The sequence below is a fragment of the Labrus bergylta genome, chromosome 21, assembly GCF_963930695.1.
Source record: "Labrus bergylta chromosome 21, fLabBer1.1, whole genome shotgun sequence".
NCBI classification, from domain to species: domain Eukaryota; kingdom Metazoa; phylum Chordata; class Actinopteri; order Labriformes; family Labridae; genus Labrus; species Labrus bergylta.
Window position 1 is genome coordinate 8,233,691 of NC_089215.1, and position 131,519 is coordinate 8,365,209.

At 40.3% G+C, this 131,519-nt stretch overlaps 5 protein-coding genes across 8 annotated transcripts; 3 read left to right on the top strand and 2 right to left on the bottom strand.

Annotated features, from left to right (window-relative positions):
* The first annotated feature begins 473 nt into the window (after positions 1-473).
* On the top strand, positions 474-35,374 carry polr3a (polymerase (RNA) III (DNA directed) polypeptide A). 2 transcript variants are annotated; one of them, XM_065949852.1, is made up of 32 exons: positions 474-652; positions 957-1,092; positions 2,191-2,328; positions 2,826-2,997; positions 3,111-3,265; positions 4,253-4,492; positions 6,179-6,341; positions 6,796-6,932; positions 7,017-7,120; positions 7,212-7,353; positions 7,862-8,002; positions 8,145-8,214; positions 8,506-8,633; positions 8,721-8,859; positions 10,580-10,744; positions 10,945-11,117; positions 12,478-12,589; positions 16,125-16,243; positions 17,195-17,332; positions 18,798-18,968; positions 23,519-23,632; positions 24,997-25,032; positions 25,401-25,487; positions 25,580-25,662; positions 26,790-26,960; positions 27,228-27,321; positions 27,480-27,572; positions 29,455-29,619; positions 30,995-31,159; positions 33,489-33,620; positions 34,289-34,421; positions 34,509-35,374. In XM_065949852.1, the coding sequence occupies exons 1-32, from the start codon at positions 609-611 to the stop codon at positions 34,655-34,657; spliced, it is 4,209 nt and encodes a 1,402-aa protein (XP_065805924.1). In that variant the 5' UTR covers positions 474-608; the 3' UTR covers positions 34,658-35,374. The 2 variants fall into 2 exon arrangements, with proteins under 2 accessions (XP_065805924.1, XP_020505668.2); XM_020650012.3 differs by lacking the exon at positions 24,997-25,032.
* Positions 35,375-36,308: 934 nt separating this feature from the next.
* qrfprb (pyroglutamylated RFamide peptide receptor b) lies at positions 36,309-50,471 on the bottom strand. The gene is made up of 6 exons (XM_020650004.2): positions 49,767-50,471; positions 46,871-47,029; positions 43,784-43,845; positions 42,290-42,525; positions 39,182-39,279; positions 36,309-38,233 (listed from the first exon to the last, which is right to left on the bottom strand). Exons 1-6 carry the CDS (start codon positions 50,305-50,307, stop codon positions 37,836-37,838), a joined length of 1,494 nt encoding a protein of 497 aa, XP_020505660.2. The 5' UTR covers positions 50,308-50,471; the 3' UTR covers positions 36,309-37,835.
* On the top strand, positions 50,111-65,353 carry tbata (thymus, brain and testes associated). Of its 2 annotated transcripts, XM_065950039.1 has the most exons (10): positions 50,111-50,241; positions 55,018-55,050; positions 56,905-57,125; positions 58,116-58,286; positions 58,373-58,461; positions 60,955-61,104; positions 61,358-61,439; positions 63,022-63,166; positions 63,272-63,312; positions 63,700-65,353. In XM_065950039.1, the coding sequence occupies exons 3-10, from the start codon at positions 56,933-56,935 to the stop codon at positions 63,786-63,788; spliced, it is 960 nt and encodes a 319-aa protein (XP_065806111.1). In that variant the 5' UTR covers positions 50,111-50,241; positions 55,018-55,050; positions 56,905-56,932; the 3' UTR covers positions 63,789-65,353. The 2 variants fall into 2 exon arrangements, with proteins under 2 accessions (XP_065806111.1, XP_020505667.2); XM_020650011.3 differs by lacking the exons at positions 50,111-50,241; positions 55,018-55,050 and adding an exon at positions 56,332-56,613.
* Positions 65,354-69,070: 3,717 nt separating this feature from the next.
* On the top strand, positions 69,071-86,329 carry star2 (steroidogenic acute regulatory protein 2). The gene is made up of 8 exons (XM_020626146.3): positions 69,071-69,228; positions 73,284-73,419; positions 73,736-73,843; positions 73,934-74,070; positions 74,179-74,337; positions 74,654-74,838; positions 83,871-83,964; positions 85,867-86,329. Exons 2-8 carry the CDS (start codon positions 73,356-73,358, stop codon positions 85,969-85,971), a joined length of 852 nt encoding a protein of 283 aa, XP_020481802.2. The 5' UTR covers positions 69,071-69,228; positions 73,284-73,355; the 3' UTR covers positions 85,972-86,329.
* Positions 86,330-87,017: 688 nt separating this feature from the next.
* LOC109996044 (A disintegrin and metalloproteinase with thrombospondin motifs 14) lies at positions 87,018-131,131 on the bottom strand. Of its 2 annotated transcripts, none has more exons than XM_065949750.1 (22): positions 130,482-131,131; positions 129,695-130,116; positions 117,866-118,022; positions 115,228-115,424; positions 107,605-107,688; positions 105,624-105,771; positions 101,969-102,074; positions 99,352-99,495; positions 99,106-99,238; positions 98,327-98,440; positions 98,045-98,193; positions 97,418-97,590; positions 97,079-97,212; positions 95,634-95,757; positions 95,256-95,336; positions 94,015-94,178; positions 93,754-93,919; positions 92,437-92,569; positions 91,985-92,192; positions 90,688-90,817; positions 89,831-89,938; positions 87,018-89,723 (listed from the first exon to the last, which is right to left on the bottom strand). In XM_065949750.1, the coding sequence occupies exons 1-22, from the start codon at positions 130,558-130,560 to the stop codon at positions 89,164-89,166; spliced, it is 3,714 nt and encodes a 1,237-aa protein (XP_065805822.1). In that variant the 5' UTR covers positions 130,561-131,131; the 3' UTR covers positions 87,018-89,163. The 2 variants fall into 2 exon arrangements, with proteins under 2 accessions (XP_065805822.1, XP_020505641.2); XM_020649985.3 differs by having other exon boundaries at positions 105,615-105,771.
* Positions 131,132-131,519: the final 388 nt, after the last annotated feature.

Below are 131,519 nucleotides of genomic sequence, written 5' to 3' on the forward strand. Positions count from 1 at the left end.
GTCAGCACTCGTTCATAATGATTGTGCTCGCGCTCCTCTTTGTTGCAGTTGTTGTGCACACGCTAGTGCGGCTTTCATGTACCGTTTGTCAAGTTAGGTTTTCCACAAACTTTGTAATAATTAAGGATTTTGTGCGGTGCTGTCAGCATATCTATTGAGCGCTTGTATTTTAAACGGACAGTAAAACATCAGAAAAGACGGTCGTAATAAACTTAGGTACTTCAGTGTCAATCAAACTTCCACTCTTGTGTATTAAGTTATTAAACATCTAATTGTCAAACATATGAACTCACAATTGGACGGTACGCCACGATGCTTTCATTCATGCCATGACTTCATGCTTCACTAAAGTCCCATCCTGTCGGTTTAGGATTATTTGAAAGTGTTTTCGACCAGCTGCCGCATATTCACACAGACGGAGACGAGGTCGATCGCAGGAGTGACGATTGTCCCTGAAGGCAGCACCGCCGTGCTATCAACACATTGCAGGATGAGAAAGTAGACTGACAGCGTGCTGGTTACAGGATAAGTCTAGCATGCCGGAATGAGGACAGAATAACATTTAAACTAGTTCTTCTGGTTACTTGTGTTAGGAGACGTTTGCAAAAATGGTGAAGGAGCAGTTTAGAGAGACAGATGTGGCCAAAAAGATGTGAGTTAAACAAACCGAGGAACATTGCAAGCTAGTTAGCTCACCGGTTAGCTTCCTCAGTGGAAGTTAGTTTACAGCATGACTACAGAGTGATTTAAATAAACAACAATGTGATGCAAGAAACATTAAAAAGAAGATAAATATATGTGATATTAAAAGATTATTTCCGGTTGATGTTCTTGCTTTGTGCAGCTGACATGAGCATGTTGTTGCCATGGTGAGTCTTTAACCCCATGGTTGTTGTTTTTCTGTGTTTGTTTGTTTGTTTGTTTGTTTGTTTGTTTGTTTGTTTGTTTGTTTGTAGAAGCCACATCTGCTTTGGGATGAAATCTGCTGAACAGATGCGTCAGCAGGCTCACATCCAGGTGGTCAGCAAGAATCTGTACAGCCAAGATACCAAACACACTCCCCTGTCCTACGGTGTGTTGGACCACCGGATGGTATGACTCTCTTATTATTACACAAAGTCACATTTTGTTATTGTGTTCACAGTGAAGGGGAAACATTTCTCTACATTGTGGTAAACTGTATACTAGAGCTAAGTAAACAAGACATATCGAGATCTTTTCAATCCAGATATAGGGTAGGACAATATCGTTAATATCTCTCTCTCTCTCTCTCTCTCTCTCTCTCTCTCCCTCTCTCTCTCCCGCTCTCCCTCTATGTCCCCCTCTCCCCCTCTCTCTCTCCCTCTCTCTCCCTCTCTCTCTCTCTCCCTCTCTCTCTATCTCCCCCTCTCTCTCTCCCCCTCTCCCCCTCTCCCCCTCTCCCTCTCTCTCTCTCTCTCTCTCTCTCTCTCCCTCTCTCTCTCTCTCCCTGTCTATCTCTCTCTCCTTCTCCCTCTCTCTCTCCATCTCTCTCTACTTCTCCCTCTCTCTCTCCATCTCTCTCTCTCCCCCTCTCCCTCTCTCTCTCCCCCTCTCTCTCTATCTCCCCCTCTCTCTCTCCCTCTCTCTCCCCCTCTCCCCCTCTCTCTCTCTCTCTCTCTCTCCCTCTCCCTCTCTCTCTCTCCCTGTCTCTCTCTCTCTCCTTCTCCCTCTCTCTCTCCCTCTCTCTCTCTCTCCCCCTCTCCCCCCCTCTCTCTCTCCCCCTCTCCCCCTCTCCCTCTCTCTCTCTCTCTCTCCCTCTCCCTCTCCCTCTCTCTATCTGCCAAGTTAGTCTTATGTGTCTGTTTGGCTATCTAACAATCCTGTCGTACTTTTAGTCAATTAGAGGACCAAGTCTAATATTTTTAAACTTAAATTTTTTGTCAAATTCTTTGATGGCTTTTGTCAGATTGTTTGTAACAGTACTGGAATGTGTAAGCGATTTGGTCTGTGTGACCTTTTGCACATCAGCTTAAAGCTCCTGTGAGGTTTGTTTGGATTTAGGCGACCCCTGTGGCAATAGTGGCAACAAAATTCCTTCCTCAATTGTTTTACATGTGAAAATGATGACATCCAAAGTAGTGCCCGTCTTGTGAACGTGTCATCAATTTCTAATACGACATAATCTCATGAAACAACAGAAGAATAAGAAATCTCTTATTTGTCCTGCAGGGCACCAGTGAGAAGGACAGACCCTGTTTAACATGTGGCAAGAATCTGGCAGATTGTTTGGGACACTACGGCTACTTGGATCTGGAGCTGCCCTGTTTTCATGTCGGGTATTTCAAAGCCATCATTGGAATCTTACAGGTGAGTTTGGGGTCTAATGCATGAATTAAGACAAAAATGAAATTCCAAATATTTCAACTGTTCAAAGGGTAAGCAAGATGCTTAGGGAAAAAAAACCAATTAGATGATATATCATTTTAAAAATGCATTTGTAGACTGACACTGTGGAAGACATTATGCGAGCAAGAAGTGATCAAAAGATGTGTCCATGTGTGAGCAGAGATATCGTTTGTCCTTTAGGTGTCACTAGAGTATCAAATTGAAAAAGGTTGAAAAAGCTATGTTTGAGAAATGTGTGTATATGTCTGCTTTACAAGTCAATATATTTATGAATCAGCAATAATGTAATAGAACTAAAGCTTTAGCTCCACTCACAATAATTCAATTCCTTATTTTAGCTTGAGTACATTTTCATCGTCATATATAAATGCAACTATAACTAAATCTTCATTTATTTGAATTTATTTGCTATGGGTTTTATTTATACATTGTAATGTTTCATTCCTTCATGTCTCCAGATGATTTGCAGGACCTGCTCGAGCATCATGCTGTCGAAGGAGGACAAGCTGCAGTTCATGGATCACTTGAAGCGGCCCACCCTAACCTACCTCCAGAAGCGCGGGTTGAAGAAGAAGATCTCTGATAAATGCCGCAAAAGAACAATCTGTCTGAGTTGTTCTGCCTTCAACGGTGAATAACGGGACATTTTCATTTCTGATATTTTCTGTTGGACTGCGGTGCCAGTGGTCATGATGTGATATTTGAAAAAAAAAGCTGAGTTGTGTGTGTGTGTTACTCTTCAGGTCCAGTGAAAAAGTGCGGCCTGCTTAAGATCATCCATGAGAAGTATAAGACAACCAAGAAGGTGGTGGATCCGTTTGTGTCTGAGTTCATGCAGTCCTTTGATACGGCCATCGAACACAACAAAGTGATGGAGCCTCTGCTGACCAGAGCGCAGGTGAGCTTTGTACTCCTTCTGGACATAAATAGGTAGCTCAAGTGATTGTGAGTACATTTCACCGACTAACACTGTGTGCAATTGAGAGGCGAAAGCAAGACAACCCCCAAAAAAGGGTACATTGTTGTATGTGGTGTCCACAGACAATTTCTCACTCCATACGAGGAGAGCTGGACATTGCCGTAGAAGGGCAGCAACCCAGCAGCTCCTCCTTTTGTGCAAGTGGGAACAGGAGGAGCACAGCCAGAGCGCTACACAATGACCTCCAGCAGGCTACTGGTGTGCATGTGTTCTGATTGTTAGAAAGAGACTCCCTGTGGGTAGCATGAAGGCCTGACATCCTCCTGTTGGAACCTGTGCCCTCAGCCCAGTACTGTTGCACGTCAACTGACATGCAGCAGTCTTGAGACATTTTGTTTTTCTGCCTGTAACATCATCCAGCGTGATCAGTTTTACAATGGGTCAGTGGTGAAGGGTCGCGCAGACCTCCGTGTCATAGCCAACGGTACCCTGATCACTGTCAGGTACCGGGATGAAATGCTCAGAGCGATTGTCAGACCTAGCCCCGGTGCAGGGGGGCCCGGGTTCCTCCTGGTGCAGGACAATGCCTGGCCTCATGTTGCCACAGTGTGTAGGCAGTTCCAGGATGACGGAGGCATTGAAGCCATTGACTGGCCCTCTCGATCCCCTGGCCTAAATCACATTGAGCACTTAATGCCGCCAAGCCAAGTACCCTCACAGACTGTCCAGGAGCTCACTGATGCCCTGATCCAGGTCTAGGAGCTGATCCTTAGGGACACTGATTCAACTAATCAGGAGCGTTCCCAGATGTCAGGAGTTCATACAGGCATGCGGGGGCTATTCACACGACTCAGTCATATTATGAGTTGCCGTGATAAAAATCCATGCACATATTTTTTTAAAATCAAGATTTATCTCGCCCTGCATTTCCCCCTTATTTTGTCTGTATTTCTGTTCTTTCTCCAGGAGAACCTGAACCCTTTGGTGGTCCTGAACATGTTCAAAAGGATTCCCCAAGAGGACATTCCCCTGTTGCTCATGAACCCCGAGGCCGGGAAACCTGCGGACCTCATCCTCACCCGCCTCCTGGTGCCTCCCCTCTGCATACGCCCCTCTGTGGTCAGCGACCTGAAGTCAGGCACCAACGAGGACGACCTCACCATGAAGCTCACTGAGATTATCTTCCTCAATGATGTCATCAAAAAGGTTAGACATTTTTCATTTACTCTGGCATCAGCTGTGTGTCCCATTTCAGGGCTAGCATCCTTCAAAGGACCCAGCCTTGGTAGCCTACGCCGACCACTCAGGCCCGAACTGAAAAGAGATGGTTTAATAGAAGATTTCCTGTTTGTGTCATCAGCTTTTACCACCCTTAACCTATGATCCTGTTGCCAAGAAACCATGAAAGCTTCATCAGAACTATCTTACATAACCAGCGTCATAAACCTATCTTTTTTTGAAGTTTTAAGGCTGTTTTTCATTTTTAAATATTTGTCTGGCAGCGTTTGGCCTCAGATGAAACCAATGATTTACTTTTAGAAGTGTCATCGAGCTCTTGAAAGGGACACAATGAAGTTAGGGATATGTGGGCCACGTTGGAGGCTTCCTGCGCAGCCCTGAGAAAAGTAGGACGCATTACTGGCTGCATCGAATGAGCCTTCGAAATGGGACAATCTTCAATGCGCTGCTGTGAGGCTATCGGCCTTCAAATTCACCCGTCAAAGGATTCCGTCTCTGAATTGAGACACAGCTTACATGTTTTTAATCCATACTCCAGTTGAGGGTTTCTGCAGGAACTTGGACATTCATTTGATGACAGATAACAACTAAAATATTGATCTCATTTATAAATAATGAGCGTTGATTCAATCCACAGCAAAGGAAGAGATCAATTATTGAGATTCCTTCAGCCTCTAGGGAAAGAAAACTTTAATTTTCTAAGCATACAACTTTTTAACTTCTTTGATTTTTTGAAAAAATCTGGGTCCTTTATTGTCCTTAAAACAGGAACTGCCTTCTCTACATCATCTTTTTTTTCCAATAAGGATGCAACAGATCACAAGTGTCACTGTTTGGATCAGATCAAGGCTTTGTGTCATGGATTAGATCAGCAAAAAACAAACAAAACTTTCTAATATGACTTCTTTGCTCCTCAATTAGCCATGACTGTGGCTGTGAATCACAATGCATCTACATGTATCTCAATAATGTACTGTATCCTCCATACACATTGCTACAAATCAAATAATAATAATAATACACTAAGTCAGGTCAACCTGAATCCCCCTTTTTTTTTAATTTCGAAAGTGCTTTTTAAAGAATCTGAGTTCAACAGTAAAAACAGGCAAAAATAAAAGCTGCATCATTTCAGTCGTAGTATTTCTCATCCCAAACTACATTCACCAAAATGAGAACAGAAGTCTTTCTGTGAATATCAAATCTGCTTAAGTCTACAGAAACATGTTCATTGTATGAGCCTGTTGGCCTTTTGTTCTGCATCTTCGTCTTATCCCGACACAATTTTGGCAGGTGGCCGGTCAACATGTGTCTGGTTCTGCTCGAGGCTTCTGCCTGTTTAAAAGGCAGTTTCTCCATGCCACATTAACTTTGCTAAATGTTGCTCAGTGCTGTGCCTATGGTAGATTCATGTACTGTAGGGTCTTAGGTAAATAGTTTGACAAAGAGTACAGTCTGGACCTGTTGTTTTTGTAAAGTGTCTTGGGATAATGTTTGGGTTATGTGCTGCATAACAGTCTGTTTGGCTACATGTTCAGCTACAGACTACAGCAGGCTCAAAAACCAAACTGCCAATCAGGGTTGTTATTGAATGGCTGTCCAGGCCTCTAAAGATGATTCAATCAGCCCACATTAATAAACTCTTCTTCCATTTAGCATCGTATGACAGGGGCCAAGACTCAGATGATCATGGAGGACTGGGACTTCCTGCAGCTGCAGTGTGCTCTATACATCAACAGCGAGCTTTCTGGCATCCCTCTCAACATGGCGCCCAAGAAATGGACCAGAGGCTTTGTTCAGAGACTCAAGGGAAAGCAAGGTAAAGTGTTTATTAGAACTGTGACATCTTTTTCTGTATTTTAATGTGATGTAGACACACTCTGCGCAATTAACTGAACATGATATCCCCATTGCTTCTAGATTGACTCAAAGGCAGGGTTGGTAATTTTCATCAGATACACTTTTTAAGGCTTTTGTTGAAAGTGTCTTTAGGTCCTGACAGAAATTAATAACTTGTGTGCTCTCAAAAAAATCCATCATCCGTAGCAGTTGTAAGAATGTAAGAACTTCGACCAATGTCTGCCACGAGCTGTCTGCTTGTGTTTGTTGCCACTTTCACTAATTTATCCCCCAGAGACACATTTTATAGTCATTAGGTGCCTGGCAGGTATTAATGATGTGCTCTGCTTATTCGACTCCGTGGAGAAAACAAAGAAAACATTTTGAAGAACAGAATGACTCGTTTTTTTTTAAATTTACTGTGAAAACTTTAGGTCGATTCAGAGGAAACCTGTCAGGGAAACGAGTGGATTTCTCCGGAAGAACCGTCATTTCTCCAGACCCCAACCTCAGGATCGACGAGGTGGCCGTCCCAGTGCATGTGGCCAAAATTCTGACGTACCCAGAGAAGGTAAGAGTCCGCTGCACGGTCACAACACTGAACAAGCCACTTCAATGTTAGGAGTTAATAACGTCCTATGATGTCATGTTACAGGTGAACAAAGCCAATCTGGAGCTAATGAGGAAACTGGTACGAAACGGCCCCGAGGTTCACCCCGGAGCAAACTTCATCCAAAATCGTCACACGCAGATGAAAAGGTGAGGCTGTGGCCCGCTTCTCGCTGGTGCTTTTTGTTGATGCAATTCCCCACTTAAAGTAAAATCCACTTTTTTCCCCCCGCCTCGTCAGGTTTTTAAAGTACGGAAACCGCGAGAAGATGGCTCAGGAGCTGAGGTTCGGCGATGTGGTGGAAAGGCACCTGAAAGACGGAGACATCGTCCTCTTCAATCGACAGCCGTCTCTACACAAACTCAGCATCATGGCACACATTGTAAGCTTTGACATTGACTCATTCCTCAACTTCTTCCAAAAGCTTTACTGAATCTATCCTTTTGGTAAATCTATTCAGAAGCTGTTCCAAAACAGCCTGTAAGCCGTGGTTACATGGTTTCATTATAAACCTTTTTCGCTTGCAATGTTACCAACACAGGAGAGTAATTAACGTTTCTTTTAAGTTGAATTAAATGAGCTTGGTTCTGGAAGCTTCTTTTTGTTGGTGAAACAATATTTTGTCTTAATGAAAACCTTTCACAGTTTGCATGCAAAAGCAGTCGTCAGTTATAGGAGAAAAAGATGCGTCTTTTTTTACTTTGAGCAGGAGAGATTTACACATGTAAATAAATGTTTTTTTTGAAAGTCAACAGAATAAAACAAAGATAATCTAGATTTTTTTATGTTCCTTTATTCTCCTAGTTACTTGTCCACTGAACAGAAGTCTGTATCTGCTGTACAATATTCTGTCCAAGTAAAGTGGGCTTTTTGCTCCTCTCGACTTCCAGGCCAGAGTCAAACCTCACAGGACGTTCAGGTTTAACGAGTGTGTGTGCACCCCATACAACGCCGACTTCGACGGTGACGAAATGAACCTTCATCTACCTCAGACCGAAGAAGCCAAAGCGGAGGCGCTGGTCCTAATGGGGGTTTGTATCATCACATTGGCATGATCAGAACAATATTCACCCTGCTATCAGTGTTTATGTTCGGCGGTGGTGCTCTCAAAGAACTTAATGGCTTGAAGAAAATTGTCGGCACTTAGACACAAATTGTTATCTTTTCTTCTAGACAAAAGCGAATCTCGTCACTCCAAGAAACGGCGAACCTCTGATTGCTGCTATTCAGGACTTCCTGACAGGTCGGTGCTTTGACGTTTGGCTGCCAATCACACTGTGATGTTTCTATCTGTACAAAGTAAAGGCTCATGGGGCTTTGACTTAATCATTTATCAAAGGTGAATTTGTCTTTTCTTGTGTATGAAGGAAAGCAATTTGATGTCTAATAAGACATACCTCTCTAACATAGAATGTTCCTAAAGTACTTGTAAAGTAAAGTAAAGATAAAGTAAAGATGACAAAACACATGATTTCATGTTTTTGAAATGAACTGATATTTCTGAAATTAAATAGTGGAATTCACAATTTCCTAGGGGCCTACCTCTTGACCCTGAAGGACACCTTCTTTGAGAGATCCAAAGCCTGTCAGATTGTGGCGTCCATTCTGGTCGGCAAAGATGAAAAAGTCAGAATCTCTCTGCCCCGCCCGTCTATCATGAAGGTATTGCACTCTTCCGAGTTGAATACATTAATCTGGATTTACAACCTGCCACTCATTGTTTTTTCTTTCTGATGTTGTGTCCATCAGCCAATGGCTCTGTGGACGGGCAAACAGATCTTCAGCCTCATTCTAAGGCCAGGTAAAGACAGCCCAGTCAAGGCCAACCTGCGGACCAAAGGAAAACAGTACTGCGGCAAGGGAGAGGATCTCTGCTACAACGACTCATGTGAGTTTGTACTGGATGTGTCGATAAGAAACACTTCACTCACTCACTCATTATCTCTCTCATAGACTCACTCACTCACTCAAACACACATTATAAATACTAAGTCATACAAACAAAAAATACAATATTATTATTAATTAATAATTAACATTATAACATTAATAATTTCATCCCAAAATACTGCTAAATATAAATTTACAACAACCAAGTTACCACTGAACACATGTTAGAAAAATGGACTGAGCAGCCAAAGTCAATATCCTTGTTTTGCTCTTCTTCTTCTTCTTCTTCCTTCAACTCTCGCCATCACTTCTCTTTGTGCTCCAAAACAGACATCGTGCAGTCGCTTTATCTGTTTTGGCTTTGCAAGATTAGTTTTTGTTGCACTCGTCTGGAGTGCATGTGTGGGTGAGTTTTGGCATCACTGCAGGTGCATTTGCATACGATAATTAGCAGTTATTGAGAGGCTGTGAGTTCAGGTAAATAAATCATTACTTTTCTCTGTGCGTCACACATGCATATACTGTAACTGTGAAACACTTCATCTTGGCCCACATCGTCACTGAATCCCATACAATTTAACTTTGGGCACACACTTTGAAAGCTCCATAAGCTATTCAATTATTCCAATACTTACATCTTCCGCCTTTTAGGGGGTATGATATTCTATTAAATTGAAAGGCCATCATGTACAGGTGGGTGCAGGTGTGTTTATTTGTGAGATGAGTATAATTTCTACCTCCTCAGCTGCACACTAACAAACACAAGTGCTCAGAGACAAGCATGTCTACAAAGCAACAAGTGTAAGGTTTTCAAATTAAATGTTTGAAACTGAAGTTTAAGAATTGTACTTTATAAATAGAAATTATAAATAGAACATTTGTTCTATTTATTTATTTAAAAAAAAATATATATATATATATATATATATATATTTTTTTTTTTTTTTTTTTTTGTTGTGTATACCAAACCCTAACCCTATCATATAGAAGAAGCTGTTCTATCTCATCTTAACGTCTTGATGGAAAAGATTTGTGAGCACGTCTTGCAGTTCAGTCTACCGGTAAATGTTTTCAAAGCGAGACTGTGCGAGCTGGTAATCTTTAAATTGCCCAAAGGTCCTTATGGATTAGTGATGTGGATTGGTGCCTTCAATCCGATTTCCAATACGCATAATTACATCAATATCAGAACCGATTCTGATATTAGATCAGCTCAGTCCCGTCTCTCATTGTTTTGATAATGAATTAATCATTTTACTTATTGATGCTGGGCTTAAAGGTTAAACAACAATGTAAAGATTTGCTGCTTTCTGGGACATTTACAACAGTAGAGTCTTTGGATTATTGCCTGATGGTTAGACAGAAGGAGCAGAATAATCAGGATGTCACTTTTGGCTGTGTGAGATTATGTGCATTTTTATCATGAAGATAGAGCTGATATTTGATCAATGAAAACAAAATCTTTAGATGCAGAATTATGTGACTTAATGCAAATCAGTGGAAAACTTAAAATGACATGGGTTTATTTATTGTTCCTCTTGCTTAAGAAAGTTCACCTAATTCTAATTTGAAATGTATATATTTTTAAGTAAAGCAACATGCGATGATTGTTTTCCATCAAATCTGAATATCCTCAAAGGCGCGCACCGTGACCACGATTTGTTTTCTTTCTTTTTTTTACCTTTTGTGACGTTTTTAAATTCTTGTCACATTCCCAGTCGTGGTGATTCACAACAGCGAGCTCATGTGTGGCACTATGGACAAGGGCACCTTGGGATCTGGATCCAAGAACAACATCTTCTACATCCTGCTGAGGGACTGGGGACAGCTGGAGGCTGCTAATGCCATGTCCCGCCTGGCAAGACTCGCTCCGGTCTACCTGTGTAGGTGTTCTCCAGGGTGTTAGCAACACATATTTTATAGTGCATTGAAAAAAAAGAAATGTCTTGTCAGTCTCAGCACGGATAAATCAGCGGCTCTTTGCTGTGGTATGGTGTACAAAGGATTCAATTTAAATCAGCATGTACAACTCAATCAATGAAAATGCTTATGCTGTATATTATTCCTTGTCCTCAACGTTCAGCAAACCGGGGCTTTTCCATCGGAATTGGTGACGTCACACCTGGCCAGGGTCTTCTCCAGGCTAAACACGAACTGCTGGATGATGGTTACAAGAAGTGCGACGAGTACATCGAAGCCTTAAAGACAGGCAAGCTCCAGCAGCAACCTGGCTGCACGGCGGAGGAGACTCTGGAGGTAGGCATGACAACATTTACTCTTACATGAATAAGAGAGGTTATTTTACAAACATTACCTCATCCTCATTGGCGATCCCCCTTTTTCAGCAATTTCCTCTCTTTTATTCTAAAAACACTTTCCACCCCATGGCACTTTGAGACGGTCCCTCCAGCAGTGACTTAGCAGGAGTGTGACAGTTTTTCAGCTTCTATTGAAATTCAAACCAGCTGTTACGCAAAAGTCCAGGTGCAGTCAGACAAAATGTTCATTCCTTTGGAATCGATGTGGTTTCCCATTTTCTTTACAAAGCAGCTGAAGCAGACTTGTTACCAAACCACCAGGCTGGCATTTGAAATGTCACCAAGACAGAACATCTGTTAGAGAAATTAAAGAGTGCTGGTGGATTCTTTTAAACTGCTACTACTCTGTGTTGCGGTTTCTTTAAATAACCAGACTAAAGAAACCTTTTCAAAATGTGAAGTATGCTGTGTGTTGGCGGCGCCAGTAGCCCTAGTGGTTAATGACGTTGCCCCATGTACGGAGGCAGTAGTCCTCCAACAACTGGCCCGGGTTTGAATCCGACCTGTGGCTCCTTTCCTGCATGGCATTCCCCTTTCAATTCAAGTCAATTCATATGAGCTTTACTGGCATGACAGATCTAATCTATGACAGAAAACAAATGATTACTCCGCTATATAAAATATTCAAATATCAACAATCATAACAAATATAATAAACAACATTAATAATAACTATGGATCATTTTGAAGGTGTAATTACTGTGAAACATTGAGTGTCTTCATTTGTGTATACAAAGAACATATTTCGCAGCTTGTACTGCACACAGACTTTTCTCCCCGCATAGATAGAGCAGCTTCTGAGGATCGGGGAGATGGCTGAACTCAGGATATACAGCATTAATCTGATGGAAGAAAGCCTCTCTTAAATCTTTATAAATGTTACAGTGTGATAAGGTTTCACAGTTTGCTTATCATGAAAATAGAGAGCCCACTCTCCCTCTCTCTCCACAATTTCTGACTTTATCCACTGTCCTATCTTAAAAAATAAATGTATTAAACCCAAAAAAAAAACCTTTAAAAAAGAATACTGGGTGTTTAATCAAAAAATATTAATATTAATCCCTGCACCTCTGTTCTCTGCAGGCTGCGTGCCTCTCCCCCTCTTTCTATTTTTTGTCTCTCCCCATTCATCAGCAGAAAGTTTTCTAAGTTGCTAACGTTGAGCTTTTTTCCTCATGAACCGATTTTAAGTGCACGTGAGCCAAACATCTGTTGGTTCAAACTAGCTGTTTAACGCTCTTTTTCAAAAGTCAGACACCGAGGTTGTTTGTGTTGTGTGTGTGTGTGTTTGTCAACAGGCTCTCATCCTGAGAGAGCTGTCTGTCATCAGAGACAGAGCTGGCAGTGCCTGCCTTCGAGAACTGGACAAGAGCAACAGCCCTCTGATCATGGCTCTATGCGGCTCCAAAGGTAACATTCGAAAAATAAATATTTCTATTTTTCTGAATTGTTTTTTAATTAAATATTTTATGGAATAAAAAAATAGAAATTGGCTGCAGTTCCACAGTGAGAGGTCATTTATTGATCGCTGAGGACTTACTGCCTGAGGAAAAGCAAGAAGTTGGTCGGATAAGAATTTTAACGAGGTTATGAACCTTTTCGCTCATAGTTCCGATTTACCCAAGAAGTCCCAGTTAGTTCTGCAGAATAATAAATCCACTCTTTATTTGTTACATAAATGAGAGCAAGATAAAATAACTTATTGCTGAAAAGGGTCCTTGCATGATAAATCAACACCCAATAAATGTGCCAAATGTGGGCAGATTTAGCATTTTGGAAGTAAAGAGTAGGCCTGTCACCCACTAATGTTTTACATAGTAAAACTTAAATCATCCGATTTTGCCTATTGTTGCGTGATGGTTGAAATGTGTCTTGTTTTTTTTTGCACTCATTGATCCATATTCTCATAGGCTATGAGCCATGCATTATTGGGAGAAAACCGGCATACTTATGTCAAATGTGTGTGTAAGTCTGAGATCGGCATTAATTCAGCTATATTTGTGAGGAGCGGCCGGTCACCAGTTCAGGGCTGAGCAGGCTGCAAACTTGCCGATCTATCAGTACACCTTTTAATAAGAATGATAGGACACTGACTGTTAACTTGTGTACCTTCCCTCTGATCCCCAAAACAAACACAGTTGAATCAAATGTAAGTTTGCCACACTTGTATGTGTAATCTAAACATTGCTCACTTTAAACTTTTTGCAATATTTCACAAACTCAAAAAAACAAAGAACTGATTTTTATACAAGGAAAACTTTTTCCCTGTGCACAATGGAGCACAAAAACATCCCATTAAAGGTTGTAAATACTTCTGGGCTGATTCGATTCATTAACCAACCTTAAAAGTCTTTATCTTCTGTGTTTAATAATAAAGTCTAAGTATTTTGCTCTATGTCTTTTGGAACAACCTGTTTATATGAAGGCTGAGGTAAGACCTATAAGTAGGTAAAAGGGCGCAGAAGTACAATGGAGAGTCATGTTAGGATTATCCTCTCGCAACTTTGTCCTCCTCAGCCAATCTCCAAAAAGCAGCAGGGGATGAGAGCTCCATTATTTCATGACATGAACGCTGGTTCCTGACCTACCTGTATTTGGGGAAATGGTCCCGGTGGACATTAGATTTATGACCTCTATCAAAATCTCTGCGAGACTTGTTTCTTTCCTTTAGATACGACTGTGTGTCAGGCCCCATCCAGAGTCTGTGGCCTCCGTGTTCCATTTAAAGCAATACATTTCAGGGAAAGAACATAATGATTGAGATCTTCACAATGGAAAATGTTTTCTTCAATTCAGCTCTGAGCACACTGCAAGGCCCTAGCTGTAAGTCTGCCAATATTGAGTTGAAGGCTTTTACTTTTATTTAAGAATGCAAAATGACAAAATAATAAAAACCAAGACTGCATATTTAAGTAGATAAAGATGTTCTGAGAAAAGTTAGTTGTTAGGTCACAAGAATCTTCCTCACTCAAAGACGAGGGATAGTGAGAGAAACACACAAATCCTTCAAAATGAAAAGACAACTCAACAAGTTGAAAATAACTTTCAGCACACCTCAGTAAATGAGTAAGTGTTCTTGACATCATCTTAGAAGTTGTGAAAATTAAAAAAAAAAGGCAAATAATATATTTTTTTCACTGACATTTAATCTGTTTGTGTTTTTTCTTTTGTTCATAATTGAAATGGCCTTGAAGCCTGATGGTTCAAATACAAAAACACACATTTACACAGTCTCTGTTTTCAATTCAGAGCAATTAAAATTTGCCCAATGTTGCCCTCCAACTCTCTTTTCCTTTTTCCCCTGATTTTCTGTCTCACTATTAAAGATTTATTTCTTACCAACTTTATTAGTTAAGCTCCTTTTAATACGTAACACGCAGCCAAAAGTGTTCCATAGAAGGAAGAAACTGATGAGAAACAAAAGAAGAATAAAAGAAAAAGACCAAAAAAAAGGAGAAGAAGATTTTTAAAAAGAAGAGAGATGCTCGGAGAAGACCTGAGTTATCTGGCAGCAACATAAAATGACAATGAGCAAGGTTGTGTAAAGCTTTCTAAACAAGTAAAAGAAAACATGTTACTTGATGTTACACGGTCTGATTCATTTTATTTCTTGAGTTTAGATCCTGCCTGCAGAGTTCTGAACAAGCTGTGCTTTTCTTTATGGTTATATTTTTCCCTTTAAAGGGGAGGAGCAGAGCGTCCAAAAGCCCTGGCGGTATATGTCGTGCACCCCAGGTTTCAGTTTTAATAGAAGTCTGGCCTCAGCTCTTTGCTGCATGTTTTCCCCCACTCTCTCCTCTACCAGCCTTTCCTGTTTCTCTCTGTCACTGACAAAGGAAAAAATTAACAAGAAAATATACCTAAAAAATACATACAGCGGTGGCCAAAATTATTAGAACACTTATTGTACATTTAAGAGGTTTCAGTTGTTTGTGTTGAATTGGCCATTAAAATGCCCATAAAACGAATGAAATGTCTACAGTCATCATTATGCTCCATAAACCATAGAATAGAGCCATCGAACGGAGAATTAGGTCATTTTCCTTACAAAAAAAACAAGAATCATCAGACCGCCATGATGCCACCAATTCGCACAACAACCGAAAGGGGAGAGGTAGAAAAAACAAACTTTCAGACAGACAAGTGAAGCATCTTAAAATTCTCAGTCTTCAGGTCCAAAGAAAGACCTCACGAGAACTGTGTGACAAGATCAACACCACAATGACTAACGGTGAAACATTGTCTTCAAGAACTGTGCGTTGAAAAGCTGGGAGAAGAAGGACTTGTTGGCAGAATAGCAAACTGTTAGGTGGAGGCGTTTCAGTTGTGAATGTTCAATGTGGAAAATCGCGAGACAGGCTGTGGATTGTTTTAGGATTTATTCAGCCGAGATCAGACAGAACAGCAACAGAACACAAATGGCTGACAGACTTGTTATGTTAACAGTCAATGTTAGCAGGTACAGCCTACAGATTAATATCCATTTGGATACACTTCTAATAGGCTAGAAAGAAGACACTACCTTCACTTGTTAAGGTCAGACATATACATTCCTCCTTCAACCTCAACAAATCATATTACATTTTCAGCTCACAACAAACACTTGGCTCCGATTCTAATATAGATCCGCTGCTGTGAGGTGTCATAGTTCAGCCTACAAGACCTAAAGGAAGAATGAGCCTAAGATGGTACACAGATTTAAAATAATATGTCCACAAAATGACCAAGATGAATGAATTCATGAGAATTCGTCCAAACAGAATGAATAGCGATGCCTCTACATGAGCTTTCTCTACACCTGTTGTTAATGACACAGACTTTTAAGTTTCTCTTCACTTCACATGAGATTGCTTTTTTTCTGTGCTGTCATTGTTGGACCTTGTTGGACCTTGTTGACAGTCGCAGCGTTGTCTGACTTTCTCTCATCTTGCCTGTACCCCTGTAGGGTCCTTCATTAATATCTCTCAGATGATCGCCTGTGTGGGCCAGCAGGCCATAAGTGGCTCTCGAGTGCCTGATGGTTTTGAGAACCGCTCCCTGCCTCACTTCGAAAAACACTCAAAGGTAAGAACCCAACAAATGGATTTTTATGAAGTTGCTTCATTTCATTAAGTGTTATCATTATTAGAATTTGAAAATAGCTGCTGCATACATAAAAGCCAATGTCTTCCGTTTCCACTAAGTTTATTGTATATTTTGAATCATGTTCTAGCATTAAGGTCTAACACTGACTCACCAGCTCTGAAGTGCTTTGACATTGATTTTCTTTAGCTCCTCATCATGTTAATTCAGCCTCTGATTAGCTTTATCAAAAGGGCAATACAATCAATCACTGTCTCTCTTTAAGTACCGTATTTTCCGCACTATAAGGCGCACCGGATTATAAGGCGCACCTTCAATGAATGGCCTATTTTAGAACTGTTTTCATATATAGGGCGCACCGGATTATAAGGCGCATAAAATAGAAGATACTGCAGTCAAACGTTTGACTGGGGTTGCGTTATGCATCTACTAGATGGAGCTGTGCTAAAGGGAATGTCAACAAAACAGTCAGATAAAGTCAAACTTTATTAAGCGTTCTGACAACTCCGTTCACTCCCATGGTAACGATGTTCAAACGTTAATGTGCATATTAACAATATCTCCCAGCCTTGTTCACTCTTCTCCCAAACGTGGAGGGGAACTTTTCCCTGATTCAGTAAACACGTAGTAAAAGAAACAGTCTGATACCACTAAATCAAACGTTAGTGCATTCACAATATAGTAACTCTCGAAATTGTTCAACTTACGTATAAAACTACGTTTTTGAGAAAATTAAAGGCTTTTAAGTGCGCCTTATAGTGCGGAAAATACGGTATGAGTTTTGTATCATGTCATGAGTAGTAATAATGCTCTTTAAATAGTGAAAGAAACTGTTTGGATAAAAACATTAGGATTCAGCAATAACATCAACACTTCAGCTTCATGTGTCCAGAATGTTTAGAAACCTGTTGCTTAATGACTGAACTTCCACAGCTGCCTGCTGCTAAAGGCTTTGTCGCTGATAGCTTTTATGACGGCCTGACGCCCACAGAGTTCTTCTTCCACACCATGGCTGGTCGAGAGGGTCTGGTGGACACAGCTGTGAAAACTGCAGAGACTGGATACATGCAGGTAATGCCTGCAGATATTTCCCCCACTGTTCACTGTGGGCTGTTGTCCCAGAGACAAATTAAACCGTATCTCCTCCTGCACTATTCTCTCTAATGTCTTTGATGTTTCAGTTGCGTGTGGACATGCAAACACTGAATGTACTGTGTGTTTTTTTTTGTATTTTATTCTCAGTTGATTGATTGATAAAATTTTAACCCATCCAGCTCAGACTCTGGACCAAAACATGGCTCAAAAGCACCAAACACAGGCGCTTGTATATTAGTGTGGTCTATTTGAAGAAGCCTCTGAAACAGCCTCCAACCCTTGATTTATACATGGTTGTGAAGCCACTTTGTATGATATGCATGTCATGCATTGAGTTACTTCTAATTACTGAAAATAGAATACATTAATAATGAATATCTAACTGTTTTATATGAAAAGAAAACCAATACAAATAAATCTGTTTAACAATTAAAGGTCACATATTGTGCAAACTACACTTAACCATGTTGTGCGTCCCTAGCCTGTCTTCAAACCCCCCAATTATTATTAAGAGAGAAGTCCGTCCTCTCCGTCTTTTGCCTGCTCCACTTTTCAGAAAACGTGTGCTCAAACAGGCCGTTTGGAGATTTTCCTCTCATGACATCACAAAGGGCAGTAACCCCTCCCCCAGGTTGGTGACACTCCCACAGCAAGGTGTTTGTTCTGCCCTCTGAGTCGGCCTTCTCACCGTAAACAAAAGGGCATCCAAGCCAACCCAGAAGGTCGTGGTTGAACTTAGCTGAATTGTATTTAAAGCTACAGACACAGAAACAGCCTGTTCTGAGTAGGACTGAAATAGAGGGGTTTATATGGTAAAAAAGGATCAGAGTGATATTTTAACAAGAAACTTCACAGACATGTTTTGGGACCTCTGAGACTCATTTAAACTTGTTGAAAAGGAGGATAATATGTGACCTTTATGGAACTCCACATCACCAGTTTGACAAGGCTTTGGTATTTTCTCAAAGGCCTTTCAAAGTCTATTCATAGATTACTTTTTTTGCTCCTGTATGCAGGACTTTAAACTACAGCTGAATTTGTCTGAAAGGTGCTCTATAAATAAAGTTTGATGGATTGATTGATTTAAAGGAAATCTGGTTTATATTTCAGAGAAACGTTTCTAAAATGCCTGTCTGAGACGATAGAGACCAGAAACAAAGCAAAAAGAGAAACTATTGTTTTTACAGTCATTTAAGGTTTAGAGGCATCATGAGTATCCTATCGCTTATCATCACAGGGGCGTAAATATTACTGCTTGAAAGGTCAGTCGGAACAGGGCTTCAGAGACACTAACGGCTTGATTGGGAAGCGTATCTAAATGTAATATAGAAACGACTGAACGCTTGAGGTTTTTATTTTCAGCTCGGTGCAACTACAGTTTGCTTTCACAATGTGCCTGCTGTATGCCTCACCCGACTTTATTTATTTTTCTGCTATACAGAGGCGTCTGGTCAAGTCCCTGGAGGATTTGTGTTCACAGTACGACCTGACGGTACGCAGCTCCACCGGTGACATCATCCAGTTTATTTATGGCGGAGATGGTCTGGACCCCGCCGCCATGGAGGGAAAGGATGAGCCACTGGAGTTTAAGAGAGTCCTGGACAACATCCGGGTGAGTAAAGTCAGGAAGACATCAACTAAGGACTTGCTTGGCTTGGAAATTATTTAAATGTCTTCTTATTTTTGTCTTAACTTTTTTAATTGTATCATTCATTTCATTTTTTTTCTTCTCCATCTTTAGACACAGATATGGCCTTGCTTCCCTGCACAAACACATATTTTCAATAGTTACTTTATTTCCACCTAGCTCTCTCTCTCTTTTGTACCTTTTCTTTACTCTTGTTATTGCAGTTTCCCTCCTTTTTATTTTTTTAAAATCGTCTCTCCGCTGTTGTTCTGTTTGGTCTCTTGTGTCCCTAATATCTAAACCTTCATGGTCAAAAATGAGCACTGCACACTACTTTTTGACTGCTACCAATCAATGAAACAACAAAACAAAAATAAACTTTTCTTGTTAAGGGGTCATCAGTTTATTTCTGGGGCGGTATGGGAGAAGGAAGCCCTGTTGACTTTATTTCCACAGGCTCAGTCAACTTGGCCTGGATGAAGAGCTTAAAAAAATCAATATGGAATGTGCGTAAGGCTGGAAGACGAGCAGGAAATTAATAAGAAAAGGAAAAATATTGTGATCATGTCTAGAGTTGATCTTTTTCTCATCTCTCACTGAACTTTGATCTGGACAGTCCCTCTGCACCATTAGGAAAAAGGCTAAAGATCCAGCTTTTCATGAACACCTACACACTTAATGATATTGACCATAACTAGTGGTGTTGAATTAATCATTTAATCGATGCATCAGACCACATTGCTCCGCTGCACTGCACTTAGCCGACCGCAGCCATGTTAGCATTATCATTATAGCTGAAGGTGTGTTTAACCTGATGCCTCGCTGTCTCAAGTCCAAGATGACTAAAAGAAGGGGGCAGTGGGGATTCTAGAGTCTACTGTGGCCCCAGGCAAGAAATAATTGGGGGCCCTACCACCCACATTTATCACCACTATCTGCCATCGCCCCAACGCTCACTCCTCTTCCTCTTTTTTTTTCTTCCTGTTTCTGATTTCTCTCCTATAGACTGATAATTCCTCTATTTTTCTTTGTTGACTTTCATTGACAAACTTTGGTTTTCACAGCAATAATGCACGCAACGCTGAGCAACGAGAGTGAGTGCTGTCAGATGGGGCACCCTTAAGGAGGTTTCTTATTGCGTCATTGCTCATTTTGGGCCGCTACTGTGGTTTAAAGTTTGTGACGTTTATATACTGTTACTGGAGTCGGTGCATTGACTGTCTGCCCGCGACTTTTCTGCGCACGTCATTAAACGGCTGCATGATGTTTTCTGTTCGTCAGTATGTTCTTCTCCGCTCCTTTATTGTGATTCCGCCGGACCACATGTAGCATTGATATAAAGGCAAATATTCTCATTATAGCATAGGACTCTGTTTACTTTAGGATTGCTTCGTCCACTAATTCCACATCTTTTTTTTTTTTTTTACGTCACGTCTTACCTCGGGCTTTAACAAATACAAACGATCTGCTTTCTATAACATTTGTAATAAGTAGATTACTACAAGATGCTAGTGTTGTGGTGGACTAGACCCATGTAAAGCAGAGAATACATTAGCAGCCTGAGAGGCAGCTCATCCGCAGAGAGGCTTCTGCTGTGAAAAGACATAGGAGCTTGTTATGGAAATATTTCCATGAGAATACGAATAAAGACAGGGAATCAATCAATTCTCTTTGTGAATTTGATTCAATGCAGAGTGCAGCTAGTGATCAGTCTGCAGAGACGCTCAAAAGGACAAGGGGGAAAAACACTTTTATACATTGTCAAGGGGAAGGGGTGGAGATAGACGAACTCTGTTGTAGGGCAGATAAAGAATTTGGTGCTAAGCAAAAACCCAGACAATTCATGTCCCCATACAACAAAACAAAAGCAGATATTTCTTGTAGAAAGGAGAGGTCATGCAGAAACCTCTGATATATTCACCAGCCGTGACCTGACCACCGTCATTTTAGTAAATGTCACAGACAGTTCACAATAGCGTTATTTTAGAACATCAGCAGAATACATTTTCCTTTACAAGCTGTAGAGCTGAGATTACATTTAAATTATCATCTCTTAATTGACAAATCTTGCGGCTATGAAAGCCCAGTAACAGGAAGTTTAAATTGGTTTTCATTGCAGAAATATGGAGTGCTTGGCTGAGTCCTTTTCTTAGAAATTTAGATTAGATTAAATAGTTAGTAGTGTTAAAAAAAACAGAGGTTATGTCATAGCTCAGACATAAGGTTTTGTTGTTCTTATATTTAAAGCACTCAAAGTTGAGCATTTGTGTCTTTTCAAAATGAACTCGGAAGCCTCAAAATACTGGGACGTCACCAAAAAAAACAAGGTGATTTATATGAAGCTTTATTTGTTACAGTCGTGAAAATAGGAGTAAAACTAACTACCTGAAAGCTGTAGTTTTTGTAATCAAGACAACTGCCTGAGTTAAGTCTGTTAAATAAACACTATTTTCCATCCTCATCGTGGAATTCTTAATTACTACAATCAGGAATAGATTGATGTAGTCCCCCAGGCGTTTCCTGTATTACCTTGTTCTTACAGCACATTGCTATCAGCTTTAAATGCCAACTGTGATGAGAGAGACGCCCTGAGTGTGCGATTAATAACACAGAGACACGATTGATTCCAGAGAAGGGTGAGCTCTGCTGGAAAAACACTTGCTGCTCTCTGATTTGTTCTGTGCATGGAAACGAGGGATTTAATTGAAAAATAAGGCACACACTTTAAACACAATAGATTCATATAAATACACATCAATTCAATTTATTGCTGCTTTAAAGAGTACTAGCAAAGAAGAAATATATTACAGTTAAAGCAACAGTAACTATAAGTTAATTCACCTCTGTTTTTCCTCCCTATATTTGTTCTTTTATTGATCGACAGAAATGCAATGACTATCTAGCTATCTGAAGATGATTACATCTAACGGTGCAAGCAAATGTCTTGGTTTAATTATATAACACGTTGAGCATAAATCACATGGATATCTAAACGAATAAAGTGATATCAATATTTCTGTCCTTGGTCTTTAGTAAGACTGGGTATTGGCAAGAAAATTGTAAAGTTTGTCTTTATGCTGATGATACTAAGAGTGCACCGATAGACAGGCAGGTGACCGGAACCGGCTGGTCCTCATGAGTAAAGCTCATTTGGTTCCGATCAGAAACACACACACACACATACTAACACACTCACCGCTATATTTATATTTTTTCTCCATTATCAGCTTTCTCCATAGAGCCTGTTAGCATAGCTTCCAAGCAATATGGCGGACGTTAAGTTTCGATTCTGGGAGTGAGTTCCCACCCACGGATCTGTGACTGGTCTGTAGCTTCAGTGGTCGAAAATATGAGGAACTAGAGTTGTAGTTTCACCCCGCTAACCACAACAGCTTCCAGTGACGCAAAAATTGTAATTTTGCGTCACTGGAAGCTGTTTTTCAGGCTTAGAAATACAAAGATGTCCCATCTCAGGGGAAAATAAGGGGGGAATCATCGACCATTCAAAAATACTACCAGGTTTCTAATGATACGAAGCTTAATGCAAATGGTTGAAGTATCCCTTTAAATGATTGAACCTAGTGTATGAGCGCTTTATTCAAAAGTCTGACCTGATGTGAGAAGTAGGCTTTCACTTTGCAGGAAATATGATAGATTAATATCGATAATTAACTGATATAAACATGATAAAAACTCTTTGCAAACACAAATAGCGTTAACAGAGGCAGAGAGAGACAGAGGCAGACGGGCGAGAGTCTGTTTCTTCAGGAGTCAGGGAGTTCTTCAGCTGAACAGAGAGAAGCAGTAAAGTTCTCTGTTTCTGTTTCTATCTTCAGTCATTAATGAGACAGATTATTAACCTCGGGATAAAGAGTTTTGATAATGGTTGTTTGAATTTTTCTGGGATGTGAAAATTTAATGCAGAGAATTCAGTTCTTGTGTTATTGTATTGAAGCCTCCTTTTGCTGATTATATCACAGCGCTTTTTGCTTTGTTTTAGGTCCCAGTTTTCAGATTTACCATTGTGAGCTGTTTAGCTCTGTTGGCTGGCCTTGGTCATGACTATTCTCATGTCTACAAAGAATACAAACCGTAAACAAGATCCCAAAATGTAGTAACTTTGGAAATACCGTACTAAGGTCTTAGGTAGGACTTAATGGTAAAATACGGCTTTGAGTATCACTACACCCATTTTGTGGAATAACTTTAAAATGACGGCTAAGCTGCCCTCTTGTATCCCATGGCCTTCAGTTCAGTCATTGGGCTAATGACTGAACTTCAAAATGTGACTAATAAAACGAGGCATGGGTTTGCAGGAATTACAATTGTTTTTAACTTCTCTGTTTGATAGATTTGTACAGCCCTAGTCAAAGTGCTATTTTCTCTTTCTGTTGAGGTTGAAAGTAGTGTCAGCTAGCTATCTAAGCTGCTAACCCTTAGATAATGGCTCTAATGGGAACCCTTAAACTGCAGTTTAGTGCTCCTGCAGGATTGGCTACTAATTATCTCCTTTTGATCCTCTCCTTTTCTATCAGGCTGTCTACACATGTCCCAATGAGCCTGCACTCAGTCAGAACGAGCTCGTTCTCACAGCGGACGCCATCATGAAGAGAGTGGACTTCAAGTGCTGCAGAGACAGCTTCCTGGAGGTAAACTCATCTAAGTACTTGGGTTTTAAAAGTTTATTTTCATTAATTTTCTTGGGTTTCACTTTTACAGAACTTTAGAGAGCTTGGTGCTTAATGGATTTTTTTTTTTTACAAAGGCAGGAAAATGAATACAAATGTGAAGAGGGTCATTCTATTCGATGGGAAGTTTAAGAATAGAAAGCAACTCTGAAAACGTGAAAGCAATGGAACTCAATCCAGGCTGAACATACTCAGTGCTGAGTGTTTGTCTTTGTTTTGTAGTACATGTGCAGAGAGAAACACATTGGACCTTTTTGGTCTTGATTAAGAACAAGCAAAAAACAAATCCTAAAAGCAGTAAAGTGTTGTTGTGCGATCTTGTGGTAATTTTTATGAGCAGGTTGTTCAGTGCAGCAAAAACACACAGCCCTTTCACAGAGCACACTTGTAAAATTACATCAAACTCACAGACATGCAATACAGTATGTCATACATATTACTGTGATTCTGTAACAGGTGCATATTTACAGTGGCTGAGAAGTGCAAAACAAAAATTACAAAGTGTGAAACACTTTTACAAAATGTCAATTTGTCTCATATTTTGAAAAACAAAATTACAAAACACTTTTAACACTTTTCAGACAGTGATACAAAATCATCTTTCTGTCACCACAAACTCTGTATCACTCATAGACTGTAAAGATGAAGGTATCATTCCGTATCACTGTCCGCCAAGTTTTTACGCCAAAACAAACAAAATCACCCCTCACTCAGTCACTTCCGGGTCACTTCCGGCATTTGGTACATTCCCTTTCCGTCAAGATTCGGTCGTTTGTAAATTTTTCTCTGCACTTATAAAAGTGAATCACATCTTGTGGTTTGTTTTATAAAATGTAAATGTGTTTTTTCCTTGGTTAAAGAGTTTTGGTTTTGCAATATTATGTTATAAAATGTAAAAATGTTTTTCAAAATGTAAATTTGTCTAAAATTTTGTTTTGCACCTCCCAGCCACTGTACATATTTGACCTGAATGAAAAGCTTCTATCAAGGGAGGACTCAATATGTTGAGCAGGAATGCAGAAGGTTGACACGTTGCAGCTCTAGAAAGATATTCATTTTTTTCTTCTTACAACTAAAAGAACCAATGTGCGACTTTTTCATCCAGTATATGTCGCCCTTGAGCACCACCATGAAACAACAAAAAAAAAACCTGCTGTTTGGCAACACCTACGCGATACTGAAAAATTAATGGGATCCCTCAAGACACACATTTGGGCATCCTGAAGTTTAGGACACAGAGAAAAGGCTTTCGTTATATACAAGTTTGATTTAGTTCTTGATATTATGGCAGTAATATGTGAACCTCTTCCTCCCTTTTTGTGAAGGAGTTAACTGAGACAGGCTCAGAGAAGTACCTGGAGGTACAGTGACAAAGCATGCTGGAGTGTTTTTAATAATCTGAACTGAGAATGGTGTGCCAGAAAAAAGTTGGGACTGATAAATAATTTAAGCCTGGACCTCATTTTGTGCTTAAACATTCACCGTTTGTCAACGTGGCAAGATTCACATTTTCATATGTGACTGCACTCTTTAAACCTTTTTTTAAAACAGAATGCTTAATGTGATTCATTTGGATTGTTTACTCTGTAAGTCTTTTTACTGTCAAATCTAATAACTGCATGATGTTGTTTCATGTGTCGAACAGGATAAAGTTTGGTGACACTTCCTTGTTAAATTTGTTAAAGTTATGAATGGAAAGTCTGAAACTTTCTCTTTCCCCCGACTCTAGGAGATAAAGAAATTCATCAAGAGCATCTCAGAAAGGATAAAGAAGACCAGAGACAAGTATGGCATCAACGATAACGGCACCAGCGAGGTAGACCCCCCCCCCCATAGTAAGATTATGTGCAGAACACAGAAAGCTATATTTGAAGCCCAATGTTTTTTTCTGTGCACTTTGTATTGCAGCCAAAAGTTCTCTATCAGCTGGACCGCATAACCCCCACCCAGCTGGAGAAGTTCCTTGAAACCTGCAGAGACAAGTACATGAGGTACAAAATCCACGTGTTTTATTTCTAAAGGCAGAAAGAAATGACAAGGTTTGTAACTAATGCCAGTGGGCTGGTTCACAACAAAAGACAGTGTTTGATATCTGCCCCACGTCATCGATGTAGCCTCCAGCGTTGAGCTGCAGGACAGGTTGTTTGTATGTGCAAAGGCACAGCTGTTTCAAGCCTGGTCTTAGCGGAATTCACACAGAATTGAATCCCTTCCTGCAGGATTGTTAAACCATGGTAAAAACATGGTTATATTTCTTTGATTCATTGCATTTTTCCATAGCAAGTCCATAGCTTGCTTCACGGCTGAGTTTCACTTTCGCCACACTTGGAACAGAGCATTTAAAAACGAGTTACACACAAATCCTCCTCATTATCACCTTAAGGCCTGCGTTATACAGACACAGCTGTTCCCCAAGCAAACGGATGAGCTGATCATCTTCTTGTTGTTTCTGCTTGTTTTTCCATTTCAGCTAGACATGAAAGTGTCAAAAGGTAATATTTCTGCTCAAATGAAACGCATGTGCCCATGCAAAGTTGTGTTTAGTGGCAGCGAGAAGATACCGATCCCTGCAGTTAAAAATTAAACAATATTCTCATGCTTGTCGTGAGACTCAGGTTGAAAACTACCATTCAGGTTGTGTTGGAACAGGCAGCTCATAGCTTTCAGTGTGCAGATATTTGTTTGCATTTTTTACAATATTAAAAATTGAGAATTTATACGTACATTTTCTTTTAGTCCTTGAAGAATGAAGCTTAGAAGACGTATATATACTCGATGTGATGAGTGCAGACAGAAGGGCTAAATAAATGTAAACTTCAGGCCACCCCAGTTCATAAAGTCTGGACACACCCCTGCCAATAAGCCTGTGTTTGCTCTAGGACTGCTATTTGTCTTACTTCATTAATTTCTGTGTGAGACAAATGTCAACCTCATGGATATCCATACCATCGCTCCTGACAGATTGCCATTGCTTTAACAGAAGCCATGCTAGTACTGCAGCTAAAGAAGATTTCTGGAACTGTGTTTGGACTTGTGTTCAAACCAGTCCCTTTTGTACTCTGTGCTCTGATGATGCTTTGGTTCAATGCAAGATGAAAGTCATGTGTTTATCATGTAGAGCTCAGATGGAGCCCGGCTCAGCGGTAGGAGCTCTTTGTGCCCAGAGCATCGGAGAGCCTGGCACTCAAATGACCCTGAAAACCTTCCACTTCGCCGGTGTAGCCTCCATGAATATCACTCTGGGGGTCCCTCGCATCAAAGAGATCATCAATGCCTCAAAGAACATCAGGTAGGATTACGTAACCCCTCCGCTCCCTCTGTTTCATTATCTTCCCTCTGAAGCTGTTTTCTCATTGCAAAGATGGCTCATGGATCCAGCTCAGACATCCCTGCAGCTCTTTAAAGGGCCTAAACCTCTTTCAGTGAAGCATCATTTGATTCACTAATGTGTGTTAAGCAGAATGAGCTCATCAGAATTGGCTCGTTGTTTCGCAGCAGTGAAAACACATCTAATTGGTTTGGATTAATCTGTTTCACACCTCTCCTCCCTTCACAGCACACCTATAATCACCGCTCATTTGGATGTGGAGGATGACGCTGACTTTGGGAGGCTGGTGAAGGGAAGGATTGAGAAAACTCTGCTGGGAGAGGTATTTCAACCTGCTGCATTTTTTCTTTTTTCATTTATAGGGCTGATACATCAAAGGAGCGTACTCAAAGGACGCGGGGGAGCTTTAAATGGGGAAAGTGTGAGAAGTGGAAGTAATGAGCTCTTATTGAAGCTGATATGTTTTATTTTCCTTGATAGATTTCTGAGTACATTGAAGAGGTCTTTCTACCTGACGACTGTTTCATCCTGGTGAAATTGTCACTGGAGAGAATCCGGCTGCTGCGACTAGAGGTATCACATCTCTCTCTGATTTTTTTTTTTTTTACTGACACTGTGTGAAAGATTCATGCCCTCATTCTTCAAAACCGTCTTGTATTAAAGCTCTGCTTTGCTACAAGTTACGTTGAACTTTTTGCTTTGCTACCACTCCTGTCAGCTTTGAAAAGATCATTTACCTAAATAATTGCTGACTCAAGGGAACCTGGAGACATAGCTACAATTTCTGCTCTCAATTTCCATCTATTACATTTATGCATTCCATAAATGTTAATGACTAGTTTAAAGGCAAGAACTGTTTCATCGGTTTTCATCCTGCGCTCCCTGCCAGGGTCCTGCATCATCGTCCCGCCTGGGTTTATTTCTGCTTTAATAACGCTGCTTGCAGTGCATCATCTCTTAGTTGTTTATGTTATAATGAACGGTAAAGACTATTTTCAAACAAGAAAAACTCAATAAAAATAAAATCCTGTGACGTTACTCCTTGGTCAGACCAGTAGCCAATAGGGATTCAGTAAGGGATAATATATAGTGAGCAGAGTAGAATGGAACCACAACAAGGTGAGCAGGACCCCGACACAAGTCTTGGCCTATGACAGGGGTTCCCAAACTTTTCCTTGACCCCAGTAATAATGGTGCCAGAGATTGGGGAACACCACTGCCCCTATAGATCATTGAGACCCTTACCCACGCATTTCTCACTTCCAGACTACACTATACTCCTACACTCCTGTAACAGTTTAATCTATGTCTTCATCTAAAACACTCAAGAAACTTTATTATATCCAGCGTTTTCACACACTCCCACAGCCGTGATCACGACCCCCGTCCTTCATAACCTCTACTGGCGCTCCATCCCCCATCGTATCTCCTTCAAACTCCTTCAAACTCCTCATTATCACCTACAGCCCTCCATTACCTCCACCAGCACACCCTCAAAGTCTTTTAACGCAAACACCCAACCCATGTTTAGCTGATGTGTCCAGCAAAAACAAATAGTCTTTCATGAGCTATTGTTAGAGCTGCATCCATGGCAACGGCTGATGTAGTAGCTTTGTTAAAATGAGCTGAGCTAGCCGTCATTGCTCACACTACACTGAACTCCTCTGATGGGGGAAGTGAGACGAGTTTAACACATCCTCATGAATCACCGCAGAAACTGAACAACTTTTTCTACTTCATCGCTGTCCGACTCAATTCCGTTTTTTCTCCCCCCCCAATTCCCCCTGCTCTTTAGAAACACCACCATAACCCAAACCACCCTCTGTTGAGTTTCATCTTAATGTGCCATCTTCAGTTTTGGATGTTTTTCTCACAGTGAAAAGCTTTTGCGTCTTTTAACCTCTTTTCATAGCTGTTCTCTTCTCCTTTCTTTATTCACACAGTAAACACACCAATCTGGAAATGAACCGGATTTTATGATTAGTTTGTCCTCCCGTGTCTGTGATTAAAGCCACATGTTTAGAAACAACCTACCGGTACTTTATAAATTAAAAGTTTCTTCTTTTCCCTGTATAGCGTGCTCTCGAGGGATAGCAGACCTTTTGTTCAGTGTAAACGGCCAATCAGAGTAGAGTGTAACACAGCCATGTGATAATGTAAGTCATCCAGCTTAACATTGATATTGTTCTGTTATTGAAAATTCCATTCAAACGGTAAAACACTTTTTCCCTTTGGAACTTTCTTTTGTGTAAAAGCCACATAAACCTTAATATCCAATCAATATCAAGTCTCGATAGATGTTCAGTGGGAGTTGAAGACACAAACACAACAAAAAGGACGACATGGGAGAAGAGATACAGTATTGATTCAGTGCTTCTTTCTTTTCCTTTTGTCCATTCACATGCTGAGAATAACAACGATACCTTTGGCTTTCATTTCTTCATCTGCCCTTCAGGTAAACGCAGAAACGGTGCGTTACTCCATCTGCATGTCCAAACTCAGAGTGAAGCCAGGAGACATCGCGGTGCACGGCGAGGCGGTGGTGTGCGTGTCCCCACGGGAGAACAGCAAAAGCTCCATGTACTACGTGCTGCAGACGCTGAAAGAGGATCTTCCTAAGGTGTGATGTTTGAAAGCTGGGAGTGTTTGTTTCACTGTGTCTCTGTTCAAGACATTTTTATTAAAGACTGAAGTAAGCAATCGATATCGACGAACACAAACACTTCACATTTCAGCAGCACTTAGGGCATCGAGGGCACTTAGGGCATCGAGGGCATCAAATGTTATCAAGTGATGCTCCACGGCCCCTTCAAAGTGTAGACCGATGATTTCATACCAGAAAGAAAATGTGAGACTTCAAATGTAGTAGATCTAACCCCCCCCCAAAAAAAAGCAACGGAGAAGTTTGTTTGACAGTCTTAAGAAAAAGTATGTCATTTAACATCAACTGTAGACATCACTAGGAAGTGGATGAATAAAAACAGCAATTTGAAGTAAGTCCGTCCTCAATTTGAGTGTATTATAAAACACTCAAAATCAAGCAAAACAATTTAATAAATTGTTCCAGCATCTTCTATAATAATATATTATATATATTGAGGACCCTCAAGGTCACCTCAAAAATACAATAAAAACAGGGCACATCTAAACCGTTCTTCAGCTGTCCTGTCCAATAAAGGCAAAAATCACCCCAAAATATCAACAACAATATAAAATACAAGGCAGAAACTAGACGATGCCTTTTCCTGTATTTGATTGTGTGAAAAGCAGAACTGGGCATCGTGTTGTTTCTACAAAAATGTCAAAAAGCCACGCACACCCGGGAAAGTTTAAGTACTGGGTGCTGGACAAAAAACCATCCAAACAGACATTCATCAGACATCTAACCCATATCTGATGAAGGGCAACGGCCCGAAACGTTACATGTGATATTCCATTAAATTACATTTAATTGCAGCAGCTTCTGGTGTGCGGACTCACCGTATTGTTTCTGCCATTGTTACGGTTCATAAAAGGTTCTAAAAAAGGTGAGTTTTGAGACATGATTTAAAAAGAGTGAGACCTCTTTAATGCACTGTGGCTTGCTGTTTTCTCTCTCCAAACTTGAACTTGTTTTTGGACGAAACTATATGGAGACATTTTTTCATCATCGTTGCTGTTCTCTTTGTTGCTCCCTCCAGGTTGGAGGATGAAGCTGAAACACATATTGTCACCTTCAAATAGATCTGTTCTCTAAGCCAGGGTCAGATCTTTTTTTCAATCTTTCTTTATTTCCTCTGCAGAAAATAAAGAATGAATGTATGTCATTGTGATGACTAACACTCTTAGTTATGACCCTTCTCTGTATTTGAAAATGTACCTTCCGCATCACATGTTTCCATAAATGAGCCAAACAGACTATTGAACAGTGGAGCTGTGAGATACTCACATTCCTCCCTGAATATTTCCTGTTTTTAAAAAAAATATATTTTAATAAGTGCTTGTTCTCATTCAAGGTGGTGGTTCAAGGTATACCTGAGGTCTCCCGAGCCGTCATCCACATCGACGAGCAGACCGGCAAGAACAAGTACAAACTCCTGGTGGAGGGGGACAACATGAGAGCCGTCATGGCAACGCACGGAGTTAACGGGAGCAGGACCACTTCAAATAATACATACGAGGTACCAGTGGAGGGAGGTTTGAAGCCGGTCGAGCCATAGATTAAAGTAGACCCCTACGTATGCCCTTGTCATGATTGAGCATCTTCCCTGCAGCTGCCACATGAAGTCTGGGACTGAAATGACACCCATGACAGATGGTATGGATTGTTCTGAAATGCTAAACCACTAAATGAAATGTTGGGCCGAGGGGAATTGAATTAAAAAAATCTATTTCTTTTATGCAAATCTGATGAAACCTGGTTTCTTAAATACCAAACTGTTGGTATGTTCAAACAAAAACTGGCCATTTTTACAAGTGAATTGTGCTTGTTTCTATTCAACCGTTCTTTTATATAGCTAAACCAGTCTCCTGTAGTCTCCTGAGCTGTTGTTTGTGATATCAGACTGTAGACTTGTTACTTGTAGCCTCACAGTGATGCTGTGCCTGGGCTTGACTCCCTCACGTAACATGAGCAAGTGTTTGTAGAAGTTAACGGGTAAGCCAGCTCAGATTTCTTTGAACACATCATGCCCCGCTTAAAATAACCTTAGCCGAAAAAGAAGTGTTTGAAAACATCCATGCCTGAACATCTCAGCCCTGAAATGTGAAATATGTACTTCAGCGGAGAAAGATGAGAAGCGAAAGCTCTGAAGGACAGCAAAGACAAGATTCTCAGGTTGAAATTAACTCTTTAAAAACCTATAAACATAACAACCTCTGAGGTGCCTTAAGCCACTTTTACATTGCCTGATCAAGTCGGGACTGTTATGCCCATGTGTGGTGGTCAATGAAGTCCAGAGGTATAATCGTAGGTCATTCCACTGCTGAGCATAGGAGGTAGTTTACTGATTCACTGTAAAGCCAGCCACACACACAGGCCTAGAACCCACCCTGACTGAATACTAAAGTAGTACTGATGAGCCTCAGAGATTTCCAGAATGTTCTCGGCTCCACTATCAGTACCAAGAGAACCAGTACAATAATTAAAAGTGCTTCTTTATTTGAGAACTCTCCCTTCAGGTCATCCTCTATCCCTTAGTAGTAGAAATATAATTTTCCTTTTTAAGATTTGACAAAATATTTCCATTTAGGTAATAAGGAAAGGGAAATGACCTGAAGTGTACATAGGTAAGCATTACCTTGTTTAGTGATCGAGATAGAGGTGGTTTACATCTTTCCAACGAGTTAAAGTTTGTCAAATATATATTAGAAACACCTCTCAGTGTAACAGCATGCTAACTGCTACATGCTGAGCGTAAAGAATAATTAGCACGTCCATCAACAAAAAAAAAAAAGAAAAAAAAGCTGAACAATGTACAATTCATGATTGTAGGTTCTAAAATAGAGAAGATGTAATGGTTGTACTTGTAGGTAAAACAGTGAGCAGATGTCACTCAGCTGTTCATCTCCTTACACTGGTTCCCAGTTACTGCTCGCATCAAATTCAAAACCTTGCAGCTCGCTTACAAAACGTCGACAAAAACGGCTCCTCCTTACCTAAACTCTATAATCCAGGTCTGCACTCCCTCCCGCCCACTACGCTCTGCCAATGAAAGGCGTCTGATCCAACCTTCACAACAGGGTCCTAAAACTCTAACTGTACTCCTCTGTTCAATCAATCAATCAATCAATCAATTCACTTTGAATAAAAGCATCTGCTAAATGAATTGTAGAATTGTGAGAAAAAAAAAAACCCATTTCAAACAACTCAATTTCAGCATTGAAGTGGAAAAATCCTGTCAAAACAATGTTCAATGTTCAGCTGGAGTGCGTTGAAAGAACTCGCCTTTTCTGTCATTCACTCAGCAGCAGCTTTATTGTAACTGACTGTGTGAGTGTGACGTATTTCATAATACATACGCTCATTGACCCTTTCTTCCTGTTATCCGGTCTCGTAAAAAAAAAAAAAGATGATTTCACAGCAGGTTCGACGCAGTCCTTTTCAGTTTCCTTGTGTGCTTTATTGAAAACCATTCTTCAGTCCTCTGGAACTGAAAACCTGTGAGAAATACCTGTGGAAAAGGTCAGCTGCTCTGCTGAGAAACGGACACTTATATAAAAGGACACATATATTACAAAGCCAGAGAACTTTCTTTGGTTACTGTTGCCTTGAAACATTTCTATTGTGTCTGTGCAATGAGGGCGATCAAAACAGCAGTGAACCTTTTAAGTTGCAGCTCCACTTTTTGAACACATCCTTTTAGCTCAGTATGAAAAGTAAAAGTAAGGAAACTCAGAAACTTCAGAAACTTAACAGAATAACCTTGATTCATTACTGTAGAATTTGAAGTTACCTAAAATGGACTTAGTAAACCAACCATGTGCCTTTTTTTTTTTTTTTGTTGCAAGGTTGAAAAGACTTTGGGTATTGAAGCTGCTAGATCCACCATCATCAACGAGATCCAGTACACCATGGTGAACCACGGGATGAGCATAGACCGGCGTCACGTCATGCTGCTGGCGGATCTCATGTCCTACAAGGTATGACCATTGATTGTAAGTCAAGATAGACAGCACCTCCCTCCTCCCCGCCTCCTCCTGTTGAAGGAATGTGAAGCCAAAATAACACCACCGTCTTGTGCTCTGCTTGTGACATCATTTGGAACTAGAATCTGTGGAGTCTGGGTTTTGACGTCCCGCCTCTTCTGCTAACCAAAACACACATTGAACTTTGAAGCAAACCTGTAGCGTCATTGTTAGCTACCTGTTCCTCCTCTCCTCTGCTAACCCAGTAAGGAGCGCTACATGAGCCTCATTTGTCAACAGAGCTGTCAATCATGGAGTTACAGCTCCTTTTTACAGCATCAAATAGCTACATAAAACTAAACTTCTCAGGAAAAAAATAACATTTTGACATACATAGATCAGCACAATATGAACTTAGTATGAAGACAGAAACCATGTTTAAGAGAAAAGTATTGATTTAATCTGTACTTTGACCCTTGATCCTTCTGTTAACATAGAGAAGGCGGGCCTTAAGGAGAGGAGGCGGGCCTTAAGGCCTATACTTCACATTGTCAGTAGGGGAAGCTGTCATATCTTCTTTCTTTTTTTAATACTGACTTTGGATATGACCATAGCAGTCAAAGTATTTATCTCCATAGTGATGTCTGTCTTGTCATGCTGCATGTGGTCGTTTTTCATTTAAGGGGGAGATTCTCGGGATCACCAGGTTCGGTTTGGCCAAAATGAAGGAGAGCGTCCTCATGCTGGCCTCCTTTGAGAAAACGGCCGATCATCTCTTTGACGCCGCCTACTTTGGTCAAAAAGACTCCGTCTGCGGTAAAATGCTGCATCACCTTTATAAACAAATTAACTCTGCTCTTTTCCTTTCATTGGCTCTTAACATTTCCTGTGTTCCTGTCTCAGGTGTTTCTGAGTGCATCATTATGGGGATTCCGATGAATATCGGAACAGGACTCTTTAAACTCCTACACAAGGCGGACAAGGATCCCTCTCCAGTCAAAAGACCTCTCCTCTTTGACAGCCCAGACTTTCATGTACCTCTGATTAGGTAGCATGAAGAAAAGAGAGCAAGCCCCCCCCCCCCCCCGAAGCCTGCTGTCTACACAGGTTAACATTATTTTGAGAAAAATCAGAAGTGCCTGCAGAAGTGTCAGATAATTTGCTCCTTCGGGATCCTAATTTCCAACGGGTTGCCGTCTTCTTTTCTGCCATGACATTGCTTATGATGACGCTGCAATTTTCATTTCAAGAAGAAAGCGTATTAGCATGTAGGAGATGCTCATCATTTTCAATTAGAACTTTGTAAACTTTGAGGACAAAACATCAGTACTTGAAACCTTTTCTGTTTTTTACATTTCTTTCTGGCTTATTGTTTGTATAACAGTGTGTTTCCTCTGTTACTGTCATCTTTTGTTCCCTCAATAATGGCACCTAACACTGGTTGTTGTTGTTTTTTGCAGTGTTTTGTGTGTGCAGACTGCAGACTTAAGATGACCTCTTGATCATGAAGTAGATCTCCTCATGTTTGCCTTGTTTGTGTGTTCATTGCATTATAAACTGCTTTTTTGTTTGCATAGGAGCTTAAATGAGAAAAGTTGACTTTTCACTCACACTGCAAACGTGACATCAGGAATGGGGTTAAGTTTGTCTTTTTAAAAACGTATTCATTCGGCAGATGTCTGTTGAGGGTTGAAATCATCCAAACTTCCTGGAAGCAGTTCATATAATATAATATTGTACATAATGTAATAAAAATACATGAACTAGAATATCTTATATCTTTTTTTTCTTCCATATATAGAGGGAAAGACAGAATAATAGATTGAAAACTGTTGGCCAAATTGTTTTTCAACATCATCACACCCATCATTTATGGAAGCAGTGTTAGTATAAACATATTCAACATACAATCAACACACAGCATTTTGATGTCTTGACATGTTGGCCACATTGGCTGAAAGGCTTGGGGGGGGGGGGGGGCAGATTTGGTTTGCCAGTTGATTGAACAATCTATATAGTCTGTAAGGATATAAGTGATTCCCTCAGATCTATTCTGGTCACACCCAGAGATTGATTTAAGTGTTTTTTTTTCCACACTAGAGTGATTGTCCTCAGCCTTTTAGCTAGGTGAACATCCATTCCTCGCTGACGGAAAGATTCAAACATTTTTACGCTTTCAGATTTTCTTTCCGGTTTAAATTAGAACAAAGCTTGTTCATCATCAGCTCCTTTTTCCCCTCTTTGTGAGTAGATTTTCTTGGGAATATTGCCCATGTGCACTATAAGCAGTCTGCAAACCTTTCTGCACTACACCTTGTTTAATTTCCACACAGCATGGATTCAAATTAGAGTTTGGAGTGGTAATTTGGAAACTGTTCATTCATTATGGGTGTGTCATTCACTGCTCATTTCCGAGTCAGCCAAAAACTTCTGACGGTCCCAGATACTTGCAGGCTGAAATGCCTACTAATATAATAAAAGAAGTAATTGTCACTTCCCCCCATGGTTAATTACAGCAGTGAGAAGAAGACGCAGATGCATCATTCTGTTGCTATATTAATGACTTGAGTTCTCTATGCGGTGAATATCGCCATGGTGACAGTTTGTTCCCCGTGAAACATTGAGCCCTAGTAGAGTGAAGCTGAGTGTATTACAGACACCAGACACATCTCACCTGAGAGGATTTTTATATTATATTACACATTTTATTTAATTAATCTCAAAATGCATTGATGTTACATCCACAGGAAAAACAAATGGATATACAAGCAAGGACAAAAATATATACGTCATCTTGTAAAGCAGCGTTTTGTACCAAAATATATAATTCAGCATTTCATTTAGATATATATTCTTTTTTTTTAAAGGATAATTATACAAAAGCCTTACATGGCTATATACATCCAGAGATTCCATTTTATTAAGTCCCTCTCTCCGTTCCAATCATTTTTAATACAGCCCCCTTTATTAAAAAAAACCCTCGAGTTTAACCCATTGTGCCCAGAAAAAAAAAAAAAACATTATACTTCATCCGTATTGAATATTAGGAAATATATATCTTTAATCTCCAAGAAATGGCCAATTATATAAGAGGTGACTTCACATCCAATGAGTTACCTTTTTTCAAAAAGGGAAATGAGCCCAAAAAAAGGGAAATTCTTGTCAATGTGATTTTAGGAATAATTTCTAACCAAAATGCAAAGAACTGTGGATAAAAGCTAAGCTGTCACTGCCCAACATCATTACAGACCATACACTGTAACAAAATGTACAAGAAAATGACACGAGACGGCACCATCAAACAAATACAATATGGGCCCATTTTTCCTCGTATGTGTCCATTCAGTGGTCGAAAGTTTCCCGTTCTTGTGTCTTCTGTTTCGGCCATGATTTTTTTTCCTGATATCATATCAAACAGTCGCTTTTCATGAATGAGTGACTTGAACTGTATCAAATAGCCTTTAAATATTACTAGTTTGGCACAAATGCAGACATACATATATATTTGAACTTTTTCACTTCACAGCTGAAATAGTGGACAACATTCTTTGAAACAATCCATTTCGGTTCACGTGATTTCCATGTATATTTAACCCTGTTTTTAAACGTTAAGGCATGCGGTCGTCTCTGTCGCCCTTTACATATCAAAACATGTGCAAGGGTAAAGTTTGCAGGGATGCAATTTCCAATTAAGCAGTAAAAAAGTCTAAACTGTATGACATGATGCAACCCGTTTAAAAACTGAAGTAACCTGAATTGTACTGAGGTTCATGGTGAATAGCTTACTTCAGTAATCCATATTAAGCAGTGCAGTAAAAGCACATATGTCATCCTTTACTGTTAAACGAAGACTTGTCCATGTGCTCTTTTCAAAATGGTTCAGTTATGAAACCGTACTAAGTTCTCGCTTAGACGTTAATCACACTTTCTTTGATGCATTACTAAATATAGTTTTCCTAGACATCCCGGTAGCAATTATCCCACCATTCTGATAAATTGGTCTGCTACTGTATGACAGCAGAGTCAAACTCCCTCTCTTCAAAATTCCTCAATTTCCTCTCTGCTGCTTCTCTGACCAGAATGGGAGAAAACACTAACTTCTGGCACTGCAGAGATGCAATAAGCTGTATTTTTCAGTCTTAAAACACATCTGCTGGTTTTGAATATGCATCTGATACTTGTGCAGGTGGTGGATTACATTCAACACTGGAACTGATGGTCTGTGTTTTCTCATTTCACTTGAGAGGAGCTGTTTGCATGCAGCTCAGTTTGGATGGTAGAGATTTTCTCTCCTATTATTTCCAGAGTGCTCTCTCTTGGCATTGAATTCGAATGGCCTTTATCTGCAGAGTTCTGGTTCGAGCTGTTGCCTTCGTCTGATTCAAGGAAGGCTTCTCTGCCTTGTGGTTTAATGAACTGCACGCTTAGTTTGGGCCCAACTGCCGGGCCGCCTGGATGGTTGGGTTTTCTGATCCAGTGAGAGAGAGTGGAGACGCAGCTCTTCTTGAAGTTCTCGTTCATGAAGGCGTACACGATCGGGTTGTTGAAGCTGTTGGAGAAGCCGATGGCCTGAAAGATGGCGACGATCATGTTGAGTGTCACCCCGTCGTATTTCTTCTCCAGGTCGTCTGGACAGGGAAACACAAAGATGAAAACTTCAGCTTAAGAACTAAACAGAGACTTTAGACAAATGGAAACAGCATAACAATTCATCAGTGGATTGATAACCAAACCTTCAATTTAATATGATATAAAGAACAGCCATAATATGACCACTGACAGGTGAGATGTACTACATTGATTATACTGATTATGTCATCAAATTGAGTTGGTGGGATATGTTAGGCAATAACCATGATGACCAACTCCACTCGTTCACCTTACAGTTATGTGCTGGAAGCAGGAAAATGGGCAAGTGTAAGGATGTGAATGAATTTAACAAGGGCCAAATTGTGATGGCTAGATGACTGGGTAAAAGCATCCCCAAAACATTAGCTCCTGTGGGACGTTCCTGGTACTGCACTGGTCAGTATCAACCAAAGGTAGTCCAAGGAAGGGAAACCTCAGAACTAGCAAACAGGGTCACAGGTGGCAAAGACTCATTGCTGGACGTGGGGAAGGGATCCTGGCCCTCTGCTGCTGGAGCTCAGGTTGCTGAAAAAAGTTCATGCTGGTTGTGATAGTAAGGTGCCCATGTGGACCTTTGTCCACTGGTGAAAAGCACCTCAATAGGCAAGGGAGTATCATCATCATTCAACATTTTTGATAGATATCAACACTGGCATCGGCATGTGATCTCTTTTAATATCATCATGTGCTTTTTTTTTTTTTACTTTATGTCAAAAGGATGTTTTCCACTTTCATAAATAGGTCTTAAGAAGTTGTTTTATTTGTAACTGACAGTATTGAACTGGCCTATAATATTGTCTCATGTAGAGATATTGATTGCATGACACTGGATTGAACTGCACACTTTGTGATATCAGAAAATATCCTATGACAATCAAAAGACTCAACATGTCATGCTATCATGCTAATTCTTGTTTTTGACGCTATTAGGCTCCAGTGATACTCACAGTACTCAAACAGCATGTGGACTGTGTGGAAAGGTGCCCAGCAAATGGTGAACAGCAGAACGATTGTGACCATCATTTTCACAGCTCTTTTCTTTTTCCTGTTGAAGGTGAAGACAGACAGAGAAGAGAACCCGGTGACAGAGGAAATGTAAAAACAGAAGAATGGTTTATTACAGTATCAGGGTAACAGGTGCAGCTTACTACGCTAATGATGGAACTCTTTCAACTACATTTCAATCAATCAATCAATCAATCAATCAATCTCATAACAAGTGTTATCTTGAGACACTTTACAAAAAGCAGGTAAAAGACCTTACTTATTGCTATATTACAAAGACCCGGCCTATCCATCATAAGCACTTTAGCAAAGCAGCAAAAGTTACAGTGGTAAGAAAAAAACTGCCTTATTAAAAGGCAGAAATCTTCAGCCGGATCCCCGGCTCATGACAGGCTGACAGCCTGCCAGGCTCATCTGGCAACCAACGATTTTGAGGAGCCTAAGAGAGCTCAAGAGCTCCCAGGAAAGTAGGTGGTTAGTGACTGAAATTTACAGATAGATAAGTGCAGTAATATGATGTACTGTATATGCACAGAGAGAGAGAGGAGCTCAAGGTGTCAGTTCCCCCGCTAGTCTAAGCCTATAGCAGCATAACTAGGAGCTGGTCTACACCAGCACCAGCCCTAACTATAAGATTTATCAAAAAGGAAAGTTTTAAGTCTATTCTTAAAAATACAGACTGTGCCTGCCTCCCGGACTCTGGCTGGAAGACGATTCCAGAGGAGAGGAGCCCAATAACTGAAGTGCTGTATTTACTCTCTGAAGTACGTCACTTTGAATAAAAGCATCTGCTAAATAAATTTTAGAATTGTGAAAAAAAAAAAAACCCATTTCAAACAACTTGGCATTGAAGTGGAAAAATCCATTAAAAACAATGTTCATTGTTCAGCTGGAGTGCGTTGAAAGAACTCGCCTTTTCTGTCATTCACTCAGCAGCAGGTTTATTGTAACTGACTGTGTGAGTGTGACTTTCATTTCATAATACATACGCTCATTGACCCTTTCTTCCTGTTACCCGGTCTCGTAATAAAAAAAAGATGATTTCACAGCAGGTTCGATGCAGTCCTTTTCAGTTTCCTTGTGTGCTTTATTGAAAACCATTCTTCAGTCCTCTGGAACTGAAAACCTGTGAGAAATACCTGTGGAAAAGGTCAGCTGCTCTGCTGAGAAAATACAAAAAAAAAAAAAAAATTAAAATACAGACTGTGTCTGTGTCTGGACCCCGGCTGGAAGACTCCAGAGGAGAGGAGCCCGATAACTGAACTAGCTTTACCTCCCATAGAGACTGTAGGTACCACTAGTAGGCCTGCATTCTGGGACCGTAATGTTCTCGAGGGGCAGTACGGCACTAGTAGCTCCTTAAGATAAGATGGTGCCTGGCCATTTGCCAGCGAGCTCCAGTAGTGAGTCAGTTTGAAAAAAATCAGAACCCTGGCAGTCATCACACCTAATTGGACTGAATCAATTGAACTCTGGGCCTAATATGGAAAGGTTAATGCCCAAGAACTGTGGTCCTAACTCTCACAGTGCCTTATCACGAGTCGTTCAATCCAGAGTCATCAAACTAATTAAATGCTCAAAGTCATCTCTTTGTTGTCTCATGGATCCGGTTGTTCAAAAGGTTTAATCTGGATATGAATGATACCAATTTGGGAGTCCACTGATCCATCTGATCAGAAAATCCAGTTAGAGACATTTAAAGGTTACCAAGTCTGGATAATAAGTGTCAAAATGGGACAACATAACACATACTTTGTCCACAGGGGAGCCAAAATAAAAAAAATAGCAATATAACCTGGCAGTTGTTTTCAATTTAATATCTTAAGTTGTATTAATGGCTATTTGATGGAATATTTTGTGAGGTCAAAACCCTTTTTTTACCCACAACCCTATTATCTTCCGTGTCACCGACGTGATATATTACTGCATGTATCTATCATTTACAAAATATAAAATTGTCTAAAGTTTCAACGTCTTGTAAAAATGTTTTTCTTTTACCTACTTCTACCCAACAACATGCCGACTATGGAGGGAGTGATGTCATGTGTGTGGCCTCAAGTGACACCAGACGGCTATTCAAACACAAGTCAAAGTGAAGTAGCTGGGGTTGGCAGCTGTTGTAATAGCATATTTTCTGACAACTAGATGTGCCTCAATGCAGATAAGCAGGAAAGCTGTCAATCAAGATGCCGGCAGCTTGTGTTGCCCTTTAGCTATAGACATCAACATGTTAATATCTGACATTTTGAACGCATGTCTGTTAAATTTCCTTCCCACAATTGTTATTTGTCCTACTACAGACATTCAACCTTCTGTAGGGAAGTTGGGTAAACAGACAGCTCTTTTTCCAATCCTGAAGCATAAATATAATTTATTTGGCATCTTGACAAACTTTAACTTCTTAACCATGCACAGTAAAACACAGCCTTGTATTTTTCACAACATCTCCTTAGCTCTCCTAAAAATCTGTCTGTTGAGGGTTTTTTTTTCTTCCTCCTCAAATACCCACATTGACATGGTAAATGTCGTTCTTCTCTTGTTAGGTGTTCAGACGCAGATGACACTGGTCTGCAATGAGAAGGGCTAAGTGTCCTGGGATTCTTATTATTAACATGTTTTGGCTTCAGTTTTCTATATTCATGTCTAGGGATAGTGTTTTTCTAAGTGGAGATCCTGAACCGCTGCAGGGTCACCAGTTGGTGCAAGAGGGGGCCCCAGAAACTTGGAGGGAAGGCAGGGAAAATGGAACTAAAATAAAGAATTAACTAACACCATGGTTTTAGAAAATGACGAACAATTGGCACCAGAATTGCATTATGGCCTACCAGTTAGCCCCTTTTCAATCCACACAACCTCTATTTTTCTCTGTGCAACATCAAGTCACATAAAATTGTTATTAGCATACTACCAGGACTAAAAAGGGCCCCACAGAACACTTCTGCCAGCAAACATCTTGCCCCTTACTTAAGGATTCTGCATTCAGAATTCATATTTTAACGTTATTAGGTTAAACTATGACATCATCGTGACACACCTTTTTAATAACGTACCTTGAGATCTTATTGATCTCCCTGTGGTTCATTGTGTCCAGGACTGATGAGTCGCCCACCCTCTTGCGGATCCACAACTCAATCCCGATGCGTGTGTAGAGGAACAGCATGGCGGCCAAAGGCAACAGGAACAGAGCCACCATGATGAAGGTCGTGTACACCTGCCTGTGAGTAACAGAACTCCAACTCTCCTGGCAGCAAACGTGGTAGTGATCGTACAGGAAGTCGTACTTCACCTTTAAGAGAGGAGGGAGAGAGGCTCTAAGTGCTTTGACACTAATTAAGAAACATAAAGGAGCTCTGGCTGACAGGGTGGTATTTATGTGAGGCTTTGTGACAGCTATTGCTCAGCACCTAAACATGGCAAACCAACTCTTTGATTTCTATTTTTAACCCATATTTGCCATAGTCTTGTCACTCTACTTTAGTTTAAGCACTGTGATTCCTAAAATACAACATTCATGCACATACTTTCACATTTAAGTTTATTGTTTAGCATGTGAGAGATTAGTTTGAGTGTCACCGCAGCAGCCAGAGCTTTAAAGAGGACATATTATACCCCCTTTTCTACCTTTTAAAACAGTTCCCTGTGATCTAAATGAAACATCTGTGCCGTGCTTTGGACAATATATAACATGAATCAAGCACCAGAGGCGGTTTGTGACCCTGTATAAACCAGCTCTCTCAGAACGCTCTGTTTTGGTGTGTGTGTCTCTGTTTTCCCGGAAGACATCACTCTGTAGCGAGAATAAAAATGCCGGACCTGTGCAAAATGTTTTCCTCTAGGGGTGGAGTCCATGGGTGGAGATACCAGGGGAGGATAAGGGATTTTTTTTTTTTTACCAGAATCCCACTTGTGACATCACAAGTTGAGCAAATTTTAAACTGAGCACTTTTCTCTGTGTTGTAAGACTTGTGCAGACCACAAACAAAACACTGGATGGGTTTATTTCACATTTTGTGGGTTGGCAGACACTCAGGTTACCCAAATATATGTTCAAAAACACTGTAAAAGTGGATTTTTCATAATATGTCCCCTTTAAAGATCAGGCAAAACCCATCTTTATCAGAATCACTTAAACAAACCCTGATGTTACAGGGCTTTTCTATCAAGATACAAACATTACTTAGGTGCTATCCACATTCTTCTATGTTAGAAAAAAACAAAAAATGACAGCCACCATTGTCAACAATTATAAGCAGTGTTTTGTCAGTGTGTGCCTCAAAACAAGATTAGTTCTGTAATTAAATTACCAGTGTGCAATTACATGTATACTTACATGATTACCTTTTTATTTCAAAGAAACACACTTAAATAATTCCATTTTTGCTAACCTGGCTCTCTGTGTCTCTCAAAACATCATTAAATTGACTCGAGGCAATTCATTATTTCTGTTGATGTTTACGATGTTCTGAAAGCTTCTGTGTTGGGTACGTTGAAGATTGCCCTTGAAAGGCTTTTTGTCATGAATTGTTTTGACCTTCCCCTCTTACCTGGAGCTGTTGTACAAATAGCATGGGTGAGCCCACCACCACTGAGGCGATCCACACCAGCCCTGCAGGACACACATAAGATCATCAGTTAAAAGTTGCATTAAAAAAAGAAACGGGACTCGCAGGAGCTTCAGAGGAAATAGAAAGAGGGCAGTATTAGAGTGCTACTCGTGCAGAAGAAGCTATTACCAGCTCTACAGCTCTCTCTCTCTCTCTCCACTTTATTACGAGCTGAAAGTCCAATTTAATACAATAGGATATAAGTAGGAGTAAGGCTACTTCTATTTAAAACCATCAAATCCTGTCCCTTTTTTTTCCTTCTTATTGAGCACAATTTAGTTACGTTCTGTCTCAGTGTTAAAAGGACAGTTTGTCTTAAACCAAAATGAATCATCATATATATGAGTTAAGACACATCACTGATGATGTAAATTAGTCCTCCTGGATGTCTCCAGCGAATTATTCAGATTCATCAAAGGCAACTTGAGTTATGAGCAGATAGTTGATAGGCCACGCCTACTTTAATCAACCAATATGACACTTGAGATTTTGATTACAAAGCTTCCTCTTGCTGGAGGGGAGGGTCTCAAAGAGGGTGTGTCCAGGCCAGGATGAGGGGGGGTCGGGCACAATTGTACCTGCATACCTCAGGGTCCTTGAGGTGTACAGGTCATGGAGAGCTGGTAGATAGCAGCCAATCACCCTCTCTGCAAAGCAAAATTAATCTACAAGCCAGGCTCTAGCTGAGGGGTTTGTGAAATATTTGCTATACATAAAAGTACATGTGACTTTTGCATACATGAGTACTTTGGGGATTAAATAGAATAAAGATGATGCATCATATCAGGCCAATCATCCCTTGTCACAAAAAGGAGAACCATCTCTCTGTCATTTACCAAATTTGAAGAACACAACAAACTAAATGTTTTCTAGACTGGTAGACTTTTTCTGTTGGGATTTCAATTCCATCTGTATGTTAAAATCACAGCAGAGAGAGCTGCGGAGGCATCACAAAGTGGGCTTTCCCTTTTTAAACTCTGCTGCTGAACAACACTGTTCAAAGGATTCAGGCAGGGATCAGGGCAACTTGAATCTATTATGACGAGTGTAATGAAAGAAACAGCTGAAGCAAACCTGTATGGTGTTCAGGCAGATTGAGTGACTAATCTGTGGCTCAGTTGGTAGAGTCATCGCCTCTCAACCGGAAGGTTGAGTGTTCAATCCCCAGCTGAGCAACATGTCTGTTGTGTCCTTGGGCAGGACACTTAACCCTGAATTTCTGCGTATGAATGGGATTAGTTACTTCTGTCGGAAGACTAGAAAAAAAGCTCAAGGCCGTTTACCATTTAATCTACCTCTGTTTGGCCACTTGTAAGCTCACTTGAACTCCGTACGTGTATACAACATGAACATTAACATCACAACCCTCTTACATGATCACTCACATGCAGCCTGAAGCCTTCTCAGTAAGAGTCTGCACTGCAGAGACAATAACAAGCATTTTTGCACAAGTACAATTATTATTAGCATTATCAGATCCTATATGCATAAGCACATACTTTTATCTAATTATTGCAGCGCTTCAATTTCAAAGAACATATTTTCCCTGGCACGCACAGAAAACACATCCTCACCTGAAAGTTTAATAAGCCACACTCATTATACCCTTGTGCCCTCCTTGACCATAGTTTTGGTCATTTAAGTTTCCTTTTCTACATTCTTCTTGGCTCTAATAGAGATTGGTAGTTTTTATTGAAGTTTAGATTCTGAATGAATTGTAATTACAAAACCTCTCCACACAGTTGCCTCCTTCTTGACCAAAATGTGGCCAATTAACTTCCATTTTTTTCAATCTGCCTTGACATGAAGGGTGAAGGTGATTCTCAATTCCATTTCTATTTTTAGTTTGAGTGGTGCACGCTCAGGCACATGCACATAAGCATGCATGCACAGGCGAGGGAATCAGGGAGCTTTTGATTCCCATGGCATTTCTTCATAACTTTGATTGATCTGCAGTAGCTTTGTCTGTAGGGACTTGTTTTGGGATCCTGAGGCCTTTTTATGTGCGCACACTGGGGAATCAAGGAGCTAGTGATTCCCATGGCTTTTTTTTTTTTCCATTTTCTCTGATTGATCGGCAGTCGCTCAGTGTGTACGGACTTGGATTGGGAACCAGAGTGTCAACGATTGAAATCCAAGTACAGATCAAAGTATAGAAATTGGTCTGGTTGCTGGATGCCATGGGAATCACAATGCTGGAGAGGTGCCATGACGCTTCCCAAATACTGCAGAGATGCCCCTGAGCAAAGCACTAAAAAAGGAGCGCCCCCTGTGTGCAGCCCCTCACTCTGACATCTCTACAGTGATGCATCACCACAGGTCCTGTTTGTGCATTTGTGTATTTTGGTATTATGTGTGTGTGTGTACCCTTTATAAATAAAGTATATATTATATATGTTTTCATGTGTCTTTCAAGTAAATGGATCAGAGAGTCCAATCCCCTCCATGTAAATGTAGATGTCAACATGCCCCCTTGCCTAACATCAACATCATTAGCTTTCCAATGACAATTTACCACTCAGTGAATTGCAAAGTGCAAAAATCTAAATAGCAATGCCGACAGCAGGAGTTTGTGTATGCAGGTGCAGTGTATACCAGGGGGAGTAAAATAACTTTACCAGAGGGAAGGTGGCATGTACATACGGTACTTTAGTTAGAGGAGGAAATTACGGACTATTTTAAATCTGGCAACACACCAAAAAGAAACAGAGAATGCACCAAAATCAATGTTGTGGGTTATCATTGACCCATGACAGACTGGAATAATATTAGTAGAAAAATCTTATTATGTTAGTGTGTTGAAAATGTTTCACTATTTTTTTAATTACAATTTGCAAATTGCAAATGAGTTTACATTTTTAAATTCACAAGGACCAAAGTCAATTAAAAACATTCAAATAAAAACCAAATTAAAAAAAAATAACCTGGAGGCATAGATTGAAAATAAAAAAGAGACACATATAGTCCTTTGGTCCATGTTGTGGTCATAAGGAATAATTGGAAGTTTTCTCTATAAACATATCCTACCTAATATCTTGTACGCTCTTTTGGACGAGTACTGCCTCCTCATTTTCAGCGGGAACACAATGCCCTGGTATCTCTCAATGGCGATGCATGTCATGGTGAGGATGCCCGTCACTATGGCTGTGGTCTGAACAAAGGGAACTGTCTTGCAAACTAGAACTCCTGCAGGAAACACAAAGGGAAAAAAGAAATCATTCAGGGGAAAATTAGAGCAACACGCTTCTCCTGAAGGTTAGAGACAAACTTTTCTGATTGCACATAAACACAGTGGGCACGCAATTCACACCTAATGAAGCAGTAAACCAGGTCAGACGTACACAAAGAGCTTCGTCCTGAGCTAATTATTTCAATAGAAGTGCATGCTTCATGCTGGCCTATTATTGCTATGATACTCTTAATGGTCAGCTGTTTGTTCATTACATCTCTGTGAAGGGTCCTTCTTGGTTTCAGCTGTTGTGTCATGTTAATATAATGAAATCCATTGAGGAGGCCGTGCAATTACTTTTGCTATGTGTCCACCATGAAGAAAGACCTTGATGTTAAGTTTAAGGAATGTGCCAAAGAGGAAAAAACTGATACGCTCTTATGTGCACCTGAAATTGAGCCTACACATCTGGCCAACTAAGGGACAAACGACAGGCAGCACACAAAGGTTAAGTTTGCTGTTATATAGTCATATAGTGAAATACATTGACAGAAGAAAGATGCATTTTAAGATAGCAAAAGCTCCTTTGAGAAAAAACAACAACAAGATTCTTCTTCATGCAAGAACATAAGTGTGTGTAACAGAATTTTATATTCACTGTCTGGTTACGGGTTGTCATCGGGTTCAGCATGTTTTCAAAATGAGTAAGTAAAGAACTCCCAAATGGAACTTTAGAAACCAGGGAGTTTAGGACAGAAGCATGAAAATGTGAGCTAAAGTGGTTCGAGGGTATATAGACATCTATTGCATGAACCATCAAATAAGAAATAAGACCTCTATTTTAGTGTCTTCCAGTGAATCTCATTTGATGAGAATAAGGATCTCTTGTAGAAAAACACCAGGGATCAGAGGTATAGGTACGCATACCTGCACATTGTGAAGATTGTCTTGACACCTACATATTATCTGGACAAAATGTGAGTCAGATAACCTTGACGAGTTCTAAGGCACAGTGAATCACTAGCACATCGTGATACATTTACACCTGTTCTTCTTTCCTTTTTTAATTACCCAATGACCACTAGCTTGGAATACAACATTGAAATTTGGCTGACGTCAAGCTGTCTGAAAAACTTAAAGACCTCATCTAAAACCATTTTTCATCCAGCTAAATTAGGCTTATAACACAATGAAACACAATGTCGCTTCATTAAATCGTGTTCATTTTTACATTGACAGGATGAATGACTCTTGACTCATTGACTGATGAATTCTACGACATTACATTTGTAACCAACATCTTCAAAAAGTCATTGAAACACTTGAAACCTCGTTCCAGTCTTGAGCATCTTTTTGGCGGTTTTCAACCTAAAAAAAAAATTCTCCCTGGGGAGTAAATGTTTACTGCACTCGTGTTCATCCTAATTTCATCCAAACCTCTGCAAAGTTTGACATGATGACACAAACTCAGTGGTGTCCTTCCAAACTCTGATGTAGGCATCAAAGGTCCAAGTTAGCACAATCAGATGGCTGAGAAGACTGCTCATTATTTTTGATATACGACTTTAATTCAGGGCTTGTTAATTAAACATCATCTTCACAGAAAGAAAAAAGTGACATTTTGTATGAGGAGAACCAACTATACTACATAGCGTTTCAACCAGACTGAACAAAGAAAGGGCAGACAGACATGGCTTATTTATACTCATTCAAGGCATTCTGGGCCTTATTTTTTGCTTGTATCTTGCAATACGATATGAAGCCTCTCATAAGTGTAATTAGATATTTTAACTAGAATTGAGACTAGTTCACTTGCTAAGATTTGAGTGTTTGCAGTGTTGATGTCCAAGAAGATTTAGCCTATAAGGTTATTTACACTCCACTGTCACACAAAAAAAATCAAAACTGAATAAAAAACGGGTAGACCTAATACAGTATACTTATACATCTAAAATCTAAGGAAAAATGTACCTCTTTTTTTTTAGGTCACCTTTCCAGTCCTCCAAGCACTCTAAGCCTTTCACTCTATGCCACATTAGCCTTTCACACAACATTCATCCACAGATGGTAAAGGTGCGAGGTGCTAACCTACCCATCTAATAACTCATGGTCACACAGTTATCGTCAGATATCGATGCGCTCTTCCAGCCATAGCTTTCTGCTCTAGGCTACTCCTCTGAGCCACAGTTGACTTAACATTCACAACATTTACAGTTGTAGACACATAGTTCCATACCAGCTCTTTGAGATTTTGATCATACTGGTACGGTTTGTGTCTGAATGAAACTTACTTATAAAAAGTATGTCTTTCGATTACTTTAGAAAAAACGGACAGCATCAAGGTAGAGGTGATCGCAAACTCTTGAACGGTGTGTTGTTGTTTTTTTTGTTTTTTTTGCTCATCAGTTTATTGATTGTAAAATACACAACTTAGGAAATTTCAGCATTCCGTTGCATGCATGCAACTATTAATAAATGCATTTGCAAGACTTTGACATGAAGAATAAAGGGTTCGTGTCATGAAATAAAATGATTCGCATTAAAGTCAGATCACCGTTGTGTATAGCCTAGACCTCAAGCAACATCTTCTGGTGAGATGCCAAACCTCATTTCGTTACTCTATACTTGTATATGTGTAATGACAATAAAGTTGAATCTCATCTCATCTCATCTCATCTCTCATCTCATCTTTAATTGCACATAATCAATTAATTAACTCTACTCTTCATACATGTTTTGAGGCTTAAAACTCACCCCCAAACCATTCCGACGAGATGTTCTGCAGCAGAGTGAAGGGGATGCAGAAGAAGGTGATGAGCAGGTCACTGACAGCCAGAGAGCAGATGAAAATATCAGTCGCAGTCTGTGTGGCGCGCTTCTTCAGAACTATGTAGATGACGAAACTATTCCCAGCCAGAGCCAGGACGAAGATCAGCATGTACATGATCACAAAGGTGGCCTTGGCGCTGTACGGTAACTCGGGGATGTAGACGAGCGGCTTGATGTTGTATGTGTTGATGAACTCCTGGCGGCTCAGGTTGTAGTACTGGAGCATCTCCTGAAGCGCTTCAGGGGTGATCTTTGTGGACCCCTGCTCTGCATCTGTCGAGGCTGCTGCCATCTCCATGTACGATTCTCCAGACCTGAAATAGACTTGTTGGCACAAGAAGAAAAAAGAGGAGTGAAAGCTGAGAGCGGAAACCTTCTCTTTAACCCAACAAGAGCGTCTGTAAGTTCCTCCTCCATTCAGCAGGACATGCTGCTGTGTCTGCTGCAGCTGTTCACCTGCGTTCATGTGTGTCTCTCTTTCTCGCTTTCTGTGTGTGTGTGTGTGCGCGGGTGCGTGTGTGTGTGTGTGTGTGTGCGCGGACTCCAGAGAACAGGATGACGGAACAATGATAGCTCTGCTGAAGGTGTTGATGATGTATCAGCATGAAAATTCTTAATCAAATATGTGCAGTTATTATATCACTTTTTTTGTTTTGTAATTGACACACACACACACATACACACACACACACACACAAGTTATTTTTTATTATCAATCAATCAATCAAACTTCATTTGTATAGCATTTTTCTTACAATGATGTACAACAAATGTTTTACTTAAAAGTAACTCAAAAGGCAAAAACATGACCGTTCTGTGTAGCTTGGCTGCAGTCTAGTTCCTGTTCCTGTAAGAACTATAGTTGTGATGGTGAGAGCCTGTGAATAATTAGATGCCAAAATGATTATACTTGCTTATTAATTTTTACTTCACCACTTGTAGAACTGTTGTCTAAAAGCTAGGATACTCTTGGCACTACACTTTCTTGTTTGTTTTTTGTTTTGTTTTTTTTCATCACCAGAGGTTACCTCTTGTTGTGGCCTTCTGACATTTATCTATCTTCATCTTTGGCCTGACCTTTAGCTGTGTTGATATCCAGGACAACAGCACTCCATCTTGTGTGATGTTGCTGAATTATTATGAAACAAATCTAGAACATCAAATTGACAACCTCTCCATCTCTCAGTGGTTTGTACTGGCTTCTGTAAATAAAAAGAGTATTAGCTACCTGACAATGGGGAACATTTCTGGACCATGCTGCAGCTCAAAACCAATATGAGAAAAAAAAGAGTACAAAAGGTATGCTTACAAAGCTTTCCTTTCAAGTATATCAACACACCCTACATAATCCATAAAATAACTAAAACAGTATCAATTAACTGCAAGTGGTGATCATTCAAAGGTAAAAAAGTTTTCCTTAGTTTTTTTTTTTCAAATCACATTATTAATTTCTTATTTGAGCAGTTTAAAACATTATTACGGTGGCCAGTAGGGGTCAAACGCTCAACAACTGATGAAACGACGGAAACGACATACATTTAGAAAAAACGCAGCATATATAGAAACACTGCACATTCAAAAGCAAATGCAAACTATCACTTCCTTTCATCAGTTGCTGAGCGTTTGACCCCTACCGGCCACCGTACTACAATCCCCAAATGTGTACTTTTATGAAAATGCTTAAATCTTAGATATGAATTAGGATGTTGTTGTTTTTTACATCAATAACCTTGTGGGAAAAAAAGCAGTCACATAAGATAAAAAAAAAATGATAAGATAAAAAATGATGCAAAAATGTGGAACTGCTTGGAATGGCTTTGAAACTGGAAATAAGGTGCTACCTCGTAATTTCAAAGCACACCTCTCAATTACACATACAAATCTATTCAAAGTTCATGTTGAAAATGTGAAAGTCTAAATGTCTTTTATGTAACTGCCATTACAGAACACAAAATGTCCAATTGAGGCTTACACCATAAAGACAAAGAGTAGAGGATCTGAGTAGCCTTGGACTTTTTCTTTAAGAAAAACTCTAACTTCTATGACTTATAATATTATTTCAAATCATTAGCTTCTTCACAACATTTGAAAATGTTGATATGTAAATACATGTCCAGATAAATGTTATAGACATACTGTATTTGTGCAAAAGGTCCGTGTGAGGGACTGTCCCTCAATTCCTCGGCTCCCCCTCTGTGTGCGCGTTGCATAGAGGAAGTAATTTGTTGACGTTCCCTCATGTCAGGAGGATTCATTTTCCATTTATATCGTTTCAAGCATTGTTTGCCTGTTTATTCAATACAATATTATCAGTGTTTCTTTATCATGTTGTTTATTATTTATGCATATATTTATTGCTTGTTTATTCTTTTTCTGTCATTGTAGAAACCACACACACACACACACACACACACACTTATCTTCATTTATCTTCATCTTCACCTATCTTCACTTCATGTGTGTGTCAGACCGATTTCTCATGTTCTTACCGGACAACCTGTGGCGTCTGCATTTCCTATAACCACACGGTTCAAACATCACTGAGGTCTCAAGAGTGGTATCCAGAAACCATTGCCTCTTTTATAGTAATCAAAAAGATGACTCAAGGCTGCTTTCTCATAGACTGAAGGACATCAAGCTGTTATAAATATCAAGTGTAACTGATGTGACACAGTGACAGGGGAAATTGATTTTATTCGATTCTGAGAAATCTAAACAGACTGAAATATATTTTTTTATATTTATCTAAGTGTGCTGAGACTTTAGAGCAAGAGTCATGATTAACAGGTGATGAATCATGAATCTGGTGGATCACCTGAGTCTTTGCAAAGTCATTTTGCCCCCCTTCAGATTGAATTGTCATCAAGGGTATACACAGTTTCATGACTACATAATACAGGTAGGGGCTCAATCGAAAGGTCGGGGATTCGATCCCCAGCTTCTGTAGCAACATGTCCGATGTGTCCTTAGAAGACACTTAACCCTGAATTAGTCATGCTGCTTTGTCGGCAGTGTGTGTATGTGTATGAATGGGATTAGTTACTTCTGATGGTCACTTTACACAGCAGCCTCTGCCATCAGTGTGTCAATAGGTAGGTGTGACATGTGGTGTCAAAGCGATTTGAGTAGTCAGAAGATTAGAAAAGTGCTATAAGCTCAAGTCCATTTACCATTTACCATTTCATATGGCATATATGTATTACAGTAGTCACTTCAAATTGGAAGCCTGTAATTGGCTGACTGAAGAGCTCCCTGTAAGTCTGAGAGCCGCAATACATTTAAGGGCGGTTTAGTATGACCAGTGTGCTCCTGTTTCAATACTAAAAATTCTGGGCAATCTAGTACACATTCAGGCATTTCTCACATAAACTGAATTGAAAGATTTTGGACCATAATACATAATATAACCAAATAATTTTCACCCACCACTTTGCAGGCTCTCAAAACAACCAATGGAAGTTAGAAGTGCAGAAAAGCATTGCTTTTTGAAAAACATTTCAAGACAGACAACTTGAGATCACTGATTCACTTTCTGGTGGTGAACTAAGGACACGTAGTTTTGAGAGCTTGCAGGGAACAAGTGAAAGTACATTTAGCAGAGAACACAGTCTGCATGGACTGTACAATGAGATGGACCCTCTTATTTTCTTCTGCGTTATTTTAATCATGATTGAAATAAGTGTTGTGAAGATATGACCCACTTTCCTGACGTGTTTTTATTCACACTCGTTCCAACCCAAATGATCAGAAAAATAACAAGTGCACTGGACAAAGCCTCTTTCCATTTCCATTATCAAAACCAAAACACCTCTGTGATGCCCCCATAGAGTCATCAGGTAATTGTTTTCATTGTATTGTGATTGTCTTGGAGGTGTGTCTAACCTGTGATCACGTTGAAGCACTAATTGGAGTAACTCAGCACACCTTGGCCCGGCGTGCTGAAGTTACTAAAATAAATTAAATAAAGAATAAAGACTCATTTGGTCTAATTTGGTTTAATGTGGTTTATTAAGAATTGTTTAGTTATCTTATTTGGTTTAATCTAGATTAATAAAGAATTATTTAAACTTCAAGTTGGGGATGTCTCCCATTTTTGTTGTGACTTCCTGAGCCGGGTCATGACCAAGGGAAGAATAGATTTGTCTCAGGAAGCAAGATTGACACATTCAGCTTACCCCGACAACTTCAGGAAAATTTCAGGAGGTTTGTGCATACATAAAAGCACCAATGAGACTAAAATTACTTGCATTTGTTTATATTTTCCACAAAAAGGATTCACAGTGAGTTTCCCTTTTGACCATTAAAAGGATCAGGATGAGATTTTTGTCATAAAACGTTCCTTGAGCATATAAAGGGCAGGATAAAAAGAAAGATTTAAAGTTCCACTTTGTCCAGAGGGGGGCGCCAAATCAATATAACAGAAAGCTCCTCACAGGAGATTTAGACAAACAAACATGCTAACATAATTGTGAAAATAATACAGCAGTTTTTAAGCGAATTGCAAACATTAGACTACTATCAAGTCCAGCATGTTACAAAAGTGTGTTAGTGTGCTAACATGGGCAAAATATTTTCGGACGAGGGTGCACCGAGCCGTAACGCACACGTATCTGATGGAAGTTCGGAGGCTTTTTAGGTTGGGTAGAATCAGTTATATCTGAACCAGTTAGCTTATCAGTTTTCATCGCTGCTACACCAATTGGTTTGCCATTTACCAGACAAACTGAAATGGCAAAAATGTCCGTGTGCTGGTGTAGCCTATTTCTCCGGTCACAAAAACTAACCATTTTGTACCGGAATGGAAACTTGGGAAGAGGACATACTGCTGTGTTGTTGACTGAGTAGCCAGCACTTCAAACATAGCATGTTTCCCTAATGTCTGATAATATAGTATGTTCATTTTATGATTTCAGTCAGAAAATAGCTTACTTCCTTCTCCTTTAAGCTTCGTAATTTTTAAACTATTAGCCAAATGTTTCAGACCTGTCGATGATCCCAAGTTATTATTCAGAGTCAAATTCATTTCTAAATAAAAGCTAACGTTTCCAGTCGTTTTTAAGTATTGTAATTCATTCTTGAATGTTATTCAGATTCAGATAGATCTTTTTAACATTTCCTTAAAAAGACAAACTGGTGTGCTGCTGAATGTTTTTTTCTTTTCACCCACTCATTTTAGAAAGTTGAAGGTGACCCTGATGAAGAGTTTTATGTGAGTATATGTTTGTGTGTTATGAGCACCTTTAATAGAGATGTTTTTGCAGAGATGTAAATTACTCTCCTCGTGAAAATATTGATGTTGAGGGGAGCTAATATAAATTCATTTATTGTTGTTAGGTAAAGTTATTCATGTTGTCATATCTTATTTACTGTGTGCGTTTTCAGAAAATGAATCTGCGTTCCGAAAACATTATCATTGGAACAATCCCAAGAGCATAATTTCCACCAGCAATTTGAGGCACTTTGAAGATGTCTCACTCTCTTATTTCCACTTTAATCTTCTATAACATTGAACCACTCTTACTTTACCATCCACTACAGCATTGACAAGAAAAAATAACGGCTGTCTGATTCATTCTGATATAACTGTTCATGCAAGAAATTACCTAAAGTGGCAGTAAGGAATGAAGCACATGAAAGTCTTGAGTCTTGGCTCTCAGGCTTAGAATTTCATAAAAGGGAGCTGTCACATTGTCCAAGTTTTTTTTTTCTTTTCCTTTTTGAGTTATAAGTGACCATACTTGTAGGAGTGGGAGGACTGAAGCTCTATCCTGGTTGACAGGTCGTTGCGGAAGCGACTTGTTGATCACAGCCAACCAGAAAGCAAACCCTAGTTTGTTGTAGCATAACTTACAAATGAACATCATGCTGTGACTAAGAAGCCTTGAAACGAATCATTTCTAAATTAAGACCATAGACAAGTTAGCTAAAAGTTTACAGAGAAAATACATCAACTGAGAAGTAGAATAATTCTCTCATCGATTTCCATAAAATATTACTTTTTTTTTTTTTTTTTAACAAGGCATGTCTCCCCCTTCTGGCCATAAGGAATACTGAAGCTTTGACGCACTTCCACATTGGCTTCACTTTTTAAACTAAGAAGCTACGTCCTATTATTATTTAATACAGACACGTAGTTGGAAGTTTAAAACAAGTTCATCTTTATAGTTAAAAAAATCAATTAGTGTTAACAACACAATGAAGCACGTCATCATATGTAGTGTATAAGTTAGAGTTTGAATTTTTCCACAACCTTATTTGAATTTAAATATGTAACTTTAGATAATAATATCCTAACTGCGAAATATTTTTTGCTTAGACATCATCATCATCAAACATCATTTGTTTAAGAAACTTTCCTCTAAACTGACAAGTATCTCTCAAATAGGATTGCTTCTTCATGCAGTTGATAAATAATCACCATTGACAGAGCTCATCAGCAGCCACACTCTTATGTCACAGTGTTACATGCTGCAGCAAATTGGTAAAATAACACATACAGTATGATGTGCCTCACAAACAAGGGTTCATGTCAATCGTCTTCCTGTTTTTATCATCTTCATTTAGAAAATACAGAATCCATACGAGATTTAGACTCTTTAATCTAACATAAAAATAAAAACATTGTAGCTGCTTTCATTATAAGAATCAGGTCTCAATGAGCCGTGTGCATGACAATCACTGTGTACGGATGCCATTCTTCACGTTTCTTAGCAACAAAGAACAACACAGGGCAGAAAGTACGAAAGGCTGAGAGCTGGAGACTGTTTCTAAGGTAAAGAATATAATTTAGTCCTAATCTTTAATTATTTTTTCTCTCTATAGTTCTTTTTGGCAGTATTAAAAACATACATTTCATTGTTTAATCTAAAATTAAACTTCTTCTTTAGAAGCAAATTAAGTTTGACTTTTCTCTGTCTAGCTCCTTGTTAGGTTTTTAGACTTCTTCATCACAACTTTGCGATGACTTGATGCCTTTAGTATAGAAGTTGTAGTGAATTTCTTTGACATCTCCTCATAACGAGACTTTTATGTAAGAGGTCTCCTTTTATTCCTTCAAATTTAGAGACAACACTCGGCTGTGATTTGACGACATGTCTGTAACACCGAGCCTAGACTCCCGGGGTTCAACAGGAGAGCGGAGCCGTGGTCAAACTAACCATGTCCCATTCCACGCTGAGTTTACCAAGAGGCTGACGACAAGCAGTCCACGCTTTGGGGCCTTGAGTCATCATTCCTTCTTCTCCCGACACAACCCTCATCCACACAGGGTGAGACATCTTCAAGGTGAGCAGCAGCCAACTGGGCAACAAATCGTTTTCTTAACATTTATGAAATTTAATTTCTTTATTTACTGCAAGATGTTTTGACACTTGAATCACACGTTTTCCCTCAGTTACAGAAACTGCGTATGTGTTTACACATTCATTGTGCAGCACAGACATCAGTAGCTGTTTTCAACCTTTACTGCTAATTTCTCTGAGGAAATAAGCTCAGCATTTCATTTAAGTTCCAATCTATCTACAATTTCCAAATATGTATTTATGTGCAATGCAGATGATGTTTTTCTTCTATTTGAACTGTTATCACTTAGAAAGTAAGAGATTCCATTTTCATTTCTTCTCTTTTGTTGATGGAGCAGCAATTATATTTGACCTTCCATTTCAAAATGTAAAGATACTTCACAGCTCTATATCGTGGAGGATTCAGGGCACATTTTTGGGATGTGTTTATCCAGCACTGCTTGTGTCCCTGCTCATTTCCCCTCCAAATAACTCAAGCAATATTATTTAATTAACTGTTTTTGACAATCAGACAGTTTATCAGAAAACACCTTGAGAATTTCAGCTCAGTCTCTCCTCTTCAGGACATCATTTAGCTCATTTTACAATCAACAATAATCATGTTGAAGGCAAGACATAATTCACATCTGGGCAACATTAAAAGCTGAGCTTAAAATGCTACATTGCTTTCAAAATAAAGTCATTAATAAGAGCCTTACTCTGACATTAGAAGCAACCCTCTCTGAGTTGATTCAGAATTTCCAAGTCAAGTGAAATATTTCAGAAGCAGCTGCGTACCTGGAATAGCAGTAAGGTTAATAAAAGAGATGAGAAGTAGGTTTCATCTCAGTTTCATTTTGAGTCTCAGCAGAACTTTTAACTTTGTTTCCTCAGGGCATTTCCTATTATTGTCCCACACTCATGCCTACCTTGTATGTGTGTGTCTGTGTGGGTGCTGAACTGTTAACATAAGGCCTTTTCTTTCCTCCCCCAGGACTCAATGGTCGGCCCGTTTGCATGGTGCGAGATGATTGGTATGTCACCTCATCCCTATTTCCCCATCCACTTCTCAAGAGCCACGTCCACAGGAAAACAACGGATCCATCTGTTGCTTTCCCGCTCGCCAAGAGCCTTTATGGAGTCAGTGTTAATAAAGACAGATCAGGTATGAAGCCGAACTTTTTCCTCAATCTCTTTTAAGAGAACTCGCATTTGTCTTTAGAATAATAGGAGACTCTTTTTTTTTCACAGCGCTGTTTTCAGAAGCCTGGAGAGATGAACTTAAAGAACTCGCCACAAAAGTCACCTTGTCCTCTCAAACACAAAAGGATAAAAAAGAGGTACATTTATGAATTATCTTATGGTACAAGCTTGTTGGGTTATATCAATCAAACGCCTGACAGTGACTGAGGGAATATAGTTGGCCATGATGTAGAGACTATATTAAACGTGGCCAAAACAAGAATACACAACAGCATTTCAGATATACACTTGCATGCACCATCCTTGCCAGCAGAGTCGCTGCTTGTCATCAGGCAAGGCAGGCAGCTGCTTGAGGCCCCAGGCCAGTGTAGGGGGCATCCCCAAGGGCTGACAAACTTCCAACCACAGCAGTGGATCAAAATATACAAAGTCTGCAATGACCGTGGTCATGTTGCTCGTCAAGCCCTAAATTCACAGGAAAGAAACTTAAGTAAATTAACTTCCGCTACATTACATTGTGGTGTTTGAGCTTTCATCTTATTTTTCTTATTCATCATGGTCATGTGAAAATGACAGTTTCATTTTGCATTTATTTTGAAAATACAAATAAATTATTTTTGCTCTTTTGCTTTTTTTAGGTAGTGTCAGATTATTTATAACATAATGGTGGTGAATGCTGGTTGGAGGGGCCTCCTGTGAATTTTATCCTTGGGCCCCCAACAGGCTCTAGACTCGCCACTGCTTGTCAGGCGAAAGACTTGTGATTTGCAAATCAAGACGGAAAAGTTTGAGTCCCAGAGGTACAAATTCATAGCAACCAAGGTTCTGAAAGGACATTGTCAGGGCCATGGGCAATGTGCCTGCGGGGAAAAAACCCAAGAAAAAAAGGGCCATGGAGTATTTTAGCTGAGGCATAGGATCCCACTAACTAACCTAACCACCTTCACCCAGAGGCAGACTTTACATTTATTAACACTACTTAAAAAAAAGACAACAGTTTTGAAATATGTATGATACTGACTGTTACGTAAAGCTTGTCACAGGGTGTTTTTTTTCATCCATCTCGGAATTAGCTTTTGCACCTATCCCAGCGGACATAAGGTGAGAGGCAGCTTAACGCCTGAACAGGACACCTGTCAATCACAGAGCCGAGACATTGAAATAACTTTTATCTACAGCGCATTATTATTATTATTATATAATTAACCTAGCTGGCATCTCTTTGGCCTGTGGGAGGAAACTATACTACCTAGAGAAAAGTCATAAAGGGGAGAACATTTCTCAGTTTCACAGAGAACCTTCTCACTTCACCAGAAGCTACTTTGTGATCTGTGCAAATTAGCAGACTCCATCTTATCAAGTCTAATTAGCATATGTTTGCTTCTGGCTATGTTGTGGTCAGTGCTAATAAGCATACCTTCTATTCGCTAGGCTACTTTTAGTTGCTGGCTGCTTTTTTTCCTGTTGTCTTTTAATAAAAAAACTTTTTTTTAAATAGAGAGATGTTTATGCATGAATCTTTTCATTGCCTTCACTCTTTCCTTACTGTATACCAAGGAACCTTGAGGCTCATAACAGTCCGAAGGCACTGATTCATCGTTGCACTCTGTATTGTATGCTCTAACTGTCTGGCACTGACTTCTCATCGACTAAATCATTGGATATACATATTTATGAGGCAAAACTTAACCTTTGTCCCTCATACTTGTGTAAATGTATTCATTTGAAATATGCTGGGAGCTACAGTCTGCCTTATGAGTTTTTTCGCAAATCATATTCTTGCTATCTGTCTCCAAAGAGTATCTTTGAAAAGGAGGAGTAGGGGAATTGGGGAAAGGTGTTTCAGGTATACGCTGCTACAGCAGCATGCAATCTGTTGCTGGAAGATTAGGTTGTAGATGCTTTGACTATTGACATTCTGCTCTGTGACCCAGAATTGGTTTGACCTGTGCTTTATGTTATTGGAAGAAGTGAAATTAGGGGCCAAGATGTTCTGGCAGTTCTGTCGTGCCTCACATAGGAGGCTTTTCATCCAAGAAGGCAGCCTGGGTTCATATCTACTCTATCCACTTTCAAAGCCACACCAAAGTCACACTGGATCAAAAAAAAAAGGTCGAAATGATTCAATTAAAATCTTCATACAATGGACATCAAGATATAAACACTGAAGTAGTTTTGAAGTGGATGTAGTGCCGCTAAAAATTAAACCCATCACAAGAGTGCTCACGATTGTTCTTAGATTTTGTTCTTCGATCAGAATGAAACCCAGATGAGGAAGATTTGGTGAATGTCAGATTCTACTACAAATTTCTTCTAGAGGTTGTTTAAAAAGGGTTTTTATAACCTTTCCAGGTGAAATCAATTATTAGTTTTCCTTTGGACAGCTTAAGAGAGACATGAAATGTGGAGAGAGAGAGAAAGAGAGAGGGGGATGACAGGCACCAAATAACTTCAGGACCAGAAATGAATCCTGCTACCAGTGTGACTGGACAAGGACTGAATCCTCTGTACATGGGGCGCCTACTCTACCAACATAGCTCAACCCACACTTCTCAAGTTCTTTACTTACTAAATAAATGAAAAAAAAGGTTTCTTTTACAAAGAACATTGAGTTTGTCTATGTTTTTCAGGACCAACCGGAGGAAGAATTGGTCTGCCGGAAGACCCAATATTCATCTGAAACTGGGAGAATCATCCCACCATCCTCCAAGTCTTATCAACGCAGATCACATTTCCAGCGCGGGGTGTATCCTCAGCCTCTTCATGATCAAGAGCTCATGGTGAAACACTCCTTCCCTTTTTTTCTACCTCTTCCACAGTTGAAAAACAGTCATTTGCGAAACTATAGGGGAAAGCGTTGTAATATTGTTTTCCTGAGGAGAGATAGCGGGAGATCAAAATGAGCTGTCCATGATCTTTGAAATTCACAAGATTACACAGCTGTTGTCAAAGATAACACTGCAGTTGCACCGCTGCTGGAAAATAGCCCCTCTGCAAGCTCACAGAGTAATCTGCTTTCTGCTCTCTTGTCAGGTGTTGGAGCTGCTTTGTCAGATCCTGCAGACAGATTCTCTGTCCACAGTCCAGCAGTGGCTTCTGCTCGCAGGCCAAAGAGGTAAAAGGTTTTCTTATTTCCAAATATTTTAAAATATATTTTCAAAATGATGCTCAGATACAGCGAAATTGAACATGTGTTTCCCAAATGCATACATTACTTTCAGTGATGACGGAACATTTTTCAGTGCGTCAATCTATGTGCAATATGAAAGCTAGCAGACCACAGTGTGCTAACATTAACCTGTTAACACAACAATGCAGGCACCAGGCAAATGCAGCTCGAGCAAAGGACACTTTTGTCCGCCGCCCGCCCTTAATGGTGCTTAATTATGGTGCATTCTAATTCATAACTCCTCCGTGTGAATGCGAGTGGAGAGAGGTTGGAGGTGTGTCGCTGGAGGAGAGTGAAGGCTTCAGAATAGCGGAGGCCAAACAGCAGTTTGTTTTGGTTTCATGCTGGTGGGCCACATTTACTGGATCAAGAAGTTAAACATTCATCCTTTACTGTCTGTAAAAAAAGTTTTAATTAATTGGTACTAAATTATTGTACTAACTCATTTTAGATTTATTTAAACTCTTGACCTAGTATTGGCTTTTTTTTAAATAATGTGTTTGTTTTATGTTAAAGGCTCTTTGATGTGTTTTCAAACCCTCTGATCTGATGAAATGCTGGACTTTTATTAATGTCTATTGTTGTATGTTTAATTATTGAATTGTCATAAAATTGTAAAATGTCATTCAGACTTTGGAGACTGGGCATCCTTGGCTGTATAATAATTGTTCTTCAGTTTCAAGTAACTTGAAGAATAATCTTCTTTTTTCTTTTTTCCCTTTACAACCTAAAAGCATTCAGCATACACATGTAATGAGCCGTTGTGTTCCTTTTCGTCTGCAAAGTTTCACTGCCAGCTTCAACAGCTGGATGAAGCAGAAGGAGACATTTTTTTGTGCTAACGGAAGAATAGAAATAGAAATGTCGGATTGTGTATTAGAGAGAGCGAGAGAGAGAGAGAGAGAGCGGGATTGATGTGTGTGTGTGTGTGTGTGTGTGTGTGTGTGTGCGTGTGCATTTGTCCATATGTGCAGAAGTGTGCAGGATTAATAGACCTAGCAGACCTGTCTGGCATCATCCATACATTATTGTATAACTGTGGTTGTTTGTATGTTTGTACATTGTGTGTTTGTTGTCTTCATGTCTTCTTCTCACTTTCTTTTTGTCCCTTTTCTCTTGTCATGCTGATTTCCTCAAGAAAAAAAAAGAAAAACTTTTTTTTTTCTTGTCAGATCACTTCACGAGGTTGTACATAACGGGAACAGTGAAGAGATAGGGAGACTTTGTCCACAGATAATTCTCTAATAGCAAACGTAATCATCCATGTAAATTAGAGGAGGCATAAATCTGTGAAAAATTGAAATGATGAAATTGCTTTTAAATTGCATCATTCAGCCCTCCTAATGCGTTTTGGTCAGCTTGATCTAATTAGAGGGTTAATTGAGTGCTGACCCTCTCCTGAGGGTTTGAATCTGTAATTGAATGTAACTACTGGGAGAGTGCGATCTGCTCTGGTGGCATTCTGACCAGAAAAACAGAGAAATGCTGAAAACTTCTCCACCCTGTGTGTGATGTGGTCTATCCTCAGAGAAAGACATGGTGATGGGGATGATTAAACAGGCTCTGGATGGGGTGGACCTCTCAGGCCAGCAGCAGGAATTTCCGCGCAGTGAATCTCTGCTGACATACGGGCCATCATTCAAGCACTCGTGGAGAAAACCAGAGAGAAAAAGGTAATGATGGTTGCTTTAATCTTAACAGTGTTGCAGTGTTGTCTAAAACATTTTGTTGTTGAGTTTGAAAACCTTTTATTTATTTTTTTAAATCTACCTCCATAGCTCATACAAAGTGAACCCAGCTTCCATCAATGACAAACCAGGTAACTCAATCGTGTCCTTCATTTTTTAATGCTTTTCATCTTCCTGAAAAATCTATGTTTGTAATTCTTCTCCCAGCTGCTCTCCCATATAGCCTCCAAATGTCTCTTTTACAATAATTATTAAGACAGAGTGATTTAGTTGTTCTTTTGTATGCTTTAAGGTAGAAAAACCCAAATTAACAAGAATGCACAGATCTAACTTTCTGCTGAGGCCATGCCATGTTTGCTTCTATAAGAGTTATTGCATGTTATTGATCAAATATGGATGCTTTTGTATCTATTCTCTGCTTCAATTTTTGTTCCATCTCATTAATGGACCTGTAATGTTAAGTAACCCCCGTATTGTATTCTGTTAATATGGGACGTACTTCTTGCCCTCTCCTGCAGAGAGGATCGGAGATGCAGAGGTCCTTGAAGTCCACACTCATCAAAATCATCCTCACGATGAACCACTTTTGCACACAGAGAGTGCATAGAGACCTGAATTTAATCAAGGAGATGTTTCCCATTGGCTCCTATTTTTTATCCCGTCCATGATAGCAGATATCGAAGGGCTTCTTCTTTTTTTAGGTTTTCACTTTGTAGATGTTTCTTAGGAACCTGCAGGTCACAGGGGCACTTCAGTTATAAACAAAATACTGCAGGTGTGATAGTGTTACAAATACGTGTGGTGTGCATTTTTTTAATCCTATATCACCTGTCTGATTGGTTGGTTATATTTTAAACTGGGGAAAGCTCAAATACAAGATGTAACCTGTTGTTACCACCACATGTTTGACATTGGTGGGTTTCGACTGAAATGTTGTGATTTAAAAATTTTCACAGATGTTTATGTCCTAGAAAAAAAACATTTGACTTGTCCTGTTCTTTGGTTTATTCTACATTTCTACAATTCACTTGGCAGACGCTTTTATTCAAAGCGACGTACATCAGAGAGTAAGTACAACACAAACAAGGATCTAGAAAAAAGGGAACAATGTCAGTAAGAGCAAACAATCAGCTTTGAGTCCGATTGGACACACAGGTGCTGACAGGCATTGCACAGAGGCAAAGCACAACATTGTCGGCAGTTCTTGGGAGCTCTAATCAGTATAGAAACCATCTTATAAGTCCTCGTTATCAAACAGAAACCATCGTCATTACCATCATCATTATCAATAATATTGAGACCATCATCATTAAGTTAGTAGGTATTCATGAAAGAGCTGGGTCTTTAGCTTTTTCTTAAAGATGCAGAGGAGTTTGGAGGACACGAACCAGCAGAGGGCAGATACTGAGATGCCAAGTTCAGAGAGCGTGGATAGGATGATTTGATGGTTGACTGGGTCAAAGGCAGCAGACAGGTCTAGCAGTAATAGAACTGAGGACTGACCCGCAGCTCTGGCAGCTCGTAACGATTCTGTTACTGACAGTAGTGCAGTTTCAGTAGAGTGGCTCTGCTTAAAGCCTGACTGATTTGGGTCAAACAGGTCGTTTCTGGACAGGAACTCAGAGACTTGCTTAAAGACTGTGCGCTCATGTATTTTTGACAGAAAGGGCAGAAGAGAAACCGGTCTGTAGTTTTCAACCTGGGCTGGGTTTAGTGTGGGAGCAGAGGGGTGACCAGAGCTTGCTTGAATGCGGTGGGGAACACACTCGTTGACAGAGAGGAGTTGATGATATGCTTAAGTGTAGCATTAAGCAGAGAGGAAATGGTCTGCAGGAGGCTTGATGGTATTGGCTCCAGAGGACAGGTGGTGGGCCGAGAGTCTAGCACAAGCTTAGAGACTTCATCCTCAGTCAGAGAGGAGAATGAGTCAAGTGAGGCACTTTTGGTTGGTGCCTTTGGGCTGAGTTGGTCAGGCTCAGAAAACTGGTTACTGATGGTTGAAACCTTTTCAGTAAAATACGAGGCAAACATGTCTGGTGTGAACAGATCGGAGGGTGGAGGAGGAGGTGGTGGAAGCAGTGAGTTAAAAGCAGAAAACATTTTTCTTGTATCTGTGGCATTGCATATCTTGTTCTGATATATGTTGTCTTGGGCGTTTTCAGGCTGGAGGAGAATGAGACAAGTCTTTGCTTATAGTCATTGAGGTCAGCGGACTGTTTGGATTTTCTCTCTGCTGTTTATGTCCAATTACATGAAAAACACATGGCAACCATATACTGATTTTAAAAAGGCATATTTAAAAGAGCATATTTGTGTGTTTTGACAAAAAAATATTTTCTGTTTTGACAGAAAGTTCTTCTTGGAAATGTTAATATAATGAAGTACTTAGACAGTGATGACGAAAATCAGTATGCAAGCATGGTCATGTTAGCAATTAGCAGTGGTGGGAGGTATTTGGATTTCCTTCAGTAAGAGTATGGATACCAGACTTGGAAAATAAAAAATATGTAATCAGAAAAGGTAAGAGAATTTATTCTACCTGCAACGAAACACACAGTCCTTCAACACAAACCTGTAGTGGTAATACTGAAATAAAGCTGAAGTTTGTTATATTTGCTCACCCACGTACACCCAGCTGTCTTGTTTTGACATAGGTGACAAGCAAGGTTTGAAATGACTTTTCCCCACTGGCATTAAACAAGACAAATGTGTTCATTCACAATGAGTTAAAGAACAGTGTGACATAAGCAATGTGGTACATTTGCATGATCTCCAGCAGACCAGATCAGCTTCTCTCGTTAAAAAACAGAGGATGATACTAAACCCCAAAGGGTGTCCTCTTATGGGCTCTCAGTCGAGGGTTGTCCTCAAAAAAGATTGAGCTTGAAATCATAAATAATACATGACATATGCATTACTCTACTATTGAGGTTTTATATCAGCTCCCCCTCACTCCCTCTCTCTCTTGACCTAGAATATATGTAAACTCTATCCCATGGCAGTATCTATGAAATATGATCAAATGTCACAATGTCAGAGTTTACGAACAAACTGACTAAGACTTGTTCTAGCCTCAAACCTTGAAAATGCAACAGTAGAGAACAAATATAGATCAGTTGACCGCTCATCTCCAACAGTATTAGAAAACGATGGGTGTTGTGAGGTCACAGACTTGACAATTCAAATCTTGAAGATAGTTTTTTTTTTAACTTTATATAAAATGCAGCTGCTGGCAGATGGGCAGTCAAGAGGTGATCTTGCAGCTATCTGAGATTTACAAGTGCAATATAACGGTGGTGAAACAAAGCAGCTTTGTTGGAGTTGTGTTCACACATTAGTTTAGTACAGGGGTGCTCAAACTTTTCAGCTCAGTAAGTTAATTATGAAAAACCCTACATATTGACAGTGAATGTGAGGGTTGTTTCCTCTCAGACTGCCACAGTGACACTAATAATGTGGTCATTAATATGACTCCCCTGCAGGACAAAATATTGGTCCTGGGAGGACAGGGCCTTCTCCATTGCTGCTCCCAACCTCTGGAACTCACTCCCAAAAAACATTAGAGACTCACCCACACTCACTTCCTTCAAGAACTCACCTCTTCATCACTGCCTACAACCACTAACTCCCATCCACCCCCCCTTACATTACTCCTTCGTTGTACTGTCCTCGATGTTCTTGTTTTGTTTTTGGTTGTTTTTGTCAAAGCGTCTTTCAGTATTTAGAAAAGCGTTATATAAAATGAATGTATTATTATTATTGAAGCAAAAACAAGCAATGCTAGAGTTACTTTCCCAAGCAGGCCTGCCCGCAAAAATGGCCCTCACAGGTCGACAGTCCATGGTCGCATCGGACACATGACCAAGTAACTAGTTCAATTTATAATGAGGTAACTCAGTTTGTAACTTAATTGCATTTAACTGTAACTATTAGTCATTTTTATTTTGCCCATCATTTTTTATGTCTATAAGTTGACTGAAAAGACGATATTTCCTTACATGTTTTTCTACTAAGGACGTATAAAGGTGTTTCTTTAATTTAACATGGGTGGAGATTCATAATCTGTTTTCATGTTTAACACACCCCCCCCCCCCCCCCCCCCCCAGGAAAAAATGGAAATTACTGAGGAGCCTCTGTTTCATTGTCTATGGCTGCATAACGGCTCACCACATCGATATGAGTCAGAAATTATTTCCTTATGATGTACAATTTTCTGCAATAACGATATCATGATATCATGTGTTAAAGGGTAAAAATATCCAGTATGCCCGGTAGATGAAAAGAAAACACCTTTAAAAATGTTTATCTGTTTAATGAAGTTTTCAAGTGATCATTTCTGATGCTTCCCAGGAGGTCAAGGAAATACATACGCTGATTGGCTTTTGCGAAACAGCACAAAATGAATTTGTGGCCCATGTACTTCTTTCTTTCTCTTCAGTCATCTGCTGCAAATTAGCATGCGTTCGACAGAACAACATGGTCAGAACATTCCTTTTGAAAATGCCAACTGTAACAAGCAGCCATTAAAAACGCACAAATAGCCTAGCCCCCCCCCCAGGTCGTAGGCTATAGTGCTCGTCACAGCTGCTGTGGGTTTGAATTTGAGCTCGGCCCTTTGCTGCATGTCATCCCCCCACTCTCTTCTACCATTATTTCTCTCTTGAATTGTCCTATCTAATAAAGGCAGAAAAGACCCCAAATTAAAGAAGTAAAACCTTGTTAAATTTCTAGCAAGAAGACTTATGGTTTGAAGGTTATACTAAGCTAGATTCATTTTACATTTTGTGCCCTGTGGTGGAATTTGTATTGACTTTCTTCATATTTCTCCACAACATCATGAGGAAAAGGAAATTACCTCATAGCATCTTGAATCATTACAGACAAACTCTTGATATGGCAAATATACACCGCTCAAATTCAGCTGAAGCTGATCTGAGGTGACAGTTTTTACTGCATGCCCTTTGCACTAATTGGCAGGAACCTCTGCTGCACCACTGGTGAAGTGAGAGGTTCAAGGTCCCGAGAGACCAGAGGGGATTTGAAGACTTCGAAGTTTCATTTCCTCTGAGCCCTGAAACGTGACCCTGAAATAAAGTAAGAGATAAGAGCTGATTTATAAGCACGACTGTCAGACAGGGCTTAATTTAAAGACAAGCAAATTTAATGCAAATGCATGATTATGTTCCACTGATTTCAAATCCACTGATATAGATTATGTGGATGATATGCACATTTTGTATATAATTTACATTCCCAATGATACTTGGGATTGTTGTTAAATAAACCATAATGTACATAGTGCTGCTCATTAAATTGACCAGAGAAGTTATCGACTGACTTAATTTTAGTAGTAGGCTGTTTATTTTCACAACTGTGCCTGCGCACATTAAAACACAGTCAAAGGGGAGGGGGAGGGGTTGTGGTTGGAGGGGATTGAAGTGGTCTTGTCTTATGTGAATTGTATTCCCATGATACATAACCATTTTTTCTTTATCAAACCCTCCCCAATGCCAGCAGCATCCAAACAAAGTGACTCTGAAAGATTGGTGACAGCATTTCAGGAAGTTACCATTTCACTTTAAATAACTATGATTCATGCTGCAATACACAAAGATTGTTTTTGATTCTATTTGATTGTTTAATGAACAAATCTGTCAATGTCAGATGGACTTGCAGGAAAAAGACTGGGTGAAAAATTTGACTGCTTGCGTTCACTCATGAAGCGCTCCACAGAAATGTTCGTGTTTGTGTGTGTGTGTGTGTGTGTGTGTGTGTGTGGGTGTTTGTGTGTGTGTGTGTGTGTGTGTGTGTGTGTGGGGGGGGGGGGGTTATCAGAAACTGTTGGGCCCAATGCTGGTCTCTCATCCCTCCTTCTGCCTTGTGAGAAGCGCTGCTGATAGAGCGCCCAGCTGCCTCTTATCTGTCAGAGCCAACAGGTGTCCTTGTGAGAAGGATTCATGACGCGAATGCTGAACTTCACCTGCTGACCAGGTCAGGTGGACTCAAAGTGAGGTCACGTCGCCAGGAGGGAGATGCAGCAAGGACATGTATGTGGACCTCAAGTCTATTCTATCTAAAATTGCTCTGATGCTCAGCATTCATGTCTTAATTATTTCAACATGGGTTTGAGAGAAAGTGGATTTTTAAACAACATTAAGGATGTGTGACAGACTGAGGCTTTGTTCAGACTGCAGTTAAATAGGATTTAGGTTTCAAATCAGATATTTAACACAGACTGTCAGAATGCACTTGATGGAATCTGGTGTGTACAACACATCTCCAAGCCTTTTGCCTTATCTGTTGTTGTACAACTATGTAAGGGGAATCATTATTTCTGCTTGTGAGGTTGGTGAGAGAATTAATTCACTGCAGTCAGGTGTGTGTTTGACTGATTGTCTTTGATTAAGCCCAGGTGTGGGGAGCTTATACTCTGTGTTGACTCATTATCATGGTGACTCAGTAGAGCCAATTAAGTCGATTAACAATCGATCTCAAGGTTGCTTATTTCCATGTCCCTATTTTTCGGGGACATTGGAAGGCTTACGAGTTCAAAGTCCTCCCAAATCATCATTCACATTCATGTACAGCTCAGAAAATGACATGCAGTTGTATGATGTGAAGGCAGAGAGAGAGAGAGAGACAGAGAGAGAGAGAGAGAGAGAGAGCTGGTTCACATAGTAGACAGAGATTTACTGCACACTTAGAGGTAAATATTTAATAGATTGTTTAGACAACAACATTAACGAAGACAATTGGAAGATTGTTTTTTTTCCCCAAAAATAATTATTATATCTATTAGAAGTATATTGTAGTTTAAAGGTCCCATATTCTTCTTTTTCTGGTTTTATATGCTCTTTAGTGTGTTTTCCAAGTGTCCTGTGCATGTTTAGGCACATCTATGTGCAAAAATTCAAAGTCCGCGGAAAAGCGTCTTCTCCTACGTCCTCCTGTTAGCTGTAGCATTAGCCACATGTAACGCTCGGTTCTAGCCCCCCTCGATAAAAATGTGTCAGTGTGGCGTCATTGTCAGTGTGAGATCACTGATCTAAGCCCATTGGCTCGTTGTAGCAAGCCCTGCAGCTCATGATGAAATTTCCGAGACGCGTGCTGAGCAACTGACCAATAACGACAGAGCAGATCGGCAGACCAATCAGAGCAGACTTGGCCCACGTGGGGTCTAACAGTGTGGGCTCAACAGAGTGTAGCTGACGGACTCAGAGCGTAGAGGGAGCAAGGAGGAGCAGTACATGAAAACAGACTCTTTTTTCGGACTTTAGCTATTGTGAACGTACAAAAGTAGGTACATAGATTAAATATACGAACCCCAAAAAGGGCAGAATATGGGCTCTTTAAGGGTGCGTTCGAATTGTCATTTTTGCTTAGGAAGGTTCCTAACTGAGTGAAATGACCCGGAAGCATTTAAGTGGCGGCCATGATAAGAGCCGTACGAATTCTCTAAAAGCTAAGGGAAAGGTGGGTCAATGCACTGGATACACTGGAACATCCTTTACCAAAGGAGATGAGGTACGCCGCCCCACAATTCCTTGCGGCTGCAACATTTAAAGAGAGTCGCGCATCCGACCGTTCACGAACATTAACGATGACCGTAAAGGGGCTCAGATCATGTTTTATTCAGCGTATTTCATTCACTTAATGATGCTTTGTGCAGTTGTACATTTGTATGTTCAAAACATTATGTATATCTTGCATAAATGTAACAATTAATTTCATACATTGACGTTGATTTCTGAGTGGACAGGAATGTGATGGTTTCACTTTTGTTACTTGTAGCCTGGTAGTCTATATTGCTTTTATTTCAATCACAACCTTGTGGTGATTAGGATTATTTCACCAGCAAGAAGGCACAGGGGAAAGTTTTTTAGATGATCTTTTTGTAGTCCATTTTCAGAACATTGTAGTTTCAACACGGCGGACCCACGTCATTAACCTCCGCCGGCCCGTCGCATTTAATGACGCCGCCTAGTGGAAATGTGGTCGAATTGTCAGAGCAACGAGATCGCCTTTTCCCAAGTCTTTCATAAATTCTCCTGATATCTTTCCTTAACCTCATGACTTTTTCCCCGGGGTTAAGGTAAAGTGGACAGTGAAAGGAGATGGGAGGGACAATTCGAATTCACCCTTTGTATATTGTGAAAAGAGGGCATACTTCCAAGAGGTTCAGGGATTTGAATTTGTTGAGTGATGCTCTGATTTAAAAGACAGCTCACCTGATTAATTTTTAAAGCACTGAAGCCTTTATTTGCACAACTTAAGCCTTAAAGGAAGAATGTGTGACATTTTACACATAAATATCGCAGAAATCAAGTATTTCCTGTATTAATGTCTCTCTGAGTCATGACTCTCTACAATGAGTGAGGAGCGTGAGTCCCGTCAGCTGTACTGTAGTCGGGCCGTGTTTACATCATGTTTACATGGACGAGAAGACCTCGTGTATAAACCTGTTTTAGTTGAGGATTAGAAGAATAACACAGCCTACTCACTGCCTATTTGGATGTCACGAAAGTGTGTTCAGATCACCGTCATTCTGTGTCAATGTATGTGCAATGTGAAGCAACGAGCTAACCAGTGTGCTAACATTAGCCTGCTAACACAACAATGGAGGCTACAGGCAAATGCAGCTGGAGCAAAGAACAATTTTTTCTGCTGCTTGGCCTTAATGGTACTTAATTACGATGCTTTGTAATTGATTAAACTCCTTTGTGTGAACTCGAGTGGAGAGTGGTTGGAGGTGTGCCGCTGGAGTAGACTGAGTAGAGGCTTCAGAATAGCGGCGGTGTCGCCAAACAGCAGTTTGTTTTGGTTTCATGCTGGTGCTCAAGGGCCACATTTACTGGCTCAAGAAGTTAAACATTCATCGTTTAACGTAAGTTCTGTTAAAATCCATCTCAGACCACATAAAGTTGTCAAGGCTGCATTGTCCACCGAGCTATTAACATTTTTATTTCTACTGTTATGTTGGGCATTTTATCATAGCGGTTTATAGCCATAAACTCTATGTTCAAGGCAGCCTCAAGTGGCCCCTTAGGAACTGCAGTCGTTTTTCTCCACACTGCTGTGTTTGCATAACATGTTAAACCATACTAGCCTTTAATTAACTCTTTGCTCAGAGATAGGTCTATTGAAATTCCAAGCACGCTTCTTGACGGACAGCACAGCTGAGGTTTAAAATATTTATTCTCCTGTCTCTGACTATGGCAGCTCCTAACACAGGTTTCCCTAAACTGTTATCATGGAGCGCCTCTGACACATTACTCTGACATTCTCTAGCCATCTCTTTTCTCCTTCACTGGCTCAGAATATGATCTTTTGAAATGGTTTTCACACTGTGGGCCCAACATTGTTACAAAAAAGACCTTCCACATGGAATATAAGTGAAAATATCCATAAAGAGTTGCTTATATGATGTGAAGGATCTTTGGTCTTCTTCAAACATGAGTCATGTGCAAAGGCTAAAGAATGGCTGGCCCTGCTTTTTAAAAAAAACAGCTTTTAACCTTGTCACTATGAAAGCATCCTGCATAATGTGTCACTCTGCCTTAGCCATGTGTTTTGAATAATACTATATATATAGTTAATCACCACAAAAGAACCCTAGAACGTCCGTCAATAGCCTTTTGATAGGCTTTGATTTACTTATTACTCTGCCTCTATTTTGGACAGGCATCAGTACAAGAGTCACCTTTAATTATTTTCAAACCAAACTCGGGCACACAAAAGACTGTTTAACTGTGTACAAAAATCAGGACATCAATACTGTAAAACTAATTTAATTACAAACCACTATTTGATCTCGCTACGTCAGAGAGTATACTAACCTGCTCAACAGCTGATACCCATTCTAGCATTATTTCATCCACATTAATCTATTAAATTCTATAAGAAACAAAATGTGCAGAATGAAATATTTACAGCAAAAGCTCTATTTAAAAAAACATGAAGTTTCAGATTTCTTCCAAGCATCTCTCGTGCATCCAGCTTAGTGTTAAGCTTATTAAAAGTTCTTGTCAAGTTTGACCTTCAGGAGGAAAACAAAAAAATCCAGAGTTGGTCCTATCTATCCCTTCTCCTTATCTCGGTGCAGCGTCCTTCACAGGCCGTATAAAGACTGGAGACTTGATGTGTTGCTTTGCCGTCACTGCCATAGACCGACAACATGCTGCCTGCTGTTGTAAAGCTCTGCTGTGGAATCTCTTACCCCCACCTAAGGAACGTGGCAGGTAAAGTTAAAAATGCTTACTAAGACTTCATTTCAATTACGCCTGATGTTTTAGACTAAGTCCATTTATTTGAAATCTTTATTAAGGACATAACCTTGTATTGCTTTTACCCTTCTGATAGAGTTGGATCTACTATTGTCAGTTTGCTCTTTGTTTTTCATCAGCTTGTCCTATGTGATGCATTTTTGGGCTTCATGTTTGTTTAAAAAGTTGAGTTAAGTTTAGTTGGGTTGATGTATCATCTGAGGGAGGACTTGTTTCATTTAATGCAAACTGATACATGTTTACACATTTTCTTTACTGTTCAATCCTGCAGGTCTTCAACGCACAGCTGTGGCAGTGATAGGCCAAGAGATCACACATCTGCAGGGATGGAGATGCATGCAACACCTCATAGGAGCGCCTGCTGGATTCAATTATACAGGTTAAAAAAAAATCACAAGTCTGTTTGTTTCAAGATTATTACTTTTTGTTTGTTTTAGAGCGTTGAATACTAGGGAAGTTTCTTTTGCAGAGGACAAATCTGAAGCTAGAACAAATGTGCAGTCTCAAGGAGATCGGCTGTTTTATGTACAACAAGGCCACAAAGCAATGAGAAATGCTCTCAGGATGTTGGAGGACAGTGAAGGATGGAGAGTTGAGATTGCAGAGGTATATATTCGGATTGATTTAAGTGCAACCTCACTTGATTGACAGCCTCTACGGTTCTCTTACAATAATTAACACTGGTGTTGTTGTTGTTGTTGTTTGCTTCCTCAGAGTAACGGGGATGTAATCTGTAGCAAAGTGATGCCGGATGCCAAGAAGGTCTTCAGGCTGGAGGCGGTCCTAGACGGCACCGTCGACGAACTTTACGATCTCTTGTTTGTCAGAGTGGAGGAGATGAACCTGTGGAACCCGAGCATACAGCAAATCAAAGTGAGTGTGATACATACTGTTTAAGCAGACTGAAGAAAGAGGAGTCACGTTTTTTACAAGGGCAGGTATCTTTCAGAGTTGTATTCATCTGCTTCTTTCTGTGTAGAGCCAAATCTATTGATGCCATGTTGTATTGTATGCCGCAAAGAATGTTGGAACCCCGACCCTCCCTAAAAAAAAAAAAAAACATTGTTAACTAATAAAATAAAATGAAAAACATTGGAGAGTAAAAGAGAAGGCAGGATGGACAGTCATGCATTAAATGGTTACAATTGAGTTCTGCAGTGTTTTGAAGTTGTGTCTCATGTGTTTTTAGATTCTGAAGCAGGTCGGACCTGAAACAATGGTCACTTACGAGGTGTCCGCTGAGACAGCAGGAAATCTGATTGGACAGAGAGATTTCTTAAGTGTCAGGCACAGCTGCAAACAAGAGTCAAGAGTTTATCTCGGAGGAGTAGCCATTCAGCTGGAGTCCTTCCCACCGCAGGCAGGCTTTGTGAGGTAGGATCACACAGCTCGGCCATCAATCCGTTTCAACTGAACATCAAAAAAATGTAGAAGTGCGCAAACGGCCCATTAAACTATCTCTCTAACACTGTAGTGCTTTAGAGTAATCTCAGTCTGTCAGTCATGAGTCTCATGTTTGTGATATAAATCATTTAATAGTCCACTTATCCAGCACAAAAAACAGCAACAATGCATATAAAGAAAAGCTAAATGATTTGTGTAGGCGTAATCTCCCTCTCTCACATTAACATTCAGGATATGAGGAAACGGGTCTGTTGAGGAGAGTGCTTTTTAAACCGATTACGTACTCCTCCTGCTGTATCACAAAAACCTTTGACTTTTACCTGTGGAGTCTGAGCTTCAAAATAAACTGTAGAAAAAAAGAGCTACAGCGCATCATCTGGGGCTGATAATGTACTCAGCATGAGATCTTTGCTCTCGCAGCAGAGAGTGGAAGTTGTTAAGAAGCATACAGAGAGAAAATTGCTCTTAAGGCTACTGTGGGGAACTCTCCATTTCTCTTATCCTGACCCCTGTGGACAAACAGTACTTCTTCTTGATATGTGGATAATGTCCAGTTACATGCATCAGGAGTGTTTTCTGTCAAACATTTAATCCAGATTCCTTTAAAGTGTCAATGGTATCAATCCTTGCCAAGAAAAAATGTGGCAAAAATGTGTTTCAGCAGTGCGCTGTAAATTTGTGGAAACTGCAACACATAAAATAAGGTTTGACTGCCCTGATAGTGTGGAGAGGCAGTCTAAACTGAAAGTCTGAGGCACTCTGATGTGGTATAAAAATCCTTTATTAAACAGGGATGTGTCTACACATTTGGATTTCTGATACCTGATTTCCACACTGCAATAGCCTTTGAATAAAGTGCCTGAGAAAATGAGGTTATTAATATTAAGAAGTATATATTTGTTTCTTTCATATAAAATGGCAATAACCATTTAATTTCCTTTTATGATTTTAAAAATAAATACAATAACTTCTCAATCAAATCAAACCAAGTCATTGACTTGTCCTGGAACCACTGAGTATTATTGGCAGCAGACAGATTTAATAGGAGGCTCTACAAATAGTCGTATTTACGTCACACACTCTTCAAAAGCAATTCGACGTACCTTCAGGCTGCAGATACAAGTGGCTCCATAAAAGAAAGCATGCCTTTTAATGCACAGTGCCTATTCTGTCACACTCATAACAGCTTGAGCATGTGTGGATGCTTGACATATTTTCTTCTATTGTTGTGCACACTTACTCTTACTAGTGCCATTTTGAAACTGAACTAAGCCACACAAGTATAGTCTACTCTTAAACTGTAGTATGTCCAGTTTTGTCTTTTGAATCACACTGATTACTAAAATTAACTTCCAAATGGATAAAAAGGTCAATAAAATTGAATTAAAAGTTTCAACCAAAAAAAAAAAAAAAAAAAGGCTATCAAAATAAAAATATATTAAATAATTTAGTACAAGGACCTTGAGTTTGGTCACACCAAGAGCAGCACTTGATGATACATACAATGATATCTTTGTTGGATATTTACAAGAATAAAACATGTCTCATATGTTGGGGTTGTATCAAGTCAACTTTGGTTATATTCTTTAATAATTATACTTAATTATTAATAATATAAATAAAATATCATTAAACTATGTTTAATCTCGTTTTGGGGCACCAACCTGTAATCAGGTAAATATAACCAAAATATCACTCAAATCAGTCTCAAATTAGTTATTTAATTACTAATATTATTAATAATGAATAACTATATTTAATAAATTGAAGGCGTGAAATCCGTACACAAAGCCTTCTCACCCAGCTTATATCACAATGCAAATACACCAGTAACCACAAACAACTGCTCTCTTAAATTATAACAGAATTTATTTAAACAAAGCAACATCAATCCAAAATCAATGAACTTAATTAAACAAATAACTATTATAAACTAATCTAAGCAACAAACATTATCAAGCAAAGGCTTGTGGAAGGGGTGTGAATGTAGGTGTGTGTGTGTGTGTGTGTGTGTGAGAGAGAGAGAGAGAGAGAGAGAGAGAGAGAGGCAAGAAGAAAGGGGGGGAGATGGCTTCGTACCCTCGTGGTCGTTCACGATGGCGCAAACCTAACAAAGACCTGGGTGCGTGCGTGTGTGGATGAAAGGGAGAGAGAAGGGGGGGGAAGATTACTTCGTCCCACGTGGTCGCCCTTCCGATGGCACACACCTAACAAAGGCCTAAATGTGGCCTTAAGGTCTAAAAGAGACTGAGTTCGGCCCTACACGATCTGTGTCTCTGAGGCGTCTGGATAGCCGCGAGTGTATAGATCTCTGTGCGTAATGGCGCGGTGGTGGAGTTGGTCTCCAGATGTACGTTTACACGGGAATATGTGCGTATGTGTATGTTCGTAGAGGGGAATAAAAGAGAATAAAAGAGAAATGCGTGCCTGAAGAGGCCGGATCACAGTCCGACTCCCGCGCCACAACTCGGAGTAATTCCCTTCATTCACAGAAACAAACCAATAGCCGAATTCAAGTTAATACGGCTTACACTGGCCTTTCTGATCAGAAGAGTAATACCCAGTTATAACGCTGTTACGCTAAACACATATAGGACGCAGCGGTCCGAAACAACAAGAGTTTTAAACAGTTCAAACTCAGGACGCAGGTCCAACAAAGATAAAAATTACAGTTTCTACTTTGATCAACAATTGTTAAAAACACTCTCTAAAGCTAATTCTGCCCAGACCTAATTAAGCCTCACTTGTGAATCGCTTTGCCCGCGATTGGTGAAAGGAAAAGAGTCCGGCGATGGAGCAGATCTTCTGTCCGTCCTGGTGCAGAGGCGTCTGATGGCGGCGAGGGTCCCTTACGGCGAGAGCGGCTTCGTTGGTTCTCCGTCGAGTGGAAAAATGTCCTTTGATGTCCTTTCGTTGCAGGACGGAATAAGACCGTTATCTTTCTGATAATCTGTTATAGTCTGACGCTCTCCGAGAAACTGAGATGCGTTCACTGGACAATCCGAGCTCGGAATTTAGAACACTGCCGGCCGCGGATTACCTGCGCGCCAAAACTTAAAACAAAGGAAGATTGTTGCAGGAAACAGGAGATCTTCTTGGGTCTCCGAGCACCGAAGGTCAGCGCGTGAAAGAGAGCGAGCAATGGAAGTCTTGGAGTTTTGTAGCCTGGCCTGCTCCATGGGGGTCTACCTCAGGTCCCCTCCAATGAGGAGAGAGAGGTTCCGGTCCCCCCTTTACTTCACACGTAGGTGTGAAGTACCGCAGGGGATTCTGGGATTAAGAGTCCTTTTAGGCCTCTTTGTGATCTCAGTGAATAACTCAAATGAGGCTTTTACAGAGGTGCAGGCCCAAGTCCATTGCTTGACTGTTCTAAGCCTGCGTGGCCCAACATCCCCCCTTTGTCCTGAAGAATGGGATTGCGGGTCGCGGTCTTTAGGGCAAATAGGGCCAACAGTCCATGCGTGAGGAGACAAATTTTCAAATAGTTAGTGAGCCAAAAGTCCATACATTTTGAGAGGCATTCGGTCTGGGCAGATACTGAGGCAAAGTCTGGCAGACTGTCTAAATATGTCTAAAGCTAGGCATAAAACATAACCAGGCATTAGCAAAGCTTTGCTACTCAAGGTGCATTCTTTAACAAAACAAATGAAACAAACAGACAAAAGGAGGGGAGAAAGAGAAGAGTATAAGGTGTAGGTTTGTGGGCTAACTCCTAGCCTGGGCAGGAGTAAGCCTGTGGGAAGGTGTTTGTGGCATGTAGGTGTGTAAATCTACATGTACATTATGTGTCTCCCTACCAATGTCAAAACACAAAACAGGGACTAGGAAACATTCATGTCGGTAGAGTGACATTGTTGTGTTTCTAGAATGGAGGCTACACCCCCACTCCTATGTGGAGTCAGAATCGGGTTCTCTGTAAGCGAGGGAGTCCTTAGGGAGCTCGTAGGAACTCCGATTATACCTACCCTTCTGTCTCAGACTACGGCCATCCCGAGAGTTCCGTTCGGATCTGGTAGCGATCAGTTCTCCAGGCTGGAACCTACTCTGTGGTTGAGTCCCACCCCCCTGGCTCTGTTCTCTATTCTGCCGGTGATATGGTCTCTTATTCTTAGCACAAGGCAGCTTGTTGCCCTCACGTGACACGTGGCGTAAGCGTGTCTGCCAAACCGCCTGTGCGAATCTCTTGATCTCTTTCATACTAAGCTGATGTGTACGACTATGCAGGGTGACATCTGAACGCACGCAGCCATGCAGATTGTGCATGAAGATGGACTTGAAAGTTGGGTTCTCTTCCAAACCTGGAGCCTTACGTCCCTGGAAATATGCAGATCTAAGTCGCCAGTAATAATCTTTGGGGGCCTCGTGCTTCTGGTGCAAGACACTGAAAGCACTAAGAAGGGCAGATGCAGGGTCAATGTAGGTGGAGTATTCCTGGCGCAAAGCATTGCAGAGCGCAGAGTACTGGTATCTGATCTCAGGCTGAAGGGTAGTCGTGAAGTTACGGACACTCTTGGAAGTTGTCTTCCAGATCAGCCTGAGTTTTTCTCTTGTGGATGCATCAGGTACCTCACTGAGACACAGGTTAATCTCTCTGAGGTAATCATCGATGCAGAGGTCTGAGTTATCTGGATCAAACCGCTCTACATCCTGTGCCATAGATTCAATGAGCCTTATGCGCATTCTTTGATCTCTGGGTAGAAGGGAGCCATCCCAGTCATCTGAGGTTTGGATATTCCTTAGCCGTGAATCCTGCAATGGGAACCTACAGGTAGCAGGAGGGGGCCTGGTGTTATCTCTGCCTCTGGGGGCTGAGAAGTCACCCCCCTTCCTATGTGGTGATTCAAACCTGTGAAGGTGTGAAAGGGTGTCACAGTTGTCAGAGAACTGGGGCGTTTCCCCAAGGAGCGGGGCTCCACAGTCAAAATCAGGGAAAACTAGACTTATTTCCTCAGTCCTTGGGTTATCCTGGCTGCTCGGTTCTTTACTGAGCTTTTTCAGCAGGGTTGTTTGATCTCTTAAGGGGCTTGGTCCAGGATCAGAGTCATATCCTGACGATGTGTCTTGCTCCATGCTTACCTGTGCTCCCTGAATTAATTCAAGCATGTCCAACACTTTCTGCTTGGCAGTTTGTAAGTGCTGATTAACAGATTTGTTTCCTTTCTGCAAGGATCGGACCTTTGGTGGGAGTGTCCCCATGAAATCACGGACACTCCTAGCCGTAGTCTTCCAGATCCGTTTCAGTTTTTCATGTGAAGACGCATGAGGCAGGTCAAGGAGACCATGGTCAACTTCTCTAAGGTAATCGTTAATACTTGAATCTGGGCTATCTGGGTCAAAACGCTTCAGATCTTTGGCCTGAGGTTCTATCTGCCTGGTTCGCAGGCCCTGACCCGAAGGCTGGCGAGGGTCGTCCGATTCGTCTGATGAATCGTAAGCCCTGTGGTTGTCACGGTAGTAGGGTTGTAACCGTGGCGGGGTTTGTGTTCGGCTCAGTCGTGGCCGTCTATCGTGGGACAGGTAGCGTTCGGTGCCCAATTGGGCCCGTGTCTCCTCCCTGTCTCTAGGGGGAGTAAAGCCTCTCATCCTGCGGGGTGAGGGTTCTCTTCGCTCAAAGCGTATGGCGGAACGCGGGGGCCCTTCCTCTTTACTCATCCTACTCTTTACCGGGTGGTCTGAGGACATGGGCGCTTTTGTGCCTGGGTCGACCCGGCGGTGCCTTCCCCTCTCCTCCAGATCCTGCAACATGTCTGTCTCCCTCCTCCAGGGGCTTGGTTCGGTCTCCCATCCTTCATCTGAGGTTTCCTCATCTGATCTGGGGGCTGAAGTCCTTCTCTGCCTGTCCTGAACTCTGGGTACCATATCATTTCGTTTCCTCTGTTCGGCCAGTTTGCTGCTTTCGTGCAGTGTTTTATTCTCCTCCTGCAGGGCCTTGCAATTTTCCTGCAAGGTCTTTAGTTTATCCTGCATTCTTTCGAAGTCGTCCCGCAGGATCTGTCCTTCTTCTAGTACCCGGGCTAGCTGTTCCCGGTGTATCTCATTCTGCACATTTGATTTGCGCTGATAAAGGAGGAGAATTTCGCCTAGAACATCTGAAGCTGTACGTGTTGGCTTCCCAGTTGGTTGATTTGCATATTCAACCAAGCCCTTTAGTCTCTTTTCACATGTGCTGAGGGTGTAGGAGTTCAGGCTGTCGAGCTGCTCTATAGGGAGGTGGATAAGATTAGCAACTACGTCTTGAAGGGGTGGATCGTCTGATCCATAGTGAGCTTTGGCCCATAGTTGATGTATGTCTTCTGCATACATTCTGTCTTTATTAGGGGTGAGCCTGGCTCTGTGGTTGATAAGATCAACTAGCTCTTCTAACTTCTTATCACTAATGCTAATTGACTAGCTATATAGGTTGGCACTCTCCTCTGAGGAGAGGTTCGTCAGACCGGCAGCAGTTTCTTGCAGTGCTGCGTCGTCTGATCCAAAAGGAGTCTCAGCCCCCGACTCACCTAGGGTCTTGGTACACAAGAGCAAATCTTATCTAAGTTTCCCAACTGATCACTGCAGTCTATCCTGGAAGATAGGAGAGGGGATTCACACCTCAAGTCCTCAAAGGAAGGGAGGAACTCACACCTCTCAGACAGCTGGCTATGCCACAATGATGAGGTTACACTCTCATCTGGTCAAATGGCTCTCAAACAACATTGAGCACCACAATCCTTTAGTCGAATACTTCAGGATCAAAATCTAGATTAATGCAACAAATCAAGTTCCTCTCCTAGTCACACTAGCTGCATCATTATGTCCAATTGTTGTATAGACCCAAAGGGGACAACAGTTACGGCTTTAACCATTAACTAACAACATAAAACACAACTAAGCCACAGCTTGATGTCTGCTTTGCTTAAACCACAAAAAAATTAAAGAAAATATAATTTTCTTCCGAAGGATCCTTTTTAGGATTTTAAGTTTGGATTACTGTGCATTAACAGTGCAATAAAGCTGGTTTATTGAAGACCTCACACGGGGCACCATTTGTTGGGGTTGTATCAAGTCAACTTTGGTTATATTCTTTAATAATTATACTTAATTATTAATAATATAAATAAAATATCATTAAACTATGTTTAATCTCGTTTTGGGGCACCAACCTGTAATCAGGTAAATATAACCAAAATATCACTCAAATCAGTCTCAAATTAGTTATTTAATTACTAATATTATTAATAATGAATAACTATATTTAATAAATTGAAGGCGTGAAATCCGTACACAAAGCCTTCTCACCCAGCTTATATCACAATGCAAATACACCAGTAACCACAAACAACTGCTCTCTTAAATTATAACAGAATTTATTTAAACAAAGCAACATCAATCCAAAATCAATGAACTTAATTAAACAAATAACTATTATAAACTAATCTAAGCAACAAACATTATCAAGCAAAGGCTTGTGGAAGGGGTGTGAATGTAGGTGTGTGTGTGTGTGTGTGTGTGTGAGAGAGAGAGAGAGAGAGAGAGAGAGAGAGAGGCAAGAAGAAAGGGGGGGAGATGGCTTCGTACCCTCGTGGTCGTTCACGATGGCGCAAACCTAACAAAGACCTGGGTGCGTGCGTGTGTGGATGAAAGGGAGAGAGAAGGGGGGGGAAGATTACTTCGTCCCACGTGGTCGCCCTTCCGATGGCACACACCTAACAAAGGCCTAAATGTGGCCTTAAGGTCTAAAAGAGACTGAGTTCGGCCCTACACGATCTGTGTCTCTGAGGCGTCTGGATAGCCGCGAGTGTATAGATCTCTGTGCGTAATGGCGCGGTGGTGGAGTTGGTCTCCAGATGTACGTTTACACGGGAATATGTGCGTATGTGTATGTTCGTAGAGGGGAATAAAAGAGAATAAAAGAGAAATGCGTGCCTGAAGAGGCCGGATCACAGTCCGACTCCCGCGCCACAACTCGGAGTAATTCCCTTCATTCACAGAAACAAACCAATAGCCGAATTCAAGTTAATACGGCTTACACTGGCCTTTCTGATCAGAAGAGTAATACCCAGTTATAACGCTGTTACGCTAAACACATATAGGACGCAGCGGTCCGAAACAACAAGAGTTTTAAACAGTTCAAACTCAGGACGCAGGTCCAACAAAGATAAAAATTACAGTTTCTACTTTGATCAACAATTGTTAAAAACACTCTCTAAAGCTAATTCTGCCCAGACCTAATTAAGCCTCACTTGTGAATCGCTTTGCCCGCGATTGGTGAAAGGAAAAGAGTCCGGCGATGGAGCAGATCTTCTGTCCGTCCTGGTGCAGAGGCGTCTGATGGCGGCGAGGGTCCCTTACGGCGAGAGCGGCTTCGTTGGTTCTCCGTCGAGTGGAAAAATGTCCTTTGATGTCCTTTCGTTGCAGGACGGAATAAGACCGTTATCTTTCTGATAATCTGTTATAGTCTGACGCTCTCCGAGAAACTGAGATGCGTTCACTGGACAATCCGAGCTCGGAATTTAGAACACTGCCGGCCGCGGATTACCTGCGCGCCAAAACTTAAAACAAAGGAAGATTGTTGCAGGAAACAGGAGATCTTCTTGGGTCTCCGAGCACCGAAGGTCAGCGCGTGAAAGAGAGCGAGCAATGGAAGTCTTGGAGTTTTGTAGCCTGGCCTGCTCCATGGGGGTCTACCTCAGGTCCCCTCCAATGAGGAGAGAGAGGTTCCGGTCCCCCCTTTACTTCACACGTAGGTGTGAAGTACCGCAGGGGATTCTGGGATTAAGAGTCCTTTTAGGCCTCTTTGTGATCTCAGTGAATAACTCAAATGAGGCTTTTACAGAGGTGCAGGCCCAAGTCCATTGCTTGACTGTTCTAAGCCTGCGTGGCCCAACACATATAAAAGACATGATTCATTGAAATTAAGACCCAATCATAGAAATATATACACAAATGTCTGATTATGGAGAAAATCCTTGATAAGCTCTGGCTAAATGAAAGTAAATTAATTGAGTGTCTTTGCATGCCCGCAGAGCCGAGGATGGACCGACTTGCATCATCATTCAGGCTTTGGACAAGGACACAAGAAAAAGCCGCTTCACATGGCTCCTTAACATGGATGTTAAGGTACATTTTCTTCAGTACATTTTTCCTTTTGTGTTTGATTATAGTAGAAGCTGGGGCGTGTCCGCACTTTTTTGACTGGGGTGGCCTAACTGGGGCCATGACTTATGCATGAGTGGGATATATGTGCACATACACACGATTGAATTTCAATTATTTATCTTTTCTATTTCCACTATCTACTTTTAAATAACAAAAAAGAGGGTGAAATATAAATCTGTCAAGCTTTATTCTGAAAGAACTCAAAAAGACTTTGTCCAAAGCCACAAAATAATGACATCGATATGAAAACTCTAGCAGCCTGTTGCAACACAGCCCTATGTTGTTGATTTTTACCACTAGTCCCACCTCTGACAAGGCAAATAGTAAATCATAGTTTAGGATTTTTGGGGTGGCTAATAAGATATCAGGGGGTGCCCATGGCTACCCCCTCTGGACACGCCCCTGAGTAGAAGCATCTGCTCAATGGAAGGTGTGCAATATGAATTATTATATTATTATATATTATTATATATATTTCATTACGAGAGATAACATTTGATGTGAGGAAGCATGTGATGTTTCCTACCACACTGCTTTATTACTGCTCCCACACTTTTACCAGCATCTCTTTTTGGCTGCGCTTCTCAAGAGTGCAATAGATAAACAACGACAAAAATAATCCAAAATTGTATTCAAACTACCGGCTGCAATATACAAGAATGCTATAATGATGTGCAGTGAGGCCCAGCAGGGTAGAATAGTCAGAGTAAAAATGACTCAAAACGTTTGCATTTCAGGACCTGCACTTTAAATGATACAACATGTGAATGTTCATATTATCAGCAGAACCCAGCAGGCACACGTAGGCGCTGCAATTGTGAGATACAAGGAAGTAGAATAAACAATCAAAGGTAAATATTCATACGACCGTGGCTTGGGGAGTCGGTGGAAGTAAATTGCACAATCAATCATCAACAGTGCGGCGAGTGAGGAGCGAGGAGGCAGGGGCTCCAGCTAGTGAACAGCCAGCTTTGTGGAGCAAGATGTTCCTCTTTTCATACAGCTGAAGACAAACCCCCACCACCCCACCCCCGCAAACAACTGTGCAGTCATTTGGCTAGAAGGCCCCTTTTACTCAATAATAAGTAATAATAAGTAAAAGACATGTTTAGTAATCCATGTGTCATCAAAATTGAACATCTGAAACATAGTTACAATTCAGACGTAAACTGTAACTTCATTTAAAATTTGCACGGGAAACAAATGTGTGAACGAAGACTGGAGTATGAAAATGGAGGATTACTCAAATAGAAGGCAAACAGAGTAAGAAAGGTGATTATAAGTGTCACCTTCTAGCATTAGCATTTAATGTAATGTAGCATTTTAATTTCATAAAAAACACCTGATACAGGTTAGCTTCAGGGTTGCATCAGGACACCAATTTAACTAAAAGGACAGGACCGTAAATGCGCGATGGTTTGGGAATATCATTTCTTGAGGACATATAAACATCGCACAAAAATCGTTCATTGTTAACTGCTTGAGCAAGTCAAAATATTCTTAACCCCCGTCCAATATGGCTGCTACAGAGACACATCACAAGATCCTAATGTGGCACCTAAATGGATATGTATACGAGTAAAGTGCAGCTGTCATAATTTGGGGTATTAGCATGCCAATGTTATATCTGCCATAAGAAAATATTAATTGCACAGAAGAGCATAACGGGAAGTCATTATATGAAAAATATTAGTTTTACTGCTATTTGACAAAAAAGTCAAAAGACTGCTTTTCCTATTAAAGGTCTCAAAGTGGAAAATGTGGTTCCTTACTTTGACATCTCTTTGACTGTTTACTCCTCATGGGGAGTCCTTCTCGGATTATCAAGGCTGATTAGTCTAACAAAGATAATGTCATTCTCAGGGCTGGCTGCCAACATCCATTGTCAATCAGGCTCTGCCTCGGGCGCAACTTGATTTCACCAGACACCTGCGCAGGCGTCTCGCAGTGAGCGCTACCCTGGGCTGACTCAGTCTGTGTGATTTCCACATCGCTGCAGAACCCTGTCATCACTCAGGGGAACACCGTGAGATGGAGTCTCAGTGATAGCCTGGCTGCTCAACAAAGTGGCGCCATTTCAGCACAAGCTGAAAATACTCCCTGGAGGAGACGCTCAGCCCCCCACGCTCCGCGGAGCAGAGCTGGCAGACATGAGAGTCAGTAGGCCAGTGCCAGCCTGGCGGATAAATGCTGACTTATTATAGGAATTACTGTCACAGTGTGCCACTGAACCTCATTATGATTTCCTGATAAGGAGTCAACGTTGACACAAGTATGAATCTGAAGGTCCCTGAATATGACTGAAAAATAAATAATGAATAAAGTACCTGAATGTGCCTGACTCCTTTTCTTTTATCATACTTTAAAATCGTTTAAGAGAAAAATCAAAGAACAATGAAATTGGAATCATTTTCTTAAAGAGCCCATATTCTGCCCTTTTTGGGGTTTGTATATTTAATCTATGTACCTACTTTTGTACGTTCACAATAGCTAAAGTCAGAAAAAAGTGTCTGTTTTCATGTACTGCTCCTCCTTGCTCCCTCTACACTCTGAGTCCGTCAGCTACACTCTGTTGAGCCCACACTGTTAGACCCCACGTGGGCCAAGTCTGCTCTGATTGGTCTGCCGATCTGCTCTCACGTTATTGGTCAGTTGCTCAGCACGCGTCTCGGAAATTTCAACATGAGCTGCAGGGCTTGCCACAACGAGCCAATGGACTTAGATCAGTGATCTCACACTGACAATGACGCTGCACTGACAAATTCTTATCGAGGGGGGCTAGAACCGAGCGTTACATGCAGCTAATGCTACAGCTAACAGGAGGACGTAGGAGAACACACTAAAGAGCATATAAAACCAGAACAAGCATAATATGGGACCTTAAAGTAAATATTCCATGAAATACATTATGGGGATGGACGTTATGCATAAAAGGAACTCAACTCAACACACTCAAAAGAGAAAAGCTTGCAGCGAATAAAGAAGTTGCACAAAAAACAGAAACCACAAAAATCTTGTTTCTTTCAAACATGTTTTACTTTTTTCTCCATTTCACTTAAAAATTCAATAAATATTAACATTTAAAGCTTTCATTCATGTACGTATATACAAGAACTATACAATAAACATAATGATGTTATGATCTGCAATGCAGGAATGATTTGACAGTATGAGCAGCTACAGTCTGGTGTTGCCTGTATTTTCCAATGGCATCATACCTTCGGCTTTATTCCTGGTTGTTAATTACTTTTCATAACCGGACAATTTACACTATATACATTATTATCTGAGAAATATATCAGTTACCTAAAAAAACATTATAACATAAGGAGTTTTCTTCAATTGTTTTGTTTTTAAAGTGTAAGTGACTGACTTCCACGTAGGCAGACTGAAGGCATGCTACAGTGAGTTGCCGTGATTAAAAACCAGCGAGGATGATCACCAGTACGTTGGGTTTGGGGGAAAAGATAAGAGCACCGGAGAAGGAGAAGCCATCAAGCTCCCTGTCTGGAGGGATGGTTATGGAGGACGGAGTGTGCCATTAAAATAATTATAGAGAGAACAGGTGCTTTATTCTGATCACACATCCTTAACTATATTATCATGTAAATGAATACATTTGCATCTAAAAGACGGAAAACGAGAAAAAATGATGAGTGACATTTTTGGGATGCGCTTTTTTCACTTCTTGGTTTGGAATAAAATGACAAGATTGATACAGTCCTATGTCTGCATTCTAAAGATGCAAAACTTGAAGTGAGGAACACTACCTTGCACTGTCTTGGGTCGAGAAATACATCAATAAATCCCTTTCTTTTTTCTCCTTCATCTCTGAGCCGTATCAAACAGTCTAAAAAAATAGGCTAACTGGCTAGGAGAGCCCATTGCCAAAGTTATACAGAGCTGTGGAGCGCCCTGTGGAAATGGGATATACGCCGTTCTCTCTGCTGAATTATACTATTAGATCGACCTGAAACTACTATTTTAAGTTGGAAAAGTTACGTATTGTTGCCTTAAGCGACAGACATTCTGATGAGCCTGCTGTTATTCAATGCACAGTGCTGTCACAACCATCAACAAATAGAAACAGGAATTTTGAGACATTCAAAAATGATAAATGGTAGGAGTTTTAAAATTTAGTTTTTAAATTCCTTCTATTCTTAAGGATAAGAAGTGGATGCTCCTGTGAAGAACTTTCTGTTTGTGTAAATATTTCGCAACCCCTTAGGAAGAAACTATCTTTTCTTATCTTACCCTGTTAATGTGTAAGTAGTATTTTTTTGCCAATTTTTTATTTATTTTTTTGCTGCCTTTAACAATAAATTTTAAAACACCTCGTATGAATCTTTGATGTAGAAAATGGCTGATTCTGAATCGTACCGTTACCAACTTTGAGACCTACCCTGCAGCAGCAGTCTCAGGCACTGAAAATAAAATAATAAATCTTTATGCTGATGGTCTTGTTTCACTTTTTTTTGGTCATTTTGAGGCATCACTTATTATTTGATTGTTTCATAAACTGTTTAAAAAGTCCTCAGATGAGATGAGGATTAATCAGCATATTTTGAGAGTGTTATTAAAAACATCATTAACATTGTATATAATTATTTTAACTTAGCATTATTGGTTGTAATTGAGACAGTCTATAAATATTCTAGTGGCACACTCAGGCCTCCGTAAATAACACATGCACCTCCATAGCCATGGCCTTCGAGCTCTCCTCAAATGTTCACAATACAAGTTCAATAGTAGTTCTAATGCACTTGGAAGAAAAACAGTCTGACACAACTGAACACAGATAAAAACATGAATGTAGCGATGCAGTCATCACATTTTGAGCACGTATTGTAGTCGTTTTAGTTTACAGCACCTGAAATCTTTTTTTTTTCTCTTCCTTCCATTTCATATTTGAGGCCCAAGGGGGCGGAGCCACGCTGCACACAGATCACTCTGGAGTTTCGATGAGGTAACCATCATTGTCTAGTCAAAGTTCACTGGAGTGGAAAAAAAAATCTTTGTGTAAAAAAAAAAAAAAAAAAAAATATGAAGAAAAAAATCTGCAGTGACACTGCAAGTCTTTTAGATTCTGCAAAGGCAGAGCTGATGTTTGAGAGCGTCTCACTGAGCAGCACGTTCACATCATTGCTTGCTGTTTGTTTTTCAAACTGTCAGGGTTCTGTGACTGGAGTCCCTCTCCGATCCTAAATTGTCCCTTCTTGACTTGGCAGTGACTGGGCCTAAAGTGCTCTTTGGACTGTGCTCTTTAGAGGCACCTCCACTGGAGTCTGCGGTGGGCCGCGCTGGCCCTGGAGGTAGAAGAGGCTCCGGGTCAGAGTCTGAGTCCCCCCTCCCAGCAGTGAGGAAGGAGTCCCCGGTGGGACCCGGGGACATAGCAGCACCCTTGGATGGCGAGGCTTCGGCGGCTGCAGAGGTGGTTGGAACTGGAGCAGTGGAGCGAAGCCGCCTGCCGACGGATTTAGTGGTTTGCGGCGGGCTCAGTGTTGTTAAAGGAGCTTTTGGTGATACAGCATGAGAAGTCGCAGAGGTCTCTGGTTTAACGGAAGCCACCGGTGTGTTTAGGAGGTCAGGAGTGTGTGTGGTAAAAATGTCTTTCTTGTTGCAAGACTCACAACAAAGCTTATTATATCCAGGGATGGAACAGTAACGGGCGAGAACCTCCATTTGACAGAAAATTGATTTATCCCCCAAACATGGCTCATCTAGAAATGACGGAAGAGAGGACAACATCATTGTGAGGGAGACTGTGGATGTTGGATAATGGAAATCAAAGTGAGTGGCTTGTGACACAAATTATATATTGACTTACTCGAAGTGATTTTGTGGACAGGGTTTTCGGGATCCCTTTGGTGCACAGCTTCGTCTTTTATGGTGGAGTTTTCCATTGTTTCAACTGTGAGAGAAGACACCGGCTGCCCTGGAGTAGAGTTAAACAAAAACACAGCATAAAACATATTCCAACATCGGGTGTAACAGGACTAAGAGGACCTGAAAACTTTGTGACAACCTTCTGCTACAGAGAGAATACAGAACAGTGTGGTTTAAAACCTGTAATAAAGCTCACTGATGTTTAAAGAGCGCAGAGAACAACCTAGACTTTTGTCTTCATGTTTTTAATCAAAACCACAATTTTCCACTCACTGCCTGGGCAGGGAAAAGCGGAGAAGAAACCTCTTTGAAGAGGAGGGATCAAATGTGTGTTTTGACACTGAAGCTGAATGAATTTCTCTGCACTCTTTCTGTTTTGGTATTAAGAAAGTTATTTTCTTCTAGTACATGTAAAACCGGAGAAAAGGCAAAATTTAGTCAAACAAAATGTTGTTGTCAATGACCTCCAGGCGTTGCACATAATGTCTTATCTAACAATTCATTTCCTCGGAGGTTATTATCCTAAAAGCAAATTAAATGCTTGGTTACGTTAGATCTGGCTGCCAGACAGGGTTAGAAAACATAACACCTCATATTCTATATTCCACATCCAGACTGTGGCTAAATGAACGTCAAATAGAAGGAAACAAGCATAGGCAAGAAATAAATCTCTGTGCCTGGTTATTAACAGCTCCCCCCACCCTTCTGCATCAATCATAAAAGTGAAATGAGTCGATCAAGCAGAGGCGGCTTCTGTACATTCATGGAAATTGTCCACTGATTACCCCACGATCGTACCTGGACACGTGTTCAGGTTGCAGATGAGGACCGTTTCAGGCTTCTCGCCCTCACATTCTCCGATGGTATTGTCGCTGGCCTTACAGACCACCTGCCTTTGCTGAATCCCCTCGCCACAGGTCACTGAACACTGCATCACAACAACAACAACAACAACAACAACAACACACAAGCAAAGAGAACAAAAAAATAAAAGACACATTGATGCAACAGGAAACATTCATCCAATCATGTTTGTGTGTTGAGACATGGACGTTTTACAACTCGAAAGGTCCACAATGACATTTTGCCCCTTGAGCAGAGTTCGGTTTGTGCTTAAAAGAAACATTATTACAACAACAATAGTCCTTTATTTTGAATTAAAGTGTAATGAATAACTGTTATCAATGGTCATGAGATATTTTCACACTATATACTGCGCATGGGAAAGTTTACCATGGTATAACATATCCTGCATATCCTGGTATTTGTACTATGGTACCACTATGATAGAGTACCATGGTACACTTTCTTACGGGTTCTTAACTACATTTGGTTGCACTGTGAGGAACTTTGAGTTTGTTATATTTGGTAACCCCTGTAAAAAAAAAAAAAAAAAATACATCTAATCCTTTGCTGACTCTATCCTGTACACGTGTTAAACATTTTTTTTTATTTTTTTACCCCAAAAAATGTAACCCTCCTCTTTGAAGCAGTTAAATGTATCACTGTGGAGTTGTAAAAAACCAAAAAAACCAAAGCAGTTTTGACAGCCTGCAACAATTTGTCTCATATAACTACCCCACTGCAGCGGTTCCAGACATCTAAAATAACTGCAGATTACGTAGGAATAGTCTATCCTTATGCTGATGGTCTTGTTTGTTATTGTAGATCATGTGGTGGTTGGCAGACAAAATAAAAATCAGAGCTTGTCAGAGCCAAAATAACCCCGTCTCCAAGTACCAGTGTTGATAAAGCACTGTTGCTTCTGAGGATTATGTCATAAGCATTGCTGATCATTTTGCAGCTGACTCCAAACGCAAAAACATTTCTGTCCAATAAATCTTTTAGACCCAGCACATTTAAAAAAGGGACACTTTTAAAGAAATAGACAGTCTTATAATTTAACTGCGAGATAGTATTGAGAGGAAAATGTTGAAGTTTGCATAACAAGTGACTCAAGTAAGCTACACATTAGCTAAAATGCAGTTAGTAGGTGTTAATGTTTAGCAACAGGCTTTCTCTTTGAGAGTTTTTCTTTGAGGTTTAGCCTGTTTTACACGTTACAGTTATCTTTAGTTTGGGGCAGCTAGCTCACCTGAGACCACGCCCCTGTCCTCCACTGAGGGGGGCACGTGGTGCTGTTGCAGACTCTCCTCATTTCGGGTCGATCGGCGGTGCAGTGTTTACTGTGGACGGGCCTGTTGGTGCCGTTGTGGAGCATCTGCATGCACTGCACCACTCGGGTCTGGTAGCCGAGCTTCCCGCAGGTCTTACTGCAAGGACTCCACTCCTCCACCACCCACCTGTCAGCACAGCGGGCTCTTTAAAAAGGTTTTTTTCTGTCACCTGGCAATAACTCTTTTTTTCCCCCTCTAATTCACAAAAAACATTATAAGGTTGTTTGTCTCTGTTTAAAAGCATATGTGCTGTGAAAATGACAGACAGATGGAGGTGCTGGAGGTCATCATTACCTGTAATACGTGAATGCAGCAGAAGGTATTGAAAGAAAAAAAATAGATAGACCGTTCATAGTTAAAAGTCGCTTACGTGGGTTGACTGCAATCTTGGATGTTGCAGCGTTTGCGGATAGGTTTGGGCTTTTTGCTGGTTTCACAGAAATTACGATGCACCAAACGACTGTCACTCTTCCTTCTGCATCCATATTTTGTGTACTGAATGCCTGAAGGATGATCAACAGATAAAAAAGTAGACCAAAAGACATAATCAATATTACTGTGTGGTCATACAAGCACAGGTAAAAGCACTAATTCAAAATCTTAACCCTTTTTTTTGGGGTGGGGCATTTTTGCTTTTATTGAGAGGAGCGCTGTAGTAAGACAAGAAACGTCGGGGGGGGGAAGGAGCGGGGTGATGACATGCAGCATAGAGCCTCCGTACATGTCAAGTACGTATCCGGCGCCCCCAAAATTTCAACTCTAAAAGGAAGAATGTTAAACGTTTTGATCCCTTGAGCACCAGCACTACACCAAAACAAACTGCAGTTATGCGACACCTCCGTTATTCTGAAGCCCACTCCACTTGTGTTCACATAATTATTATTATTATTGTGAATTACAAAGCACCGCAATTAAGCACCATTAAGCACAAGAGGGAGGAAATAATTGTCCTTTGCTGGAGCTTCAGTTGCCTGCGGTCTGCATTGTTGTGTTAGCAGGCTAACGAGTGTTAGCTTGTTGCTTCACATTGCACATACATTGACACGGAATGACGGTGATCTAAAGACACTTTCATGACATCCAAACAGGCAGTGAGTAGGCTGTATTATTCTTCTAAAATGTGGCACACTCTTCCTTTAAATCTTTTTGTCGCTTTCTCCAAATTGAATAGAGAATCGAATCAGATTCATATTTTAAATAATTTCAAAACAAGCATGTGTAAGGCTTTTACTTTTTGCTTGTGTCTGTCTACAGTACCTCTTCATTCCACATCAAATATTTTTTAAATTGTTATATTTTAGACTCAGTGTGTCCAAAATGTGTTCAACAATGCAAGTGGCAATGTTTCCAGGGCTTTGAACAGCTCTCTTTTTGTCTTTTCAACCTTCACAAATCAAAAGATATTTTTTATTATGACTAGACTCAAAGAAAACTCTTCACACTTTCAAAATTGGAAATAGCAGGGGTTTGTCATTCATAGATGATTCAGATGGTTATCAAAGCTGTTCTTCATTAATTTCCCATGTTTCACTTGAAGAACATTTCAAATCAAGCACAGTGACAGTCAGACGGTACGTTTTTTTTTTTTTAACAACACTGTGGTGGATTTTCTGATTGCCTGAAGGATACAAGGCTGTGACAAACACATTCAATTGCTTATTTGTTACATAAAAACACACTCACTGACCTCCTCCACAGGGTTTGGAGCACTGAGACCAGCTCTTCAGAGCCCACTCATAGGTGTCGAGTTCAGCCAGGAGGACGTTGTTGTTGGTGATGAGCGGCAGCAGGTCCTCGTGGATGATGTACTTATATGTCAAGCTAATCTTGGCGTCATCTTCCTGAGGAATAACCTGAAACAAGGAGAAGACACTTAATAAGACAGAAATTAAGAGATAAATCACTTTAAAAAAAACAAAAAAAAAACAGGTACTCCAGTCGTACTCACCAGCACCACAATGCCTTCATGCAGGGGCCCGCTGGTCTTCAGCGTCTCCTTCTCTCCATCCATGGAGTACTCCCACTGTAACCCGTTTTCTATGAAGCTCTTTGATTCTGCTTCTTCACTTTTTGCATTTAGAATGAAGTTTCCAGTTACTTGATTCTTCACAGCTGTGAGTAATGAGAGTGGGGAAAGGTTTTAGTCATAAAAAAATAAAATGTGTGCACGCTGTGTCGTCTTTAGTTTCATTCAGTAAGAAACTCAAAAAATTGAATGGAAATCCATCATCAACAATGCTCAGCCAAACAATGCGGAGATTTCCCTTTCAGCGGGGAATGTGTCAAGATTAATGTTGGGATTTTTGGCACTGTGGTACGCAGACAGTAACTTCTCAGGGATGTGTGTCATCTTTTTTTCCCATGAGCTCCAAAAAAGCGAGCGAGGGGGGAAAAAAAGAGCGGAGAAAAGAGGAGTCAGTGTTCTGCTGTGTGCCAATTAAAGTTATCCTGACTCAGGACGTACTCGTCAGATTACGCAACGAGAGTTGAATGTTACAAGTCTATCAGTCGGGCCCCACGTGTAGCTTCTTAGTTTCGAGGCCTGGGGCTGTATTCACCAAGCTTCCTAAGTACAAAGAGGTGCTCCTGGTGAAAAATCTTACAATCACGACATTTTCTAAGAATTTCACCTTATAGTTAGGACCAGATCAGACCAGAGAAGATAAAAGTTATATTCACAAAGCGTCTTAGCCTTTAAGAGAGCCTGAAGGTAAAAACTGTTGGGAGCAGTGAGGAGGACTTTAAAGAGGCTGAAAAATTTCTCTAGAGGAGAAAAATGGGGAAATGGATTCCACTCACTGAATGAAGAACATTATTATTTAATCATGGTTGGGCTGAAAAGACCAAAAATATTTATGCATTTCAATCCATCTTGGACTTTTTTCCAGTGCAACGTGAGACATGCACATGACCCTGTCAATGTGGTTATCTCCACGGGTGCATCCAATCACTGACTAAAGACCTTTAATGCTGATGTCACTATCAGCATGTGATGAGACTACTTATACACTGTAATGCTACATACATTAAAAGTATTGCTTTTAATTTATTCAACAGAAATGTAAATTTCAAAGTGTATTGTACCATTTGAACACACAAACACTTAAAAAAAGAAGAAGGTGTTACAAGCCAATTATCAAACGTTGCTCTGGGTGTTTCATACATTGTAACAGGATGTGAGAAACTCACCAATTATATGAGGAGAGGTCTCGTTCTCTTCAATGACGATGTGTCGGGCTCCTATCGGGATGTCGAACATTTTAAGCATTCCTAACAAGACACAGAGACACAGCATGGTCACACTGGGGGCTACACATAAACACAGGGCACTGAATGTGAGCTGTGATAGCAGCCAATTATTTGTGAATCAAAACACTGACACAAAGTTGGCTCCTCTGTTTGCTCATAAGTAGGATACCAGTCGTGCTAAAACATAGAAGATTTGGATGAAGTCATATTCTTTTTTATCGTTTTTTTTTAGCTTTAATACGGAAAGTCGCTGCATTGAATGACACCTGTGAAGGAAAGTTGAGTTCAAGCTGATTTGTCCACTCAGCGGATAATTACCGTTCTTCTTGGGCGTCTTTGTGAGTGTCAGCTTCACGGTGCGACAGTGGGAGTTGTCCCCCTCGCACACTCCACATTTGTCCTCTTGTTTGTAAGAGCCGACTTCCTTGTCGCAGCCAACATGCTGTGAGGACCAAAGGATACGGCAGTCAATCAATCAGGCCGGTGCTGTGTCTGACTTTTATAAAGACAGAGATTACTCTTCTGGGAAAACAGCATGCATCTGGTTTGATGTCTGGTTAGTGATGACGCATAACAGAAAGCAGACATCACAAGAATAAAGTCTAAACACATAAAAGCAGCCAGCCTGCAACAACGAAACTCTCAACTTTATCTTCAAGGATTGTAACATTTAGACAAAGCCATGTATGTGAATGTTTTTGTGCTGGAGCAGAGATTACAGCTCACTGACATTTGAATCATCATTATTATGATTTATTTATATCTTTAAAGCACTGCAGCATAACTGTATTCAGTTGAATTTATTTGGCCTGTTTTTGAGTTATTGAAATCCCCAAATGCCTCGAGACGGTAATTACAAATGAACATGTTTCAAATGAAAAGAAAACCTGCAGTCAAATATACGACATGAGTTCTACAATTCTACAATTCATATAGCAGACGCTTTTATCCAAAGCGACGTACATCAGAGAGTAAGTACTCTAACTAACACACTCTGGGTCTTTAGCTTTTTCTTAAAGATGCAGAGGGACTCTGCGGATCGAATGGAGTTTGGAAGTTTGTTTCACCACCGGGGGGCAACAGAGGAGAAGAGTCTAGTTAGAGTTTTAGGACCCTGTTGTGAAGGTTGGATCAGACGCCTTTCATTGGCAGAGAGTAGTGGCCGGGAGGGAGTGTAGACCTGGATGATGGAGTTTAGGTAAGGAGGAGCCGTTTTTGTTGCTGTTTTGTAAGCGAGCAGCAGAGTTTTAAATTTGACACGAGCAGTAACTGGAAGCCAGTGTAAGGAGATGAACATGCTGCTGCATTTTGGTTCATCTGCAGGGGTTTGATAGTGCATGTAGGATGTGTGGGAGTTCATGTGCACGGGTGGGATTACAAAATGTAAAGCCTCCAGTTCTCATAGACGGTATTTGTTGTGCCATTTTGCCTTTGTTGGAAAGGACAGCTAGAGACAGGAAATGTTGGGAGAAGACAGTTGGTGATGCCATGAAGGAAAGGGCCGAGATCGGATCGAACCCACGGGCGATGCGACGAGGACTATATCCTCTGTACATGGGGCACGCAACATAACCACTAGGCTATCCGACACCCCTGAAAACTGAGTTTTAAATTACACACTAATGAAGTGAAAAAGTAACACATAACTATTGACATGAAAACTTTTTGGCATTATTATAGATTCTGATCTCTCACGAGACAAATATAATTCTAAACAGTGTATAAGTACATTTATTTAGGTATACATACTATAGAACACATACCAAACATTCTCCTCGAGCGCACACGCTGAATGGTTCTGAATAGCTGCAGTGCGTCCCATCATGCATCACCTGGTTCATGAACACCACCTCTCCTGTTTCCTTTGACTTACAGCTCAGCTCACACTTACGAGCCTCTGAAATACACGAAGCACACACCCACACACACCTGGGTTCATACGAGAGTTGTAAGGACCTGAAAAAAAGACCTCAGCAGGACACAGAAGACTCTTAAACCTGAGTCTAAATCTGCAAAGATCATTATCTGTCCACTTGTGCCGCGTGAAGAATTTAAGCCAAAAAGACAACTTTGAGAGAGACAACTTTGCTCTTTATATTCACCATCTGGGTGCTCATACGGTAGCCAGGTGTGCTTGATGTTTTTGTGGTATTTGTTGCTCCTCTGGACGCACTGTTGAGCACGGAAGTCCTCGTAAGGTCCAGCACACTCCTCCGTGTTGCACATCTGGTAGTCAAAAGTAGAGCCAGGGCAGTCTCGACCACCGTAGGCAGGCCTAGTGGATGAGAAAAACAATCGATTGCATGAAAGATGCTTCACTTCTTCATTTCTTTCTTAACGTTTTAAAAGCTTGTCTCTCAAGGTATAAATCAGGAGATCATTGAGGATATTTATCCTCGAACAAATCGCTCTCAGCAGCTTTTGTATCAAAGATCAGAATTCAGAAGGTTCTGATGAAAACAAAGGCTTCGAGACATTCAGTCAGAGTTAACTATTGGACTTAAAAGTATCTTGAGTTAAATAAAAGTTTCATCATAGCTACACATTCTTCCACACTTTCAAGTCTTTCAAGTTTCTGTTTACTTCATAAAAGCTTGTTTTGGATCCCTGCTGTTCAGAGCTTCATTCACACGTTAACAGTTACGTCATCATACGCTGGATGTACACACAGATCATAAACTCATAAACTCTTACGCCTATAAAAGTTTCCTCACTGCCACGGTACTCACGTTGGGTTGTTGCACTGTCGGCTGCGGGAGCGGACGCCGCCTCCGCACGTCCTGGAGCAGGAGCCGAACTTTGACCAGGAGCCCCAGCTGCCATCGTGGCCCTGAGGCTGCTGGCTGGATCTCCAGATGCAGTGTCCCTTAAAGCACCACTTAAAAAAAAAAGTGACAAAAGAGAGGACAAAAGTTGAGAGTAATGACAATGACATTAGAAATAATGTCATACCTTTCAAGTAACATGACGTAGTGTACATAGCTCAAAGCCAAATTGCAGACATTTCCTACCTTTCCGGGTGCGCACTCTGTTCCATCAACTGGAGGACCTTTTTTGGTTTTACAGAAGTACTGATTATCGGGGTGGCTGCACCACAGCTGCTTGCAAGGGTCGTATGTTCGAAACTGAATGAGAAAAAAGCAACCATTCAAATCTTCAGTCATTCTTTTCTATCTTATGATTATTATTATTAAAATAAACTACAATTTCCTCCAAGCCAGTGTGGTGCTTTCTTTGGAAAAGTCTGAGTTTCTTGCTGTATCTTTTCAGGGTCCTGATATGTATTACAATGTGATGCTCATGTGCCAAAAGATGAAGTATTTCCTTATTTGTGAAACCCATACTAAAGTACAACTTCACAAGAAGCTCCACATTCCTAATTTTTCTCTTTATTTTCATTCATTTATAACTATAGACTAAAATAACAACTTTATTCGCTCACGCCTTTATTCTCTCAAATTTACAGCTTTATTCTCGTATTTTTAAGACTTTATTCTCATAAATGTACGACTTTATTCTTGAAGATGGATGACTTTAATCTCCCTGATTTCCCCCCTTAATGTGGCCCTAAAACTCCTTCGTACCCTGTATTGATAAGAGTTTTTCTTTTACTTCTTTATCTTTGTTCATGTCTTTAGGTGAGGTACTGAGATAAGCCCACAGTGGGTTTCTACCTTAACAGCACTTGTGATTTATTTGTATTCACTTTATTCTCTGTCTGACTTCTCTTTTAACAATGTGCAAACTAAAAAATAAATAAATAATTCTTTTTGATTTGTGAAGGACTCACAGCTGTGCACATCTTATATCCAACGCCAAAATCAAAGCGGCACTGTTCGTCCATTGAATAATTGATTCCAGGGAGCTCGGGAAGCTTGGGCCACTTATGTTCAAAGGGATCATCTAGCAGGCAGTCGTAGGAGCTGAGAGAGAGAGCATAACAAATCAACAGCTTCACATATAAGCCGTCCAGCAATGACCCTGTAGTTGGAGGATGATATATAAGAAATGATGTACTGTGCGAAACAGAACCTACTGGATGTATCGGTTGAGCTCCTGCTTGCTGCAACGTGACCAGTGATAGCGATGGAAAGCTGCTTGGACAAGAGGAGCCATGATGCTACCCATGCTGGTCTCATCTGCACAACGGTTACCCTGCCCATCATGCTCCATGCCGAGCCTGATGGGAAGGAAAAAAGGTTTATTGATCAGGAGGCGCACAAAATGTATGGGAAAAAAAAAAAACAGATGCAGATGAAAATAAACTAAAAAAAAAGATCTGTCGAGATTTTCAATCTTGTGGAGCAAAATGCACCATAAAAATAAAAAAAAGAAGGTTGTTCTAGCTTTCATGACAATTTTTTTTTTTTTCTTCCAGAGGTGGTCAAAAGACTTCTAACCAGGAGAACCTTGTTAAGATTAAAGTTCTCTCTTTCAGAGTTTTTCTGGCCAAGACAGACAGCCGCACAGTGAGCAACCATACATACAAACATAATACAAGACAGAACACTGTAAAACATGAAAAGACACAAAATAACAAGGCCGTGAGTTTGAATCTGTCTTCAGCCCTTTGTCTTCCCCCATTCTCCCAACACTCTCTATTGCTCTTCAGCTGTCCTATCCGATAAAGGAAATGGACTTGAACTTATATAGCGCTTTTCTAGTCTTCCGACTACTCAAAGCGCTTTTACACTGCATGTCACACCTACCCATTCACACACTGATGGTAGTGATCTCTATGTAGTATCATCCATCAGAAGTAACTAATCCCATTCATACACCGCCACTGAAGCAGCAGGAGCAATTCAGGGTTAAGTGTCTTGCCCAAGGACACAACATCAAATCTATCAAACCCTCTCTTGGAGTGTACTAGTTTTTTTTTGTTTTTTTTACCAATTTCTTTGAGTTCTGATTATTTAGCTTTTAGGGTTGCATATTTCACAGCTAACACCTTTAATACATACAAAATGTACTCATAACAACTCCAGGACCAGTGGATGTGTCTTTACAATGAATTTAGCCCTGGATGACTAACAGTTTTCTGTTACTACTACCTTCATAAGTAGTAGTTCAAAACATAATGTACTTATTATAGAATAAGCCTTTGTAGAGCAACCAGACAACATTCAATGAATCAGGGTCTCCTGCCGCGCATGTTTAAATAGAAGTGTTTAATGACTTTAGGAATGCCCTTGGTGTGTAGTTCTTTTGTAAGGCATATACTGGTCATCTCTTTGTCGTCATGTTTCCTGTCTGAAGTCTTTCAATATTTAGCAGTGCTGCCGGGTCAACAAAGCACTACAAAATCAGTCAACCCCAGTCATTATCAGAGAGTGGATGTTGTTCAGTAAGGTTGAAATCACATTCACTCGGAGCGTCAGTCACACTTGTTGAAGAGGTATCAAAGCAGGGACAAGCATAGCATTGAGTCTGTCAGCAGATGAAGGGGTTACTGACATCTTTCTTATGATCTTTTGTGCGACATGGCAGTCAATCAAGTGAGTTTTTTTCCAGATTCATGCCACAGCAGGCGGTGCACTTCACAGAGATGACCTTGTCAGCCTTTTTAGCACCATCGGGGCAGAGGAAACGTGTGAAAATGGTGGAAATTCACTTGTGATTCAAGCTAAAGATCACAAAATCAATACATACTGTAGAAAAGACGCAGCCTGTTGCTGGACTATTCAGTCACTATGAGTGAGATGAAGAATGGATCAAGTCATAGAATACACTTTTATCCCAGATCTAGAAGACAATTAGCTTTATTAGGGGTTTTACCTCTTAGGTAGCAAATGAGGATTGGATTCAGCACAAAAAAAAAAGAGTAGTTTAAAGATCAGTAGACAACATGAAATATCTGATGAATCAGGATATGTAAATCCAAAGCAGTCTCCTGGACTTCATAGTTTTCTACAGTCAATGCTAAGAACACATTAATAATGTATTGAGGTTGGATTCCCAACGCGAATAAAACTTAGATACTTAGATACAGCTGTTTGGCTACATGTTACTGCGAATGCTTTATACTAAAAGCCTAGTTACAGGAGTCCAAATGGCAATGTGTATGATATTTTTGGAAATAATTGTGTTCATTACTCTTTTAATATAAATTGTAAAATCCAAAAATTCAGCTTCTTCATTCTTCAGTGGTCACACAGTATTTTCATGGATTATTTACGAGACCATTTTAAGTATTGAATAAAGAATGTGCTAGGTGGCTTCTTCATTAGGTGTGTCAAGTAAAAGCTCATGAAATCTAGTATATCCCTATCATAACATCTACCTTTAAGGTGTTCCCAACTAGGGCTAATTGCTCAAGTTGGATTTGCGTAAATTACATTTAGAGGTGCTTCCCCCCCCCCCAGATGTACCTGGGTATAGGTTGTACTGTAATACATGTGGTTTATGTTCTTCCTACTTACACACTTTTCATAATGTATTTGGTTTGTTTTCCAAAAACAGCGCTGAATAATCTCATCTTGTCTGGCTGAGTAACTGCTTGCATATGTTGTTTTATAAAGACAACAGAGCCCAGTCAAACGTCTCTCTGTGCCGTGATTACAGCCTACAGTTACTGAGGAAAGCGATCGCCTTAATTGGAGGCAGTCAAGACTCATGCCGGTTTGCTTTTCCATTGTCATGTCTTTACTCACACATGGCCGGTTTCGTGAGCGACCACAAAGGCCGAGGAGAAGCCGTCCTCGTGGTTCAGAGTGCAGCTCCTCAGTGGGTGGCACATCCCTGTCACTGGAGCGTAACCTGGGCAACACAAAGACCACACAGACCTAATAATCAAGAATCAGCGTGAAGGTCGTGACATTCTCGCTGATGATCCACGTGGAAAATTGCTCTTCATGTGACATAAATGGAGTTTAGAGAGTCTAAAAATGAGACTGTGGTTTCAGTCACTGTGAAGATCTCAATCTTTTTCTTAGTGCACTGCTGTTCCGACACAATCTGGAGTTCAAACTGGCGGATGGAGACACCACAGACTGTGACGCTGCTGGTAATGTCTGATAGACTCATATGTTCTACTGTTATCTGATGCAGAAGGCTGCACTCAGCAGGCTCAAAATAGTCAAACACACACACACCTGAGGTGAGAGACAGACAGAGGGAATGCCCCTTATAAATCACACAACAGTGACTTCTGTCCAAGTCATTTGATCGTACAAGAGACATGCTCTAAGATGAGTGCTGATAGGGTATGACAGCACTGAGTCTTTTAACTACATCAGGTGTTCAAGGTACCCTTCAATAAATTACAGCAAACGTTGTGTTTGTCATGAATAATCAATTATATGTGCCATAAAAGCACAACGGTCAAATCATTAAGTCAGCCTCTTGTACAACTGTTGTATGAATGCAATATCACACTTGATGTTTTCTGCTGTTGAACTCAATATTAGTATGGCTGTGATTATAGTTAACACTTCGCCTACAGCCTCATGCCTACAACTTTTTAACATCCTACTGATTTTCAGAACTGCACTCCCTTTAGTGCGATGTTGCTAAGCTAACCTGATACATCATATAACCATGTTCAGAAAAGATGAATGCAGTACGTCTTATTTTAGATGTGAGAGCCTCTAAAAAGAACATTCGGATACTGACTACGCTATCAGAAAGAAAATGTCCTCAAAGCAACTTAATAAATTCACAGCATATACTTTGTAAAGTTTGAACAGGTGGAAGAGGTATGACGCATCTTTTGCTGACAGCTTGCCAATTGATCGTATCATTATTGTGCATGGAGACAGACCAACAGTAAACAGCGAGCTCAGAAGCCTCTCGCAGTGTTTCCCAGCAGCCATCTGCCCAGCATCAAAACATTTCACACAGTTCACCATCTTTTTTAAGCAAAGCAAAAACATCAAACAAAAACTCGATCAAGAGGTGTGCAGCGATTCAGCTTGGTGCGCTTGGTTTGGATCAGGAGCACGCTTTTTTCTTTTTTTTTTCACCTTTTTGGCAGCTTTCAGATAATTTCCATGCTCTCTGACCATCAGAAGACATTTTTTTGGCATGCAGGTAAAAAGCAGAAAATGCAGCAGACAGACAGCCGGTGATGGAGACATGTATGTCAGGTGATATAGTTGATGATGGTAAAGAGAAACATCTACAGAAAGTAATATGAGTCATAGCAGAGTGGTTCTTTCCTGCTACGTGATGATGGGAAGTGCTTTATGAAAGCCAGTTTGGACCCAAATTGCTGAAGGTTCTATTCATGACGAGCAACACAATGAACATACATGAAGTGACACAAAAGAAAGCGAGCATAACCCTTTGTCTAAAAGGCAGATAAAAGGAATTAAAGATGCACGTTGCATTCTCATGAAGAGGCCAGTGGGAGCTTTGCACATTGAAGCGATAAAGGTGCAGCAGCAGAAGCTAGGGGCAAAAAAACAACAACAATTTTCTCGACTGCTGATGTGCCGAGAGAAGTCAAGTGGTCTTCCTGCAAGGTCGAAAATACATAAACACTGAACATTAAAGGAGCAATATGTAAGATACTGAATTAAATCATAATATGACCCTACTAAAACAACAGATATGAAGGAAGCTATGTTGAAAAGCTCGCCTCTCTGGCAACGATCCAGCAGCCAGTATGTCCTCCTTCTAAGTTTCCATTCTGGTCCAGAATGGTTTGTTTGCCTGGCAAACCGACAGGTGTTGCAGCGGGCAAGCGATCTGGTTCAGATATAACTGATTGTACCCGACCCAAAAAGCCTCAGCATTTTTCTAATAACCTCCAAGGCTAGAAACGTGGTCAAACTAGGATCAATATTGGAGATGCGTTTTGAAAAATAGAGAGAGGTTAGAATCTTTCAATATCGATGCAGAGCTGGCTGAACACTGAAGCTTCCCTGTACATACTGAGCAGTAGACACTAGGGAGGAGGGGGCTCTCGCCAATGTTTTGAATTTGGACTGTAGTACCCATTTTAAACGCTAGGTGCCAGAGTTACATATTGCTCCTTTAAGGGTGAATAATAAGTCAACCAATTAAGTAACAGTGCGTTTTGTAAGAGTAGACAAACTCATTAACAGTAAACTTACTTTATTCTGCATTGACACATGGGACTAGACAGGGTTGCACTGTGACCTTTCAACCCCCCTGCCACCCCAAAGCACCACCACACTCAATAAAAGAACCTCTGTTCAACGCACCAAGGTCTCCCTCCCTTTGTAAGGTATTTACTCCTTAGTGGTAAGGAACCATTATTATCTTTATTTGCTAATGGCCTATTACATGTATCAGACCAAATCAGAAACATTCATTACATACATCCAATTTCTCAGACTTTTACTCATTCTCGGGGTCGAAGTCAAACCATTTCAACTCCACTCAAGATCCAATAAACAGCCTTGAACTACATCTCTAGTTAATTGATATTCCCTTTAAAAAATCAACTTCAAGTGTGGTTCATACCGTTTCATTATTATTTGTTCGGCAGCTTCTCCATGAACATAAACAGATTTTCTTCTTTTTTTATCACACTGCCAAAGATATGCATTTGGATAGAGAATCTACCATCTCACACCTAAACTTTGACAAGGGCGTGTGATGTCTCCTCGTGACCCCCGACACACAGCACCACAGCAAAAGGTGCCATAGCAACCGGGCGTTGTTATGAACACAAAACAACGGTAGCTATGGCAACATGCAGAGTTGTGACAAGCAAAACAGGTAGCCTCAGGTCGTCCTCCAAACATGACACTGGTGCTTAAAAAAGTTAAAAATACACTCAGTTATTGAACTTGGGCTCAGAGGATGTTTGTTCATTCTGCACCGAGTTGCTCTGGCGTTTAGGGCTGCTCACTTCAAATTTTGTTTTGAAGGGCTGGAAAGAAGAAATACAGCATGAGTCAAACTCGAAAACTCACAGAACATGTATGGTACAAAACTCCTCCTACAGATTGCATACATGTGTTATTAGGAATGAAAGTTTATCCTTCAAACAACATTTTTTGGTATGTAATAAAAAACTATCACACATTTCTGATTTTTGTCTACATGCCAAAAACCTCCTTCGACAATATCAGACGTTGTTTTTTCATATCCAGGGTGGCATCAATGTCAAGTCAGCAAGGTTTTGGAAAGTTTCTCAGTATTTATTTTTGCTGTGAGGTCAGCGTCCGGAGAATTGGTTTTGTGAACTCAGCTGCGGCTTCCACTTTTTTTTTTTTTGTCTCTAATCGACCTTACCTGGGCAAGACTTGAAGCCAACCCCTTTGTGAATGGAAGCAGATATCAGCACTCACTCTGCACAGTCCTCGATCGAGAAAAATACAGTACCTTGCATACCTGCGGGACCAAAATCTTGCCTTGTGAGGAAGATGGCGTGATCGTGGTACTCGGCATGGTCGGGGTCCCGGCGCTGCTGCGTGTTGGCCCATCGGCACACCTGCTCCAGGCTGCGGGATGGGTTGCCACGCTCGATCAGACTTATAGACTGCAGAAAGACAAGGAACAGGGAGATGTCGATATGTGGTTCAAATTATCAGCTCCTTCCATGGGAAAAACTTCTCATCATTTTCCTTCCCCTGAAGCGTGCATAGCCTTTCACTTCATAAATCCCAGAATAAGCTAACTTTCTCAGCACACTCAATTTCCTTTAATGTTTTAAAATCTTGGTAGAGCAGCAGCACGGCCATTGACTATTCTGCTTTCTTGTTATACTGTTTCATGTCTTCATCAGATGTTTTCACCCGAATATGACTTGACTTTTTATTGAATAATAGTGGTTTGTAATTCACATGAGCTCTTAATTCTCCTTTCTTTGGCATCTGAGGTGGCAGAAGTATGCAATAAAGCTAAATTTGAATATAAATCCCACTTAATGGAAGTGTCCACTAGACAGATAAAAAATACATTTGTGAAAGACACATAGAGTGCAGATCTTTGTTCCCATCTGATGCCCAAAGCGTCTCACACAGGACCACATTTTGCATTGCGAAACACTAAAAGTTGCTGTATGTGTGCTCATCTATTCCCAATCTGGCAGGCGGCTTCAAAACCAACTGGTGACTGCAGACAGATGACTTCCAAATGGAAACTGTTGCAGGAAACTGAAAAGGCCTGACAAATATCAAGTAGACATGGAACGCACTTTCCTGTTTGACTGGCGTGTTGTGAAAAAGCATCCAAAGAAATCACCAGCAAAACTGAGGCTGGGATGAGCCAGCCTGTTGATGGATAACGTTGCTGCCCAAACAGTATTTTGTCAAACAACTGCTTTGGCACCTGGACTAGAAAAGCCAGATGCAATCAGGCAGTCAGATTAACAGGTGCTGACAAAGTGAGGGACATGCACTTGGAACAAAGTCCATCATTTTAGCATATATACATGAAAATTATAGTATATTTACCCCTTTTTAATAAATGTCTTGAACCCTGCTGAGAACAAAATTGTATGAAGAACCACTTTAAGCAGCAAATCAAACATGACTTAAAACAAAATTACAAAAGCTGTATAGGTTTTGACTTTGACGGAAAGACTAACAGCCTACATTAAATGTTATTTCCTTGTGTGACGGGCTTATGGCATGGTTAAATGAAAGAAAATAATTTCTTCCTATGAAAAAGTTGTAAGGTTAAATGTAAGGTTTGTTCAAGCGAAAATTCCTTTCTTTTACAATCCAACATGGTCTCCACTAGATTGATTTTCAGTCATTACTTTCACACACATGTATGTGTTGTATAATAAGCAGAGATGAGGAAGGGATACGTTAGCAACAGAAGGAATGAGAAGATGTAGAACATGGATGAATTGAATGACTTCTATTTGGTTCTCTCCTCCGACTGATTTGTTGCATCCGTGACTAATTGGCCACATCTACTTGGTCTGTGCTAGCTGGGTACACAGTACAGATAACAGCACGTGTATATATGCTCTGAAGGAAGTTGTGAACATGTAACATGAAAATGTTGTTATTATGTCCCTCATTCAGCCCACACACTGAGTGATAGAATGTATTCCTCGTCGTCCTGGAAACACTGCTGCAAATGTCTCTTTGGATTTTCATTACTGACAAACTAAACTGTCGTGATTATATCCCTTGGTTGATGTCCTGTATTTATATTTCTTGATATTTCTACTTTGAAATAAAGTATAAAGTATTTATTTTCTATCGAAACCTGGAATAAAAAAAAATAAGCTTATTGATTTTTGTCTTCAGTCTGTAGTCTCTTTTTTTCATTCCAAACGCAATCTAACTTGTATTCACAGGGTGACCAGCAGAGATTCATTCATATGAAAATACGCTGGTCCTTGCACATGGCTCACCTGTCTGTAGCCGACCATTATCATGCGCACAAGGACGATGTTGATGTTGGTTCCCAAAGATTCATCGTGGTAGATTTCATCAACCTGAAAGGAAATGAACACAATCTCTCACTTGTCTGTTGGATGAAAGAAAATCGATACAAACTGTTAACAATAACAAGAACATACAAAAAGATTACATTATAGGAAACCTGTTTGGTCTTAAAGGAAGAATGTGTTACTTTTTGATCCAGTAGATGTCGCCCTTGAGCACCGGCATGAAACCGAAACAAACAGCTGTTTGTTTGCACCTCCGCCATACCGTCCAGTGAAAACATCTCCAACCCCCCTCCCCCCCTTCATTATCGTTTACGCATGCAAGTGGCAGACAAAATTGCGATTTGTCCAAGCTGCAATTGCCTGTGGCCTGCATTGTTGTGTTAGCTACTAAAGTTAGCATACTTGTGGCTTCAGATTGCATGTAAATTACACAGAATGACTGTGATCTAAAAAAAAAAAAAAAAATGCTTAAGTGACCTTTAAATGAGCAGTGAGTATGTGATTCTTCTTTTCTCTAGTCATGGAGTTTTTATACATGAGTGGGGGAGTCGGCTGTCCCGTCCATGGTAACATGGCTACGACAACAACACAGCGGGACTCGTGCTTCTCACTCATTGTCGACTGTCATGACTCAGAGAGACACTTACAGGGGATATACTTGATTTCTGCTATATTTATGTGTAAAATGCCGCAAACTTTTCCTTTAAGGAAGTGAATTAATACATTCAAAAGACAAGAACAAACCCAAGTTCAGATAAAGTCTAAGCAATAAAGAAAGCAGTCCTTTGTTGAACAAAACTTATGAAGTGTGTGAATTTTACAAAGGATACAGTTCTGTGTGCTAAATGTGTTTTTCTTTAAACTTAAAACTGAAGAGGTCGAAAGATGCTTTTTTATGGCCAAACTAACGTCACATCCAGCCTCTAATTTTATGGGGGGGCGCTTTGTTCAGAGACTTACTTCAAAGCGCACACTGTGTACAAATGTTTTCCACTCCAGTAAGTGTGTGGTGCTTTACATTCAGGCTTTTCAAAAGCAGGAAAAAAATAATAAGAAGAAAAGAGTGTGTAATATTGGTGGACACAGCTCTGCCAGGACTTGTCAAAAGGGAAGAGCTCTTTTAGTTTTCGAGTAAAGATAAACAGTACTTGAAGTTGTTTGTGCTCTTGGTAGGTAAACAGTTATGACGGCTTTTCATTTTCCCCTCTCCCTTTTTAAATCTGTATGGAATCAATGTGAGGAGCAAAGTGTTGAACTGCCCTCATAAAATTCAGGAGAAAACACTTTATGTTGTCAATCATGTTTGTGTGGTGTTGCTTTCACACTTTATACCAACATTAAGTGTCTCAGTAGCTGCTTAGTAACCATAAGGGAACTTTTTTTTTTTTTCATCTCTCACAACAAGAAACTGTGAACTGAGCGATACAGATCAGACATTGGTTATTTTTCTGTTTACGTCAAGCGAAACATACTACATACTTTAAAAGACCAAGCCTACAGAAGTGGCTCGAGGGATTATTACACAGTCTTGTCTTAGAAACACTCACTGTGATAATTAAGGGAAAACATTCTAAGCTCAAGAAAACATGGGGTTATTTTATGGAATTTATAAAAGGGGAAAATTATGTAAATGCCTGTTTGCCTTGATGAATATAATTTATGTGCGTTTTTCTTTCTTTCTTCATAATAGTGTTGTCCTTGAGGAATCTAATTTGTATTTCAAAATGCTTTGATGTATTGCCCTGTCAAAGCCTGGTATAGTAACTTGTCGTGGATGTTCTTAAGTGCACCTTAATTGTTGGTTTGTCTGGATAATTGTGTAGTTTTTGTTATGTTGAAAGTGTAATATTGAAAATCTCAATATCAACAAACACACTTGTTTAAAAAAAAGGGGGAAAAAAAAGAACTAAACACGTGTTCAATATTTCTTCTGTCATAACTCATGAGGACTTTTTATTTTGGACATACGGTGGTTATGGATTGTAATTAAAGTGTTGAATAAACTTGGTGACTCTTGCTTGGTAAACATGGAGACACTTACTTTTAGCTCCACGAACAGCCTTCACACATTTCTCCATGTGACTTCTGAACTTGAAACACGTGTTCTAAAACTGTCATTTTAAAAAGCACAGGGGGATGACACTGTGTGTGTCAGAATCATAAATCTAAGTTTCCATGTTGTGTTGCAAGCTTGTGAAATGATTTCCTGCAACAGCTGCACAACATTTATCATTATTTTCATAATCTGTGCAATATTTTTGTATTTCCTTCTCCTACTTCAGCTTCTCCCTGAAAGATCATGCAAAAAGTTCAGAGGACTCAAATAAAAAAATGAACCAAACATTCTGAGATTACTCCTTAATAAAGCGCTGTGTACACTGTATGATTTCAGGCTGACTCAGGTACTGTGTCAGAGTCCACTTGGTAGATGTGGAAGAGGGACATATAAGATGGACCTAGACAGCGTATGGTTGCCATGGTTGCTTCTTCTTCCTTCTGCTGTCCAGACCAGTGGGGGAGAGGGGAGGGGAGAGGAATTGTGCTCTGGCATGGTACAAAAAAATCGGGCCTAATTTGAAAATGACTAAGACCCGAGTCATACGACTCAGTCAGGAGGAACTTCAGCCCGATTGCCCGGCGTCCGTGGTGCAGTGTTGATGAGGTATGATGGCTGACCACCGTAAGATCAGCTGCTCCCTACTGGTCAGATGAGTTTCTGACGTGTTAGATATTTAGGTTTTTTACGACTGCACACAATCGCGCAAGTGTGAGCAGAGCCATGAGCCAATTTCCCGCCCATTTGAGCTATGCAATCAACCTCCTTCTGTGAGAGCTTTTCTGTTGAAAATTGCGAATGCAAATTCCAGATTTTACTTGTGAAGTGTGAGCTCTCAGTGTGTGCCCGACAATCAGACAATTGAACCCGTTTGCTAGGTATGAACAATCTTTCAAAAGCTGTGATTTGCTAATCCATAAAAGAGAGAAATAAATAAAAATGCTCTCTTAGTGATAATGGGGATAGAATGACAGTGATATTGATTGCACTAATTATAGAATCTAGTCAGCCGGTGTATAACCATGAACACTATTTTATGAAATGAACATCTCTATATTGCCCACTGGTTCAGATTGCTCACGTACATTCGCCATTCAGGTACTTTAGAATATTTCCCCTATCTCTCCTTTTTCTGACATCCTCTGCTCTGCTTTAGAAACTCTTAACCATCTTCAACTTCCTCCTCACTACTCCATCAGTTCTTCACCGCGCTCTAAAGGGCTAAGATATTTTGTGAATTTATTTCAGCTTTGCAAGGATCTATACTTACTGTATCTTTTTGTGCTAGGGAGCTTTGTAAATATGGCCCCATGACGCACTTTTGCAAGACACATCCAATCGCAGAGTTTTAAAAATTTAAACGATGAACTGTTTGACTGAAGTTAAAAAATTAAAAAGTAGACAAAATTAATAGTAAGACCTACAGCTTTTATAATCCCAATTTTAAATCATGGTATAACTGATTCTACTTAACAGCAAATTCAGCAAAGGCTTATGGGTACTGTAGTATTAACAGCTGTGCCAAAACTAACAAAACAAATGTTGGACATTAACCAGGAGTGTACTATGTTTTTGTATTCAAGGTCTATCCTCCTTCTCAACCAGTTTAAATGAGTCTCAGAGCTCACCTAAACGTGTCGGTGAAGTTTCTTGTTATAAATCCACTCTGATCCTATATTTTTATCATGCCTTTAAACCCCTCTATTTCAGCCCTGCTCAGAACAGGCAGATTCTGAGTCTGTAGCTTTAAATGCAAATGAGCTGTGTCCGACCACACCCCTCTCTGGAAGGGCTCAGGCTACTTTCTTGCACCATTCCCAATTGTTTACAGTGAGAATTCAGACTCGGAAGGCAGGACAAACCCCTAGCTGTGGGAGTGTCACCCACCTGGGGGGAGGGGTTACTGCCATTTGTGAAGTCACAAAGGGAAAATCTCCGAACGGCCTGTTTGAGCACATGTTTTCTGAAAAGAGGAGCAGGCAAAAGACTGAGAGGATGGACTGTTCTCATAATTGTGGAGTTTGTAGACAGACTAAGGACAAGTATTAGTGTTTGAAAAACATGGTAATTTGAATTTTGCAGAAAACACAAATACAAGCAACATTTTAAATTGGATATCAGATGTGGGAGTTCCAGAAGCAGATCTGAGGTTTTAAAGTTTCAGTTTTATTTGACATTAAATTAAAAGTTATGCCACCGACTCGAGCTCAGAAGTTATTTAACTGTCTTACTGTGTGGTTTATCTCATTAGATTTCGGTACAGATTTGCATTGATCTCTCCTTACTGTAGCAGCACAGCTTCTGACACCCAAGTCACATCTTTCTCACAGTCCTGCCTGAATTTTTTAACTCCACAATCAGTATGAGGTGCTCATTATCTTTTTTTTTTTTTAAAAACTCTCCCTTTCCCCTGTTGATTCTGCAACAACAATATTCAGATGTTTAAAACAAAGATATGATAATGTATTTGCTTCAGGCTAACAACAAAAAAGGCACCATGCTTTTAAACGTAACACTTAGAAGAACACCCCACGCCTTTATATTTTTCTCACATAAAAAAAATTCTAAAAAAACAACAAAAATGCTCTTTTTATGTTTCATGAGGCTGGTGACTCAAACAGTGACAGTGATATAAACTTTGTTACTCTCAGACACTCTACGACACGTAACGCTGATCCACCAAAGGTCATTGATTATTTGGTGTTGCTGAACACTGATTACTCAGAACAGCCTGGAGGGGTAAATCTGATGTGTTTGTAATGCTGTAGTAGAGGAAATTAAAAGATGTACCAACAAGTGATGCTCGGCTAAATAAAGGAAAACAACCCTGTTTTTTATCTACAGAATATTAACGCTCCTGTGACCAACTTTCCCTTGTGTAGATTTTGGCGACCTCTATTGACAGCACCGTCTTAGATGATAATGTCCTGTACATGTGTGGGTAGTGTCATGACGAAAAGAACCTTCACTGTGCTGTCTTTAGACGGTACATTACACTAGCATTATGAATCTTTGACATGAAAAATGTAGAAAAAGGCTGTTTCTGACACCTACAGCACAGCAGAGGTTTCAGAGATTACAAGTAACTTAATAGAAAAAGTCAATTTTTATGCTGAAAGTCTTTTTTTGCTTTTATAAATCATACAGACGCATCACTTTACATTTGAATCTGCTTCATAAAAACTCCAACCAGGAGCTTTAAGTAAAACGATCTGGATGTTGCTAAAAAAAAAAAAAAAAAATGTCTTCATTGTCAAAGCCTCATTTTATATTCCTGAAGTTTAATGTCAAGTTTTCTTTGCATTTTCTGATCAAAAATAAGCAGCAAAAGCGAAATATTTTTGATTTAGATTCATTTAGATGTACAGATGTTGTCTATTCTCATACTTGTGTTCTGATAAATGGCTGAGATGCCAAGGTACAAAACAGACAATGTTAGCAACATGGTCTGATGGTCGTCTCCAAGATTAACCAAACACAATTCAATCACGGCTTGGAGAGTCAGAGTGTTCCAGAATGTAGCACGCTCTCTCTTTTTCTTTTTCAGGGACTGAACTCCTTATGGGTAAGAGCAGCAAATGTCCTTTCTCCTAACCAGGTAGGCTGTCAGGTAACTTCACTAATTGTTATTTCCAAGAATAATGGCAGTGCAGAAACCAACAGGATTGAAACATTTCTTCTAGTTATTCTAAAACAGACACTATCTTTTATTCATGCTTTTCTGTTTCTGTCTTCATGCCGGCTCAGAAAGGACATTTCCAAAAGATTCACAGTGCTTCTCTTTGCTTTAAACACCAACAAGTGCCTGTGTCACTTAGCTTTCTCTGGCTAGAAATTATGACTGTGTGGAACAAAAGCTCTGTCAATGAAGGAAGGATATCTGGGCTTCAGAACAAATTTGCTCTGGGGGCGCAGGGTTACACCCAAAGGTATTTAAGCAAATATTCCATTCACAGAAGCCTATTCAGGTCAATAAATGCTGTAAAGAGTACTTGGGTGACCCCAAATTCTTCCAGATTTCTTACGAGCTGAAATTCCTCAAGCGGTCAATACTGACCTATATATATGTGTGTGCTTATGTTGGACACCTGACAAAGTGAAGCAGCTGAACGAGAACAGCATCAAAAATAGAGTCATAACAGTTCCATTATAGCATCATTTTTGTCTAGCAGGACTCAGGTCTTTGCTTTCTGACCTGATTATAATACTTTATGGCGAGTCCTGCTGAAGGGCGGGTTAACCCCACGCAGGCTGGGATAATGACAAAGCCAGGAGGAGCACACACACACACACACACACACACACACACACACACACACACACACACACACACAAACACACACGTACGCACATACTCAGAGGGCTGGAATGGGACTGCTGTAGCTGCAAAATGAGAGTAGCAGCTGTGTGCTGCAGGCGCTAGGTGTCCCTGGTTTGTGTACGGCATCACATCGACGTGGAGAAGAAAAAACCTGGTCGAACAACACGGCCATTGTGCGGCAGGCACCACAGCAGTCACCTTGGCTTTACACAGACAGGATGTTCAGTAATCAATCCCTCGGGGAGAGTTTCTCCAGGTGGTACTACACACTTTGCAGCCACGGAGCAGGGATTCAGAGGGATTTGAGTGGGCAGAGCGCTTTCAGACACAGCAAGCCTGTGGCTTACTCGTGGAACTAAACACTTAAGACCCTCGTTTGTTTAAACTCTGCGCACATTGCTCTTGTCTGATTCCGCTCAAAATGAAGGGTTTGAGTTGTACGGGTGTTACTTCAAAGAACTTCACTGTATGTCTCTCTAAGGATGGGTCAATTGAATCCTTAAAAACCTCCTTAAATTCACTCCTTCTGACTGATCTGAAAAACGTATTAGAGACCTCAGGAGCAAGCTCTCACAGCCACTCCAGAACAATCAGCCAAAGTCATTAAAAATCAAGACAGCTCACTCTGCCCAAGACAATTGAGGACAGATTGTAAATATAATATCCTATTTAAATAAACACTTCACTCCATGTAAGAAGACTTTGGCAGTGTGACAGGACCACTGGCGCTTGTTTCCACGCTCGCCCTGCACAGCTCCCACTCAACTTTCTAATTGGTCTAGTGCAGCTAATCAGACCACCATGCACGGTCCAAATGGTAACTGTTACAGAGTGAAACCAGCACCCTGTGAAAATCTGACTTGGGGGATTTGGGACCAGTAAGCAGATTATGGTGGTAGGAGCTGGTGGAACCCGTAATGAATTAGCAGAGAGTTTCTTTTTTTTCCTCCTCTCATCTGATAATCCATAAACAGCTAGAGACAGCTAGGGTCCAGGGACAAGTGTGGCAAGGTCTGTTATGAGTGTGAACAAGGTGGAAATATCTCCAAGGGTTGGTAAAAATTATTTCGCTAATTTATGATAGATTATAAACCAAACAATCAATAAATCCATTTAATTATCTGCATTATTCATGTGGAAATCCAGATAAACAAACAGCCGCCTGTGAGAATCTTTCATGCTAATTAAAAACAACAAAAACACTTACTATGTTCATGAGCGTGAGAACATAATTCTGCACATGCTCCTTGCCGTGGAAGCGCACCACCGAGTCGTCCACAGCCAGCAGCACCTCAATGTTGTAGTCGTCCTTCTTTGCGTGCCTCCTCTTGCGCTCGGACTCGGACAGTTTGTGTTCGACCAGATCCAGAGACGCAGGAAGGCTCGCAATCCCAAAGTCTGCAACTGCAAGAAAAATACGTGCGGGACATATTTGATTCCTCTTGACTTATTTTAACTCCCATTCTATGCAAGTGGCAAACCAAACGTGTAAATGTTCCAGGATGGACAGGAAGAACCCTTGGGGTTATTGACAGGACAAAAATCCTGGATGTTTTCTGAGTAGAGAAGTTCAGATACCACGTTGCCTTCCCAATGTCATTCCTGAAATGTAGACTCCAGTATTGGCCAAAACCAAATACCTCTCTAATACTTATGCAAATAGAACAACCGTATGCTGACATTTTGGTGGCTTTGAGTCACATAAAGCACAGTGCAAGCATATGTGTTAGCACAGTGTGGTGTTACATATGCTAGCATATGCTAGGAAACCTGTTTCTTTTTCGGGGATGTTAATTGGCTTTGGTATCAGATCTGTGCGTTGACTGACACACTTGCCGATATCTGTTCTAGGCAGTATCAGAGGATAACGCTGAGACTAGTATCCTTTAAGACTTTAAAGAGCTGATCACAAGAATTCTCTGTCACATTAAGCCTGCTTTAAGAGTGTTCATCAAGATCAAGAATCCCAGTGGAGTCAAACCAGCTTCATTCATGTCATTAAGCACTCCCTCTGTTTCCTGTATGTGCGAAAATATCAAAAAGTCTGACATCAATCTGTGAATCTGTGGCTCTCAGAGTTGAAACACTTGAGAGTAGAAATAACTCGTGAATTTGGATTTGACAGAAACATTGGATGCAGAGCGATGATTTGAAGAACTTATTTTTGCATTTGACATCTTGTCTTTTTACTTTTCTTTTGCCCATCTCATGATTATCCTTCTATTTGCTTATTTTGCTCTGCAAAAATAACTATTGCAACATCATCATGTAAATTACAGATAAAAGCAAGAATGGAAATATGAAATGCAATAGTTATAGTGATAGTAATAATTGTTCAAGAATGTGTTTGTGGGAAACATTCAAAGTCTGGTTGCAAAACCAATCACACACATCTGCAGTATTTTATAAAAGAATGTAGCTTGTGAAGAAATGCAGCATGAAAATGCAGCATGAAAATGTGACTGAGTGACTTGATTACCTTTTTTTCCATAGGGCAAATTGGCAGTGGAGTAAAATTAAAGAGCCCATGCCCATTAGTAGTTTCATAACAGCAGGGGAACTCAATGAATTAGAGAGTACAGTGAGAGTCTTCCCCCAGATGCTCAATTTTGGCTGCAAAAAGGTCAACCCCCCCTCCTAACCGAGTCCCTAGTACTACCACTGGAGCCCAGCATTCCTCACTTCTCCAGCTGGTTGAGGGAGCTCCAAAAACTAACAGCTTAGGAAGTGATTTTACAAAATTTGAGCTTCTTAACTGCAAATTCTTGCGTAAACTATTTTTAAACTTTTAGATTTGGATTTTTTTTAATATAAGACACGTTTTAATTGGTTTCAGTTCAGTCTCTAAATCAGATTCTAGGCTCTTTAAACTTCAAGGTAAAAATCATGTATGCCTTCACTTTTGTCAATGTTTCATTATCACTGTGTTGGAGGAAAGGCTTCCATCAAACGCAGGGGAAATATGGGTGTCAGAATATATCTGTGGAAATCGTTTGCTCAGTCCTTCAAGATATCTGGGTCTTTATCGTCATCATACCTTCTGTAAGTCTACTGTACATGGTAATGTGAACCTCAAGGTTGGTTGCACAGCGGGTTTAACAGGGCTCAGCTGACAAGTTCCAGCTGCTGTAAACAAGATACCAATGAACCAAAACAGTGAAGTGAAACCAAAACAAGGAGCTGAAAGAAGCTAAAACGCTACGCATATGGGGAACTAAAGAGCCGCAAGTGAATCCTCTTAAGGGGACCCCATTAATTAATAAACATGGGGCGCTGGTGGCACAGTGGTTAGTGCGCGCGCCCCAAGTATGGAGGCTTTTGTCCTCAACGCGGGCAGCTCAGGTTCATCCAGCCTATTGCGCCTTTCCCGCATGTCATTACCCTCTCTCTCTCCCTGATTTCAAACTCTATCCACTGTCCCATCTCTACATTAAAGGCACAAAAAGCCCCCAAAAGTAAAAAAAAAATGTTTTATTTCATTGTAAATATAAAAATATAAATTTTGTCCTCTAATGCGTGTATATATCTCAGGAAATAAATGGAAACTTGTGGCGCTCGGAATAGGCTGAAGACACATTAAGACCACTTCAATTAACATATTCTCGTACTAAAATGTTTCTTATTCTCTGGTATTATCTGTTGAATGCTCGTGAGTCTACTTCTTTTGCTGGATACCTAAGTTTTGTTTTTCATCTAACATACGTACCTTGCTCCTTAGAACCTCCAGTGCACTTGTACTTATACTATACCCCCACATGCTCACATCACATGCAGTCCAAACATACACTCAAACACACACAGTGCTTTTTGTTTCCACTGACGTCAAACCGCTACTCCTCGCCTACCTTCATTGTGGAGGTCCTCCCTCCGTTGGCCCGACTCCCGCTTGATGGCCGACCTGCGGTAGACCACGTGGACACGCCCCTTCACTTCCACATCCTGCTTGCCCTTCTCAAGGGGCTCGATGAAAAACTCCCCATTATCAGTCCGGATCAGACCTGCCTGGAAAAAAAGAGGGCTTCAATTAGTGCACCCCTTCTCCTTCAAAGGGTGGAAATTCAACTGGAGGTAGTAATTACAGTGTGCTTGATCAATTGTACAGTTTTTGAGAAGGGCATGGAATGGAGAATGACGCAGGTAGACACAATTTGGTCCATTTCAATCCTTTTACCAAGATCAATTTAGTGTCCACAAAATTTCATCCCAACCAAGATGATGAAGAGCTTTTACTGCTTTTACATCCCATTTATATCCTCTTTATCTATTTGTATTTACTTAAAAACCTGTTTTTGAAACTATTACCAGTCAGTACCAGATGTACTTTTGAAAGCAATTTATTTCTTCCTAACTTCCTGTTGTGCTCCACTTCAGTTTCAGTCTGAGATTACTGCCACTTCTTTCAGCTACCTGCTTAGTGTAGCTCAGACCTGACCTCAACACTGACTTCCATCATGACTGAAACTGTTGTCAAACGTGGAAACTCTGGAAATAAACCAATCAATTAGGAAGTACAGCAAACACAAGTTGACATTTACCACTGAGTTCCATCGTGACAATACTTGGGCAGTAAATTTATCAACTTAACTGTTGACAAATATCTAACACAGCCTTCACTTAACATATTACCTCTCTTTTCTGCTGTTTAATTCACTTTCTTTTTGGGAAGTAAATATATATTGTGTGGTAAACCTACAATATATCTACATAGGGTACATTTGATTTTTGCTATAATTATATTCAGAATGTTGCATATTATTCCTTTAAACAAATGCAAAAAAACTGCAGTGTTTACTTTAGACCAGGTCTGTGTTGATTACTGGTGCATATGATGCCTTTAATAGCACTGCAATATCAAGGCTAAAAAAGGCTACAGAAGTACACACATTTGTGTACACAGATGGTTGCAGTTACATTAGCAACTTGCACGGCTTAGATACAGGCGTGAAAATGTCTCTCAACTGCTTAAGCCAGAAGACCGAAATGCAGTTTGTTCTGCACTGTGTGTGGGATCGAGTCTTATACCGTCTTCTCTAAACTGGTGTCTGAGTAGATTCTTAGTCATCTAGGTCATGGATGGTGGTAATTCAAATTTAAACCAAAGGTGAATGAACTTGGTTGAACCAAATGAAAAGTTCAGAAGAGTTTATCTGAATGCAAGACAAACTTATCAACGTCAGGTCTGTGAGTCATTATTGTGCCATTCTTGCTGGGCCATTTTCACCTTCAAGTTAATGAAGAAGGTCAGTGTGAACAAAGGTTATTTGTCATATTTTTAAATTACACATTTTTGTTCAAACACAAATATGTTGTTCAATGGATATGCCAAACTTTAACAGAATTGAAAGTTTTAAAGAATGTTTCTAACACGATTGAATGTCTGTTGGAGGGAAAGCATGATTTCTGTCTATGGCCCACCAGTGGAACAATACTTTTTTGTTAGCTTTGAGCTGCAATGACTTGAGGTATTTCTTGGTCATCTTTGCCATCAGCCTTTACTCGATTAGAATCTGTCTATGGTTTCAATCTCTCACAAAAAATGAATGTTTCTTCCATTCTTATCCATTTGTTTTATCTAGTGTAAAAATGGAAAATCATTACTTACTTCAATTATTTTTAAGCTTTCAACTTTCAGGCCACCAGTCAATCATAGAGTTAACACCTGGGCTTAGTCAGACTGCAGATACATTAGATTAGATTCTCTCATCAGACCTTGAAGATAGACAGTCCCATTGTTATTTGCAGTTGTTAAGGATGGATTTGTGTTTCCAGACATCACTCTGGAGTTTTGTTTTTGCTGCGCCCTGTATTTAATTTTTTAACGCTTCTCCAGCAAAGTTGTGATTTATTGCAATCAGCGGAGACACATCGCTAAGATGGGCCAAATATTAAATCCACCATGTGTTTTTCACATGTTTCCTTCAAAATGCTTTTTTTTTTTTTTTTTAAGATTTATTTTTGGGCTTTTTGTGCCTTTATTGTAGAGATAGGACAGTGGATAGAGTCTGAAATCAGAGAGAGAGAGTGGGGAATGACATGCGGGAAAGGAGCCACAAGCTGGACTCGAGCCTGGGCCACCCGCTTGGAAGACTATAGCCTCCATACTTGGGGCGCGCGCACTAACCACTGCACCACTGCGCCACCGACGCCCCAAAATGTTTCGTTTTTGAGCTAATAGTGGACACTGCAACAAGATTTGTACAAATCCATCCAGGGAACATTGTTCCATCATGGTTCCTGTTGGACACCATCAGCTGTGTCTAATAAAGAGGAAAAAATGAAGCAAAAGCAATGTTGTCTCTCTCTGCCAAAGAACCAAAATATAGTCTGAGGTTGATACATTTCCTCTTCGTGTTGCCACCTTTCTCTGAATCTTAATAGACTGAATTTGTGTTTTCTGACCAGCGCAGATAATGGAAAGTAAAATTCTCATAAAAAAATCCATCCAGTCTATCATTATACCCCTAGCAAAGGCACATCCATTTTGGCAATATGGTGTGTAATAACAGCTGGAAAAAGAGGTCTTCAAACAGGAAAGCAAAGGAAAAAATAAATCCTTTCAAATCTTTCCCATGCTGACACTGGGGATGAAAAACACAAGTGCTGTGAAGTGAAGGGTTGAGTTGTGACGGTGAGGGCAAAGAGGAGTGAAAGAATCTGTCCAGCCTCTGACCAGGAAATGCCAAGTAAGACATGCTCGAATACTTCCTCTGTGGTCTCTTATTTCAGCAGTGGCTGGAGAGTGAAGCCAGCTCTGTGAGGGGAGAGAGGGAGAGCAGTAGCATCTGGAAGGAGCCTCAGAAGAACCAAATGTAAACATGTGCTCCCTGCAGGGAAGTATGTCTGGGCCAAGGAAAGGTGGAGGTTTCGCTGCCAGAAGTCAGGAAGGGACACCGAGTTATTCGATTTTTAGAAAGTCTGCCTAAATGTCTTTATTTTTAATGTCTTCAACACAACCAACAATTACATGTTATTGCTGAAGACCTTAATACAATTATTTTGTCTCATCTATAAACCCAAATGGATTTTTAATTTGCCTAAATCTGATTGACAAATAATTTGGTTGACTGCTTGACAAAAAAACAATCGTAGTTCATCCAAGATCATTTCCAATTATATTCTAGCTGAAGCCTGAAATTTGCTGCAATTCTCCTCTTCAAGTTTTTTTCTTGTTTTGACTTCAATGGCTGAGTAAGAAAAATGAATATGGAAGTGTAAAAGTAAAGGGGACAAACAGGATTTCGGGGGACACATGTCAATGTAGCTCTACTACTGGCAATACGTTGTTGAGACTGAAAGAAAACATGGAGCTATTTTACATAAACAGAGGGAATGAAAAAACATATATACTGTATATGTAAAGGTGTATTTTAAAGATGAGCTTAGCCAAAGGCCCAGAGGCTTAACCTGCAATTTGAGGCCCACTGATTTAAAACGAAGCCCATGGTTGTAAGCACATTATTTGCTGATCTACACAGTAGACACACAGAGACTAAAAAAATCTGCTGTCAACTGTTGACTTCAAGTTGAGCATGTGTCATTTTCAGAAGGTCACACAGTAATGAATTCATTTCACTTTCAAAATCCATAGCATGTCTGGATAAGGACCCATGGCATAACAAGATGAGACAAATCTTCCTGAAGTCCTTGCAGTGACGAACATGTCGGTGACTCTGGATCAAAGCTTTACTCGTAACACCAGGTAGATCAATGAGTCAATAAGGGGGTCATTCAAAAGCTGAGTGAGTGACAGCTTGTGGTAATGGGGTATTTCTACCTCATTCCTTTTTATCAGCTTTTTGACCTATACTAAGCCGGACCACAAAGGGAAAGCTTTGCAAGCAACAGCTGGTGATCAGGGAAAGGTTTAATAAAAGGAAATTGGACTTAATCACATAAACCCCCCCTGTTCTGAACTTGTATCAAAGAGGAGAGACATTATATTTATTATATATTTAATTTAGCCACTAGCCACTAGCAGGAACGGTTCATTGAAGTAGAAGGTTATAATTAGGCTGCTAATTGGAGCTGATTAACTTTCACATTAAAGATGAGCCTGATTTTAAGCACCTTGTTGAACAAGAAGGATAGATGCCGCTTATAGTGGTGGATTGCCTTTTACACTAAATGTTCTAAAATTAGTTAGTTGAAAAGGGTAAATCATATTTTGGTAGTTGTCCTGGTGGTAGCAGAGGCAGTTATTGTGGCAGTAGTTTAAAATCAGAAAAAGTGTAGAATTATTATTAGAACAGTATGGACAATAGCAATGCCCATAGGGGTTGAAGAAGAAGTAGTAGGCTGGTCAATAGAGGGCGCTAGGAAGCCGCCATAATCCCCACAAGTAGCTAATTTAAATATGATGTAGTTCATGAGTAGAATGTATAACTTGCAATAAAATGTAGATTTAAAAAGTTCTATATGTCTAAGGTTAGTAGTCGATGTAACAGGCAGCAGAAATCACAAGGGTAGTCATATTATAGAAACAGTGGTACAATAGTTGTAGTTCTAATTGTAGCAGTAGTATAATAACTAGTGGTTAAAAAAATGGAGATAGGAGTAGATAAATTAGAAGTATGATATCTACTGTACTACCAAGAAGAATAAGTAGTTCAAGTCATGATAGGAATTTAAGAGGTTGTGTGCAGAACAATTCTATTAGCAGTTTATTAGTAGCAGTAGCATCCACCGGTGTGTGTGGGGTTGTGTGTGTGTGTGTTGCTAACTTGTTAAATAGTGTTTTAGACAGTGATACTTAAGATGCTGCAAATGAATATCAGACTCAGAGAAAATCAATCATATTATTGGCCGAGTCGTCGGACTTCCTCTGATAGAGCTCTTAATTTAGTGACTCCACCTCAGTGCCAGCAGAGTCCTCGTTTGCCAGACAATCCTGAAATACTGGAATGGGACCAGGCCTTTGCAGATATCCCTATAAACTTTCATGAATATAACAATCAAAGCAAGCTTTTTCCATCTACAACGAATGGAAAACTGCAACCCCACCCCTAAAAAAAGCAAGCAGACTTGTTACTGTCCTGAAATACTGGAAGGGGTGTCTCTCTTTTTAACTGATGAACACACAAATAGCACTCTATCGACTGAGGCTTGTCTGGTACTCGTGTTTCCATCACACATGTAATTCAATCAGACCCCCATCATGATGGGCACCAGTTTAATCATAGCCATCCCTTGTAGCTCCACAACAATAGGTCACGCTTGTTTGGAGTACACAGCTGTTGTCATCTAACAGAAGAGGAAGACATCCTAAACAGGACAATCAAACATAGACCAAATATATCCAAAAGATAACAGATTCATGTGTGGCTTTACTGTACACAAGTCTTATCTGTCATGAGCTTGGAATGCCATAAATCTGGCGCCTCTGGGCACATGGCAGGAGACTCAGTTAACGTAATCGGTTTCTGATGATGTCATGCCTCACTAGTTGGGATCTCCGTGAGAGCAGTCCCACTGCTAAGGACACACTGATAGCAAAGCAATCAGTTATTGTGACTGAAAAACTGTTGTGGTGATCAAGTCTGAGCACTTTTCAGGAATGCACAGGGTGTGAAAATACAAATCATTGCAGCTGTGATTAACACTGGATGTTTGTGCTAAGCACGTCAAACATACTTTTCAAGGAGTTAAGTACAGTTGTGTGCATCACATCTGAGTTTTGGATGAATACAAACTGCAGATGAGAATTAGCCTGCATGGCTAAATCTAGCACATTTTTACATGTGTGACTTTTTTGCTCTTGTTAATTAACGTGCATTTTCCCTTTTAAATAAAGAAATAAAATCACACCTATAAAGGCAGGAGCTAGCAAAACAGCAAATCTGGCATAGTCTTTCATCAGGTCATAACATTCAAATCTGAATCCAAAAAGCAACATGACTTGGTTGAAGTTCTTGAAATTTGGACTTCAACCAAGTCCAGTTGCCTAGTGGTTTCAACCAGGTTTCGACATCAAAACTACTAGCAAAGCACATAAGCTAGCACAAAAACTAGCAGGATAACACCTAGCAAACAGAAGCTACAAGAGCAGAGGCTGAGAAAAATGTAGGTAATAGGGATGTTCGTCAGTGACTTTTTTCCAAGTCAATTAAAAGGAAATTTAAATTCCCTTTAAAAAGGTAAGAAAACATTCATAACACAGTCAAAGCTGACCAAAATGTATCTAAAATTGTCTGTTGGTAAACAGTGTTATTTGGCTTGCAGAGTGTTGCTAATGTTAGCAATGCTAGCGCTGCCAGCTGTTGGTCCTCCCTACTTGTTAACGTCCACATTCCTCTTCTAAATGTGGTTAAACATTGCTTAGGTCGATATGCCTGTTGAACTTGCAACCGCTTACATAAATTTTTATCAAAAATTTTAACCCGCTTCTAAAAGATGTTTTTTGTTTACTGTGCTTGTTAACATCCGGCTAGCAGAACAGGGAGAGCCCATTAACGAGCAGTCTATGGTTACAGCCCCAGCTAGTGGCGGACGGCTGTGTTGCAGTTAGAGCAAAACATTAAACTGGCATTGAGGGCAAAAATATGAAAATATTACTAAATCATTAGTAATTCTGGTGCTGACCAGTGAGGTCAATGGTGTTTAACAGTTTAGTTGACAAAATGTGCACATGCCTAGTAGGAAAACCACTTTGACTTACATCAGGTTCTCGCGCTATAGCTTCTTTAGGTCACACATCAGACACATATTTGAACATGGAGCAAATAAAGACAAACTGTATAGCCATGAATGAAATGCTGAAAAAGATAGTAAAAGAACAAAGCTGGTCGATCAAAAGCCAACAAAACAGAAAGATAACTGTACACATGCTAGCACGCTTGCAGGAAAACAGCTAGCATAGCAGAAGCTACAACAGTTTTCCCTGAAAATTCACTTCTATTGACATGAAATAACAGGAAAATGTGTGTTCTTCAAGTCTGAGCATCCTCTTTCCAGGATTATACATGTACAAAATACTGAAAAATCCTTGCAGTTGTGATTGACATCTAGTATTTTGACTTGTTTTCTAGCACATCAAATATACCTTTGTAGATGGAGAAAAGTAAAGATAAAGCACTATACATCTCAAAGGTTTTGCCCGCATGCACCTCTGTGCAAGATTAACGTGCTTATTTCCTTTAAACGCTGCCTTTCATCAGGCATGATCTCTTCCATGTCTTCCCATCAAGCAGACACTTTAGACTAAATAATTCACCTGCATCTTCAAATGCTCCCCAGACAACTCTGCATGCACAGACAGGTCTACGTTTATGTTGGCTTTGATGCAAGGAAACGCATGGAATGTATTCCTAAGTGTCTTTATAGGATGTTTTTACACACATCACAGAAAAAACATGCATCGAGTACATATTTGTTGCATACTGGAGCCTGGGTAGTGTAAGACTTCTGCCTCCACCACAGTTAAATAAAGATGATAAAAACGTTGACATCATTGTCTTTATCCAACAAAATCCTGCTTACTTGGTTCTTGAGGCCCAGTAAGCCATATTAAAAGAATCAATCAATCAATCAATCTTTATTTCTAAAGCACCAATTCATTACAAATGGTATCTTAAGAGACTTTACAAAAAAGAGCAGGTCTACCCTCACTTTTTTTTAAACCTTTACAAAGACCCAACGTTAATCCACCATGAGCACAGCGCTAAGCAACATTTAGCAAAGTTACAGCTATTAAAAAACTAACTTTAAGAGGCACAAACCTCGAGCAGAACCAGACTCATGATGAACAGCCATCTGCCGAAACTTTGTTGGGGTTGAGAAGGGAATAGAGGGAGATGCAGAAAGAGAGAGACGGAACAACAAGAATAAAATACATCTATAGCAAAAATGTGAGTGCACATGAAAAAAGTATGTGTTGTGTTAGGAACAGAAACTAAGATAACAGACTGATCAATCTAATATTAACAACTGCTAATATTAGCAACTGTAATGACAAGGAAAGGGGGAAGACCGATTATGGTAAGTTTAACATTTTTAATAATGTGAGGCTGATATTAATAGTTGTAGCTCTTAGTTTCACTTTAACACTTATAATAACGATGGTTGTAAATAAATAAAAAGAGGTTGCTTTAGAAATTGAATTAGTTGCCTGCTTGTGAATGTTCTTTTAAGTTCTGTCTCATTCCATCAAAATATTCTTTGTTATCTTTTTTTCCCTACAAATTGGGGCTCTGAGGAACCCAACATGATTGGTTTCTCTCAGTAAGTGTCTGTTGAGAGAGAAACATTTTCAAAGTTGGTGAATCTTTATTAAAACCAATTTAGAGAAAAGCAAAGGTGGCTCGTTTTCTTTTACTACTTTGCAATACAACGACAAGGGTTTCTCTTGAATAGTCAAATATGAAAAGGTTTTTAAGGACAGTAATCAACACACAACGTAACCTAAATTCATACAAATATTCTCTGAAGACATGAATGTTTGCAATTCAATAACATAATAAATTCCTCAACAAGAAACTGAACTGAGCATTAAGACCCCAAATGTCTGTCTTTCAGGGTTGTTGTTGTTTTTTTTAAATGCTGAATCATTATTGGAGTTGATTGCATTTTTAGACAACTCTAGATGATTGTATGATGATTACAAGCAGGTTAAGAAAGTGTTAAAAATGGTGCTTTGACAATTATACAGCTCTGTATTGATACATTTTTGTTTCATTACTTTGAAAACCAATTTTGGCAAACGTTTTAGCATCTGTTTTGTTTGATTTTTCAGACTTGTCCATTACATGAATCACAAAATCGATAGATTAGAAAAAGAACCCACAATTGATCAGAGTTCTAGCTAAGACTTTTAAAGCTATAGAATCACAACATAGCTTTTAAATCTTGATATTTTATCAAAATAGGATGCTTAAACTGTACTGCACAGTACAGAAGTTCAAAATACATACAAAAAAACGGTACATAAAACATCTTTTCAGTAAAAATGAACCTAATGTAAACAAAGAAGAAGTTAGCCAAACAACAAAAGCAAGCAGAACAGAAGCTAGCTTAAAAATCATCTGAGCAGAACAATAACAGTAAGACAGAAGCTAGCACAGAAGTTAGCTAAGGAACAGAAGCTAGCAGACCAAAATGCAGAAGAAGCAATCACTGTACAAGGAGTAGACTCAAATCATCCATTGCTTAGTGGACTACTATTTTGGAGCCTAGAGGTTGGTGTTTTGGCTGTAACCATGTTGTTTTTGGAGCCAAAGCTAACAATATAAAAGACAGAGTGGATACATAAGAGGCTCCAAGTTCAGTGGCTCCATTGGCTGAGATGACAAAGCTTAGCTCAAAAGTCACAAATAGCGTCATATAAGTTAAAAGTGTCCCCCTACTTCATGTTGTCAGTAGCTTTATTTGGAACATAGACTTTTTAATTTTTCAACCTAGTGGTTGCACAGAACAAAAGCAAGCAGTGAAAATTTGACACAAGACAGGAATCACATTTCTGCTTTCTGAAGGGCATTGATTTTATCTTCTTGGTTTCTCTACTGAATAATATGTCCTCTAAACCATTATAGCTTTCATTATTAGGCTACATGAAAAATCGTATAACACTGACAGAAGATGACCATTTGTGCACCTAGCTTTGAAGAAACCATAGAATAAAAACCTTTCTTATCATAACATGAGTTGAATCCAGCATTGTTCTGCATTGTGTTGCATGAGGCCACTGTGTCAATTTTAGCCTCCACTCGCTGGAAGGGTACACACACTGTCGCCTTTCAGGAAATTAGGCTACTTGTGAGTAGACATAGCATGGCATTGTTCACAAAGACCACTCACTTTTATTACATTAAAGGTCCCATATTCTGCTTTTTCTGGTTTTATACGCCCTTTAGTGTGTTTTCCAAGTGTCCTGTGCATGTTTAGGCACATCTATGTGCAAAAATTCAAAGTCCGCGGAAACGCGGCTTCTCCTACGTCCTCCTGTTAGCTACAGCATTAGCCGCATGTAACGCTTGGTTCTAGCCCCCCTTGATAAAAATTTGTCAGTGCAGCGTCATTGTCAGTGTGAGATCACTGATCTATGCCCATTGCTTCGTTGTGGCAAGCCCTGCAGCTCATGTTGAAATTTCCGAGACGCGTGCTGAGCAACTGACCAATAACGACAGAGCAGATCGGCAGACCAATCAGAGCAGACTTCGCCTACGTGGGGTCTAACAGTGTGGGCTCAACAGAGCGTAGCTGACAGACTCAGAGCGTAGAGGGAGCAAGAAGGAGCAATACATGAAAACAGACACTTTTTTCGGACTTTAGCTATTGTGAATGTACAAAAGTAGGTACATAGATTAAATATACGAACGCTCAGCGTCAGCACAGTTTGTTGTTATTTATACAGATATATGACTAGAGATAGGAAATGTAGCAGTGATGATAAAATATGCAAGTGTCAAGAGATCTCCAAGGTTTCTTTGTGCTGATGCAACATGAAAAGCTCAACTGTCCACACAAAGAAATCAAGACACTAAATTATGGGCCTGTGGAAATTCTAGCCAAGAGTCTCAATTACAGCCAAGTACTTGAATCAAAGAAAGTCATCTCACTTTAACTCTCAAAGAGTGTCATGTCGAAATAAAGTAATTATTAGTTAAACGAGAGTCTTTGGTGATATTCAAAAGCTCCAAGGTCGGGAGGTTATCTCCCCCTCCCATTCCACACGTTATTTTTATCACAACAACTCAGACAGCTGTCTCAGAAAACCTAAAGGGCAGCCTCACTTTGGTCAACCTGCCAATTCTAATGTCACATGCACGTTTGAAAATTCTCTCTAATTTGCTGGAGAACAAACATCCATTAATGGCTCAGCTCACCTCCTGGCACTTTAGACTATCACTGCACGACCAAATGACCACCCTTGAGCAGAGTGATTGATAGATAAGCAGTCATGGAGGAGACACAACGCCTTGGAAGTACAGTGATTATCTTGGGATTGTCACCTTGCATTGTGAAATGATTTTTACATGGATAGTCCTTAAATACCATTACTGACACCAAGCAAATACTAAGGATGCTTTGAACAGTGGTAGGTAATGATGTTCCATCCCAAAATCATTGGAATAAACCACTTAACTCCAGTATGCTAGAGGTTGATTCTCAACGTTTTTGGTTTCTTTTTCCTTTAAGCTTGGATTCAAGCCAGTTTCCAATGGTTGCCATTTTTTTCTCAAAATATTTGAAGAAACTTCTGCTTCCATGTTGATTGCTTAAATATAGCAGGTTACATACAGTAGGGTTGCACAGGCCCTGCTGTATGCTAATCAATGCTAATTCTTGAAAGCCTCCCAGTCAACATTTTAGTTAAAGAAAAACAATGAACGTAATTACTTGTGTGAAAGACGTCCATCACAGTAATAAACGTTGAGAGCATTTTTAATTTGCAGTTTGTTCAGCCTTGTAGAGCATTTTAGCACCTTTCAGCTGTTTGTTTTGGTTTTATGGCATGCACATTTTATGATTTTGCTCCTACTCACTACTCACTCCAGAGCCAGATGTGCCTGCCCTAGTGGATGCATTGCTAAGTGGCCATTGTCAAGAACTCTCTCATCATGAATGACTAACCAATAACATGCCACATCATGCCAGACACTCAGCCAAAGAAGGAAACGGGTATTTTCTTCATGCATCTCTCTCTATCTGAGGAACATTTCAACTGTGCATTAGTGACTTACCAGTCCATCACAGTTGCTGATAGCCACAGAGGCCTCTGGCATGTCGCTCACATCTCCAGTGAAAACACAGTCCCCGTGGATACGCTCCTTGGACTTTTCCACAAAGTCCTCCTGCCATTCCACAAAAGCCCCCGGGGCCACCAGCCTCCTGTTGGCCCTCAGTCGGAGGTGCAGTTCCTTCCCAAAAACAGTGACATTGAAAAACAAGTGCTGAGCCAAGGCAGGGGTGACCGAGGGCATCTCGGGGGCACCGCGGGCCACCCTTCTTCTTCCGCTTCCATAGTTTGAGGGGGCACCATCAGCTGCACCATCACTTTTACTTCCACTTCCAGCAGACACCACGTGAGAAATGTAGCGGCCACGGGAGTCTGTGCTGAATGGCACGATAAGACCATATTCATTTAACTTTCCAGAGAGTTTTTCTGATGGAACAGACAGTGTCAAGTGAGAGTCACATTCACAGAACTATTGCAAGTTCCTGTGGGAAAAGTCTACAGTACAAGTAGTAAAAAAAATATGCTGTATTATAGAGAATAGGACCAGACTTCATTTTATGTATACAACTGTAAGAATCATATGTAGCTCCAGTTCTAGTATAATAAATAATCATCTGAAATCATAGAGCTTAACCCACTGTATTAACTTTACCAATAACAGTTGGGCTGTCAGACCTATGTATATCTTACTATGAAACAGCCCACATTTCTATCATTATCCACCAACATTTACATCTAAAATACATTCTACACAGACAGCAAAAGCAAAGCAGGAAAAGTGGATTACTCACCTTGCGTTTCTGCAGCGAAAATATGATCCAAAAATAACTGACTGAGTGAAAAGCACATCAATAAATACATCCAATCCATAGCGAGGGCTGTAATGTTAGAGCTGCCACTTCAGCGCTGACTTTTCCTTTCTGTTGTAAACTCTGAGCAGAGTCCTTCCTCCTGACAAAAAAAAAAAAAAAGCACAAATGCAGGAGAGAAGTCCTCAGAGTTGAGCTGCAGCGAGGCAGCCGGGCATTTCTGAGCTTCCCCTCTAGACGCAAAACTTTCGGATATTCACAAGTTGTTTCCAATCTTTTGGCCTGTGCTGAACTGCAAAGACCAAGACTGCCCCATCCATTTAGAGAGCAAAGGGGGGAGATATCTTGGGTGCTGATGACGACAACTCCCCGGTAAAAACCGGGACAGTTTGAAGAGAGAGCCCACTTTTTTTTTTTTCTTTCTTCTTCTTCTTCTTCTTCTTCTTCTTCTCTTTCTCTCCGTCCTCTCCTTCCTCTGATAACTTTTTAAAAGGCAGGAGAGCAAGTTAACGCACGCCTACGCCGAGGGAAAAAAAACAAAACGTCGGAGGAGTTCAGATAAAGTGTGCAGAGACAGAGTGTCCCGTTGGTGAAACATCTGCCGTCCAGTCGTGCACCATTACGCACCAATGGTTCTGCTGCGGGACTCTCCACTGCTCCACTTGAAGCCACGAGCAGCCAACAGTGGGAGCGCATGCTCTGCACCAGACAACCACAGATTTAGCCAAGCGACTTTTTTTTTTTTTTTTCCAACTCATATGCTGCAAAAATATCCACCTCCACAGCTTATATGAAGTCTTTAAATATCTCTGAAAAATAGTGAAAAGGTTTTTTTTTATGTTTTCATATGCAGGGTAATAACTCGTAATATGTTTACGTTAGAACACTAACACACGTCAGAGATAAGGCTGTAAATCCGGGGTGTCAGAGGTCAAAAAAGTTCCAATGCACATGCCTCCAAAGTCACATTTTTCTTGCCTTAAGAAAAATGTGACTTTGGATTGTTCAGAAAGAAACTAA

Coding starts and splice junctions, on each gene's coding strand:
- polr3a (XM_065949852.1), top strand. CDS start 609: ATGGTGAAGGAGCAGTTTAGAGAGACAGATGTGGCCAAAAAGAT. Junction 1,093..2,190: donor GTGTGTTGGACCACCGGATG/GTATGACTCTCT, acceptor TTTGTCCTGCAG/GGCACCAGTGAGAAGGACAG. Junction 8,634..8,720: donor CCCGCCCGTCTATCATGAAG/GTATTGCACTCT, acceptor TGTGTCCATCAG/CCAATGGCTCTGTGGACGGG.
- qrfprb (XM_020650004.2), bottom strand. CDS start 50,307: ATGAACGCAGGTGAACAGCTGCAGCAGACACAGCAGCATGTCCTGCTG. Junction 47,030..49,766: donor CTCGTCGGAATGGTTTGGGG/GTGAGTTTTAAG, acceptor TGTTTCCTGCAG/GAGTTCTAGTTTGCAAGACA. Junction 43,846..46,870: donor AAGAGCGTACAAGATATTAG/GTAGGATATGTT, acceptor TGTGTCCTGCAG/GGCTGGTGTGGATCGCCTCA.
- tbata (XM_065950039.1), top strand. CDS start 56,933: ATGTCTGTAACACCGAGCCTAGACTCCCGGGGTTCAACAGGAGAGCGG. Junction 58,462..60,954: donor CACAAAAGGATAAAAAAGAG/GTACATTTATGA, acceptor TATGTTTTTCAG/GACCAACCGGAGGAAGAATT. Junction 61,440..63,021: donor TCTGCTCGCAGGCCAAAGAG/GTAAAAGGTTTT, acceptor GTCTATCCTCAG/AGAAAGACATGGTGATGGGG.
- star2 (XM_020626146.3), top strand. CDS start 73,356: ATGCTGCCTGCTGTTGTAAAGCTCTGCTGTGGAATCTCTTACCCCCAC. Junction 74,071..74,178: donor GGAGAGTTGAGATTGCAGAG/GTATATATTCGG, acceptor TTGCTTCCTCAG/AGTAACGGGGATGTAATCTG. Junction 74,338..74,653: donor CGAGCATACAGCAAATCAAA/GTGAGTGTGATA, acceptor ATGTGTTTTTAG/ATTCTGAAGCAGGTCGGACC.
- LOC109996044 (XM_020649985.3), bottom strand. CDS start 130,560: ATGGATTGGATGTATTTATTGATGTGCTTTTCACTCAGTCAGTTATTT. Junction 130,117..130,481: donor TTTCGCTGCAGAAACGCAAG/GTGAGTAATCCA, acceptor CTGTTCCATCAG/AAAAACTCTCTGGAAAGTTA. Junction 97,591..98,044: donor CGACAGTGCAACAACCCAAC/GTGAGTACCGTG, acceptor CTCATCCACTAG/GCCTGCCTACGGTGGTCGAG.